Here is a 144,179-nt window from a genome sequence, read left to right as displayed (position 1 = left end):
AAGCGAATACATCTACCTGGTAAAGGTAATGAAAGTCAAAAAAGAAAATCAAACTGCCGAAATTACCAGAAGAATAAGGTTAGCGTGGGCAGGATTTGGAAAACTGAGTTGGATCTTGAAAAATACTAAAATGGAACAACATTTGAAAACCAGATTTTACGGTCGGTCTATCCTCCCTATAGTCATATATGGTTAACAGACGTGGACAAGTGGATACTCACCAAGGCCAATGGGGATAAAATAGTAGCGTTAAAGGCATAAAGAGTGAGGAAAATATCAATGCTCGGGGTGAGACTTATAGATAAAAAATCAAACAAATGGATTAGAAGCAAAACCAAAGTAAAAGAGGCAGGATAGCATGCTGCCAAATTAAAATGGAGCTTCGCAGGACAGAATGCCTGACTTAAGAATACAAGATGGAACCACGAAATACAACAATGGAGGCAATGGTCATTAGCACCCCTGTCAGACTTCAATAGAATACAAAGATTGCAATGGGTTGGACATGTGATAAGAATGGGAGCGGACAGGCTACCAAAAAGAGCACTGAATGCTAGAATGCAGGAAAACAGACCGGTTGAAAAAAAATGCTAGACCGGTTGGAAAGCCAAGAAAGCGCTGGGAAGACACAGTAAACAGCGACGCACAAGCCCTTCTAGGAGTCTGATTATGGAGAAGAGCAGCCACAGACAGGCAAGGGTGGAGGCAAAAAATAAAGGAGGCCAAGGTGTATTAAATAGGTGTGTTGTTACTGCCTTCTGGTTCTAATTAATTAAAAAGACTTAACACGTCTTACTATACATTATATTTTATTCACTGGTATCCAATATCTAAACAATAACATTAATGATTCATAGCGCCTTACTACATACTAACTTCTAATAATTATTTGTATATCTATATCTGCATACTGATTGTTCAGCGTGTTTTTATACCTATCTGAACCATAACAAATATAGTTCAAGTTCACTCGTAATAAACATGTGATACAAACTATAAGCTATTGTTTTTATGTATGTTCAATACCCTAAAGGTTAATAACATCATATTTAAATTATGATTTATACAGAGGGTTCATAATATACCACATCTCCGCCGTTAAAAAAGAAAGTCCTAAGAAGAGAAGAAGAATATCTGACGGTATATTCCTCTTTCCCTTTTACAAAATGTTTATGGTTACCTAATACTATTTTCAAAAATTAAATTTCCTAACTATGCTAACTAACTGTAATATGGTACGTTTCAGATCAATCGATTTTTCCCTAAACATGTATATTCTTTTTCCTATTTTACACAAAAGTTCATATTTTCCCTATACTAAACTGGTATTTTATAACCTATTACTAGTTCACGTACTTTCACGTCGTGTCTTTTCGTCCTTTTTTTCCGTTCACTAATTCACTTCATTAAAACAGTGTCCACAGTGAATGAAATTGATCCTAACTTTTAAATAGTCTTTTAGTGCCTATAAGCCGTAACTAATCTAATTGTAATAAAATCTCGAATTTAATACTTCCTAAGCTAAGCTAAATATTACCTAAACTTCTATTAAATGGTATATAAAAAAAGAATTTAACGTTACTTTACTATTTCATCTTATTATTTCAGTCTTATTTTGATTTATTTATATACGCCTTACTAACTTTAAAATATTGTACCTATAATAGAAATGTAATCTCTCTAAAACTTTTAATATGTGTCTCTAAAAAAACTTCTAATAACTCTCTTGTACCTATAATAAAGATTTAATCTCTCTAAGAACTTCACTTTTTGTGTCCCTTTGCTTACTATCTACTAACACTATTGTAAGATATTGTCTATCCTTAATTCAAACACTTCCATTTCCCGCGAAAATTTAACCTGAATTCATTATATGCATTTAAAAATAAGTTATTTATAATTTAGTTTACTTTAGAAAAAAAAAATTTTACAACTTTAATTCTTAGACATAATTCAATGATTAGTTACTTATTTGATATTATTCTTAATTCTGCTTGTTTATTTTGACATTTCTGAAAATTTTATGTTTCTTCTTTCATTTTTCCCACATATTTTACTAAAAATTCTCTTTTTTTTTCTACTCTTCTTCTTGTATGGTACTACAACTATATATTTATTCATTTTTCTTCATATAATAGCACTTCTACCGTGTACATAATTCATCTTCATATAACAATCATTTGTCATTTAATCATCAATATATAATTTCATAATATAACATCATAATAATCACTTCCTTTACTTATCCCTCAATGCCTACGTTCGACTAATCAAAGTGGCTTTACTCGAGAGAAAAGTTCCAATTCTTCTACATATTCCATATAACAATCATAATACTCAATACTAGCCACGAAACCTCTACAATCTACCTTAACAGAAGCGGGTATAACATCGTTGGCTAGATCAAATTCTTTTACAAATTTCACAACCTCAATCCCTTGCTTTGAGGCCGTTGTTTATTCACGAATAATCATGAATAAAATAGGTACTCTCAAAGCACAGAGTGGGTCTCTAATAAGCTTTCAAGCTTCTATAAATCACTTAGTACCTTCCTAATTTGACAAGAGCAGTGGGTTTCTTATTGTCTCAAGTTGTCTCATAATATTTAGCTTATACTATTGTTAGTTCTTCTTCTTATCTATATAGTTCTTCTCCAAATTCCTTATCTCGACGCATCAGGTCGGTTCGTTAAAAGTATATTTCTTGCTTACAGCAATGTTTATCTTAAGCTCTTATATCAACGTATGTCATCACTAATCATCATTCATTAAAAAAAATATATCATTTATCACGCAAAAAATTATTAATTCAGGTTCATATCATACAAAATTTAACACAAAATCGATGAAAATGTACTAAATATACTCAATAAATATCAATATGTAATAAGATAACTGGCTAATAAAAATTCAAGAATAGTATACATATTCGACAAAAATTCGATAAAAATTCAAAAATAGCATATGCAAAAGTTAGATAAAAATATTCAAAATAAGTTTATATCTCAAAATTCGATAGAAATTTTTGAAAAAAAATTCTATATTCCATAAAATATTCAAAAATAACCGTACTAAAAATCGAAATCGGATAGAGATTTTTCAAATAAATTCAATAAAAATTCAAAATTCAATAAAAATTCAATAATAACATATATAATAAACTTTGATAAAAATATTCAATTCAAAAAATCACTTCGTTTCAAAATTCATAGATATTCTTAAAAAAAAATCGATACTTCATAAATTATTCAAAAATCAGAAAAGATAAATATTTAATGTTCAATAATAATATAAAAACGAGGGAAGCATTTTTAATAAAGATAGACATTCTTACTTACATTTTATCACTTTGTCTTTGTTCCCTGGGTTCTCTGCAATCTTCCTGTCCTGGTCTGTTTTCGCCGTCTATACTTCCAAGCTGGTGCCGCCATCCTTGCTCCTTTCAGAAGATTCTCCACTAGCTGGCAGGGTCGCCATGTATTAAATAGGTGTGTTGTTACTGCCTTCTGGTTCTAATTAATTAAAAAGACTTAACACGTCTTACTATACATTATATTTTATTCACTGGTATCCAATATCTAAACAATAACATGAATGATTCATAGCGCCTTACTACATACTAACTTCTAATAATTATTTGTATATCTATATCTGCATACTGATTGTTCAGCGTGTTTTTATACCTATCTGAACCATAACAAATATAGTTCAAGTTCACTCGTAATAAACATGTGATACAAACTATAAGCTATTGTTTTTATGTATGTTCAATACCCTAAAGGTTAATAACATCATATTTAAATTATGATTTATACAGAGGGTTCATAATATACCACAAAGGCTCAATTTGGGCTGTAGTGCCGTAGAAGAAGAAGAAGGCAATCGTTAGGAAGGAGAAGCAGAGGAAGGGCACAAATGAGATGGGCTGATCACATTAAGAAGATTGGAGGACAAAACTGGAAGCAAGTGGCGCAAAATAGAAAACACTGGATTGAATTGAATTGAAGAAGAAGAATCTATGCCCCAACTTTTACCATAATAATTTGTGTTGTATCTCTTACGACAAAGTAGGAATAATTGAACTATGCCACACCCTGTGTATAAATTACTCATTTGTGGCGTTGTCCACTAGAGTTAAACTGAAACCGTAAAACTTTATTTGACAAAGTAAACCGCAAATACCATTTACAAAGTTGAAAACGAAAATTTACTTACCCAATTTATCTTACCAAGAGTAATAAATAGTACCTTGACACTGCTAGAAATTTCCATGGTAAAGAATATTACCGGCTGGCATTTGTCCATTTTAAACGTATAGTCCATTTACTCACGGTTTTTGCTCAAAATTTAAAAAAACTGCTTGGATTGACATTAAATTCGGCGAAAAAAAGTGACAATATATTGTGCCGGTGTGTGAATTTTCCCTTCGGGTGAGTTTCACCCCTTCTCGTAGGTGAAAAAAGAAACCTTTAAAATAAGTCTGGAAGTGGATAAACCGATTAAGTCTAAACAACTGTTGTTCTATAACGTTTTTTCGTTAAGTCAATACTTTCGACTTATTTGAGAGTGCATTCGCCGGTCCGGAAGAAGAATGACGTAACTGCAAATTTTGTCAATTCCTGCGTAATTTGCGTAAATAACTTTAATAACTTTAACGCTTTATTGATCTCTCTCTTTTCCTCCTCCTCCGTTGTTGTTGTTGAGAGAGAGATCTCTCTCTTTTCCTCCTCCTCCGTTGTTGTTGTTGAGAGAGAGATCTCTCTCTTTTCCTCCTCCTCCGTTGTTGTTGTTGAGAGAGATATCTCTCTCTTTTCCTCCTCCTCCGTTGTTGTTGTTGAGAGAGATTATTAAATATTTAGAAATCGTTTTTTGTACAAAAAAATTGTAAGATCAAGAATGACGCAACTATAGCTAGGGTTTAAAAGGGGGAATAAATTAATATAATGAAATCGGAACCAATAGAAATGAAACTAAAAGCCATAATTGTAAAAATAAACGCCATACCAATGCTCCTGGACGATTACTCCTCATTTATCCCTATTTTAAATATCTAAAAACTGTTTTTTGCTCTCTTGGGAAATTTGGCTTTTTGCAGTTACGCTATTCTTTTTTCGGACCGGCTAATGTTCATTTTTTAACGAAAAAAACACGTTTTTAGACGTTTCTTTCTTGCAAATAATTCAAAAAGTAAGTATTTCATCAAACAAAATAATTTTAGCAAAGATATAGCCTATAAAAAACTAAAAAAATGGGGTACTCATGAGGTCTCTGACCCCAGCAGAAGCAGAGTTGCATCTAATGAAAAATATTTTCGACAAATTCCAAACAGAATATTTCTAAGTGACATAACAAAAAAATGAAGCTTATTTAGCAAAAACTTATTACATTTTTTTAGAGCGTTTAAAAACAGCTTTATTTTTGTTTTTTTTTTAGTTTCTAGCATAAAAATTAAGCAAGTTAGCTCAAAATAGAGTTAATCTTTTTTTTAATCGGGAATATTACCCTCTAATTAGCATCTCAAATAAAATTAATCGTTACCGCTTCACAAGTTGCTTTACTTATGTATTAGTTATATACAGGGTGTAACAAAAATACAGGTCATAAATTAAATCACCTATTCTGGGACCAAAAATAGTTCGAATGAACCTAACTTACCTATATATCGAAAACTAATATATCGAAAACTATTAGAGATTTTTTATTGAAAATAGACATGTGGCATTTTTATGGCAGGAATATCTTAAAGAAAAATTATAGTGAAATTTGTGCACTCCATAAAAATTTTATGGGGATTTTGTTCCCTTAAGCCCCCCAAACTTTTGTGTACGTTCCAATTAAATTATTATTGTGATACCATTAATTAAATTCAATATTTCTTAAACCTTTTTGGCTCGTAGTATTTTTCCGACAAGTCAGTTTTTATCGAGTTGAGGCTTTTTTTTCTATTTTTACATAAAGATTTCATGGAGGATTTGTTCCTTTAAACCCTCTCAAATGGTTGTGTACGTTTCAATTAAACTATTACTGCGATACCATTAGTTAAACACAGTGTTTTTAATAAAACTTTTTTACTTCTTTGTATTTTTTCGATGAGGCACCGTTTATCGAGATGTGGCTTCTTTTTTAATATGGTTCAAAATATAGGTACCTAAAAATGTTAATCATAAATAAATTTTCCTACTATTATCAAGTTTCCATAATCATACTTAGCCATATACAAATATGTGGTGGATTTGACAAATATGCAAAATATCTCGATAAAAACTGACTTTTCGAAAAAGTACTAAGAGGCAAAAACATTTTCAAACATTGTATTTAACTGATGGTACTACAATAATAATTAAATTGGAACGTACACAAAAGTTTGGGGGGGTTTAAAAGAACAAAACCCCATAAAATTTTTATGGGGGGTCTAAATTTCACTATAGTTTTTTCTTAAGATACTACTACCATAGGAATGCCACATGTTCATCTTCAATAAAAAATCTCCAATAGTTTTCGATATATTGAAAAAAATCGATTTTCATTTTGTAACTTCAAAGGGCTGTACATTTTTTAATGTGCACATTTGTACTAAGGTAAGTTAGGTTCAATCGTACTATCTTTGATCCCAGAATATGTGATTAAATTTATGACCTGTATTTTTATTACACCCTGTATAATATATGATCTCGTAAGTTTCATCGGTTCACATTGCGTATTTTTTTAAATTTGGTTTTAAAGTAAAAGTTTTTAATTTTTAATTTTGAAAAGAATGATTTTTTAATCACTTAACAATTAATTATTAGTGCTACCAAAAATCCCAGACGGTAAAAAAAATGTAGGTCCCACTTTTCTGAATATTTTTGATCTTTGTTTTTCTGTAAGACAAAACTTTGGTTAAGACATGGCTTTTCAAAATTTTCATACAGTTGTATACTATTTCGATACACTCGTGGTTAGTGACTCAATCAAGCCCTTTCAAAAATAAGTCTTTGAACCAATAAAACTTTGGTATGCTAATTAGGGAGTGATTTTGACGATTTCTTTTTGCCAAAACAAAAGGAACCGACTTTATTTTGAGCGAAAATTGCTTACTTTTGATGCTAGAAACGGTTGTAAAAAACAAAAATAAAGATTTTTTTTAAACACTTTGTAAAAAGTTGTAATGAGTTGTCCCCAAAAATGTGCTCCACTTTTTGGTTATTTCACATCGAAGTATTCGCTTTGGAGTTTGACGAATATGAATACACTGTTTTTTTCACTTTATTATAAGCTATATTTTTGCTAAGAATGTCTTTTTCGATAAAATACTTACTTTTGAGTTATTGGCGAAAAACCATTTAAAAACGTGTTTCCTTTTGTTAAAAAATAAACATAATTCACTCGCAAATACCTCGAAAAGTGTTAACTAAAATGCTATAGACCAAACGTTGCTTAGAATGAGTAGGTTTATCCAATTCCGGACTTATTTTGAACGTATATTTTTTCATCCCCGGGAAAGGGTGATATTCACCCTCCGAGCATCGGCAGAATGTCACTTTTTTTCATTGACATGTTAGCTACGTGTATGCCAATGTCAATCCAAGAAATTCTTCAGGGGTTTTGCAATGTTTTACCGTGAGTGAACGGACTATTATAGAGAACAACATGCAAAGTGTAATCTAATCTGCAACCGGAGTTTCCACATTTTCGCATTCAACTTGTTTGTCATCATTTTCATACATTTGCAACACTTCCGCTATTCCGAAAGTTTTCATCAGTCTGTTACACTAAACGTTATCAAATGAAGTCCGTTAGGAACGGCCAGACAGGGCCGGCTATGCACTAATTTGACGTTAACATGTAAAAGGAATTTGCGAGTACATACGATAAATAGTTTAGTACACCAGAAAGGTATCAAAATAGTTGAGCAAAATCGAACTACGGTTTAATTTTGCCATAATACAAATTTTGTAAATTTATTGTAGTGTGGGGAAATATCGCAAAATTTCTAAACTGAACATAACCAGCCAACTTACTTTCTATTTTAATTACTCAATTCTTCTTCTTCTTTTGGCATCATAACCCTGGATGCGTCTTTGCCTACTTGGCTATATGTCTTCATTCAGATCTTTATTTTGCCCTTCTACTCCATTGTTTTAAATTGATGGTTTCTAGGTCGTCCTTCACGTCATCCAACCATCTCGTTCTGAGACTCCATTATTTTATTTGCTGTTTTTGCATCTTCTTATCTCTGAATACCTATATCGCAATATCATATCCTTCATGCAGTTCATTAACCACGCCGTTTCTTCTGATTCTCTATGTGCCACCTTCCTCGTACACCGGGCCATACATTTTTCTCGGTATCTTCCTTGCGAGTGTCCTGAGTTGGGCTTCATCTTTTTAAACGCTTTTATTTAGTTCAATCGTTTGCGTCAAATCTTTAGACGTTAATTTGACTACCTTTTCTTCAATGCAAATGAATGAAATTTTGAAGACATATGCATTCGAGGGAACAATACACGAATAGTCGATAAAAAAAATTTTTTTGTGTTTATGAATTGTTTAAATAAAAAAAAACGATTTTAATGGAAAAAGCTTAAATTCTCTTGTTTTTTACAATGCATAAACTTAAAACTTTTACAGATTGTAGCTAATTATAATATAAATTATACATAATTTAACTTTTTACGTTAATTTTTTACGTTATGCTTCATACATAAACAATTAAGTTTCAAACTTATCCAGTTTATGTCCGATTTCTATCCAGTTTTCAGCGAAAAAAGTTATGGCACCGCAGAGAGACGAATGCTGCCCTTAGTATTGTCGTGGGCTTCGACTGTCCATAACACGCAAGGTTCGACTGTTGACTAGGCGGTCGTGAACTGGGGCCCGAAAGTCTTTGCGTAAGGATAGGCTTGCGTAAGGATAGGCTCATCAATCTGTATTGGAATCAAAAGGCCAATATAAAGATATAAGAACAAGAATCCGAGAATATTGATATAAAGAGAGGAGTAAGACAGGGTTGTGTTCTGTCGCCGCTACTGTTTAACCTGTACAGTGAAGCCATATTTCAGGAAGCGATAGGAAGCTAAGTGATGGAATCTCTATAAACGGAAGAATAGTAAATAACATAAGATTCGCTGATGACACCGTTATAATGGTAGACACCCTGGAATCGCTACAAGAATTTCTAAATAGAATTAGCGATTATTGCATTCTTCGATACGGACTAAAAATAAACAAGAAAAAAACTAAATTTATGATTGTCTCAAAAACAGAACATGGAAATGAAAGGTTAATGATAGAGCAAACCCAAATAGAAAAAGTTAAGACATACAAAAATCTGGGAACCTGGGTTGATGACAAAAATGACCAAAGCAAAGAAATTAAAGTCCGAATTGAAACTGCAAGGCAAGCATTTATAAAAATGAAGACACTGCTTACAAACAAAGACCTTCAGTTGCCTCTCAGATTGAGGGCTCTAAGATGCTACATATTTTCTATATTCCTATACGGAATGGAAGCTTGGACATTGAAGAGACAACACATAAGAAGAATAGAAGCGTTCGAAATATGGTGTTACAGAAGAATATTGAAAATTCAGTGGGTTCAAAGGATTACCAATGTTGAAGTTCTACGACGTTTAAATAAGGAGTTAGAAATTATGAAAAGTATAAAAACTAGAAAACTGGAATATTTGGGTCACATTATCAGAGGAGAAAAATATGAGTTGCTGAGAATTATTATGCAAGGAAGGATCCAAGGAAGAAGATGCATAGGAAGAAGACGCATCTCCTGGCTGAGGAAACTTAGAGAATGGTTTAACTGTAGTTCATTACAACTATTCAGAGCAGCAGCCAACAAAGTGTCCATAGCCATTATGATATCCAACCTCCAAGAGGAGAGGGAACTTTAAGAAGAAGAAGGCTTAAAAGCCTGCATTGAACCTGCAAAGCTTACGTTGCATTGAGCCAAGTGCGATCATTAAGGTACGTATCCATACAAGGGTGAACCCCGCTCGATGTAGCTGCTCAAATGGATACAGCATGCGCTCCCCTACATATAAACCGCAAACCGGTTGAATCGAAGAGGGTAAGCGCCTAGCGGCGATATGTTATGTGGAGCTACTCCACCGAGCGAGGTTTACCCTTGTATGGATACGTATCTTTAGACGGCTTATTCATCGAAATACTGCATTGCGAGAAATTAACAGGGTCTACACCGTGCAATAATAAAGTATTAGAAGAGATGGACAGACTGCGAAAACTGTAATAGGTGTAAATAATGATTTGGATTCAAGAAATATATGAAGAAATTTAAGAAAATGTACAATGTATGTATACCCTATTCCACGAACATACGCCTGTTTTGGATTACTTCGACAACGAATATTTTACTGTGCAAAATAAGAAGAACGACAGTAAATTGCAAATTACATTGTTGTTTATTGGAATAATTATTAGCGCCATTTACTTTCGTACTTCTTATGTTGCACAGTAAAATATTCGTTGTCGAAGTAATCCAAAACATGCGTATGTTCGTGGAATGGCCCATATCAAAATTTGAAATAAATGCAAAAAATGTATCTGTCATATATTTACATCCTTTTATAAACATGACAATATATTTTAATGTTTGAAAAGTGTAAGACTAAAAAGTAAAAAATAAGAAAAAATTTTTTTAAGAAACGCTTTTCTTTAGTTATGAGTGACTACAATTTAAAATATAAAAAATTAACTAAAAAGCAAAAAATAAAAAATCAAACTCGAAGGATTATTCGAAAAAAACGTTCGTTAAAAAAATAAAAAAATCTAACACATTCGTTAAAGAAAAGCGTGGGGCGCGTCTTCATTGAATAAACGGTTTTATAGATAGTAACTAATAAAAGACAGCGGCTTATAGTTTTGTCACGTTTTGTCCTGGAATTATTAAGGGTTTGTGTTTATGACTCTAGGTAAAAATTTTTATTTTGACGGTCAGTTTCACTTGGTTTCACTTTTGTTGTAAAATTGGAGGCGTAAACAACGTGTATTTCTTATTGTGAATAATTAGTATTTCTTATTGTGAATAATTATTGTGCTTTGAAAATGCCAAAAATAAGCAATGTTTCAACTTGGATAAAACCTTACAAAGAGCTATCTATGGATATGGATAAAGTTTATTGCTCATGTTGTGGCAAAACCGTAAGTACATACGTATTATTTTTTTTATTTTATTTTAAAAATTTACACGGTGCGGTGGTGGTACAAACAAAGATTTTAAAATTGGAGATTATGTTTAAGAAAAGTACCGACACAAGGCTAGTTCACAATAAATCGATGTATTTTTTCTTTTTTCAAGCATTTTTTAAACTCCTTGCGATAAAAAATAGGATACCTATTTAAAATTCAAATCATTAAATAGTCTACTGAAAGGTCGCTTGAAAGGTCGCTAACATTTTTTTTCTAACAATAGCATAGTTTGCTTTAATTTTGCTAAAGACAAAAACATATCATATATTGGACTTAATTAGTTAAGTGCTTTTAATTTATTTTTACAGTATTTTTTCTTTAAATGTAAACAGGAAAGACCAAGAGCCTCTTGTGAATATTTGGGGGTTCTTCCTTCTTGCACAGTCATTTCTTGACATTTTCAAGATTACTACACCGATTTTTATTTGATTTAATTTAGATATTTTAATTGTTATGCAAAAACGGTTCATTTTTAGTTTATTTCTACAATCTTAGATTTTAAAAATGGGTACAACTATAGAATATTTATATTTTTTTTTAGATTTCATGTGAAAAAAAATTTCAAATAGATCAGCATGTCAGAACCGCGAAACATTTAGCTAAAAAAGTAAAAACCACATCCGGTGAAAAATATCAACCTTCAGTGTCCAAGTGCTTTCAGTCAAGTTCCAAAAAACAAACCGAACAAGAAACTTTTAACGAAGACTTGTATCGTGCATTAGTATCTTTTAATATACCGGATTCAATATTATCTAATGAAAACTTTAGTTCTTTTTTAAAAAAATATTGCAAACAAAACATTCCCAGTGAACGAACTCTAAAGAGAAATAATGTAAATTTGTTATACTCCTCAGTTATCCACAACATAAAAGCCGAAATAGGTAATTATTACTTTTACATATGTGTGGACGAGACCACTGACTCGTCAGGAAGGTACATTGTGCACTTATTGATTGGTGTACTTAGCGAGGAAACCTTTCCAAAATCGTATTTAATTTCTTGTAAGCAAGTGGAAAAAACCAACGCTCTAACAATATCACGGTTTCTACAAAAAGCATTAGCAAACTTTTTTCTTCCTGCTGCTGTGCCTAATGATAAATTATTGCTTATTTTATCTGATGCCGCACCATATATGGTGAAAACAGGACAAAATTTAAAAATATTTTATCCAAACTTAATACATGTCAATTGTTTAGCGCATGGAATAGAGTTGCGGAGGAAATAAGAAAAAAATTTCCACTAGTTAACAGTTTAATAGCGAGCGTCAAAAAGGTATTCCTGAAATCACCTGTAAGAATACAATGTTACAGAGATATGCTTCCTGCTGTTCCACTGCCACCGCAACCCATCTTAACACGTTGGGGAACATGGTCGGAAGCAGCTAATTTCTATGCTGATCATTTTGTTGATTTAAAAAAAAATAATTAACCTTTTAACGGATGATAGTTGCCAATCTTTATTGGAAGCTAAGCAAGCCTTCCAAAATAACATCCTCCAACAGCAACTACTGTCATTCATAAAATCAAATTATAGTTTTATCCAGAAAACTATAACTCAATTAGAATCCTCCAAATTATCATTGTTAGAGAGTACAGTTTTAATAAAAGAATTTGAGTCATTGTGTCAAAACGTTAAAGGTACTATTGGAAAGGAAATTTTTCAAAAATTTAAAGTAACCATGGAAAAAAATAGTGGTTACCAGGTTCTTTCTGAAGTGGTTCAAGTACTAGCTGGGACATTTTCCGAACCACTTAATTTAGAACCATCTATTATAGTAAATTTGAAACATGCCCCAGTTACTTCAGTTGATGTCGAAAGAAGTTTTTCTATTTACAAATATATGTATTCAGATAGAAGCCATAAGTTTTTATTAGAAAATTTTGAACATCATTTGATAATCTATTGTTACCACAATTCAAAATAATATTTATATGTTAAAATAATTGTATTTAAAATATTGTAAGTATTTTTGTAAATAAAAAAATATTGTAAATATTTTTTACTACATGCTTATTTCCTAGATAAACATGCATATTTTGCATAAAATACTGCATATTTTTGCATAAAATACTGCATATTTATGCGCATATTTCATACTTTTTTATTTGCATATTTGCCTAAGTCTACTCATAACTAAAAAAAAACGTTTCTTAAAAAATTTTGTTTCATGTATTTTTTTTTAGTTAATTACCTAGGGTTTACAACCATAGGTTACCACGGGTATAATCAATGTTAAAATAGTAATAGTTAATTACTCAATTAACTTGCATAAATAATAATGAACGCACCAACAAAGCAGATTTACATTACATGATGTTTTCTTCCTTAAATAAATATTCATGATGCTACAGATACAAAAAGAAGATGATAAGACTAGATATTAAATGGGCAGAAGCACGGCACAACGCATCTGTAGATCAAAAAACGTAAGTTAATTAAGAAAAACAGAGAGAAAATATAGACGCAATTTGTACAGAAAAAAAGAATTTTTTTCAAAAAATCCAAAATAATAGCAAGGCAGTAGGAATAAGTAAGCTTTTTATAAACAGCAACAATGGAGAATTATTAGTAGATGAATAAATAATTGTAAATAAATAGAAGAAGTATTTTGAGAAAAAGAAAGTACTAATGTAGATAACACATCTACAAATGAGTATCATACCGAGAAAAACGACGAAATAATGGTCCATCCACCTTCCCTGGACTAAGTAAAAAATAAAATTTAAAAAACTGTAGGAGTCCCGGAGAAAATTATATACATCCAGAAGTTTTTAAATATGGAGGAGAACAATTAGCAGAAGAATTAAACTGAACTATTACTTTTAATACCGGTATACAAAAAAAGGAAATACTGCTCAAACTATAAGGAAACAGCCTTGAGAGGCATGAAATGTATTGTAAACCTCAGCAGAAAAACTCAACCTAGTCATTAATGAAAGGAAATTGAAAGTACATGTTTACAGTATCTCAAACAAGCTTAGGAGAACACAGTAATCTTCAAGATCAACGAGAGTTATAAAAAAGGAGATGAAAAGCAGCCAGAAAACTACAGAGGTATCAACTTGTTAAATACTACCCTAAAACTTACAACAAAATCTTACAAGACGTAATGAACCAGAGGATGAGTTTAGCAGATGAACAACAGGGTTTTCGTACTGGAAGATCGTGTACAGATGCAATATTCGTCATAAATCAAATTACTGAGATATCACTAGAGTATAATAGACCAGCATTTCTATGTATGATTGACTTAAAGAAAGCATTTGACAGAGTAAGACTCAAAGATGTAATCCATCTTCTATATAATAGAGAAGTCCCTCTGGATATCATGAACAAAACTATTGAGAAAATCTACCAAAAACACAAAATAGAGCTCAAAATAGATGGACAACTTACAGAACCTATAGATATAGGCAGCGGAATAAGACAGGGAGACTCATTGACTATGCTTTTCAATTTAATCATGGATGAAATCATCAAAAACGTCAACAAAGAATGGGAAACAAAGAAGTAAAAATACTCTGCTACGCAGACGACGCAATATTGAGAGTCCAAGATGAAGATAGACTGCAAAGATTAGTCCACAGATTTAACATAAGTGCAAAATAATTCAATATGACAATTTCATCTCGGAAAACCAAAGCAATGGTAATCAGTAAAGAACCAATCAGATGCAAAATAGAAATTGATGGCATCAGTATTGAACAAGTAATGGAAGTAAAATACCTTGGAATTACATTTTCAAATTACGGAGACCTAGAAAAAGAAGTGAGAAATCAAGTACAAAAGCAAATAGATTGGCAGGATGCCTTAATAACACTATATGGCGAAAACGACATATTAACACTGAGATGAAGTCAAGAATTTATAAAGCCAGTGTAAGAACAAAAATGACATATGCATCAGAAACAAGACCCGATACAGCCACAATACAAAGACTACTGGAAACGGCAGAGATGAGAGTACTGAGAAGAATTACAGGAAATACAAAAATCGAAAGAGGAGCGAAGATATTAGAAGACAATTTAACACACAGTGTATAAGCGAATGGACACTAAATAGAAAGAAAGAATGGAACAACCACATAATCAGAATGGGGGAGACACGTGTGTCACACATAATAAGAAGTATCGGCCGACCGCGCAAAAGATGGAGTAACAACCTTCCATAAAGGTATCAATCCGCCAATGAACAAGCAGAATTGCTTATAAAGAGGAAGAAGAAGAAGAACGAGAGTTAATCTTGGTGGTTGATCTATACCATCAATATTTTCATGTTATATTGAACAAGCTACTCCTATACCTGCTAAATTGCTTCCCATAATTCAATTTTATTCCGTTGACTAAGGTTTTTTTCATTAAATACAGATATACGGATGTGAATCTTGGACTCTAAGACATGCGGGAAAAAGAAAGATAGACAACAGTGAAGTGTACTATTGGAGAAGAATATTACAAATTCCGTGAATCGATCACAGGACAAATAATTCAGAATTAAATGAGCTAAAGTTCGTTAAACAGCTCTCCAACAAAGTTTATCTCCAACATTTTCAAATACTTTGGACATATATGAGAACACACATAGAAAACAAGGAAAGACTTATTATCCAATGAACGGTAGAAGGTTGAAAATAACGAAGAAGATCCCCAACAACACTTCTTTTTCTTCTTCCTAGCCTTCTATCTTCCATGTTTGAACATTGGCCTCCCCCAACTCCTTCTATCGGTCTCTATCCTGAGCGACATATTTCCAATTTGATCCAGCTACTCTTTTAATATCATCAACCCATCTCATCTTTGGTCTTCCTCTCGGGTCATTTACTTTGGTAAGGTCTCCAATGTTGTACTGTTGCATTCCAACGTTGGTCTTTCTGTCTAGCAGTGTGGCCTGCGAAGCTCCATTTAAGTTTGGCAAGTTTTGTTGTTCTCGACTTTTGTTTTTGATCTTACCCAGTCGTTCCTCTTTTTATCTGACAGTCGTATACATAACATTGCTCTTTCTGTCGTGGCTAGTTTATTCATATTTGCCTTGGTTGGGGTCCAAGTTTGACATCCATATGTCACGATAGGAAGGATGTACTGGTTGAACACTTTGCTCCTCAAGTATTGGGATATTTTGCGGTTCTTAAGTATTTAACTAAGTTTTTTAACTAGCCCATGCTAGTCTTGATCTCCTAGTAATTTCCGCACTTTGGTTCTCGTTGTCAAGTTTCAGGATTTTCCTAGGTAAATATATTCCTGGACTTTTTCTATTTCACTGCCATTTATAGTTATACGTCTGGGGTCATCTGTGTTTGTCATTATTTTTATTTTTCACATGTCCATTTTTAGGACGACGTATTGGGAGCTGCCTGCGAGTTCCTCCATCATAATTTGCAGTTCCTCGAATGAGCTCGTTATAATGACAATGTCGTCAGCGAATCTGAGGTGGTTTAGCTTCTTGCCATTAACGTTAATACCATAGGTTGACCAATTTGTCGTTTTGAAAACGTCTTCTAGGGCTAGGTTAAAAAGATTTGGCGATATTACGTCTCCTTGTTTCACGCCTCTCTTAATGGGGATGGGATTTGTATTTTCGACTAATATTTCGCCCAACAAAACAGATCTACCAAAGAACAGAAATATGCAGAGGATGTATGCATGAGTTAAAGGAAGTGACCAGAGATAGAAATCTTTGGAGACTAACAATACACGACATCACGATCACTACTACACTCTCTCTCCGGGAATGAGGACTGAAGATAGATAGAGATAGGTGAGGGAAAGAGAGAGGAGAGTAATTAAAGTCCGTATATAAAATACGGAAGGTCAAATTTTCTTTTGATATAAAGCATTAGATTCTTGAACGGTCCATACAATGAAACTTTTAATAACAATCAAACATCGTCCCATCTAATGAAATATATGACTATATAAACCAGCTAGAGCTGGAAAGCAAGCACGCTTAAACAAAATGTTTAATTAAATTTACTAAAACTTTTGCAGTTTGATGCAAATTCCCTAACAGAGTTAACATTATTTCCGGCGCATTCATTATGCTACGGTCTCTTTCCTTTCGGTCTCGGTCGTCCTGCTATTTAGTCACTTTCGAAACACTTTTCCCGATTCGGCTGCAAATAGTACTTACATGTCCGCAAAGCGCCAAGGATTATAACCGAACCGACTACAAGCACAAGCCGATTGCAGATCCTAAGTTTATGGATATGAACTGAAAACATATAATTTCACAAAATCAATGGGAAAGTCCCCGTAGCTGGCTGTATACCATAGTTAAAAAACCATACTGAAGTAAAATCTTCTTTTGTATATTGGTATAAAAAGTTTTATTAAAAAAACATAAAAGTCCTCCAAAAGGATTTGCAAAACGTTTTCAATCTGAATCAGATCATCCTCAGTGCGTTCTGCTTCACAAAAGAAACTAGCAACTTATTTAAAAAGGTTACATCGATATAAATGGTTTACATAATAATTAAGTGATATTTGTAGCGACTCCAAGTCGATGTTACAAGATGAAATGTGCTAGGAGTGCTCAAAGGGCAACATGGTTCCCTGCTCGTTAAGAACTCGTGGTTCTTGCCAGTTCAATGGACACAGACCAACTGTTCAGTTAAAAATATCATCAAAATCGAACAACAGGTTTAGGAAATAAGAGACATTAAAAATATCCTATTTTTAAGGTGATGCGATACTTTTTTGGCGGAGTGTATTAACATGACTTTTTACGAGTACCAAGTTTCCGAATCGGTGAGATCAGAAAGGGCATGCGTCGTCATTTGGTAAACCTTTCTAGAAAATTGAGAAAAACTGTTCAGATCAAGCAAAACTTATTTATTGCAACTACAATATACAGGGTGTAACGAAAATACAGGTCATAAATTTAATCACATATTCTGAGACCAAAAATAGTTCGATTGAACCTAACTTACCGTAAAATCACCCCATAAAAATTTTATGGGGGTTTTGTTCCTTTAAACCCCCCCAAACTTTTGTGTACGTTCCAATTAAATTATTATTGTAGTACCATTAGTTAAACACATTATTATTAAAACTTTTTTGGCTCTTAGTACTTTTTCGAAAAGTCAGTTTTTATCGAGATATTTTGAATATTTGTCAAATCCACCACATATTTGTATATGGTTAAGTACGATTATGGAGACTTGGTAATAATATGAAAATTTTTGTATGACTTACATTTTTAGGTATATTTTGAACCGTATTAAAAAAGAAGCCACATCTCGATAAAAGGTGCCTTCTCGAAAAAATACAAAGAGGCAAAAAACTTTTAAAAATACTGTGTTTAACTAATGGTGTCGCAGTAATGTTTTAATTGGAACGTACACAAACATTTGGGGGGTTTAAAAGAACAAAACCCCCATAAAAGTTTTATGTAAACATATTAAAAAATAGGCCTCAACTCAATAAAAACTGCCTTATCGAAAAAATACTAAGAGGCAAAAAAGTTTTAAGAATATTGAATTTAACTAATGGTACCACAATATTAATTTAATTGAGACGTACACAAAAGTTTGGGGGGGTTTAAGGGAACAAAACCACCATAAAATTTTTATGGGGTGCACAAATTTCACTTTAATTTTTCTTTAAGATCCTCCTGCCATAAACATACCACATGTCCATTTTCAATGAAAAATCTCTAATAGTTTTCGATATATTCGAAAAAATCGATTTTCATTTTGTAACTTCAAAGGGTTGTAACTTTTTTTATGTGCATATTTGTACTAAAGTAAGTTAGGTTCATTCGAACTATTTTTGGTCCCAGAATATGTGATTTAATTTATGACCTGTATTTTTGTTACACCCTGTATATCTATGGTATATTTTATGGTATATTATAGTTGCAATAAATAAGATTTTCTTGGTCGGAACAGTTTTTCTCAATTTTCTATAAAGATCTACCAAATGACTCATGCCCTTTCTAATCTCACCGATTCTATGTAAAGATCTGCGACGACTATAACTGAAGTAGTTAATGTACCTACCTTACTTACTTACTTACTTACTTACTTAAGCCGTCCCCTTGTACCTTACGGTGTTGAGGTAAGTGCAGAAATCAGACGTCTCCATGCCTTTCGGTCAGTAGCTAGTCTTCCTGCTTCTCTCCACCCAATATTTTTTTTTACGCAAGCCTTTCCAATATTTAGGTTTTACGTTCTTGCTGGCCTGCCTCTTCGTCGTTTGTTGTCAGATGCCGCTCATACCCTTTTTACAGTTCTACCTTCACTCATTCTCGCCATATGTCCGAACCACGATAACTGTCTCGTTTCAAGTCTGTCTAAGGTCCTTCCAACACCGCACCTTTCACGTATGTCTTCATTTCTTATACGATCACGTCTGGTCACCCCGGATACCGCACGTAAATATCGCCTTTCGCCTGCTTGAATTTTACTACGGACGTTGTCGTTCACTGTCCACGTTTCACTACCGTAGAGTAGCACCGGCTCGTATACAGTTTGAAATACTTTAATTTTTGTTTTCAGGTTTACTTCTTTCTTCCTAATAAAGCTTTTATTTAGTGCATAGTATAATTTTGTTGCACTCATTACCCTGCTGTTAATTTCTGGTTCTATATTTCCTTGCCCATTTATTATTGATCCTAGATACTTGAAGTCCTCTACTTGTGTAATGGTCTCATTATTCAGCTTTACATTTATATTTTCTTGAGTTTTCGATATTACTAAAGCTTCTGTTTTTTCAATATTTATTTTCATCCCAAATTTCTTAAAGGCTTCATTCCAAACATTCATATTCACTTGCAAGTATTTTTCTGATTTTGCCACAATTACCAGGTCATCGGCATAATATCAACTCTGACACGTAAACTTGTTGAAGTTTATACACCCCAACCCTAGTTCTTTTTACCTTACCCCTGCATTCTTTTGCAAATTCGTCCATAAGAGTGATGAATAGGAAGCGGATTTTATGCTAAATGCATATTGCATGCATATTTTGCATATTTGAGAACTTTACTAAATTTTGCATATTTTTAAAGAAACATGCATATTTTGTGCCTATTTCAAAACATGTAAGTCAAAAAAAATTAAATTTTTTAATTCGACACAAAATATTCCCCCGCACAGGCTGTCTGTCGTATCTATTAATTCGAGAACTACCTGAATAGAGACGGCTCATTCACTGCTTTTTCATTTTTTTCTTAGAAAATACCCAATCTTTACACAAAGTACTCATAGTGCTTATAGTAAGCCGTTATAAAATGATTGTAGGATGTTAAAATGATGAAGGATGGTTTACCGGGGAAGCGTTTCTTTTAAATCCCCTATTGTTAAGAGAATTTACACCTTTAACCATAGTTTTACGATTGTCTAACGGAAATTGAAATATTCATGCATTAGATCAGATCCCGTCTTTAAACGGCTTTAAAACTTTGGAGGACATATGCGAAATTTTCAATGGAAATTTTGAAATTGATTTTGGTGCAGAATTTTCGGCTTTAACAATTTATTTTAAATACGCCCTAATTACTTCTGTTATCTGATCAAAGAAAATGTTTCCTCGTAAAAAATTCGGAAAACACATTGAAGTGAATTATAATCGAAGATATATATAGTGATATTGTTGTTTTATTTTAAATAGATAACTATTGGTATCAGTTTTCGTAAAAAATGTGAATAAATTGCATATATTTAAAATAATGATTTTATTTGAAAGATAATAAATAAGATGGCCGCCACCCCCCTATAAAAGAATCCCCTAGAATAGAATAGAACAGAAAATTTGTGGTTTCTCGAAATGTGCATTTTTTGAATTTTTGTGCATATCTTGCGGATATTTCGTAATTTTTTACTGCATATATATGCGCATATTTCATCAAAATTGATCGCATATAAATCCGCTCCCTAGTGATGAATAATAAAGGACTCCGAACACCACCTTGTCTTACACCTGTTTTTGTGTAAAATTCTAGAGATGAGCGATTGTTCGTTCTTACATTATTACGTGTACATTTATATATACCCTTTATAGCCCAGTAAATGAACGGGAAATACGACGATACCGTGTAATTTTAAGGGGCAGCACCCAATTGCATGAAAATTATAATTTAGGCTCTACTGACCCTCTACTTCAAAGTTGAATTTGTGTCGTTGGTTGCTTTTTATTTTTTAGGGGAGGAAACAACCCCCATTATAAAAAAATCGTATAATTGTAAATTAAAGCGGGTAATTGATTCAAATCATATTTTAATAAAATGAATGAATGTCAATTAACATGAAATAACATAGTTTAAGATTTTATCACAGTTTAACCCTTAAATTTCACCCCCTAGAATAGTTACAGTTCAAACAAACCATGTAGGTAATTGAATACCCTGTCGTTACTGATTTGCATTCAAATTTGGATTTAGGTTATACTTACCTTTTATTTCAAAATTTGAATACTGCCGTTAGTAGATTTTAATTTTTTAGGGGTGAAAACTACCCCTATGATAAAAAAATCATATAATTGTACATTCAAGCAATTTGGAATTATCTAATTATACGGTCAAATTAAACTTAGATTCCTTTACTGATTAAATTTTTTGCCACATAATTTCTACCGTTATAAAAATTACCCCTTGCAAAGAAATTCGAATAGTTGCATTGTGTATACAGTGTGGGCCACAGAAAACAGTCCACCTCGATATTTGACAGTATTTATTAGATTTTAATTTAACGAAATAACTAAACAGGTTGATTTTTGACCTAATGGGGACACATTTTTAGGGTACATACATCTGTCATTTGTCAACCCCCTCCCTTCCACTTCCCCACCCCTTATCTTTAAATAGGGAATAGGACTCGTGTGGTAGCGCATTTGAAATGTTATTCAACTCTCCATTCAGTAATGTTAACATTAACATAATTACGGAGTTCAATTGCTTGAATTATACATTATAAATTCGATGACTGAAATGATACTGCCAATATTTATGAGTTGCGTGGCTTCGACAACTTTATTGGAAGATAGTCCTTTCCTCTGTAAATCAACTTTAACTTTTGTAGTAAAAATTGTAGTATTTGATCAAAATTCTCGTGTTAGTCATCTCATAATAAGCCACGAGGGAAAAACCAGGAAAATAAACCTTATTATACTAACCCGGCATGGTAAGTATTTGGCCTTACATTTAGTTTATGTATCTTCGATATGTTATTAACTTACAACGAAATGACAAAAACTATAGATAAATATCTTTTAAACTATCTCATATAATAGTACAAAATCCTTTATTTTAAAAGAAAAGACATCAAGGAGGATCCAAAAATGCAAAAATATACAGAGTATTCCTTTAAAAAAAACATAGGTTTGTGTCACCCTGTCAATACGACTGGCCCTGTATATTTGAAAATATATTTAGGGTATGGTCCTATCTGTGCCCCAACTTTATCTAAATAACTTTTTTCGTATCTCTTAATACAAACGAGTAATTGGACTTCCTAGCACTAATGCCCCATCCTGTATGTGGTTGGTTTTTTACTCATAACTAAGTTACATTTGTAGGTTTTTCTAAGGGCAATAAGAGTACTTAAATATATTTTTTTAATCCCTTATTTTTTAAAAGAGTTTGTGTCAAAAGAGCTTGAACGAGTTACTAATCACCAGTGTATGCAAATTTGGAACAGCCATATCTTACCCAATTTTTATCTTACATAAAAGTAAAGAAAACGGAGTGTTTATGCGAGTAAAAACTATATTTTTTTACTGTTAGAGATTTTTCGTAACACTAATACTTTTGAAGTTATTTTGAAAATAGTGCAATTTTTCCAAAATTAAAAAAAAGTTTTTTTAATATAAAACAAAATTTTTTCAAAAATAAGCACTTCAAACCAGTCAAAATTACAGATCATATTAGCAATACATATATAAAGTAAATGGTGAAGCAGTAACGATTAATTTCATTTGGCATGTTAAATAGGGGGAGATTTTCAAGAATTATTATATGTAAAAAAACGGGCCAACTTTATTTTGAGCGTAACTCGCATAATTTTGATGCTACAAATTTTTATACAAAATAGAAATAAACATATTTTTAGACGCTTTAAAAGAGTATTTATGAGTTTTCTGCGAAAAGTGCTTCATTTTTTGGCTACTTCAGCTTTAAACATTCGATTCGGAATTTTACGAGTAAGAACGTATTTTTCATGATATACAACTTTGCTTCTTCTGGGTTTATAGTCCAAGTGAATACACCATTTTGTTCCTTTCTTTACAGGCTACATTTTTTCTAAGAATATTTTTTTCGATAAAGTGCTTACTTTTCTAGTTATTTGCGAAACACTGCCAGAAAACGTGTTTTTTTTTTTGTTGAAAAATGCACATTTTCACTCGCAAATAACTCGAAAAGTATTACAGCAGTTAAAAAACCTTATATAACAAAAGTTGCTTAGAATTAGTCAATTTATCCATTTTCAGACTTATCTTAAACATATGTTTTTTCACCCCGAGAAGGGGTAAATTTCACCCCCCCCCCAAGTAAAAGCAACCAACGGCACAATTTCAACTTTGAAATATAGGGCAAGTAGAACCTAAATCCAAATTTTCAAGCAAATCCGTCTTGCCCCTGAAAATTACACGCCAAACCGGTCATTTACTGGGCTATTATTGCTTGGATTAACTTCGGTTTCACATTTCTACGGTTTAATATTTCCCAGATCTTGTTACGTGGCGCCCGATCAAATGCTTTTTCCAAGTCCACAAAACAGAGAACAACTTACTGTTATACTCTAGGGCTTTTTCTGATAACTGTCTCATGTACCTAACTATATTATATAAAATTATTAAAATTTTGATGTATTTTAGGTGAAATTATATGTTTTAAGTACATATCGATAAATTATAATAATCCATTCGTACCGCGTATGCGTAGAGAGCTACGATCTGCAATCGGCTTGTGCTTGTAGTCAGTTCGGTTCGGCTATAATCCTTGGCGCTGTGCGGATATGTAAGTGCAAATAGTTGCCCGCTTTACTTTTCGATCCGACACTAGAGAGAGAGTTTCAAGGAGTGTTGATTCAATCGTGGGGATTGTATGAAAAGTTTGATTAATTTAGTTTTTTAAAAGCGATAATAAATAGGAGAAAAGAGACGAAATTGTGCGAAATAGTAGATTTATTTTTAGTACCGGGACAAAGTTTTTGAGGCAGTTAAAGGCAAAGTTAAAACTTGTTCGGAACGGTTTTCGTTGGCAGTAAAAGAGTCATACAAATGAAAATAATTGAGTTAAGGTAAAAACAATCTGGTAACTTCAAATTCTATATAAATTTGTTTCAGAAACAAAGAACACTTTTGTGGTTAGTTGTACATTGCTTAATTATTTAGCCAATATATATTCGTATGAACTTTACACATTGATGAACATTATACACAAAAATTCCAATACATTGATGATGATATAGAATATAGATGAAAGTATTAAAGCCGGATATTGCTACCATGGAGCCTGCTTTGCCTCGGAAGTTAGTTCGTTAATTTCGTTTAAACTACCTTCGAATCGTTTGGCTGGCTATTCTTGAGTTATGTGGTGTGAGACTGTTTGTTCAGTAGCAATGTATTTGTCACATAGTTGGCTATCGGCAATACCCAATTTAGTCCAGAGAAATAAGTTTTTTCTCGTGACACATCCCCTCCAGGCCGAAATACAATTTTTTGAGTAGTATGGACATTTATATTAATAACCTTTATGTTTCCTGCAGCCGATTTTGATAATATACATAGTTATTAGCAAATGAAGATCAAAAAACGGTAAATTTTCCCTTTTTTCTTCTATTACTAAAAATTGGAGCATTCTAAACAAATTTGAGACTAAGAAACTCACGAATCATATAAAAAAACTTCAATATGGCGTTCGCTGAATGTGTCTATCCTTATTTTTGTTGCTTAGAAAATATCAAAATAAGTCATAAATTTTGAGATTTCTTAAATGGTCATAACTTATGTAAAAATTAAGTTAGAACCTTTTTATTACACGGAATGCTGAGACTTCTTGTGCTTAAATTATATTTTAAATTTTAAAGCAATTGGTCAAATAGTTTAAAAGTTATTTAATTTGTTTTTCCCAAATTATTTTTTTTTTTTGCAACACTATAAGTCAGAAAATTATAAGGTCACGGTAATACTTCGGACAGTTTATGAAAGAAGCACATTTATGCTATTAACTTAATTTAAAAAAAGAATGTGTGTGTACTTTGTACGCACGTAAGAAGTTATACTTCTATTATATGATTTAAACGAAATTAATATACTTTTTATTTATATTTTATTTAAATATTAAACTAATTTATACTTACTACTTCTCAAACATTTTCATTAAAACGGTGCCAAAAATTAAAATAATAAAAGAATAAAACACACACAAACACATTAAAAATGCCACAAATGATTTCTGAACAATAATTGTCGGAATTTTTTTTAACTAAATACTTATTTTCTGAAAATAAAATTATATAATAAATATACTTACAATCATAAATTGTATAAAAAAATAAAAAAATAAAAGTTTTTATTGGGATTCGAACCAGCTATCAGCGCGGTTGGTATATTGGGGTTCATTCGCCTTAAACGCTTCGCCACGGAGGCAACGTGTCATTATGTGCGAAGATTGACTAACTAAACGGATTAAGCTTTTGACATTTTTAAATTAAATTAAATTATTTTGATTTTGAATTCAAATGATTTAGATGTTCTGAAGCTATTTCCTTGTGGCATTTTTATAATTACGTATTTTTTATGGGAAATAACCCACAATTTTACTAAAAAATGAATTTATTATAATAAATTCATTTTTTAGTAAAATTGTGGCTTATTTCCCATAAAAAATACGTAAATGATTTAGAATTGAAAAAATACAACAAAACAGAGTAAGAAAACAATATATTAGGTGAACATTGATAAAAATTTTGATGGTAATCAAATTATGTAAATAAAAGTATTACATACTATGTATTTTGGTAGGTTCAAATAGGTAGGTACCTATGATACATTTACAATTATTACGTACCTGTTGCTTTTAAAAACTATTTAAATGTCACTACAATTATAAACTTTTTTGTTTCTGTCCGCACAACAATAAAACTAATATATTATACATTTGTTTACCTTCATATTGAACAATTATTTATTACTGACAGATCATTTCAACACCCAATCAGAGCCCGTATAACGACTAATACCATACTGTCGGTGTGCGCATGCGCGCAGATCAATATAAATTCACCCTCAATCTCAATCGCGCCTAAAAAAGTATAACTTCAAAAAAAATTACAAAATTAATTTTAAACCGTGTAAAATTATTTTGCAAAAACATGTCGATTTTTGCTTACTTAAAAACAATTAGAATAACTTTTTACCCGATACCCGTAGAAAAATTATTTTTTTATATTTAGAAAGACTGAATTTCTATAAAAATTTAGAAAGAAAAACAATTGTCCTAGGACAATAATTAGGGGCAAAGTTAGCCCCCCTTTTTTAATTCACATGTTTTTGCAAGATAATTTTGCAATATTTGGAATAATTTTTTTAATTAAATTAATAGTGTAAATGTTCTTCTTTCATAAAATATCCAAAGTAATACTGTAACTTCATAATATTCTGACTTATAGTGTTGCAAAAAAAATTAATTTGGGATAACAAATTAGATAAATTTTAAACTATTTGATTAATTGCTTTAAAATTAAGGGTATGATTTAAGCCTCAGAAGTCTCAGCATTCCGTGTAATAAGAAGATTTTAAGTTAATTTTTACAAAAGTTATGAATATTTATAAAAACTTAAAATGTATGACTTATTGTGCAATTTTTTAAACAACCAATAAGGACAGACATATTCAGCGAACGCCATATTTAAGTTTTTTATACGATTTATGAGTTTCTTACTCTCAAATTTGTTTAAAATGCTTAACTTTTTGGTAATAGACAAAAAAAAACTAAAATTTACTGTTTTTTGACATTTATTTGTTTATAACTATGTATATCATCAAAATCGGCTGCAGGAAACATATAGGTTATTATTATAGATGTCCATTCTACTCAAAAAATTTGGTTTGGCTTTGGAGGGGTTTGTGTCACCAACAGGATATTTTTTCCTTATTTCTCTGAACTAATTAGTTAAGCGATTTATTGCATACTGAATGACCTACTCTGATTCGGTCCAGGTTACACCATTTTCGGCGCGGAAGAGACAATGCTCATATAATATATTGTGATATTGTGTGGAAGATTGTTAGCAGTTCTTGTTGGCGGGTTTAAAGATCTCAGCCGCAATTGGCACTGGTTTAGCTGACCGATGTTCGTATTTATTGGCAGTGATGGATTCTTTTTATATTTTTATTATTGCGCTTTAAGGGGACGTCGCGTCGTCGTGTTTTGGGTAGTGCAATATTGGTTAAAACCGGAAACCATTGACTTGTCTTTCACTTTATGGTCCCCGTAATAAATTTCATGGTTTAGTTTAATTGTGCATCTAGAACGTTAGTGTAGACTGGACCACCATATTCGGCTGATGCATAGACTAACGCAAGAGCGATTATCCTGATTGGGTCTACATTGCCTCTCCAAAAAGAGTTATCAAGCTTGTGAATGATGCTATTGCGATTTATTACGTCAGCTGAAATTTTACTGTAAGTGTTGCTTGAAAGTTCGAGAGCGAGTTAGAGTTAGTAGAGCGTCTTATACCGAGATATTTTGGGTTTGGGTTGTGTTTTAAAATAGCACAACTTATGTTTTGAAATAATGCTTTGTATGTCTAGTCTTTAATTTAGTTCGCAGCTATTTAGGTGAAAAGCAGTAACTTCTGTTTTTGTAGGATTTGGTTGAAGGCCCCCATTTTTTTAAATATGTGTTATTAATGTTCTAAGGTGTAAATTCTTAACGACGTTCTACACCTTCGTTGCGGGGTATGCCTCTTAGAGGAAAGGAGGGGAAACTTATATGCAAGCGAAAGTTGGTAACAATGCATTTATAGCAGAATACTCAAATCATATGTTTCAGTAAAACTGTATAAAAGTAAATTATAATAAATTACGGAAATTACGGAATAAAATACGGAATTAATTATAATAAATAAATAAAAAATAAATGGGACGGTAAACACTCTTCATTTTTTAATATGTTTTTCCTTACCAAAAAACCTTTCATTTAAGCACAAATAATTAAAAATCGTAAATTTGGGTCAAAAGTTATTAACTTTTTAAGAATTCCCATAAGAGCCCATGTTAAAACTTAACTTTGACCCTTAATAGTAATTAAACGGCACGGTAAAACGATTTTTAAAAAATCAAGACTTAGTTGTTTGAAGTAAACTATAACATACTAAAACTTCATGCAAATTCTTAATTCTTTACCGAAAGTGTAGAACGTCGTTAACAAGAGCGGTGATAGAACTGGGGTAAGCCATTCTGTAAACCTTCCAGACCTATAACTCGTTTTCAGGTTTCAAATCAAAAAGTTCTGGCAAAACCAGTGAAGAAGATCCCCTCGAAACTCAATAAAATAAAACCCAGTGGCGTAGCGTGAGTGTCGGTCGCCCGGGGCGGAAGACAATTTTGCCGCCCTCTTATTTAGGTATTTTAATTTATTGTATAACATTACATACATTAATTATAGAGAACTTTTCGGCGAGAACAGTCATTATTATTTTGCATTATACAGGTTGGACTTTAAATAAAAAAGTTTATTTAAGTTTTACAATAACGTTTCTTCTCCTTCTTCTTCTTCTTTTGCCCTTTAATTCGTCGAATTTTGAACATAGGCTTTCCCCAGTTTCCTCCATTCGCTTCTGTTTAGTGCTTTCTGTTTCCAGTGCGTTCCTCCTATCTTTTTAATGTCGTCTCCCCATCTCATCTGGGGTCGTCCTCTTGCTCTCTTTCCTGTCCATGGTCTCCATTGTTGTATCGGGCTATTCCACCTATTGTCCGTTTGTTTATTCACGTCATTATAAACAATCACGTTTATTAATACAAAAATTCTTTTACTTTAACCAATTAGATACATTGATATAACTTAGGTACATAATATCAATTTTTAATTAGAACTAGAACGATATTATAATGATTTCTATTGAAAAGTAATATGAGTATTTGTTAGAATTAAAAACAAAACTTCCGTCTTCAATTAAAAATTTATACGTCTACCTTTTTTAAGAGCAAAATCTTTTATTGCACCATCAATGTCTATCGCATCACACACCTCTTGCCCAAAAGACAAAATAGCCAACTTATTTAGTCTTAGAGTACTAATAATTGTCGATTTTAAATAATTTTTAACTTTTTCAATTTTGAAAAACTCCTCTCACAGCTGGCCTTGCTTATAGCAAATGTGAAAAATATTCGGAACATTATTAAAATATTTGGCAGAGTATCTTCCAGCTTGGATTTAACAATAAATTTAAATAGTTCAAGTGAGTCTGCATTAATCAATTTCGATGCCTGTAGCAGCAACGAAAGTCCGCAGTCAAAGTTTTTCCAGCTTGAAACCCTACTCGTCAATTTCGTCAGATATGTAGTCTATATTACATTCAGTGTTTTCTGGATCTAATAGTAAGATAAAAAAACTTATCCGTTAAATTCTATTGCTGTTGAAAATGCTCACGAATTTCTACAATAACTCTATCTAACGAAGAAAACACTTTCGTCTCAACTCATTTTTCCGTCATCAAAAATATGATTTCTTGGTATGAGCCTCCGAGGTTTTATGGAAATTCCAAGTTCTTCACACATATTTTTGCATACCCTACAGCGCCATTTGCCCATTCCTCTCTTTTCTCTGTCAATATCATCTGCAAAGCATTTACTTTCTGAGCGCACAATCTTATGTCAAGACTCCTTGTCTGTATTTTTGTGCATCATTCACTTCATGTAGCACCCACCGGTTGCCACAGGCCCAAAAACCAAAGAAAGGCAAATGCCTGCATTGAAACTAGTAAAGGACCTGCATATTATGTCCTAGTGTATAAGCTTTCACCTGCTTCTGTCAGTTTTTCCAAAGTGACGAGAATGTCTTTGTAATGATGCCATGTCACATTTACGGCATCGCCTCTTGCACTACACCGTGTGTCTTGAATCCTTCTTTGGCCTGTAGCTGCTATCAGAACTTCCCAACGATGTTCCGAGAAAAAAAAAAGAATAGCAACGTTCTAAAGTGCCGAAAAAAAGTTGTGCTGATTTTTAGTCATAAACGGGGAATTCCCACAAGTCAGTATAGACGTTGTTGCCAGTTACTACAAAATATCATTCAAAGAAAAGGAATTCCCCGAATTCGTCACAAAATAAGTATGTAATGAAAAATTCCGTGCTCCTTTCAATCGGTCCGAATTTGTAGTTGCGATAAAAATATAAAATGATTCAAATATTTACAAAATATTTTTATTATTCATTGTTAAATTTTGCCGCCCCCTAAAAAGTGCCGCCCGGGGCGGACCGCCCCTGCCCCTACTACGCTACGCCACTGATAAAACCTACCATCGAAACCTTTCAGCTATCCAACTTAAGTAGAAAAAATAAATTAATCATCCGCAGGCTAATCATTAGTCACACGCAGCTCATTAGCCCGATCAGGGAACACAAAATTTTACGAAATCCTCCAAAAAAAATAAAGGAAGGATGAAAATTTGGAAATAGGTAGTTGAAATTATCTTTTTTTTTTTCTCTGATTCTGACCTTGGTTTAGAACTAGAACCTTTAGCCACGTAATTGTATAACTTATCACTAACTCAGGTGTAATGTGAAGTGTGTGTGTTGAGTAAGTGTCTTGTTACTTTGCAAAGGCGACGTCATTGTCTTTGCAAAGAGACGCTAATTGTATCCGAACGTCTGCGGTCCCTCCGGTGAGTACCGATCCCACAATTGAAATTATCTATTATTATATATAAAAAAAAAAGTTTACAATTCTAGATCCCCTCCATTTTACAAAAATTGGGAAATACGGGGTGAAAATATTTCTCGGGAATAAAAAAATATACATTCAAAATAGGCCTGGAATTGGATAAAATGACTAATTCTAAGCAACTTTTGTTCTATAGAGTTTTTTCACTAAGTTAATACTTTTTGAGTTATTTTCGAGTGAAAATGTTAATTGTTCACAAAAAAAAAACATGTTTTTGGACGGTTCTTCGCAGATAACTCAAACAGTAAATATTTTATCGAAAAAAATATTCCTAGCAAAAATATAGCCTTTAAAAAACTGAAAAAAAAATTATGTATGCATGAGGTTTGTAGACCCAGCAGAAGCAGAGTTGTAGCTAATGAAAATTAGTTTATTCTTCGTCAAATATCAAATCGAAAATTTCAATGTGAAATAACCAAAAAATGGAGCACTTTTCGAGGAAAATTCGTTATAACTTTTTTAAAGTGTTTAAAAAAGGTTTATTTTTGTTTTTTAAAAAAACTTCTAGTATTAAAAGTAACACAGTTACGCTCAAAATATTGTTGGTCCCTTTTATTATTTGGTAAAAAAATCCTGAAAATCACCCCCTCATTAGCTTCCCAAATAAAATTAATTGTTACCGCTGCTTCACAAGTTACTTTACTTATGTATTGTTTATATCATCTATAAGTTTCATTGGTTCAAATTGCTCATTTTTGAAAAAAAAATTGGGTTTAAATAAAACATTTTTTTTTATTAAAAAAAATAGAATATTTAATGGAAATAACTTCAAAATTATTAGTAATACCAAAAATCTCAAAGAGTATCTAATAAAATGTACGTTTTGCTTTTCTAAATACTTTTGATTTTTTGTTTTCTTGTTAGACAAAAATTGGGTATGCTATGGCTGTTCAAATTTTGACTAAACTCGTGATTAGTCACTCGTTCAAGCCATTTTAACTACAGCTTTTTCAAAAATAAGCACGTTGAACCGATGAAACTTACAGATCATATAAATAATACATAAGCAAAGTAACTTGTGAAGTGGTAATGATAAAATTTATTGGTGATGCTAATTAGGGGGTGATTTTCGAGATTTTTTTACCAAAAAATAAAAGAGACCTACAACATTTTGAGCGTAACTCACTTACTTTTAGTGATAGAAGATTTTTTAAAAAATAGAAATAATTTTTTTTTAAACACTTTAAAAAGTTAAAATGAATTTCCCCGAGAAGTTTTTGGGTTATTTCACATTGAAATATTCGACTTGGAATTTGACGAAGAAGAACCTACTTTTTATTAGCTACAACTCTACTTCTGCTGGGTCTACAGACCTCATGCAGACACCGTTTTTTTTTAATTTTTTATAAGCTATATTTTTGCTAAGAATATTTTTTTCGCTATAATGCTTACTTTTTGAGTTATCTACGAATAACCGTCCAAAAACATATTATATTTTGTTAAAAATGAATGTATTCACTCGCAAATAACTCGAAACGTATTGACTTAATGAAAAAATTGTATAGAACAAAAGTTGTTTAGAATTAGTTATTTTATCCAATTTAGGTCTTATTTTGAATGTATATTTTTCACCTTTGAGAGGGGGTATTACCCTCCATTTTTATAAAATGGAGGGGATGTAGAATTGTAAACTTTTTCTTATATAACAATAGACAATTTCAACTACTTATTCCCAAAATTTTCATCCTTCCTTTAATTTTTTTGGGTTCAGATTGTTGTTTGATCGGGCTACATGGTTACTTCGTGACAATCACCTAGCTGTGAGAAAAGATTCTTTAAGCTGTTCATTGGCGAATATTGCGTAGCGCTATATATTTACATCCTCTGTAAACATGCTCCAACTTGAATTAGAGCCTCCCTCCAACAAATAATAAAAAAGGAACATTGTGTCCTCTAAAAAATTCAATTCTTAAAAAAAGTTTTCAAAGAACTATTAAATTAACGTCTGTATTATTTTCAAAATAATTAAATAATTAAAATGAGTGAAAAATAATTTCGACCACGAATCAAGTAATCTGTTAACCGAGGTACACAGTACCAAGCTGCGCCGCCAGGAGAACACTCCAATGTTCACATATTTCATCATTTCCCGTTAGAGGACAGTCTACTCCGCACCATCTTCTTCTTTTCTTTATGATCCAGTTCACTCTTCTTGCAAAGCCTCTTTGACAAGGAATAGATTCCGAAACATCAGGTGTCAGAGGATGGTAAGCGGCTCGAATTAAATCAAAACGAAACGCTTATTTTATTTCTTAATTAAATAACTGTGAAAACCTAATAAATTGATTTTTGTCAAGTATATGAAATGTATGAAAATATATATAAAACAGATACCCTACAGTTTCATTTTTGTGCCTGCTGCTTCGTCATGTTTAGGAGTATTTTAAAGACACTCTTCAGACCTCACGTTAACGACCCCTTTTATGCTCAGCTTAAAACCACATCCACCACATCCCACTCATGCTCTATTACACATATATCTGACTATTATATGAGCAAATGCAGCCAATTACGCGACAAGACTACGAAGCTGGTCGTTTTTCAGAGGAACTTTCATCATGGGTTGTCATTATTTAAAAGGGTAACGTCGTCTATGAAATTTTACGTGATTTTTATCTCTTACGCTATATTTAAATTTTTAAAATTGCGAACAAGCTAGATATGAATAGGGACATATAAATGGAAGTCAAATCATATGGGAATCTACTAACAAATTTCACAAATAACAGAAATAAATTGTTATTTATTATACAAAGTACTATTTGTGGCTACGAAATATAAAAAAATGGACAGACGTCTAACCTATAATAATTCGCCAATGCATTACAGGCGCATGGTACCATAATAAGATACAAAGTAAAAAGTTTTTTATGAAGACCGAAGAACAGTATTGTATTAAATAGTGTGATGTATAATGCCTTTTAGGTCCAACCTAATTAAAACTCTCTTTCTTGGTTCAGATACATTATATTTACATTCAAGTCCATCAATGACTAACTATAACAACGTGTTTACATATAACAGTAACGACCTAGTACAATAATTAAATACTGAGTACAATAATCTTTCTCCACCGAGTTAATGTTTATATACACATTTAAATAATAACAAAACATGACAATTCAATGTTACTTGCGGTTATTGATACAAGAACAGATACTACATGGATTAATGACTTTGAATGAGTTTTAAACATATTTTGTACAGGGTGATATTATAATACCACACCTCCCCGTTTTGTTAAAATTACATATTTTTAAAATAAGATTGATTGTCTATCATCGCCGTTTTTTAAAAAAAAAAGAAAGTCCTAAGAAGAGAAGAAGAATATCTGCGTGTATATCCCTCTTTCCCTTTCACAGAGTGTTTATGATTACCTAATACTATTTTCAAAAATTAAATTTCCTAACTATCCTAACTAACTGTAACATGGTACATTTCAGATCAATCGATTTTTCCCTAAACATGTATATTCTTTTTCCTATTTTACACAAAAGTTCATATTTTCCCTATACTAAAACTGGTATTTTATAACCTATTACTAGTTCACGTACTTTCACGTCGTGTCTTTTCGTCCTTTTTTTTTTCGTTCACTAATTCACTTCATCAAAACAGTGTCCACAGTGAATGAAATTGATCCTAACTTTTAAATAGTCTTTTAGTGCCTATAAGCCGTAACTAATTTAATTGTGATAAAATCTCGACTTTAATACTTCCTAAGCTAAGCTAAATATTACCTAAACTTCTATTAAATGGTATATAAAAAAAGAATTTAACGTTACTTTACTATTTCATCTTATTATTTCAGTCTTATTTTGATTTATTTATGTACGCCTTACTAACTTTAAAATATTGTACCTATAATAAAAATCTAAAACTTCTAATATGTCTCTATAAAACTTTCCTTTTTGTGTCACTTTGCTTACTATCTACTAACACTTATTGTAAGATATTGTCTATCCTTAATTCAAACACTTCCATTTTCCGCGAAAATTTAACCTGAATTCATTATATACAAAAAATAAGTTATTTATAATTTACATTACTTTAGAGAAAAAAAATTTACAACTTTAATTCTTAGACATAATTCAATGATTAGCTACTTATTTGATATTATTCTTAATTCTGCTTTATTTTGACATTTCTGACAAATTTTATTTTCCTTGTTCCATTTTTCCCACATATTTTAATAAAATTATTTTTTTCTCTCTCTCTTCTTCTTGTCTGGTACTATAACTATATTTCTTCATTTTTCTCCACATAATAACACTTCTACAGTGTACATAATTCATCTTCATATAACAATCATTTGTCATTTAATCATCAATATATCATTTCATAATATAACATCATAATAATCACATTTTTAATTTTTGAAAATAGTATTAGGTAATCATAAACACTCTGTGAAAGGGAAAGAGGGATATACACGCAGATATTCTTAAAAAAATCGATACTTCATAAATTATTCAAAAATCAGCAAAGATAAAAATATTAAATGTTCAATAATAATATGTATATATAAAACGAGGGAAGCATTTTTAATAAAGATAGACATTCTTACTTACATTTTATCACTTTGTCTTTTTACTGGGTTTCCTGTCCATCTTCGTCCTGGTCCATCTTCGCCGTCTCCGTTTCCAAGCTGGTGCCGCCATCCCTGCTCCTTTCAGAAGACCTCCTCTAGTCTGCAGGATCGCCATGTATTAAATAGTGTGATGTATAATGCCTTTTAGGTCCAAACTAATTAAAACTCTCTTTCTTGGTTCAGATACATTATATTTACATTCAAGTCCATCAATGACTAACTATAACAACGTGTTTACATATAACAGTAACGACCTAGTACAATAATTAAATACTGAGTACAATAATCTTTCTCCACCGAGTTAATGTTTATATACACATTTAAATAATAACAAAACATGACAATTCAATGTTACTTGCGGTTATTGATACAAGAACAGATACTACATGGATTAATGACTTTGAATGAGTTTTAAACATATTTTGTACAGGGTGATATTATAATACCACAGTATGTTACCTATAGTATCGGAGGGAGGCAAAGTCAGATAGATTTTGCGCTATATAAAAGAAGTCAGCTGAAAGAGGTTACCAAGTGTAAACTGAAAAAGGGTAAATAGTTCAGACAAATAAGGAAAAAAAAATATCCTTTTGGTGACACAACCCCCTCCAGGCCGAAACCAAATTTTCTAAGTAATATGGACATCTATAATAATAACCTATATGTTTCCTGCAGCCGATTTTGATGATATACATAGTTATAAACAAATGAAGATCAAAAAATGGTAAATTTTCGTTTCTTCAACTATTACCAAAAAGTTAAGCATTTTAAACAATTTTGAGAGTAAGAAGCTCATAAATCGTATAAAAAAGTTTAATATGGCGTTCGCTGAATATGTCTATTCTTATGGGTTGCTTTGAAAATTGCAAAATAAATAATAAATTTTGAGTTTATATAAATATTTATAACTTATGTAAAAATTAACTTAGAACCTTCTTGTTAGACGAAATGCTGAGACTTCTGGTGCTTAAATCGTACCCTTAATTTTAAAGCAATTGGTCAAATAGTTTAAAAGTTATTTAATTTGTTTATCCCAAATTATTTTTTTGAAACACTATAAGACAGAAAATGATGCAGTTACAGTAATACTTTGGATAGTTGATGAAAGAAGAAGATTGACACTATTAATTTAATTAAAAAAAAAGACAAAAAATAATTCTAAATATCGCAAAATTATTTTGCAATAACATGTAAATTAAAAAAGGGGGGCTACCTTCGTCCCTAATTGTCCTAGGACAATATTGTTTTTCTTTCTAAATGTGTATAAAAATTCAACTAAATATGAAATAAAATAAAAATTTCTAAATATGAAAAATAATTTTTCTACGGGTAACGGTTAACAAGTTATTCTATATTATAAGTAAGCAAAAAATCGACATGTTTTAGCAAAATAATTTTACACCGTTTAATATTACTTTTTGTCATTTTTTTAATTAAGTTAATTGCATAAATGTTCTTCTTTACTAAACTGTCCGAAGTATTACTGTAACCTCATAATTTTCTGACTTACAGTGTTGCAAAAAAATTAATTTGGGATAAACAAATTAAATAACTTTTAAACTATTTGACCAATTGCTTTGAAATTTAGGGTATGATTTAAGCATAAGAAGTCTCAGCATTCCGTTTAATAAGAATTCTCAGCATTCCGTTCTAACTTAATTTTTACATAAGTTATGAACATTTATAAAGTCTCAAAATTTATGATTTATTTTGCAATTTTCTAAGCAAAAAATAAGGATAGGCATATTCAGCGAACACCATATTGAAGTTTTATATACGATTTATGAGTTTCTTAATCTCAAATTTCTTTAGAATCTTCAGTTGTTTATAACTATTAGGTCTGGATCCAGCGTATGAAAAAAAAGTTGATTAATAGCAACCTGAAAATTTGTTAATAGCTTAAGGGTGTCTACGTGTCTAGTCGGATAAACTTTGATATATGGGAACACTGGAACAGGGGAAGTTTTAATTGTATAACAGGTTAAAAATTTGGAACGGTCAGACCACGAAAGCGGCACATTTATTTTGTCCGACAGAACAGACTAAGGGCCGGTTGTTCGAACGCTAATTAACAATGATCACTATAAAATATTTAATTACTGTCAAAACTGTCAATTTCAACTTTGGTTGGGTTGCTAAAAACATAATTGATTACAATTCTGAGGCTATAATCAATTAATATAACAATAATTATTAACATAATTGATAATAAATCTCATAATTTTAATTAATTATGTTTTCAGCAACCCAAACAAAGTTGACATTGACAGTTTGGTGACAGTAATTAAATATTTGATAGTGATAATTGTTGATTAGCGTTCGAACAACCGGCCCTAAAACTCTCCGAACAGAGATTCAACTCTCATGCAAAAATCAGTCTGCTATGTATCACCAAATGGGCGTTTTAATGAGTGGAACATGTAGAATATGTCAAATGACAGGAATTATGACAGGTGATAAATAGCAGTCTGATTTTTGCAGGAGAGTTTAATCTCTGTTCGGAAAGTTTAAGGGCCGGTTATTCGAACGCTAATCAACAATGATCATTATTAAATATTTAATTACTGTCACCAAAACTGTCAATGTCAACTTTGTTTGGGTTGCTGAAAACATAATTAATTACAATTATGAGATTTATTATTAATTATGTTAATAATTATTGTTATATTAATTGATTATAGTCTCAGAATTGTAATTAATTATGTTTTAACAATTGACATTGACAGTAATTAATTATTTGATAATGATCATTGTTGATTAGCGTTCGAACAACCGGCCCTAAGTCTGTTCTGTCGGACAAAATGAATGTGCCGTTTTCGTGGTCTGATCGTTCCAAATTTTTAACCTGTTCCACAATTAAGACTGCCCCTGTTCCAGTGTTCCCATATATCAAAGTTTATCCAACTAGACACCCTTAAGCTATTAACAAATTTTCAGCTTGCTACTAATCAACTTTTTTTTCATACGCGGGATCTAGACCTATATGTATATCATCAAAATCGGCTGCAGGAAATAGATATTTAATTAATATAGATGTTCATACTACTCAAAAAAATTGATTTCGGCCTGGAGCGGGATGTGTCACGAAAAAAATCTTACTTCTCTGGACTAAAATATGTAGCAAATCAACATCTACCGGTGATAGTGATTATGGAGAAAACGGCGAGGCGGAAAGGAAAGCAAGTAAAACACCAGAAAGTAAAGTAGTGGAAGTTAAAGAATAAGGATTTGGCAAAAGTGTTAGAGAATAGAGGCTGGAAGAGCTTGAGAAAAAAGACACGACCAATGACTGGCGGGAAGTTAACAGCAAATTTGTAGTACCAGTGGGAGAGGAATCACTAGGAAAAACATCTTGTAAAGGGGCTCCTAGGGAAAAAGGAACTTGGTACTGGAATAATTAAGTGCAGCAGAACATTAAAAAAAAGTAAGAGGCTAGAAATAGGTATTACAGGTCTAAAACAAAGAAAGATAATATAAAAGGACTCAAAGAGGGAAGCGCGCTGTGGGAAGCTAGTCGAGGCATTAAATACTCGTAGAATGAAGAACATTAAGGCAGTAGAATCTGACGGAATACCAGTGGAGGTTTTGAAGACTATACAATAGAAAGGGGTTGATATTTTGTTCCAAATCATGATATTTGGATATAAAAGAAACACAAATCATGGAAAAAGAAGAGTGTGATGGTATCATTGTATTAAAATATTGGACACATTCAGGACTGTAAGAACTGCAGAGGGATAAAGGTAATGTCGCACAGAATAAAAACTTGGGAGAGGCTTATAGAGCGAAGAAATCTGACTGTAAATGTACCTCTAGCATGTATTGTCTCTTAATACAGGGGAGTTCGTTAAGGGGATCCGAAAAAAAAATCTATCCTTAGAAAAGCTCGATACCGTCAGATTAGGAGAAGGTAAGTTAAGTACATGCAAAACAGTGTACATTTTAAAAACCTAACGATTTGAGCGGGGCCCAATGAATTGGGGGAGTCACAACATTTCACAAAAAAGCGAATATTTCGCGAAATGAACGTCAGATCGGAAAACTAAAAAATACGTGCTCAATATTTTTCAAAAATCTATCGAATGATACCAAACACGCCCCCCCCCCCCACGAACAGGGGTGGGAGGTAAGTTTAAACTTTTAAATACGAACCCCGCGATATTTCGCGAAATGAACATCAGATCGAAAAACTGCAAAATACACGTATTCAATATTTTTGAAAAATCTATCGATTGGTATTAAATACGACCCCCTCGGAAGTGGGGTGGGGGGTTAATTTATAATTTTAAATTAGAGTCCCCATTTTTTATTGTAGATTTGGACCCTTTACGTAAAAATAAGCAACTTTTATTCGAGAGATTTTTTCGAATTATGGATAGATGGCACTATAATCGGAAAAAACGATTGTTGGAAATGGAAAATTAAATTAAAAAATGAAAAGATCTCCACTTTATGGAAAACTTAACCTAACCTTTTTTGGTTTTAGGACCTACTCTTCACAACCCAATAGGTCCCCATAACACTTGAGTAACTGCAAATTTAGCATACTTTCCTCCACTACTATAAGAACAAAATTATAAGAAAAGTTATGATATTGGAAATGATTCAGATTAAAAACAATAATATCTTCTAATGACACATCTTATTGCCATTTAATGACTTATGACATACTTCTACTTCTACTACTATACAAAGGTGCCTGGACGTCAATCAAGATATATATGCGAGTTTATTGACTATAATAAAGCATTCGACAAATTACGACATGAACAATTAATACATGTCCTAGAATCAAAGAAGCTGGACTAAAATGACCTCAGCATTATATCGAATTTATACTATAAGCAACGAACTAAAGTACGTGTTAACGACCAGCTGTCAGAGGAAATTGAACTCAGACGTGGAGTGAGACAGGGATGTGTGTTGTCGCCAATTCTTTTTAATGCCTACTCGGAAGAAATCTTGAAAAAAGCTCTTGTGAAACAGCTGAAATAAAGGTAAATATAGTTCCCATTAACAACATTAGATATGCGGATAACACTGTCATCTTAGCTGAAAATATTGGGGATCTTCAGAGGCTGGTGACCAAAATAGCAGAGTGTGGACAAGAATACGGGCTAACAATGAATGCCAAGAACACAAAGTTTATGAGAATATCGAAAACTTAAAGAAATAATGAAAATCTCTTCATAAACGGATCCAATGTCGAACGAGTCGACCAATACACATACCTTGAAACAACGATCTACTCCACAGGAGATTACTTACAAGAAATCAAAATCAGAATAGAAAAGGCTAGAGCAAATTTTAACAAAATGAGAAAAGTGCTCTGCACAAGAGATTTGAAGTTGGAGCTAAGAGTTAGGTTGGCTAGGTGCTACGTTTTCTCGACTTTGTTTTATGGAATGAAAGCTTGGACCTTGAATGCTGCATCAATGAAAAAACTATAATCATTCGAGCTGTGGGTGTACAGAAGAATTCTGAAAATATCGTGGACAGAACACGTCACAAACAAAGAGGTTCTGAGAAAGATGAATAAAGAAATGGGAATCCTAAATACCATCAAAACAAGAAAATTGGAATATCTCGGACATATTACACGTGGAGAAAGATACAGCTTGCTCCAATTAATTATGCAGGAAAAGATTCAAGGAAAGAGAAGCGTAGGGAGACGCAGAATATCGTGGCTGCGCAACCTGAGAGAGTGGTACAGATGTACATAAAATGAACTTTTCAGAGCAGCCGTCTCTAAAATACGAATAGCTATGATGATTGCCGACCTCCGCCGCGGAGATGGCACTTAAAGGAGAAGAATGACTTATTTATGATCGTATTTATCGTACAAGAATAACGTGTTGAACATTCAAAACGGAAGTTAATTTTTAATTTTGCGTTGCCTCGCCACGGATTCGTAATCTTTCAAGACTTGTATAAGATAGTCTCTCTAGCCGAAGCAAAAGGAAAGGAGAGAAGCACCATTAGCCAGACGATGCTCTTCCCAGATCCATGAGAAATTATTTTAATTAGGGCATTAATAAGGCTGGAAGTTACGAGTGAAGGGAACAAGGTAATAATAAGAAGTCGGGGGGAGATAAATCCAAAAGTGTCAGATAAAGAAAAAGGTCGACCATGAGCAACTAGAAATTGTAGAGGAGATTGAGATTTTCTAGGGGAATGATTAATAGCGAAGAGGTGTTGGGTCGAGCTATATTGGTGTATATAACGGCGGAAACGTAGGGAAATAGATGGCTTTCATTTTGTTTTGAGTTTAAATCCTACTGTGTGTTGGATTAGTAGGAATCTGTTCCTAAAATATTTGTTATCCTAATTGTGTAAAACACTTTTGACATGTTTCACTAAGTAATAAGACGTGGTGTAATAAAAAGATAGGGCAGAAATTAAACATATTCTGGAGACAAAAGGAGCTTGATGCAATCTACTTGACTAGCTGTAGTTACAAAGTATTTTTATTTTTTTATTAACTCCTTGAGAGATGTGCAATCTGCCTATTAGGTAATAAGCGTTTTTTCTGACAATGAAGCTGATGACATGTAGAGTGTTATTCCAATGAATAATCTCTTTTAAATATATCTAAACCTAAGTTAAACATTGTTGGTATGATTTTACAATAATTTGTCTTAAAAAAACTAAACTAAAGTCTGTGTGATATAGATAGATCGGATGGCAGTACACGCTTTAGCCTACGGATTTCATTGGCATCGCGCACGTTTAGTTGGGTCGCTAACCGATTGGGGTGCACTGACACTTTTTCACTATAGTTGACACTAAAACGATGTATGGTATCTTTGTTGAATTCTAAACGGATATCATGCTGAATGGTTTCGTTACTGACGTAGTAGGGAGCAGCAACAATAGTTCGTAGTACTTTATTTTGGAACCTCTGCAAGATGGATATGTTGGAGTTGCTAGCAGTTCCTCACAGCTGGATGCCGTAGGTCCACAGAGGTTTTAAGTTTGTTTTGTATAATAATATTTTATTGTCTATTGAGAGTTTTGATCTGCGACCGCTGAGCCAATACATGTTTCTTAATTTGAGGCCAAGTTGCTTGCGCTTAGTGAATATGTGTTTTGTCCAAGTCAGTCGTCGATCCAGGTGCATTCCGAGGTATTTGGCGCAGATCAGATTGTGGAAGTTGACAATCAATAAATTGAACAGGTGACCACGTTTCTCTGCGGAGGGTAAACGTCACATGTGTTGATTTCAATCAATTTGCTTTAATACGCCATCTTTTTAGCCAGTTTTGAAACTTGTTTATACTAGTTTGCAGTTTCCTAGAGGCTGATATCGGGTCAGTGTGGGACGCCAAAATGGCTGTATCATCGGCAAATGTCGTAACAGTGGTAAGTCGTGTTGATGGCACGTCTGCAGTATACAATAAGTACGGAATCGGTCCAAGTACGCTACCTTGTGGAACTCCTGAATTTATTGGATGCAGCTTTGTATATTCACTTCCATGTTTTATTTGGAAGAGCCTATCTGTCAGGTATGATTTTAGAAGTTGATAGTGTGGATGGGGCAGTAGCTTCTTTAGTTTAACTTGCAATTCTTCATGCCACACCTTATCGAAAGCCTGAGATATATCGAGGAAAGCTGCTGAACAATATCTTTTACTATTCAGGTCCTTATTGATTTGATTTACCACTCTATGAACTTGTTCTATTGTCCCATGGCTATTGCGGAATCCGAATTGGTGATCTGAAATTATCTTCTTTTCGTCTATTATAGTTTTTAGCCTTTTAACATATAGCTTCTCAAAAACCTTGGAAAGAATTGGCAGTAGACTTATCGGTCTGTAGGAAGACAACTCTTCTGTTTTCTTTCCGGGCTTGGCTATCATAACGATCTGGGCAACTTTCCAGATGCTAGGGAAATAATTTAGTCGTAGTATAGAATTAAAAATATAAGTAATAAGTATATAGCAGTTTTCGGATAATTCTTGAAGAATTTTTCCAAATACCAAATCGAAACCAGGAGCTTTTTTATTTTAATTTCTTCCATAATTGTGTGTTTGCCTTCTCTAACTTGTTATGAATCAGGTCCATTTGGAAGGTTACATTTAGATAGTCGGTAATTTCGTGTTATTCTTCAGCAGAGAATTCTGAAGGAAAGGGCATGAAAACTTTTTTCTGATATTTGCCAAAAGATTCAGATTTTTCTTTATCATTCTTGGCCCAGGTGTTATTATTTCTGATTCGTGGATTAGACAAGTAAGACCTTTTTAATTTTTTCGTTGCTTTCCACAGCGAATAATCTGTGGCCTCTGTAGGTGTAAGGCTTTCCAGGTAACACTGGATTTCCTGATTTTGTTCTACTATGATTAGCTCTTTCAATTCTTTGGTGGCTTTGTTCAATTTTTTCTTGTTTTCTGTGGTCCTAGCTTGTTACCATTGTTTCCTCAAGTGTCTTTTTGCGGCAATTTTTTCTCTGACTGAAGGAGATATTTCATATTTTCCTTGATGCGTTTCATAGTGTGGGGTAGCAAGCCAGGCCGCCTCCTGTATAATCTTGGTCAGCTTTTCTGCCTCTACTTCTATGTCAATTTCAGTTTTTATTGGCTGATTTAAGGTAATTAAATGATCTAATTTTTCCTTGAATACTCCCCAATCGGTTTTATTATTATATACGGATGGTTGTTTTGACTGATCCAATATTTTTGAAAATATTGATATTATCACTGGAGAATGATCCAATGATAACTCATGGCAGGATTTGGCTATGCACTTATGTAATCTAGTTGACTATCTGTAGTTACAAAGTGAACATTTATTATTTTTTAATATCTTGTGAACTTTTTACTATTCTGTTGTAAAACAGGATGCGAATTATTGTATATTCAATAATTTTCTTCAAAAAAGGAAACAGGGGAGATCTGAAGAACTACAGGCCAATCTCTCTGTTATCCCAAATGTACAAACTATTTATAACTAATAGGCTATTTATAAGTAATAACTAATAGGTTAACGTAGAAGCTTAATAGCTATCAACCGGTGTAGCAGGCAGGATTCAAAGGGTTACAGTACAGCAGATCATCTTGTTACAGTCAGAACGTTAATAGGGAAAGCCCATGAATATTACTTGCACTTGTACTTCGTTGATTATGAAAAGGCAATCGATTCCAAAGAACTTTGTGCAATAGAAAGCTATGAACAACTGCAGGATAGATTTCCGATATGGAATGCTCATATACATAATATTTACAAGAAAGCTACAATAAAATACAAATAGAGGAGAAAACCAAAGCTATATCAATCAACAGGGGTGTTCGCCAAGGAGACGTTACCTTACCAAAGCTATTCACACTGGCACTGGAAGACCTGTTAATAGACATTAAAAGAGTGGACCATTATGACTGGGCAGATAAAGGAATAAATGTTAATGGAAGGAAACTGAGTCAATAGTATATTGTAATATTCGCAACAAGATTCGAAGAATTACAGACTATGATGACCCAACTATTTCAAGCTTTGGAAAAGGCAGGTCTTAAAATGAACTTGGAAAAAACAAAAATAATGACGAATGCACCGAACATTAGAAAAATGACGCTGAATGACATAAATTTATAGCCAGGGAGGTAGTGTCAAATTTGACCGGAGCATTTTAGCATGGCTGGTTTCTTATTATTTAGGTAGGTGTTCCAAAGCTTATTAACAAATGATGTGTCAGCTGGACCAAAACCGGGGATTTTAGTCAAGAAAAGATGAAACATGAAAGTTGATGGATCAACGCTACAGCTTAAATGTCAAATATTTATATACGTTACTCAGAACATTCAATAGACTTGCTTACTTGGCTCCTACGTTTCACTCAGGAGATCGGGGTTCAAATCCTGGCGCGGAAAATTCTTTTTGTTTTTTAAATTGACATTTTATTTTGAAACATATTTATTTTTATAATACCACGTTTTTATTATTTATACGAGACAATATAAAAAAATCTGTATGTCTTTTATAGAATTATGCATAGAACTTATGAAATAGCATATATACATTTGATCATAAATATTATGATTGACCTTAATAAGCAAAATGGTTGTACATGAACCCCTGAAGCTTCCTGAGTTAGTACGACCAATCTAAGTGAAAAAGGGGGTTGGCCTCCCCACCCCCCTCCCGACATTTTTTTATCTTTTTAGACAAACTGTTTTTTGCATAATTTTATGTGATGTAAAACCAAAAGATACATACAACAATAATTTTTCACTTTTCTATCACCAACCCCCATTTTTTTAATAGCAATCTAATTATTTTCCTGTTCTCTATAACATATAAAAATGAATTTTTGTCTGTATGTCCCTTATAGAATCGTAAACTATGCATTTAATCATATGATGACCTCAAGCAAAGTTTTTGTACTTACATGAACCCAGGAAGGAGTTAATACTTAATAATATATACTTAATAATAATTAATAGAGTTAAAAGAATTAATACTTTTTTATTATTAACTAGCTGACCCGGCAAGTTTCGTACCGCCTTAAAACTAAATAATGTTTGAATTAAATGTTTAATACCTAAAATTACCAGAAAGCCAAAAAATACTAAAAAATATTGCGTACCCATACTTTTTTCTACCAAATGCATAGTTTACGATTCTATAAGGGACATAGGTACAGACAAACATTCATTTTTATATATTATAGAGAATAGGGAAATATTTAGATTGCTATTAAAACATGGGGGTTGGTGATAGAAAAGTGAAAATTTAGGGTTGTATCTTTCGGTTCTACAACATATAAAATTAAGAAAAAACAGTTTGTCCAAAAAAATAACAAATAATATCTCCCTTTTCACTTAGATTGTTGGTCTTACCAACTCAGGAACCTTCAGGGGTTCATGTACAACAAATTTGCTTATTAAGATCAATCATAATATTATGACCAAAAATGCATAGTTTGCGATTCTATAAAAGACATACAGATTTTTTTATATTGTCTCGTATAAATAATAAAAACGTGGTATTATAAAAATAAATATTTTTCAAAATAAAATGTCAATTTAAAAAAAAAAAAAATTTCCGCGCCAGGATTTGAACCCCGATCTCCTGAGTGAAACGTAGGAGCCAAGTAAGCAAGTCTATTGAATGTTCTGAGTAACGTATATAAATATTTGACATTTAAGCTGTAGCGTTGATCCATCAACTTTCATGTTTCATCTTTTCTTGACTAAAATCCCCGGTTTTGGTCCAGCTGACACATCATTTGTTAATAAGCTTTGGAACACCTACCTAAATAATAAGAAACCAGCCATGCTAAAATGCTCCGGTCAAATTTGACACTACCTCCCTGGCTATTAGAAACAGTAAGCAAATATATCTACCTGGGACAGATAATGAAAGTTAACAAAGAATATCAAACAGCCGAAATTACCATAAGAATAAAAAACAAGAAAAATATCGAGAAAACAATTTTTTTATCACATCAATCCCAAGATTAAACACACCAAAACATGAAATATAAAAAAACGTGTGGTTAAATATTTTGGTAACTAATCTGGATTTTAGTGTTAATGAATATTCCTGTTTTTTTAAATATAACATAAATTCCTTTATCATGATAAAATATCATGTTTTGACATTTCCGCTTTTACACAGTAAATGTTCCCCTAGCTAAAATTAAATTGTATTCATATATCTAAAAAATTAAAACTCGTCTCTAAATATTTGTTTGAAAAAAGTGGCTTCTGTTTTGAATCCGTTGGATTATTTAAAATCAATTTTTTCTCTATTGGTATAAACTAAAGTAAATTTGTTTTGTATTATGGCTGTTCGTTTGGCCATTTTTATTGCGATTTGATGAGGAATTCAATTAACTATTTGAACATGTCGCAGTGTACTAATAGCAATGGCGTATTTAGACGTAAATTGAATTGGTTGCATCTGTTGAGGAAATCACTATTGGATTTTTGGTCTTTGTTTCATTAATTTAACTTGTATATAATTAAATCGTTTTAATCAGAAAATTAATTACTAGTTTTAATCATTGAGCTGTTATGATACCAAATGAGATTTATCTTTATGATTCTACATTTTTCTCCAATATTTTTATTTTTAATTATAATTATTGCCTCGTTGAAAGAAGACTATCATTAAGATTAACAAAATGTGACAATTGACATTTAAAAAATCGATAAATTTAAAAAATATAAAATTTTACCCATAATTGAGAATAGACTAATTTTGGATTTGGTGTGTAAATTGCCATAAAATTTAGGGCACACAATTTTTGGATTGTGACGTTGTTCTTAAAAAAATGTGTTCTATGATTAAGAATTTGATGTTTAGAGATAATTCACTTCTTCATTAATAGTGTTTAACATATTATATACTTCCTCTGAAGACCTGTAATGAGAGTGAAATGTAGGTGAGGGTGTTAATGGTCCTCTCTGAACAAACTGAAATACAAAATGCTCTTAATTTCCTTTTACAGCGAATTAATTTAAGAATTAAATTTTTTAGCTGTTAGCAAGTTACTGATATCGTTCACCGGTGATAATAATCGCATAATTCAAAATTTAATAATGTATAGAAAATTTGTATTTTAAATTTATCATTTTATATTTTGTTAAACAGAATGTTCATATTACCTAAACCATTATTGTTTTTATAAAAATTGACTGACAGTTCTATTTTAGATTACCTATTCAAATTATATTTTAAATTATTGATATTTTTAAAAAGGGTAATTTAGTTGTTTTTATGTCAACAAATTTACATATTTATTTGATTTGTATTCAAATAAAAAAACTCGATGATTTTGATAATTTGTAATTTATTTTATAAAAGTTAGGTTATTATTAAATCTGATTTAATTTTTGTTGGACTTATTTGATTTTCAAAATCCAACGTTGGTCTATACTCTTTAAATTTATAATTGCTCTCTAAGTTTTATTTGTTTATACAAATGGGTTATGTATGGATTTGAATAAAATTGAAACTCGTTGTTGTTTTGAATAATTTTGGTAGGTACACTATCAGTGATTTTAATGAAAATTTAATTGAAACAAATTTAGTTCTGTGACTTTTAATCAGTAATTTATAATAATAATTGTGTGCATTATGGTTTATATAATTATTAAATGAATATTATATCTAGGCATAATAGAATAATAGACCATTTAATAATTTCTTTCTTATAAAACCCGTGATTAAATTTTAGAAAATTTATAAACTAGAAGAGGACCGAAATTTTGCGCAAGTATTATAAATTTTTGTAATCAGTATTTCAAAAGCTTTTAAATGAGGTGTCACACGATATACTTTCCCATTCTAAAAAATCAAAGTTATGACTGTCACCCGAAGAGGTGTGGTTAGTTTGATGCTATTGATGCTATAATATACTAATATACTATGATTATTTTAAAAATCGAACTGTCCGAAAGTTTTGCTTATGTGCAAAAAATAAACAAGTTAATATGGGGGGGGGGGGTAACATTTATTCCAGCGCACTGTATATGTATATTATACATTTTAAAGTAGACGATTTTAAAATGATATTGTCAATATTTATGAGTTGCATTCCTGGAAGGTCTTTATTGGAAGATAGTTCATTCGTTTACATTTATATAATTCGTTTACATATGTATACGTTTTTACATTTGTCTTTAAAAAGACAACCACATGTAATGATGATAGTAAAATTCTCATGTTGGTGATTTCATAGTAAATCACGAGGAAAAACCAGGACAAAACCTCATGATACTATCCTTGGTAAGTCTTTAGTCTTATATTTAGTTTCAGATGTTCATGTTGATATTCGTTTCAGAGTTGTGACTGCATAGCTTCACTAAAGATGCATGGGATGCTGAAATAGCTATATAGAGATGGTGGTTCAACTCTGAATCAAATAGAAACAAAAACTGCCTTTATTCCTTTTCATCTTTACTCAGATTTGAGTATTTAGGAACTGTCTTTCGGTCCTTTTCCTAGACGAAGAGAAGGTAAATGCATGGACAAAGTGTCCTCTATTTGCTTTCTCCTATTTTCGCTCGTCTCTTTTGCTTATATATTGCAAAATCCAGAGATACAGGATGCAGCCAGAAACTAGTTTATTAACGAAAAGTCTTAGATTTAAAATATTGTTTATTATATTTTTATTTCAATTAATTATTCTAATTGTTTAAAAAGTAGTAAACTTTGTATATAGGGCTTTTCGTTGTTTTCCTCGTATTGCAAGGGATGTCGATAGATTGCGTCTCAAAAGGTGGAATCATTGTATCGCGGTGGTTTCCCTTAAATAGGCAAGGTTGTTGATATTCGTTTCAGAGTTGTGACTGCATAGCTTCACTGAAGATGCATGGGATGCTGAAATAGCTATATGCAGATGGTGGTCCAACTCTGAATCAAAGAGAAACAAAAACTGCCTTTATTCCTTCTTATATTTAGTTTACTCTCAAAATTGACACCAAACTCAGTTAATGACTGGAGATTCATTACTCTTTAGCGATTTAATTGCATCTTTTACATCAGATAGCTAGGCAGTAATAGAGTAATCGAAATGCCATAAATTTTGACACATTTGGTTAGACATATCTGAGTTGGAGATATCAAATCTATCTCAAGGGCAAATAATACTACTACTACATGTCAGTTTATAACGTCTCCGCCGTTTTCTGACTTCCAATCGCCACTTCGTCCGATTGTTCCATATGTCCACTTGTATGTTCCTTTCTCTCAACTCTCTGTGCATTCCTTTGCTCCAACCTTTTCTCGGTCCACCTCATACGGTCGTTTTCTCCTTCCTTCTGGGTGCCAAAAAAATAATCCATATTTCAAAAGACTGTAGTTTCCACAAATCGTAAGCCATAGAGAACAGATGACACTTGCAGAAAAGAATCATCACCATTCAAACCGGATCTATCCACTGCTGGATATAGGTCTCCCTTAGTCTTCTCCATGCATTTCTGCCCTGTGCTGTCTGCATCCAGTCTCTGTCGATCTGTTTGATGTCATCAGACTATCTGGTTGGCGGACGACCTTTACTTCGATATGCTTCTTGTCTTGGTCTCCAGTGTATTATTCGCTGTGTCTATCTGTTATCCGACATTCTAGCTATGTGTCCAGCCCAGTTCCACTTTAGAGTCATAATTATTTCTATGGTATCCGTCACTCCTGTTCTCCGTCTTATCTCCCTGTTCGTAATTCGATCCCGACGAGAAATGCCTAAAATTGAGCGTTCCATGGCTCTTTGGGTAACACAAATTTTATTTCTTACTTTCTTGGTTATTGTTAAAGTTTCTGTACCATAGGTAAGTACTGACAACACACACTGAACACAAAGACTTTTCTTTTGAGACACATAGGCAGTTCTGACTTAAGAACATAGCTCAGCTTTCCCAATGCCACCCAAGTGAGTTCTATGCGGCGGCTTAGTTCGCACGTTTGATTATCTCTTCCTGTGCGTATCTCATTCCCTAAGTACTTATAAGAGGTGGATTCTTCAATAGACATGCCATTTACTGAAATATTTTCGCTAACACAAGATTTGTCATGATTTGCGTTTTTGTTTGGTTGATTTTTAATTCAACTTGTAAGGAGACTGGGTATAGTTTCTCCATTTGCGATACTGCATCATCGATGCTGTCAGCAAAAAGAACCATATCGTCAGCGAATCTCAAATGACTAAGTATTTCTCCGCTGATATTAATTCCTTTTTCACTCAGATTTGCGTTCTTAAACATATGCTCTAATAATGTTGTAAACAATTTTGGCGAAATTGTGTCTCTCTGTCGCACTTCCCGTTTTATTTTAAATGCGTTGGTCTTTTTATCTGCCAGTTTCACGCTTGCTGTCGTATTTTAATAGATGTATTCAATCATATGTATATAGCGATGATCTATACGACACTCTGTTAAGGCTTTTAACATCTTTTGATGACTTATGGTGTCAAAAGCTTTTTTGTAGTCAACAAATATTACGACTAATGGCTTGTTATATTCAACACTCTTTTCTATTAAGTTCTTAATTACTTGTAAATGATCATTTGTGCCATATCCTGCTCTAAAACCTGCTTGCTCTTTTGGCTGATAGAAATCCAACTTGCTTCCTAGTCTGTTAGTAATAACTTTTGTGAATAGCTTATATACTTGTGACAACAAGCTAATGGGTCGGTAGTTTCTAAGGTCGCTGATATCTCCCTTCTTGTGGAGTAAGACGATTTCTGCGTTGTTTCACTGCATAGCGACGGTGTTATCGCTTCGCACAGACATTTATTGAATAATTTAGCAAGTTCTAGTAGAAGTTTGTAATAAACTTCTACTGGCAGAAAAGAATATAAGACTAGATATAGAAAGAACGATGGATAAAGGGGGATATCTAAAAAAATAAGAAGGCCATGCCAAAAAGACGAAGTAATGAACCAAGAGATTTACTTTAACAGGTCAAACTCCTAAGCAGAAAATTTAAATTTCAAACGTAGTCTCTGATGGATATGGATTTAATCTAAAAAACCGGCGAGATATTGGAAACGTAACGAAACTATTGTAGTGATTTATATACAAAATAACGAGACTTTTCCAGAAAATCTATGGCCCCCAAACGTGATACTATTATGATAATAAAGAGAAAATAATTCTAGTAAAATTGTCTGGAACATTTAGTTTATACATTTTTGGATAAAATATTTTACTTGTAATTTGCTAAATAAATAAAAATAACCTTATACGTACTCTTCTTCTCTTATTTTTTGTTGACAAATAAAACATTTTCGCGGTTTTTCTACGTAAGAATAACACCAAGGTAAACAGTTATTCTTATTTACAGAGCACATTTAGAGGTGCATTCTGGAGAAATCTCCGAAATAGAAAATATTTGCCTCCACAAAAGTAAATGCGGGTCTCTCTTCTACGTCTATTTTCTAGGTAAACGTAGAATAGACGCGTTATTCGTCTATTTAAATGCAAACAACTGGGGAAACTTGCACTTGGTGTAATGGACTTCAGAATATTACAATTACGTCGAGTAATTGGTGTGTAATTGCACTTCTAAAAGTTAAACAGAGATTGGGTAAATGATTTATCCTGTACAATGGTATAAGGTGTAACATTTACAAGATAATTATGTATATGTTATAGTCAAAGCCCGAATTTCAGGCACTCCTAGGTTTGACTAGGCAATCCTCAGGTCTGACTGACGGTCTTAGTCAAAGCCCGAAATAAATTACAGTTTCGGCCTTTGACTAGTCAAACCTAGGAGAGACTAAGTTGGTCAGGCAAAGATCGAAATTTACTTTTATGAAATCGGGGTTTGACTAGTCAAACCCCGATCAGCTATTAAAATGTCGTAATTTGTTAGATTAGGTTTAATGAAACGTCATTTTTTAATTTTATTGTTTAATATTTTTATATTGTCGTAATTAAAATAAATAAATTAGTGTTTATTCTCACATGTTGAGGCATTGTAGCATTTAGTTTTTCTTAAATATCCCCAGAACACTTCTATTTAGAAAGACGAAAACTGGTACGCTTATTTATCTTGCCAGAGATAAATCGATTCCATCAATAATTACGAATTTCTAGTACCGGTCATAGGCGTCCATTTTGAGTAGGGCAACGGTTATTTTATCGCATACCTTTTTTGTCTTTAACTTCTAAGAATTGTTGACACTGGATTATTAAATTATGAGACATTCTAATACTAAAAGGTATTCTTATTTTAAGTCTATAAAATGCACCGTTTTCTAGAAAAATCGATTTGAAAATTTTTAGTTTTTTGAATTTGAAAACAATTTTCAGTAGTTGAATTGCACGATAGTGACACTTTGACAGTTTTATGTAAAAAATTATGACAATAATTATATAATTAATTATATAATAATTATGATAATAAAAAATTATTATAATTTTAGAGATCGAGGGTAATTCGCTGACATTATTTCATGAATAAAACTGTATTTTTAAATCATTTTAACTAATATTTTATTGATATCTTCACCCGAATATTTGCTAAACGTGTTTCTTGGTGTTCTCTGTGACAAGTTGTAAAACATCAATTGTCATTAATGTCACTGAATGCTCATTTTTGCATAGTAACGAAGAGCATCTGACGTAATGCTTGACGACGGGATATTATCAAAAATTATCACTTTAATTTTTATTTCTGTAGCTTTCTTTTAGTCAGAATCTCCTATGAATGAAATTATCAGAAAAGCACGGTGTATTTTACCGACTTAAAGCAAAAGTAGCAATTAGTACTAGAATACCTCATAATTTAATCATCATACCTAAAAATTAGAGACAAAAAGTTATGCGATAAAATAACCGTCGACCTAACCAAAACGAACGCATATGACCTGTACTAAAAATTTGTAATTAATGGAATCGATTTATCTCTGGGAGATAAATAAGCGTACCAGTTTTCGTTTTTCTAAAGAGAAGTGTTCTGGAGGTACTTAAGAAAAACTAAATTTCATAATGCCTCAACATGTGAGAATCAACACTAATTTTTTTATTTTAATTACGACAATATAAAAATAATAAACATTAAAATTGAAAAATGGAGTTTTATTAAACCTAATCTAACAAATTACGACATTTTAATAGCTGATCGGGGTTTGACTAGTCAAACCCCGATTTCATAAAATTAAATTTCGACCTTTGCCTGACCAGCTTAGCCTCTCCTAGGTTTGACTAGTCAAAGGCCGAAACTCTAATTTATTTCGGGCTTTGACTAAGACCGTCAGTCAGACCTGAGGATTGCCTAGTCAAACCTAGAAGTGCCTGAAATTCGGGCTTTGACTATAACATATATAAAGGATCGTATTTCAGAAATTACCTAGGTGGAAAACTTTATTCATTTTTTTTTTTAATTTTTGAGTAGTTATAAAGGGAATATTTATTAAAAAGATCCATTCGGGCTACATCACAAAACGTTTTCGGAAGAATAATTTTATTTTCAGTGCTGCTTATAATAAGCGAGCCCAGGCGCGGATACAGGGGGGGTCAACGGGTGCATGGACCCCGCTATTGTATTTAGTCTATAATTATTTTTATATTATTTATTATTTTTTTCTGTTAACTCTAAACTTTAAGCCATCAGTACAACACTAAATTACACGACAACCGCTTCCAAAGAATTGAAAGAAGCCATAAAATCTAATAAAACACCCTTTTCTGAAAAATAATCTGTAGGCGCAGTTGTTTGGGTACCAGTGGAACCATAAACAACGGAACTATTTTTCTCAATTCAAAGAATAACAAAAATGATATTTTAAAATGCAAATACATTAAACTGGGTATAAACCTTATCTCATGAAAAGTCACGTTTCAAATTTGCGATACAATAAAGATATAAAAATTTGTATTGTACTAGATAGTCCATGCGTACCTACCCATTGATGGTAGGAAGGTTAATCTTTATGGTAAAGAACGACCGGTGAGATTCATATTCGTGAATTGTCTATCAATCCTTTTGATACCGTAGCCGTAGATATCTGGGATTATAATATAGTGTATTTTATCCTTGAGTAAGTGTGAGTCGTATGGTTAAATCTGTAAAATATAATATTTGTTTGAGGTAAGTCTGGCCCCCCTATTATGAATTTCTAGATCCGTGCCTGGGCACACCCCTAATTTGAGGCTTAGAAATCGAAAAAGCGACCATGATAGGTGAATGGCAAATTTTAGTTATTCTTTATATTTTCGAGGTCAATGAATCAGAATATGTAAGTTTATTTTTATCAAGAATTGATGGAACATGTTCAAAAATCAAATTTTATGTAAAAATGCGAAAAATAAATTTTGATGATTTTTCATATTTACCTCGCTGTATCTTTGGTTGCTGTAAATATTTCCTTTTGCAAATTTTACTGTATCATCCTTCGAGTGTTTAGATATCAACGAGTGGTGAATGGCTAATTTTGTTCTTACTTTATGTTTTTGATGGTGCTGAACACGAAAATAAGGTTTATTTTGAATTTTAGGTGGAGGATCATTGTCAAAATCGAAATTTTACCCTAAACATAAACAAAAATGAAATCATGTTTGTCTTAAAATTAAAAGTTGCATTATTTTTTTTTCTATAAAACATTTTATTTTTTGTACCCTATAGTTTAACATAAACTTGATTAAAAAGCTAAATTTCAAATTTTGTCACTCAACTTTTGCGATTAAACTTTGAAATTCAGGAATCTGCACCTCTCACTTTAAACAATTCATAACTTTGATTATAATGAGACAGAAAGATTAAAACGGTTACCATTGTCTTCAGAAAGGTAAGAGGTATATACTAGAAAAATTTTAGAAAAAAATGTTAAAATGAAACAGAAATATTAAACGCAAAAAATGTGATTTCATTTTTTTTATTGTTAGGGTAAAATTACGATTTTTCCACTGTTCCCCCACGTAAAATTCAAAATAAACCTAATTTTCGTTTTCACCACCATCAAAAATATAAAGTATGACAAAAAATTAGCCATTCACCACACCACTCATTATCTCGAGAAATAAGCGTTTGTTGTGGTGTCCGCTCGTCTATAAAGTCACATAATGTTTTTCATATTTTATACTTTGACTTAAAATTTTCCAGAAAACTTCTTCATGAATTATGTTTTATTGCTGTTTTGGTTAAAATTATAAGCTAAAAAGTTTGTCGCTTAACTTTTTTAAGTAAACATAAAACTAACGAAATCTGACGCCAAAATGTTTAAAAATTAACGACTCCTCTTTTAATTTATATAAACATTGTTATCTAAATACTTCATAGATGATACACTAAAATTTTAAAGTGGAAATATTTACAGCGAGCAAAGATACAGCGAGGTAAAGTCGAAAAATCATCAAAATTTATTTTTCGAATTTTTGCATAAAGTCTGATTTTTAAACATGTTTCACTAATTCTAGATAAAAATAAACTTTATATTCAGATTCAGCGACCTCGAAAACATAAAGAACAACCAAAATTGGTCATTCACCTTAAAGTTGATTTTCGTGGTCAGTATAACGTAATTTTAGGGGTTGCTGCCACTCGCCTATAAGGTATACATGGTTGAGGCACTAAGGGTGAAAACATATTAAATGGTGTAAAGTTATTATTAGATATGTTACACTGCTGTAGATTTAGGTGATCTTTAAGCTTGATTTCACAACTAGGTGGGTTGCTTGTCTTAAGAGAAACCTTTCTCAATGAACTCTAAATATCAATAGATGCTTGACAAGGAAAATAACTGATGGAATACCTTTTAAGGTTTGGAGGGCTCTAAGAGAGGGACTTTAAAATCGGGACTTTACGAGAGAGGCTTTAGAAGGGGATGATATTTTGCGGCAAATGATGAGTAGGATATATGAGGAAAAAAAAATGCCCAATGCATAGAGAGGGTTATCGATGGTGTCATTATATAAAAATAAAGGGTACATTCAGGATTGTCAAAACTAAAAAGGGGCGTTGGTTAAGGAGAGAGATATCGATAGAAGAAAAACAGTCTATGTCAGGAAGTAGGGCAACAAATGCCTTATCTGGCAATGCCTTATATTTAAGACAATCGATAAAGAAATACGCAAGAAGAAAAGAGAGACGACAAGGGCTATGTAGATGTATGAAAGACAAACGGATTCATGAGAAGCATAAACGCCTGTGATATATAAAAATGTGTACGCCAAAGTAAGGACTTTGTTTTCTTTGGTGACTGGCCGAAAGAATTCTCGTGATGGTTGATTTGATTCAAGGATCTTCACTGAGTCCATACCTGTTTAATCTTGTTATGAATGCACTAACAGAGAAGATAAAACGGGGGCTCCTTGATCAATATGCTTTGCTAATGGTATCGTTTTTACAGAGCCAAAAAAATGTTGGAGAAGAAGTTGTAGGGTTGACGATGCATGGGCTACTGAAGGGAGAGGACTTAAGGTTAGCAGGTCGACAACAGAGTATATATGTATTTGGGAGGAAGAGGAAAGGTTGGAGACATATAATTTCTTGAAGAAAAACTAGGACAAGTAGGATGGTTCGAGAAATGATTAACTTGGCTGATACATAACGGAAAGTGGGACACTGTATCGAGAAATTTTCCACAGGATATAGACTGGTTGGTTTAACTAGAATCAAATGAGTGGAGTACTCGCTGATCAAAAAATCGGGGAAGAATTGAAAGGAGTATATACAAGAGTGCGGTGAGACCTGCGTTGGTGTATTGTGGGGAAGTGTGGCCTATAAAGAAGGTTCAGGAAAATAAAATAGAAAGTCTAGAGACTAGAGGGAATAAGATCGGAAAAGAATTGATTAGAAAAATTGTCAGGGTAACCAAAGTCTCAAGAAAATATTTAAGAACAAAGATTGCAATGGTTTGGCTACGTGAGACGTAGAAATGAAAACTATGTGAAATTTTTTAGAACTCTGAGAACTCTAACACAAATTTCGATATAATTTCAAAAGTAATGTCATTAATTTTTTTACACAAAGAATGAAAGCGAACCATTAAACTTAGTTTTTGTGCAATTTCAAATGTGCAAACGGCTTTTAAAAATTTCAATCTACAGGGTGCTGTTTCGAGGTCACAATTACTTTATATTTTTTTGTTAATAAGTACCTGACTTTTTCTTGTAAGTAGTAGTTGATCGGTTTGGGTTCTAAACGAGACATATGTGTACCAAAAATCAGAAAAATATACAAGATGGTTCTAAACTTATGGGTCCAAAAAATGGGCCAAAATCGATAAAACACCCGTAACTTGGTTATAAAAACCGCGTGACCTCTATTCACCATTCAAATATTTCCGTTTCCCAATTAAACACCCTGTATAAGATATCGTGCAAAAGATCAATACCGGAAATCGGCCTTGGCCTGGACCACACTTTTTTCACTGGTCTATTTAATCCCTAATTGCTATCTGTTCGCTCCTTTAACAGCATTTCTGTGCAATTTTAATTGTGATTTTCAACGCAGCGATCTTCAGTTTTTATTTTTCGTCGAGAGCCGTAATCAATTTTCTATTTACTTGGTTAATTCGATTAACCCAAATAAAAACAAGCTGATGGCACACACACAATGGCTAAAATACCAGATTTAAATATTCCCATCTGGCTCATCGTCACCAGCCACTGGAACAGTTCATTTTAAATAATATATTTTTTATCTCTTTCGTAGCACATTTTATAATTCGATTCAGTGAGCTTTGCTGGCTTAAAATCTTTGATACGAAATACCGAGAATCAAATTGAACACTAGGTGCCACAAACCCTTTAGATTTTTTTTAATAAATAAAATAAAATAACAAGCTCAGAGGCATGGCAGGTATCATTCATATCCACTGTACGCAAAACATACGTACTTAGTTTTTGTGTCCGGAAAACTATAGTTTCTCAGCTCAGTATTGGACTGTGTCCACTGCTAGTTTGTTGCCTGTCCATAAGTCACCCAAAGTGCATCTATGCGGGCAGTATGGGGTGGCTAGTAGTAGATATTCCATGTTCTATATTGCTTTGCAGTCACACTTGTCATTACCGTTGAGCAGATCCCATTTAATAAGGTTTGACTTGATCGATGATACACTTATTCTTATAGGGCTCAGCATCATCATCGCGTAGCGCTACAACCCTGGGTGGGTCCTGGCTGACTGTACAACTTTCTTCCAATTTGTTCGGTCTTCCATCAACCTAGGGTTAAATGGAATGTTCATTTTCCGGAGATCCGTATAGATGTTATCTCTCCATCTCATTCTGGGACATTCATCATGCGCTATGTCAACCAGTCGCTTGAATTGGGCCTTTCAAGATACGGTTCGTGGCTAAAAAGGGGTGGCGTTTGTCGAAGGTTTGTTTGGACCTTTCGTGGGCCGTTCGGTAGAAGTCTTTATCCGAAAGGCCTGAAGCTTTATATATTGTTTATTCCCCTCCACCCTAAATAGCGTGCATATATCAATAACATAACAATCTCGCAAGTTCTTCAACCGTGAAATCTTTCTTCGTCCTTCGTTATCAGCAGCTTTGGTGAGACATTCTAGTCTCTTGGAGTTTCAAATCTTCTCCAATCAAAAAAGTTTTAAAATTCTTCTATAGCACCACATTTCGAAAACCTCAAGGCGATTTAGATCGATTTTATTCACAGTCCAGAACTCGACACCATAAAGTAAGACCGAGAACACGTAGCAGCGAAGTAAGCGGATCCGCAATGCTAATTTTAGGTCCCCGTTACATAATACCTTAAGGGGATGGGTACGTAGTTTCGGCTGCAATGCTATTCAAATGGGGATTCATTTTTTTCGAATCATGAGAAAACTAATAATTATTTTTGAAAAATTTAAACGCAGAATTAAAGACTACGTTTTTACCAAGGGCCGAATGTCCCTGAAAACTTCTATAGTGTTTATTTTAATAAGTTACAGGAATGAAAAACTAAGAGAATATGTAGTGTGAATATCTCATTCAAAAGAAACTTTTTATTTATTCTAAGGGACTTTCGGCCCTCGATAATAGTTTAGTCTTTCATTCTGCGTTTAAATTTTTTTTAAATACTTATTAGTTTTTTCAGGATTCGAAAAAATCGACACCATGTCCGTTTTGATATTTTCCAAATCGAACATTCGCTATCTTTGTCATACAACGCACTGAGTCAAATAGAATATGATGACAAGAAACTGACAGTTTTAAATATTTGACATGGCATCAGGAATGTTTTGAGTTGTTGATTAAATAATATTGATAATGTGTTTGATAAATAATTATTTAAGCCGTGAACTTAATAAAAAGTTATTTATTGTTTATTATTATTATGGAAGATCCAAGCAGAGAATACATCAGGATATATTCTGTGATCCAAGTATTTTGTTGTTAAAGATCTTAAAAATTGTAAGCGTTCCATAGTAACAATATAGTATTAAAAATCACGTTAACACTTTTCCTTTTTTCTCGATTCAGTATTAGTTTTTGTTCTACATATAAATTATTACAATCACTGAATACATAGTTCGTGAAAAAATTATCACATTTATTAACTGAATTAATAATTTGCAATTATAAAAATAACAGTTACCCAAAAAGTTCAAAAGCCATCTCTTAAAGTTAATGATCACATTGTCAAGTAGAATGATATTCTAGTAATGTTTACATATCCATACCAGTGTGAATTTTACTACACGTAATTTGCCATGTAACGACAGAAAAAGTAGGGATAGCCGTAAAATCTGTGGCTTGGTTCTAAAAGGGCCAATGTCAAAATCTTTACATTTGAGAAAACTGCAGTTGAAGTTTTTGCGGAAAATACTTTTATTTATAGTTTCATCATAATGCAGGCTGTACTCACCAAATTTTGCCCAGAGGATAATATATTTGAACAGAATAAGACTGTGTTTTTATTTCTTTTTGGGTTCACAAATTTCGAAAAAAATAGACGACATTGGCCCTTGTTATTTTGGTATTCCGTATGTTTAGATCCAGACCAGCTTCCTTACAACTCTTAACGAAACTATCGAGTAATGTGTGCAGATCTTCATGAGTAGGAGTACTGTGTCGTACGCATATCGCAAATTATTGATGACTTCGCCGTTCACAATCATTCCTTCTTGTTTTCAGAAAGCGCATTTCTGTAAATTGTTACGGAATAAACCTAAGGTATAATACTAGTAAACTTTAGAAGACCAAAAATAAGCATGTTTTCAAGATTTTTTTTTCAGAACCTTTATTGGAAATGAACATAAAACTTTTTACATATTAATGTCTATCTCTTAGAGAATACAAAAAATAGATGTTTTTTCATTCATGCACGTTCACTAATATTGTAGAGGGCGCCAAAGTCGAGGCCTCGAAAAAAAGTAGTTCCGATGGCGGACAGTTAATCTCAGGATTGGGATCTCTGAAACAAAAAATTGTACGGCATTTGAAAATAGTATTTTAAGTATGGAGAACGGTAAGGGTTTTATACCGATCGAATATAATTATTTGGAGGAGGAGCGGAGCGACGACTCCAATTATTGTCTGAGGTCGGTTACCCTTAACATTCGACATGCTTATAACGTTTTTTGCACGATTGATACCATTAAAAAATTATAAAATTAAACATCCTCGTCATATTGACTAGTTTCATTCATTTTATCAAGATAGATACTTTGGTTGTTAGGTAGTAACTAGGGTGCATAAAAACAATGGAGAATTGAGTTTTTATTTAGTTGTCAATAATTTTAAGTACAATTTTGATTATTATAAATTAAAATATGAGCGAAAGTGAATTTGAAGAAATTGAACGGGCTTGGGAAGAAGGGTGTTCCGCAATTATTCCCGAAAAATCCAAAATCCGTTATCAAAATACCTACCAAAATTTTAAAAAATGGTGCGAAGGCAAGAATTTAAGAATCGAAGAAAAGACTCCATTGGCATATTTCGTTCAAAGACATATGCAGTTGAAAGCTCCTGGAAGCCTCTGGGCAGAATATTCAATGATTAAATCCACCGTTTTTCTTTATGATGGCATTGATATTTTCAAGTTTTCAACTTTGATCGCGTATTTGAAGAGAAAAAATGTTGGCTATAGGCCTAAGAAAGCGAACATTTTTACATGGGAGCAATTTGAAAAATTTCTGATGGGAGCACCGGATGAAGAATTTCTAGTTCACAAATAATTTAACAAATTGTACCATAAGTTTCAATATTAATAAGTAATTCGTTAGTTTTCTTTATTCTTTCAAAAAATAAATTAAAATTAAAAGATTTTTTAACTCGACGGTAAGTGAATTACTTACCGTCGAGTTGGAGTACTTACCGTCGAGTTGGATTACTTACCGTCGAGTTGCTAGTAAATGTCACCTACTGACGTAAAATATGTCACAGTAAACAGTCAAAAATGATCAATCGTGCAAAAAGGAAGGTTTCTTACGTGACAATTTACCACCGTTAGTGAAAAAATCCGCAAAAAAAAAAGATTTTACGGAAATTTGAAAAAATTTTGTGAAAAAATCGCCCGTTTTTCTGCAGTTTTTCAGGGTTAAAAAATATTTATTTTTTATGTTTTCGTCAAATTGTGGTAAATTGTCACGTAAAAAATCTTCCTCTTTCGAATGCAGTACGATTTTTTTGTTTGAGATATCCCAATCCTGAGATTAACTGTCCGCCAACATTTTTCGAGGCCTCGACTTTTGCGCCCTCTACAATATTAGTGTACGTGCATAAATGAAAAACATATATTTTTTGTACTCTCTAAGAGTTAGATATTAATATGTAAAAAGTTTTATGTTCATTTTTCTAATAAAGGTTCTGGGAAAAAATTCTTAAAAAATAATTATTTTTGGTCTTCTAAAGTGTACTTGTACTTTAAAAAAGCATAGACGACAAGAGACATCCCTTCCGTACTCCTCTTTTAATGATTTTATATTGATCTTCATGCTTGCGTTGATTCATATATGTTCTTATAATATTGTTCAATCCTAATTGACGGTCTATCCTTTTGAAGAAGGTCTTGAACCCTCAGGAAATCAAAAGATCCACGCTTGTGTTTATTGATTTGAGTTTTTTTTTCTTTTTGTCATCATATTGACATTATTTTTCTCTAAGATACACTAAATTTCCGGACGTCATAAACACTCGATTTTCCATCGTATCGCTTTTCTGCTAAAGGAAATAATTCTGCAACACTATACTCGTAGATATTACGTTCTCTAAGCAAAAAACAACTCTTTTAAGATTTCTATGTTGGTCTTTGCTATTGCTTATCAGCCTTATTCGAAGTAAATGGTTACGGTCAGTTAAAAAGGCGTGTTCTTAATGAAAGGGTTTTTTTTTTCATGTTAAGTTTGAGTGCCATCCTCATGTTGAAATAATTTTGTTACATTGCGTAGGTACAAGAAAATACTCCCGGTGTTAAATTTTTTATTTCGCTAAAATGTTACCCCATTTATCCTGTTCCAAAACATTATTTATACCTGGATGACACACAGTTTGGTTTCCGTATCGGGTTTGGAACGAGAGAGGCACTGTTTGGAATGAACGTACTTTCAAAGATGTCGAGATATATCTGTAGACATATACTGTTGTTTTATTGACTTCCAAAAGGCATTTGATCGTGTTAAGCACTCTATATTGATCGAAGCTCTAAAAGATATTAGCTTGGACGGCAGAGATGTTCGAATAATTGCAAATTTATATTGGAATCAAACAACATCAGTTTTACTAGATGGTGTGGAATCACAGGCTCTTAATACTAAAAGAGGAGTACGGCAGGGATGCCTCTTGTCACCCCTGCTTTTCAACGTTTACTCCGAAAGAATTTTCAGAAAAGCACTTTCTGAAAAACAAGGAATACTTGTGAACGGTGAACTCATCAATAATTTCCGATATGCAGACGATACAGTACTCCTAACTTCTACTCAAGAAGATCTGCAAACACGACTTGATAGTGTCGTTGAGAGTTGTAGGGAGGCAGGTCTGGATCTGAACATACGGAAAACCAAAATACTCGTAATAAGAAAACAACAGCATATATAAAACCGTCTATATATGTAAATATATGGAACGAGAACTTAATAGAGCGAGTCATTGAAAACAACAGAGGCTTAAAATGTCTAAGACCCGCATTGGGTGTTCAAAAAATCATTAAAATTAAAGACGCCAATAGTAAGGAAGAGAAGGACAAATATAAAATAACAAAAATAGTCGAAGACTTCTACAAAAGCTTGTACAGCTCGCAAAGCCAGCCTAATGAATCAACAAAGGAGAACGTCAAAAAAAAAATAAAAAGCGTGGGATCAGAAGTACTACCAAATATAAAGGGATTCGAAATAGAAAGAGCTTTAAAAGAACTAAAAAATAATAAAGCTCCAGGACAGGACGGTATAATTGCCGAGCTCTTGAAAACAAGCAAGACAGTAACAATCCCTATACTAACAGAGCTATTTAATAAATGTCTCCATAATAGCAAGATCCCTAAAGACTGGAACGAAAGTCTAGTAATACTTTTACACAAAAAAGGGGACAAATGTGACCTACAGAATTATAGACCGATATCGTTGCTCAGTCAAGTATACAAACTATTCATAAAAAATATTTACAACCGGTTGACCTACAAAATGGACAATTACCAACCAGTGGAACAGGCTGGCTTCCGCAAAGGATATAGTACATCAGACCATCTGCTGACAATGAGAACATTGATAGAGAAGGCAAATGAATACCAACTACCCGTATTTCTTGCCTTCGTAGACTATGAAAAGGCGTTTGATAGTATCGAGATGTGGGCCATAGAACAAGCTATTAATAATTGTAGAATAGATTCGAGATATAGACAACTAATACATAATATATATGAAAATGCAACTATGATAGTACAACTAGACGAAAATACAAATCCCATCCCTATTAAGAGAGGCGTGAGACAAGGAGACGTAATATCGCCAAAGCTTTTCAACCTAGCACTAGAAGACGTCTTCAAAACGACAAATTGGTCAACCTATGGCATTAACGTTAATGGCAAGAAGCTAAATCACCTCAGATTCGCTGACGACATTGTGATTATAGCGAGCTCATTCGAGGAACTGCAAATTATGATAGAGGAACTCGCAGGCAGCTCCCAATACGTCGGTCTAAAAATGAACATGAAGAAAACAAAAATAATGACAAACACAGATGACCCCAGATGCATAACTATAAATGGCAGTGAGATAGAAAAAGTCCAGGAATATATCTACCTAGGCCAAATCCTGAAACTTGACAAAGAAAACCAAAGTGCGGAAATTAATAGGAGAGCAAGACTAGCATGGGCAGGATTTGGAAAACTTGGTTGGATACTTAAGAACCGCAAAATACCTCAATATTTGAGGACCAAAGTGTTCAACCAGTGCATCCTTCCTATCATGACATATGGGTGTCAAACCTGGACCCTAACCAAGGCAAATATGAATAAACTAGCTACGACAGAAAGAGCTATGGAAAGAGCAATGTTAGGTATACGACTGTCAGATAAAAAGAGGAGCGACTGGGTAAGATCAAAAACAAAAGTCGAGGACATAACAACAAAAGTTGCCAAACTTAAATGGAGCTTTGCAGGCCACACTGTTAGACAAAAAGACCAACGTTGGAATGCCACGATACAACATTGGAGACCTTACCAAAGTAAACGACCGAGAGGAAGACCACAGATGAGATGGGTTGATGATATTAAAAGAGTAGCCGGAACGAATTGGAAATATGTTGCTCAGGATAGAGACCGATGGAAGGAGTTGGGAGAGGCCTATGTCCAAACGTGGACGATAGAAGGCTAAGAAGAAGAAGAAGATATATGTAAATAATACCAAACTTAAGCAAGTTGATCAAATCGTTCACCTTGGACAGCAATTAAATTGTAACGCAGAAATTCACCGCGATATTCGATCTAGGATAAACTAGGCTAGAGCCGCTTTTAGAAGGATTTCCAGGGTGTTATGTAACAGAGAGCTAAAATTGGCATTGGGGATTTGCTTACTTCGCTGCTACATGTTCTCGGTCTTACTTTACGGTGTCAAGTCCTGGACTGTGAATAAAATCGATCTAAATCGCCTTCACGCTTTCGAAGTGTGGTACTATAGAAGAATTTTAAAAGTTTCCTGGGTGGAGAAGATTCGAAACTCCACAATATTAGAACGTCTCAGCAAGACTACTGAGATCATAAAAAGCATCAAGCAGAGAAAGCTGCGGTATTTCGGACATGTAATGAGAGATCCCAAATATAAGTTGCTACAAAATATCATTCAAGGAAAAATAGCAGGCAAACGCAGTCCAGAACGAAGAAGAACCTCACGGTTGAAGAACTTGCGAGATTGGTATGGTGGTGATACAAGCATGCTATTTAGGGTGGCAGTGAATAAAATTAAGATAGCTATGATGGTAACCAACGTTCTGAAAGGACATGGTACATGAAGAAGAAGAAGAAGAAAAAAGATTTATAGCTAATGCGCATTATTATGATTTTAAATGTGAGTCTTGAATTTATTAAACGTTTTGTTTACTAATTCATGATATTGGTGAAAAGAGACCTGACTATAAGAGATATGAAGAACCTGGCCACCAATAGAACTGTATGGAAGAAATGGATAAGAGACGGAACCCAACATCCGACGTCCTGAAGGGCACTAAAAATTATGAGAACGAAAAAGAAATTTACTAATTCTCGTTACTAATAAACAAAATCACCTTAAAGTACCGAACTCTTCATGAAACAAAATGCAGCGATATTTTTAAATACCGCATTGCAGAATAGAATGGTTCAAAGAATACAAACATTATAGAAGTCCTTTTATACGCCCTATTATGAATTAAAATAGCTAACATCTTCAACAACATGTTTGTTTGTTAATTACCCGCTTAATTACATAACCTCTCAGGCGCATCCCTAACCAGAATATTATGATAAACACCCTGATATGGAGGTCCTATATTAAAGTACTAAAGTATTGGAGCTCCCCCACTTTGTCATCTGCGAGTGAGTTATATAAACTTTAAATTTTTTTCGTGAATTTAATAGTTAAATTTTCGTTTCGACTGCCAATTTTTTGGGATTAATTAAAATGATCAAAAGGAGTTCAGGCGTCCACTCAATTGAAATAAGTTAAATAAAAGAAATATGACCAAATCTATTGAATACATTTTGGATATCACTGATATCATTATCAACATCATAATTACTATTATCATAAACGGCTGCTCATTATCTGTAACAACATATTTCTTGAAATACTTGAAATTAGTTTTTGTGTCTGGATCTTTTCTTACTATCTTGGTGTACCTTTTCGTTAATAAAAATCTTTCACTTCAAAACCAAGCTTTCCACATTGATTGTTCTGATTCACTACAACCCAGCAACTAAACAAGTTTATGTAGCTGAAACTAAGAAGAAAACTGTGAATATCGGTTAGTGTTTAATTTTTTTAATGTAATTTTACTTGGCTTGTACGAATAGAATGATTAGACTGCAACAAATTTCATTGAGATTCATCCAACTGTTAAAATTTGGTAGGTTGATTATTTCATTGCCACGCATAATAGAATGCGAATTAGAAATAAAAAAAGAATGTGTGTGTACTTTGTACGCACGTAAGAAGATATTCTTCTATTATATAATAGGTAATTTAAACGAAGTAAATATACTTAAAAGGTTATTTGTATTTTATTTAAAAATCAAACTAACTTTCACTTTCAAAAAATTTTTATTAAAACAACCAAAAATAAAAAAAATATGAACCGCCCAGGAATTGAACCCGAACCTTCCAATCTCAGTGCTAACGCCTTTCCCACTACACCAGCGAGGCCCTAGAAATAGACATGTAAGTTTCGGATATAATTACACAACACGGCGACATATAGTGTAAAAATGTTATGCTTACATAATATTTTATTATTTTACTACAGAGAAACACAAATACAAAAACACAAGAATTATAATAAATAATACATTTACTAAAAACACTAATATATTCTTTTAATGAATTATTTGCACGGTTACAGATACATACATACCTATCCTGAAAGATTAGCAATGAACTACATACTGTCAGTGTGCGCAGGCGCGCGGATCATGTACAATTTTACCCTCAATCCATTCGCCGCTAAAGAAGAATATCTTCAAAAAAGAATGTGTGTGCACTTTGTACGCACGTAAGAAGTTATACTTCTATTATATGATTTCAACGAAATTAATATACTTTAAACAGTTTGTTTTAATTTTTTTAAACACCAAACAAATTTTGTGCTTACCGCTTTCAAAAAAATTAAAAAAAAAGTACAGAATTGTTCCGGATTCGAACTCAAGACCCCTCGATCTCTGGCCGAATGCTATACCAAATACGCTACGAGGACTGTGTCTGTATCCGTTCGGACGTACCTAATGACAATTCACGGTAACAAACAGACAAGGTGAAGTCTAATAAATATACAATAAAATTTTTTAATAATACTCATCTTACTCCTGAGGAAGACAAATCCAAAGACACAACAATTATAATAAATATATTTACTAAAAACGCTAGTATATCCTTTTCATGACTTTTCTTGCACTGATATATTTATACATAACTTGAAAGATTTAGCAACTAAACGCCATACTGTCTGTGTGCGCATGCGCGCAGTATTATGAAATTTTACTCTCAATCGCGTCTATAGAAGTATAACTTCAAAAACTGAAAACTGGATTAATTCAGACTTTTCTCCAAAAACACAACCCTTTAAATTTGGGGTTTCATTGACCATATTAGGTAATAAAACTCCTTTAAAGTTGTAGTTACTTCTAGAAGCCCTGTTTTTTTTTCGGCTCAATCGATGGCCTAAACCCCAACGCAGGATGACTTTTGTTTTAAACCCCGTACCTTACAAAGTGTTTAATAATAACCGTGACAGTAGTTAGAGTACTTTATAAAGCCATAAAAAATATTTTATATTAGCAACAAATCAGCTAAAAAATACCAAAATATGGACATAAACTTGATATCCATATGTAACAGCTTAGTAAAGGTTGAACATATATATTGATTTTGTATGATATAATAACAAATTCCTTAAATGTGAATGTTAAAGATTATAATATAGCTCATAAAATATAAGACTATGGGTGCATGTATTTGAATACTAATAGTGTATACTTCATAAACATATCGTATTCTGTGCTATAAATTAAATAATAAAAATATTTATTAATATTACATATACAGTGCGTCCATAAAGTAACGCATAAATTCATTATTTCGTAAACCGGCGACTTTAAGGAAAAATTCCGAAACAAGTCGATTTTTATTTTTAAATTACGATTTTTTGGCATATATATCATCCTCGTGACGTCATGCATCTGGGCGTGATGACGTAATCGATGATTTTTTTTAATGGGAATAGGGGTCATGTGATAGCTCATTTGAAAGGGTATTTAATTCTCTATCCAATAATATAAACATTAACATAATTATTTATACACGGTGTTCAAAAAACATTTTTTATTTAAAATAAGTGAGACAAAAAGAAGAATATATGTAATTTATTTTAAATCAAAATGCATTTTACTACTGTCAGTAAACATACAAAAATTCTATTTGACAAATAAACATTGATTTTCGTTTAAACGAAATGTTCAAACTGCCAAGAGACAAGTGGGTGGCAGTTTTAACATTGAATTTACGCGAAAAACAATATTTATTTATCAAATAAACATTTTTTTCCTATTTTCTGACAACAGTAAAACGTATTTTGAATTAAATAAATTACATACATTCTTCTTTTTGTCTCAATTATTTTAATGAAAAAAATGTTTTTTTGAACACCCTGTATAAATAAATATGTTAATTATATTAGTGAATAGAGAATTGAATACCCTTTCAAATGAGCTATCACATGACCCCTATTCTTATTTAAAAAAATCATCGATTACGTCATCATGCCCAGATGGATGACGTCACTAGTATGATTTATATGCCAAAAAATCGGAATTTAAAAATAAAAATCGACCTGTTTCGGGATTTTTCCTTAATATCGCCGGTTTACGAAATAATGAATTTATGCCTTACTTTATGGACGCACTGTAGAGATTCTATCTAGTTTTCTTCATAAGATATGTTCAACGAAGTGATGATACCCAGATAGGCATTTTTACAACAAACTCGTTCTTCAAGAAGAGAATAAGTTTCGAAACCATAAAAATAAAGTTTGTAGGTACCCTTTCCACAGAAATATTCATTGCTATAGCCTCTTCACAGCAATTGAGTTTAAATTCTATAATAATTTGAGAAACTGTTACCGTTTGTAGCACAATTTAATTTACAATACGTGGGAGGATGTAAACAATGGCCTAATCAGGTACTAATCCTTATTCCACGAACGTATGCCTGTTTTGGATTACTTCGACAACGAATATTTTACTGTGCAAAATAAGAAGAACGAAAGTAAATTGTCAGTTGCAATGTAACTGAAGTAAATAACGAAAGTAAATTGCAAATTACATTGTTATTTATTAGAATAATTATTAGCGCCATTTACTTTCGTACTTCTTATGTTGCACAGTAAAATATTCGTTGTCGAAGTAATCCAAAACAGGCGTATGTTCGTGGAATGGCCCAATAAATATTTTTTATAATACACCCTGGACCAAAATTAACCGGCCACCTTAAAAATGGGTTATGTTTGATGTCTTATATCTCCTAAACCTGTTGTCCGATTTAAGTGATTTTTTAATTTGTTATAGCCTTATTCCTTGACAATATCGTTATAATAATATTGTTGCTAAACAGGTAAATTTTCCTTGTATACCGGGTGTACGAATCAAACTGTGTTTTTTTCTTAAAGTTTGCATCACCCTGTGGAATATTCTAGCATTTGTAGAATACTGAAATTAAAACCTAACTATAGCCTCATGCTTTCTCAATATTTTATTGTTTGACTGATTCGCTTATGTTGGAAAATGAAAAAGTTAGGTGCTTTAACAATTAGACATGTTTTTTATCAATACAGGGTGTTTTTAAAAAATTTTGGCAAAGTTTAAGGGGTAGTTCTGCATGAAAAAATAATGACAGTTTGCTTTATAAACTTAGCTCCGCAACTTAGTTTCCAAAATAGGGGGTGTTGAAATTTTTCTGACAAACTGACGATTTATTTATTGCTTTAAAACCGGTTGAGATATGCAAATGCAATTTGGTGGGTTTTATAAAGTAGTTATTGCATATTTTTTGACATACAATTAAGAATCTAATATTCACCATTGGCGCGCATACGGGTAATATGAGCCATCATATTACCAGTATGCGCGTTAATGGTGAATATGAAATGCTTAATTGTATGCCAAAAAAATGTGCAATAACTACGTATTAAAACTCACTAAATTTCATGTGCATGTCTCAACCAGTTTTAAATTAATAAATAAATCATCAGTTTGTCAAAAAAAATTTCAACACCATATTTTCATGGTGTGGCTAAGTAGTTTTATAGCCCTGTAGTTTGTACATTGTTGTATGTCTCCCTTGTCTTTGTAGACAGGTACTAATATACTGATTCTCCATTCGTTTGGCATTTGTCCAACTTGCATAATTCTATTAAATAGACCTGCTATCCAACTTATTCCTGTCTCTCCCAATGCTCTCCATACTTCCCCAGGAATGTCATCTGGTCCGACTGCTTTTCCTTTCTTTATTTTTTGAAGCGCTTGAGCCACTTCCTCGTTTGCTATTCTGGTAACCATTGCTGTTACTGTCTCCGTTAACTCCACTAGTCCTGTCGCCAGGGGGGGTACAACGGCCTCGTTAATTCAGATGGACTTACTCAAGTTTTTTTTATGTATTTTGACCCGTAGAACACGAATTTTTTGGGTAACAGTTGATCCGGATGTCGATAAGATTGTTATAGACCAAGAACTTGAGGAATCAAATAACAGCGATTTTTGGCAAAACACAACAATATTTTGTATTTTTTGGGCCATTTTAAGTAAAAAATATTTCTACAAGTTTTTTCGTAGGATGCACAGTTTTCGAGATAAACGCGGTTGAACTTTAAAAAAATCGAAAAATTGCAATTTTTGAACCCGAATAACTTTTGATTAAAAAATAAAATAGCAAGTCTGCTTACCGCATTTGAAAGTTTAAGTCAAATTATATCGGTTTTGATTATTTGCATTGGTAAAAATTTATTTTTTTATTGTTTAACAAAGCTATAAACACGTAGGGTTTCCCGTGCTTTTACATGCGTTTTAACGCATGTAACGTAGAAATAGTCTTGATTGCACTAGTACCTATTCTACCTACTCGTTCGATTTTAAATGAGAAATCATAGAAACATCACTCACGCACTAGTTGTTTGTAGCTTTGTTTAACAATAACACAATAAATTTTTAGCAATGCAAATAATCAAAACCGACATAATTTGACTTGAACTTTCAAAGGCGCTAAGCAGAATTGCTATTTTATTTTTTAATCAAAAGTTATTCGGGTTTAAAAATTGCAGTTTTTCGATTTTTTGAAAGTTCAACCGCGTTTATCTCGAGAACTGTGCATCCTACTAAAAAACTTGTAGAAATATTTTTTGCTTAAAATGACCCAAAAAATACAAAATATGGTTTTGTTTTGCCAAAAATCGCTGTTATTTGATTCCTCAAGTTCTTGGTCTATAACAATCTTATCGACATCCGGATCAACTGTTACCCAAAAAATTCTTGTTCTACGGGTCAAAATACATAAAAAAAACTTGGGTAAGTCCATCTGAATTAACGAGGCCGTTGTACCCCCCCTGGCGACAGGACTACACAGGCTGTCTGTCAAATTCTTCATTTAATAAACTGTCAAAATACTTTCTCCATCTCTTTTTGACATCCTTTTCGTGAATTGGTATTTTATTATTTTCATCTCGGATCATAATCTGATTAAAATATTTTGCTTTCTTTGCGCTCTGTTTGGTTATTTTATGTATTTTTGCTTCGCCTTCCCTGGTATCAAGTTGATCATATAGGTTTGAATACGCTTATGCTTTAGCTTTTGCTACTGCTACTTTCGCTTCCTATTTGGCGACCATATAGTTTTGAAGATCTATGTCCGATCTGGTTTCTTGCCAATTTTATATAATTTTCCCTTCTATTTTATTTTTCCTTGTACTTCGTTTGACCACCACCAAGTCTCTTTATCCTCAAACTTCTTTCCTGACGTTTCCCAAGTATTTCAATAGCCGTCTCTCTAATAATATTGGCCATTTTTCTCCAAATTTTGTTAGGGCTTCCTTTCATGTTCCAACATATTTTTTCTACTTTTCTTTCCCTGAATAGACCTTCTTTCTCATCTTTTAGCATCCACCACTTGATTTTTTGTGGTCCTCTCCGATATTTTTGTTTAGTTTCGCTTTTTTACTTCGATGTCCAGAACAAGCAGCTTATGTTGTTGGCTTACTGTCTCACTAACTATTACCTTGCAGTCCTTGCATTCGCGTATGTCTTCTTTCCTTATCATGAAGTAGTCTATTTTGGATTGATGTTGTCCACTTTTGTAGGTAATAAGTTGAGTTTATCTCTTTTTAAAAATGTGCTAACAATCGCCATATCCAATGCTGTTGCTAATTCAAGCATGTTATCTCCAGCTTCATTTCTATTTCCAAAGGCTAATCCCCCATGTATTGTTTCATACCCTGGCTTGGCTTGACCCACATGTGCATTGAAATTAGCTCCTTTTATAACTTTCTCCTCTGCTGGAATATCATTCAGTACGTCTCCTAATTGGTCATAGAAAGTTTTTTTTTCATTCTCAGCCAGAACTGTTTTATATAAATAAATATAATATAAATAGTACATAATTACATTGGAAAATTAAACTTTCCAGCTGGGCCTTTAAGGCCTGTTGAGATTTTCATATGGACCATGTTACGAGGAATTAACAGAGATATGGCTACTGCAACTCATTTTTCGATTCAAGATATTTAAAAGGTTAGGGCTATAGAGAAGAAGAATACCTTGGCTTCAAAACCTAAGAAAGTGGTTCAATACAGCGACAACCGGACTGTTCCGAATAGCAGCAAATAAAGTTAGGATAGCCATGCTGATCGCCAACATCCGGAGTGGATAGGCACCGCAAGAAGAAGAGTGGAAGAAAAGTATTATTTATTATTGAATAGACAGTTCCGCACTTGCTCAATTACGGGGAAAAACAAGCATAGAAAAATACACAACAAATTGTCAGATTGATTCTCATTATAATAATTTTCTACTCTCTGCTACTCGCTACGCTCTGTACTCTCTCCTAAAACTCATAATCCAAGGAAAAAGCTCGGGAAAGAGAAATGTGGGACGTAGGAGGATTTCCTGGTTGCGAAATTTAAGGGAGTGATACGGGTGCAGTTCAATACAATAATTGTTCAGAGCTGCAGCCAACAAAGTTAAGATTACTGTGATGGTAGCCAACCTCCGATAGGAGACGGTACTGCAAGAAGAAGAAGATAATAATTTTAATTTTTAGCAATTGTACAAGAAGTTTTGATTATTATTACAGCCCATTTTATCAAAGTTGTCCAAAGAGCTTTATAAATATAATTCAATAATATTGCGCTGGGCTATTTTAGGGCAGTCAATGAGGTTATTTGGCTCCGAATTCCATCTTAGTACATCGATTTACTTGATATTTTCACAATAAGTAGAGAATAGCTCAAGAAACAAAGTCTACCCTATGTCGATGTGCGCCTATATATTGGGGGGTGGTTCCCATCCCTTCTCGGCGGTGTAAAATTTTTTGGTTAAAATAACCTTGGAAGTGGCTAGAGAACCTAATTCTAAGCAAAAACTGTTCAATAATCTTTTTTGAAAACTCAATAATTTTTGAGTTATTCGTGGTTGAAAATTGGCCGTTTTCATTGAAAAAGACACCTTTTTGGGTGGTTTTTTGCGAATACCTTAAAATCTATGCATCTAACGAAAAAATCTATACAAAACATTTTTGTAGCTCATGGAAAAACAAAGAGATTCGTTCCTTCTTATTTCTTCTAGTTTTAATACATAAAGAGATATGGAGGTGAGAAAAGTTTTTTTTGTGCATGCTGAAATCGCGGCGGGTGTAATTTCCTCACCAAAATAATCTTTTACCTGCGTTTAAAAGGGTATGTCATAATCCGACAGGTATTTTCCTCACCAAGACCGAAATTGTTATTTCAGTTATTTCAGGTAGATTTTACTAAAAGGCATTCAATTGAATTATTTATCTACTATTAAATTACAGTAGGTAGTAATACCTATAACAATTAATTAATTATATTATATTATTTTTAGTCACAATTGGAATTTTGACAAAAATGGCATGTTTAATAGAAAGTGGTTGCCGTAAACCTTACGCGGTATTGGTATTTGAAAATTTTATTTTTTATATAGTGAAAGTTTTAAAAAGTGCAGAAGTGTTCTGGAGAATAAAACAACTTGTAGTGCGAAATTTTTTACTGTTGTTCTGAAGCTATTTCCTTGTGGCATTTTTATAATTAGTGGGGTGTCGTTGTCAAAATACAAAATAATACTAAATAAACAAAAATGTTTATTTAGTAATAAATAAATGGGCTTTTATTTATTACTTGGGCGTCGAAACGGTAATAAATTTATTTTTTGGTAAAATTGTGGCTTATTTTCCATCGAAAATACTTAAATTTTTTACTATTGGTGCAACTTTTGCAATATCTAGAAGTAGCCTACAACATAATCATGAACCAGATTGCCAGAAGTTAGATCGAAAAATTATTTCTAACTATTGTAAACGTAAAGCCAAAGAGAATATTATTGAAAAACCAGCAAAAATTATACGCCAAGCGCTTGCAGCTAATTTGTCTGAAACAATTACTACGATTGTTGTCAGTTACATAAGAAAAAAATATATATAATTATCGACGAAAAATTATGCCTGATCGACTTACTTCCAATATTGATGAGGTTCAAGAATTTGTGAAGAGGTGTGCTCAAAAAATAACCAAGACCAAGAGGGAAAATTTTCTCTTTATAAACTGTGTCAAAAGTAGGATAATTGTATTTAGTTGTGAAACAAATATAAGACTTTTAGCCACATTGAATTTTATTATATGGATGGCACATTTTCTTACTGTACCACATATTATTTGCAATTATTCACTATTAATGGGCTAATTAATGGGCATTATATTTCTTTATTATACTGTTTACTGCCAAACCAAAAAAAAAACAAAAATTTACAATATTTTTTATTTGTTAAAATCAGAAATTTTTAAAGCTCTCAAAATTGAGTTTAATGCTAGTAAAATTTTTGAAGATTTTGAAAAGGCTATACATAATGCAATCACTGAAATGTGTCCGAACACTGAAATACATGGTTGTAAATTTCACCTACACCAAGCTTGGTATAGAAATGTTTTGGTCTCCTGAATCAGAATATAAAAATTATACTGTAGGAGGCAAGTGGTTCAAACATACTTTTGGCCTTATATATAAAACCAGAAGACGTATCAGCTTGTTTTGTGTTTGATTTAATGTCATGCAAACCAGAAAATGAAATTTAAGATAGATATGTTGATAACTTAGTTGAAACTTATATAGACGAAACTGCCATATTCTCCCCATATTTGTGGACAGATACAAATTCTTGTGTTATTCGTATTACGAATGCTTGCGAATCTTTTCATTCGCAATTTAATTTATCGTTTTGTAATACGCATCGATCCATATATTATATTTTCTTTGAAAAAATTAAAGAATTTCAGGTAGATACGTATCTTAAAATTTAAAGTTTGCATATTGCAAAACATATCAAAGATAAACAAGCTAAACTGAAATTGAAAAATGTAGAAAATGTATTAATACGATATCAGTCTAATCAAATGACTGGAATGGATTTTTTAAATTGTCTGTCTTATTATAGTAAATATTAAATAATAATTTATACGTCTTGCATAATATTATCTATATTATAAATTATTATTATAATGTAAGGAAACTAATGTCTTGTATTCGGATTTTGGGATGCTTTCATAATATACATCCCTAAATTAAATCTATATTTTTATTTTATTACCTGAGTGAGTTGGTGAGGAAAATACCTACCGGATTAATAGGAACCCTTAAATTAGGTGAGGAAAATACCTGTCGGATTATATGTTTTTACTGGTTGGTGAGGAATTTACCTCCGCCCTGAAATCGGTGTATTCAACTTCAAATAAGAGAGAAACGGTCGATTTTAGTTGTATAATGCTACCAATACCTTTTGTAGTGATTGAAAAGACCTTTAGAATGAGCAACATTAAATGTTGATTACATTCAAAGTAAGCGAGATATGCTGCAAAAAAATTGATGACTAATGGAGTTTAAAAAAAAAGAATGTGTGTGTACTTTGTACGCACGTAAGAAGTTATTCTTCTATTATATAATTTCAACGAAGTAAATATACTTAACAGGTTATTTGTATTTTATTTAAATATTAAACTAACTTTCTTATCTACCACTTTCAAAAATCTTTTTTAAAACAACCAAAAATTTTAAAAAAAATATGAATCATCCAGGATTGGAACCCGCAACCTTTCAATCATTGGCCCAACTCTCTACCAACTACGCCACCGAGCTTCTGTAAGTGACACGTTAGTTTCGGATATAACTACACAACAAGGTGACAAATAGACATATAAAAATGTTATACCTACATACATAATATTTTATTTTCTTACTACAGAGAAAGACAAATCCAAAAATTATAATAAATAATACATTTACTAAAAACACTAATATATTCTTTTAATGACTTATTTGCGCTGATACAGATACATACATACCTATCTTGAAAGATTAGCAACGAACTATTACTGTCTGTGTGCGCATGCGCTCAGATTTATGAAATTTTACTCTCAATCGCGCCTGAAGAAGAATAACTTCAAAAATGTGAAGTACATTTAACCCGTCATCCATCAGAATTTAACTGCATCGTTTTCTTTCTACAATACTTTTTATTATAGTGTTATTTCTATTTTCAAAAAGTTGGACGGGTTTAAAATGAATGGTTTTTGAAAAAAATAAGATTAAATTATAGAACGCATTTTTAAATTTTCTTAAAAATCTTCCTTTTTCTCCATGTAACTCGAAAATGATAAGAGATACGACAAAAAGGTACCACACAAAAATGTAGGATTTTGTTGAATAAAAATTTTGTTTTGTGTTTCATTATTGTATCTCTTATCATTTTCAAGTTACACGAAGAAAAAAAAAAGATTTTTAAGGAAATCTAAAAATGCGCTCTATAAATTGATCTTATTTTTTTTTTCAAAAAACATTCATTTTAAACCCGTCCAACTTTTTGAACCAGTCCATAATACTATAATAAATGGTATTGCAGAAGTAAAATGATGCATTAAAATTCTGGTGGATGAGAGGTTAAAACTATATTTCTCATTTTTTCTTAAAATACATTAATCATCAATTTTTCTGCAGCATATCTCGCTTAGTTTGAATGCAATATACCTTTAATATTGCTCATTTTAAAGATCTTTTCAGCACTACAAAAGGTGTTGGTAACATTATACACCTAAAATCGGCCGTTTGTCTGTTAACTCAAGTTGAATACAACGATTCGAGCATGCACCAAAAAAACAAATTATTTTCACCTACCATATCTCTTTTTATATTATAACTAGAAGATTTATGAAGGAACTAGTCTCTTTGGTTTTTTATAAGCTACAAAAATGTTTTATATAGTTTTTTAGTTAGAGGCATAGTTTTTAAGATATTTGCAAAAAACCGTTCGAAAAGGTGTTATGTTTCAATGAAAATGGCAAATTTTCAACCACCAATAACTCAAAAAATATTGAGTTTTCAAAAAAAAGAATGTGTGTGTACTTTGTACGCACGTAAGAAGTTATACTTCTATTATATGATTTAAACGAAATTAATATACTTTTTATTTATATTTTGTTTAAATATTAAACTAATTTATACTTACTACTTCTCAAACATTTTTATTAGAACAGTGCCAAAAATTAAAATAATAAAAGAATAAAACACACACAAACACATTAAACAAGCCACAAATGATGTCTGAACATTAATTGTCGAAAATTTTTTTAACTAAATACGTATTTTCTGAAAATACAATTATATAATAAATATACTTACAATCATAAAATGTATTAAAAAAAACAAAAAAGAAAGTTTCTATTGGGACTCGAACCAGCGCTAATAAGCGCGGTTGGTATTGGAATTCATTCGCCTTCAACGCTTAGCCACGGACACTATGTGTCATTATTTACGAAGATCGACTAACTAAACGGATTAAACTTGTGATATTTTGATATTTTGAAAATTGATCAAATTATTTTTATTTTCAACTGAAATGATTTATAATTGAAAAAATACAACAAAACATAGAGTAAGAAAACAATATATTAGGTGAATATTGATAGAAATTTTGACGGTAATCAAATTATATAAATAAAAGTATTACATACTATGTATTTTGGCAGATCAAATAGGTAGGTTTATATCCATGATACATTAACAATTATTACGTACCTGTTGCTTTTAAAAAGTATTTAAAAGTCACTACAATATTATAAACTTTTTTGTTTCTGTCCTCACAACAATAAAACTAATATATTATACATTTGTTTACCTTTACCTTTACCTCCAAACCACAGCTGTCCTACAGCTGCCATATCGGATAATTTTTGACATGTCATTTGAACATCCAATCAGAACAAAGTTATAATGCGCATGCGCCGGGCTGATAGGTTTTAACATATAAAAATTCACCCTCTATCGCCGGTAAAGAAGTATAACTTAAAAAAAAAATTATAGAACAGTTTTTGCTTACAATTAAGTTCTCTAGCCACTTCCATGGTTATTTTAACCAAGAAATTTTCTACCCCCGAGAAGGGGTGAAAACCACCCCCAAGATAAAAGCACACATCGGCATAGGGTAGACTTTGAATTAGGAGATAAGTAGAGGCTATTCCCAAAATTTCATTAAAATCCATGCAGTAGGGTAGAATTCGGAGGTAATACCCTATTTTTATATTATATATAAATATATTGTATATAGGTATATTGTATTTTTAAATATTTATTTAATATAAAACAATATTTGTGTAACTAATCCTTTTTTATAATTAGTTTCCACGCCCGTGGCAAATTAAAGATTACCAGATCGTCAGACTTTGAAATTTATGAGAAGTCATGGCCACGGACGAATAGAAAAATAAAAATAAAAAAGGCAAATCCGTAAACCGTTTTTGGAATTTAAAACTAGATTCTTTTCTAATAATAAAATTCCTCGCAGTCTGCGAAATTTAAGCGTACTTTATACTAAAAACTTTATTGCAATGTCAAGAGCATAAAAAGAAAGTGCTGAAGTCGCTTTTAAGTTTGATCTTTAAGCCAGCAAATAGTAGTCATTTCTTGTTTACATGAATAAAATTGATTTTACTTTTATAGTCTAGGAAGCAGGAAGGGAATAAATATGCACCCCTCGGTACCTTGATATTTTTATGTTTTTTTATTCTTGATGGATTCGACCGTTACTTGATGGAAGTTCATTTTATCTAATAATAAAACACTGAAAACGTTTGTTTTCTATACTTCCACAGAATTTATTATAACTAAGTGACTACAGCTGTTTCGGCAGAGTGCCTTTTTTTATTCTGTTAATTGGATTTTTCGAGTGCAGCAGGTTCAAAACCCGTCAGATAATTTTTTATTAATAATTTAATTAAATTGATTTTGTCTCCTAAAATAATAGAGATATTTAATTTTACCAAAATGAGAATTGTTTCTTTTGAAAAAACCAACAAATTGGATTTTGATCCCACTGTTAAAACCGGAGTTATAACAAATTTCGTGAAAAACAATTGTAAAATAGGTATTCAATGGAACTTTTCCAAGTATAACTCATTAACCTGAATAACTTTCAAAACCCCCTGATTTTAATAAGAATTTTTTCAGCTTAAAAAATCTAAGATAGGGTTCAGTTCTGCTTTAGATATTGCTGGATTTGTCTGAAACTTAAGAGCATAGGCGCAAAATGTAGCCTGTCAAATTGTTCACTTTATTTTAAATGTATTTATTATTTTCTAATCCTGAAAAAACTAACTGAAAAAAAAGTATTTTTGAAAAATTTAAACGCAGCATGAAATACTGCATGATTACCGAGGGCCAAAAGTCCCTAAAAACTTCTGTAATGTTTATTTTAATAAGTTACAGAGGTGAAAAAAAGATAAAATTTAGAATGATTTTTAATTTCAAATATCTTATTTAAACTAAATATTTTGGTTATTCTTAGAGACTTTCGGCCTTCGGTAAAAATGTATAAGGCGTTTAAATTCGGTCATCTGCGTTTAAATTTTTCAAAAATTTTTATTAGTTTTCTCAGGATTAAAAAAAATAAATTTATTTAAAACACATTTAACATTTTGACAGGCGACATTTTTCGCTTATACCCTTAATACACCTTTATAATTTTTCATCTATGGGTTATTTTTCTTATATCCTCTCTCACCATTTTTTTTTGTTTTCTGACTAACTTAACAATATTGAAAAAAAGAGACTAAGTTTTCACTCTAATGGCATATAAAACAACATAATGCTATTCTACATCCCACCAGAATGAAAACAATGGGAACCTTCTCTGGTTACACCTCCGAGGCTTCTACAATTTGCAAGCCATACGGATGCTGAGACTAAGGAAGATGAGGGAATTCTACAATTTGCAATTCACGTCACATCTGCTCATCGCGGTAAAGTTCCAACGAGAATGGTTCCCTTCATACTCCACACAGAGTAAATGTAAATGAAAAATGAATAACCATTTTCAATTTCGTTGCAAAACGAAAATACAGCCGAACCATATTCTAGTCCAATCAGAGAGTGCTGCAAGCACCTCTACCGGTTTCGAAACTTATTAGTCTCTCATCAGGAGGCACATATGCTGCTCTCCCCGATCCAACCAAAACAAGCCCCAGCGTTGATTTCATTCTGGTGGGATGTAGAATAGCATTATGTTGATTTACATGCCATTAGAGTGAAAACTTAGTCTTTTTGCTAGCAGTTGCCGCTAGGGCATCCATGCCATTTCGTTCGTTGCAATCCGGGACTGCACGCTGGGGCTTGTTTTGGTTGGATCGGGGAGAGCAGCATATGTGCCTCCTGATGAGAGACTAATAAGTTTCGAAACCGGTAGAGGTGCTTGCAGCACTCTCTGATTGGACTAGAATATGGTTCGGCTGTATTTTCGTTTTGCAACGAAATTGAAAATGGTTATCCATTTTTCATTTACATTTACTCTGTGTGGAGTATGAAGGGAACCATTCTCGTTGGAACTTTACCGCGCTGAGCAGATGTGACGTGAATTGCAAATTGTAGAATTCCCTCATCTTCCTTAGTCTCAGCATCCGTATGGCTTGCAAATTGTAGAAGCCTCGGAGGTGTAACCAGAGAAGGTTCCCATTGTTTTCATTCTGGTGGGATGTAGAATAGCATTATGTTGTTTTATATGCCATTAGAGTGAAAACTTAGTCTTTTTGCTAGCAGTTGCCGCTAGGGCATCCATGCCATTTCGTTCGTTGCAATCCGGGACTGCACGCTGGGGCTTGTTTTGGTTGGATCGGGGAGAGCAGCATATGTGCCTCCTGATGAGAGACTAATAAGTTTCGAAACCGGTAGAGGTGCTTGCAGCACTCTCTGATTGGACTAGAATATGGTTCGGCTGTATTTTCGTTTTGCAACGAAATTGAAAATGGTTATTCATTTTTTAACAATATTGCTTTGAAATTTTGAGCATAGTTTTTCTTCTTTTTGTGCCTATTCCTTTTGAATATTGGTGATCACTCTGGTTATAATTATTTTATTAATTGATGCTTTCAATAGATTAGTTTCTGTTGTGGAGAACCATTCTCTCAGGTTTTATAACCATGATATTCTTCTTCTCCCAATTCCTCGCTTTCCGAGTACTTTGCTTTGAAGGAATATTTTTAGTAATCTGTATTTAGTGCCGTTTCTCATTATGCGTCCGAGATATTCTAACTTTCTTCTTTTAATCGTATACATTAGTTCTCTTTCTTTCCCCATTCGTCGTAGTACAGTCATTGGTTATCTTGTCCGTCCATGATATCCTTAGGTTTCGCCTGTATAGCCACCGAAGGCTTCAAGTTTTTCCTGCACCGATTTAGTGAGTGTCGTCCAGGATTTAACTTATAATAGTAGTATAATATTGAGGTTATAATATCGTACAGTCGGAAAAATGAAAGAATACCCATGAACGAACATATAAAACACGCTGTATTTTCCTGTCACCGTGTCATAAAGAAAATTGTCCAGTGCAAGTACATGTAACAATAATTATTACATGTACTTGCGCTGGCTAATTTTTTGTGTGACACGGTGACCGGCAAATACAGCGTGTTTTATATGTTCGTTCATGGGTATTCTTTCATTTTTCCTACTGTAGAAGACTTATTTAATACTTTTCCTGATATATAGGAAAACCGAAAATTGTTAATAAATAATACCTAATATCCAACAAACCAATTGCAGGACACATAGAGGATCTTTTTCTAGAGGTCCATACTACTGAAAACAACAACTGTTTTTGCCTTGTTGTGTCAGTGTTACAAACAGGTTTTCATGAACTATTAAGGTATAGCTAAATAAGTAATAATTTAGTAATAAAAAAGATATCGTTTTTGCTTAGATTATTCAAAAATTTAATCTTAATTTCTATCTAAATAACATGGGTTTTTAAATATTTTTTTAAATTCTTTTAATATTATTGATATCTAATAAATAAAAAGTAAAAATAGAAATCAAGTAACCTATTACGTAAAAATAATAGTAATCAAGAATAAATTAGCAAGGTCTTTTCTACTTGTGTCAAATGTTGAATCTTCTCATTTAAAATTCAGATTTTGCTCAGCGGTCATATAAACAAAACTATTAAGAAAAAAAATTATGATTAGATCATTAAATTGAGTGTGATCTCTACTGGTTATCAAAGCTGTTTTACAAAGGCGGAGACTTGGTATTTTATTTACTTCCTCATTTTGATTAAAAAGTATATCCTTTTTGCGAATAAAAAGCTACAATTACATTAAACAAAACATCTTTTACATTTGGTGCTTTAGTGCGAGAAATTTTATTCACAAATATCAGTAACTTGTCGTTGCAAATGACTTTATTGTCTCCAAATATTTTTTTAGAAGCATATTTTGAAGCATTTTTCTATGTTATTTAAGGGGGTATGCGCAAAATCTTGGTCCAACGCTATTTAAATGCAATAATTTTTTTAGAATCCTGAGAAAATTAAAATATTTTTGAAAAATTTAAACACACAATGAAAGATTACATTATTACTGAGGGCCGAAAGTCCCTTAGAATAAACAAAAAGTTTCTTTTGAATGAAAAATTTTAAATTAAAAATTATACTAATTTTTCTCTTTTTTTCACTCCTGTAACTTATTAAAATAAAGATTATAGAAGTTTTCGGGGACATTCGGCCCTCGGTAATAATGTATTGTTTCATTCTGCGTTTAAATTTTTCAAAAATGCGTATTAGTTTTTTCAGGATTCGAAAAAAATAAATGCATTTAAATAGCATTGGATACCGGGCACCAGGTACCTCGTTCAGCATCTTCGATGTAATATTCGTGTTCAGTTACCTCAAAAATCCCAAGATAATAAATTTCAACTATATTAATAACGAATTTTCCTGAAACTCTAAGAGATAACAAAAATACCGGGCACCAGGTACATCGTACAGCATCGCCGAAGCAATATTCGTGTTAAGCGACTTCAAAAAACCTCGGTATGACAAGTTTCAACGATTTCCATAATTAATTTCCATAAAACTCCAGGAAGCGACTTGTATACCGGGATACTGGGCACCAAGTACCCCTTATAGTTTCGCCGACTGGGTATTCCTGTTCAGCGCCTCAAAAACCACCTGGGTATGAATACTAAACTCATTTCCATAATTATTTTCCGAGTTTACCGCCTACAACCATGCAATTTTCATTTGTCCCACATGCCAAGTGTTCAAGAATTTTCCGGAAGCTCTCCCGAATCGAATTCAAAAGGTTTCATAACGATCCGTCTTACTTTACACCTTTAGAGGTGTAATGCTTTATTTCCTCGCCTAATAGTCTTTCAGTTAATAGTTTTTCTATTTTATGTTAACTCTTTTTCTTTCATTTTTTCTCTTTGCTAACGTATTTCCTCTTTTTCGTTTTTCTTTATATATCAATCTTGTTGCCTTTCTGTATTTCTAATTTGCATTACTGACTAGCTTGTTTATTTTAAATTTTTCTCTGTTTTAGATACGAAAAAGAGATACGAAAATTTATGGTCTAAATTACTTAGAGTAAGTTTCAATTTGTCTTCTTCGCAGCTTCCTCTTATACACTCTATATTGCCACCATTTGTTTCTATTGATTTCATTTGTGTTTCGTTTTCTTCGTCTTGTGTCCTTTTTCTTTGTCGTGTCTTATAATATTGTTCTATCCGTTATACCTATTAGTTTGTTGAACTCTTATATTTTACTTTTCCTATTTTTCCTCTATTTTTTCCTTCTTCGGTAGTTGTTCTAATTTTAGATTGTATTTTTCTTTCAAGTTTTGTATTTACTATTAAAGTCAACGTTTATGTATTTGCGGCTCGGCAGTTCCTTCAGTTTCTATTTATTTTTCATTATTTTCAACTTTTCGTATTTGCCATCTGGTTTGCCTAAGCAAGGTTATCTCTCAGTCTACTTGCTTCATTTATTGAACTTATATTATACTTGTATACCCATTTTCTTATAAAATAAAATTTTCCACTGCTTCTCTTAATATATTTCAATTATTTATATTTATCTGGATTCTTTAGAGAACCATGTTTTTCCTCCTTTTGTTTCTTTCAAGTTATCGTATGAGTTCATTGAAACTCATTACATATTTTTATCCGCAAAATATTAATCTAAGTTGACGACAGAAAATAGAATGCCTTTGAACTATCTAGCGTCCACATTAGACATTTGAAAAATACGTCTGCATTGTAGACGTAACAAGAAAGTAACAAATATGTAAATCTAGCAGGTAATATTTCAAGGACAATCATTTGACAAAGCCATAAGAGAAAGAAATAGGTCAGGCAGAAAAGCCATCACAATATAACACAAAATCAGTACTATTTTATGGGACCAATTTATCAGAAAAAAACATAAAAAACGCTGGACGGAAGGGCCGCCCGAGAACTTTATCGTACCGATCCATTATCGTTATCGTACTAGATACTGGCATTCTATAAAAATAACAAAGTTACTCGTTATTTTGATATTTTAGAATCACCTACTGTACTTAAAAGTATTTTATGGTTCTACGCATCATTCATTCCTGCATTTGAGAAAATGTTCGATGCCATATTTCGGGGACACACTATAGATGTGTAGATTATTACATAAACCAATAGAATATTATAGTGATACTTTCATTTCAAATTAGTTAATTATTCTGAGAAATTAATAGTTTACAATATTTGCATTTCATTCTATTTCGATTACGCCAGTCAATGCGCGAGATTAATGCGTATTATCTCCAAATTCTATTCTACTGCATGGATTTTAATGAAATTTTGGGAGTAGCCCAATCTCCTAATTCAAAGTCTATCCTATATACTATGGCGCTTTTATCATGGGGGAAGTTCCCACCACTTCTCAGGGGTGAAATATTTTTATTTTCGAATTACATGGAGAAAAAGGAAGATTTTTAAGAAAATTTAAAAATTCGTTCTATAATTTGATCACATTTTTTACAAAAACCATTCATTTTAAACCCGTTCAACTTTTTGAAAGTAGAAATAACACTATATATATTAAAAGGTATTGTAGAAGGAAAACAATGTATTTAAATTATGGTGGATGGGGAGTTAAATGTATATACTTTTCATTTTTCCTTAAAGTACATTAGTCATATATTTTTTTGCACCATATCTCGCTTAGTTTGTAAGTAACCGACATTTAGCGGTGCTCGTTTTAAAGGCCTTTTCAAACACTACAAAAGGTGTTGGTAGCATTATACACCTAAAACCTACCATTCCTCTGTTATTTCAAGTTGAATACACCAATTTGAGCATGCACCAAAAAACAAACTATTTTCACCTACAATATCTCTTTTTGTATTATAAATAGAACATTTACGAAGAAACAAATCCCTTTATTATTTATAATCTAAAAAATGTTTTATATAGTGTTTTTAGTTCGATGCATAGTTTTTAAGGTATTCACAAAAAATCCGTCCGAAAAGGTGTCATTTTCCAATGAAAATGGCCAATTTTCAACTACGCATAACTCAAAAAGTATTGAGTTCTCAAAAAAAAGTATAGACCAGTTTTTGCTTAGAAATAAGTTCTTTAGCCACTTCCGTGCTTATTTTGACCAACAAATTTTCCACCCCCTTGAAGAAGTGGGAACCGCCCCAAGATAAAAGCGCCATAGTATATAGGGTAGATTTTGTTTCTTGAGCTATTCCCTACTTACTGTGAAAATATCAAGTACATCAATGTAGTAGGATGGAATTCGGAGCCAAATACCCTCATTGACTGCCCTACAATAATGCTCTGCTATGAACGCGTGAGGGAGGACACACATAAGATTATAGCAAAATTTCTAAATACCGTAACTTTTCGAGTTTTTGAGCTACAGCAATGAATTTTATGTCATTGGAAAGGTAATTTTGCATTATTTCAAAATGTGTTAAAATATACAGAGAGTATCTAAAAAAATTTTTTATTCATTTCCGGTTCAACCGGAAGCCATATTTTTGGTAAAATTTGTTGTGATAATAGATAATAAAGCACCATATATGTCTGCAAAATTTCAAATTTTAGTTTCTATTAGGAAGGAAGTTACGGGCGCTCGAATATTTTTTTATAAAAAATTTATAACTCCCCTCCTGTGGGGAGTTAAGATATATGACTAATGTTCAATTTACTGATAGGATATCAAAAATATGTCAAAAAATAAAAAAATTCCCTGGAGCCATTTTTGAGATAATATAGTTCAAATTTATGTCAAAATTTGACCCCTTAAATATAGGCAACCCGTAACTTTTTCTGAAAAACGATAACATCCCTCTTATAGCCCCATCTTTAGGCTATATAACGACTTTTTCAAATTAAACTTATCTTAAACAAGTTTTTAGATAGATAGGGAAATGTGTCGGGTGGGCGGTCGGCCATGTTGGCCGCCATTTTGAATTTGGAAATTTCAAATTTTATTTACCTATCGATGAGCTTACTTTGAGTCGAATTTCATTCATTTCAGTCAAAATTTGCAAAAATGGGCCCTAAATAACCCCCCATTTCGGCCCCCCTTTGAGAGGTTTTTTTTAAAGCTTAGTTTCTCGACAAAATTCTCTTAAACTTACTCATACTGAATTTCATCAAAATCGGTCCAGTAGTTTTTGCTGGGCGGTGGCGACATACGTACGTACGTACATACTTCCGACATGTTTTTTTTATTTGATTTTTAGACTCAGGGGGACTCAAAACGTCGAAAAAAAGTGAAATCTGAAATGTTTTTTTTGCACGATCCTATAACTTTATCTATTATACTATACTACGTATATAGTACGATAAAGTAAAAAGATATATGAGACTATAGAGAAAAGTATTACTCTATACAGCTGAGTATCTGAAAAAAGAACACTGATAACGCAGAGAGCAACAAAAATGGATTTTTGGATAAGAGCATCAGGAAAATCTAGAAGAGAAAGGATTACCAACGAACGCGTCAGAGAAATAATGGGAATCAAAGGAACAATCAGGGATGACTTATCAACAAAAAAACTTATCTAGTTTGGACATATACAAATAATGGATTGACAACGAATACCAAAGGAAATACTAAAATGGAAACCAGAAGGAAAGAGACAAGAGGAAAGAAAACGAGGCAGACCGAGAAAAAGTTGGAGCGAAGGAATAAATAAAGAGCTGAGAGAAAGAAACATAGAAGAGGACCTATGGAATAACTGGACAAAGTGGCGATTGGAAGCTAGAAAACGGCGGAGAACGTTTTGAACTAAGACGCAGTAGCATTATGTAATATTTCAATAAATTAAAGAGCAAATACATAATATAGTTATTAAGGTAACAAGGGTATCGGAAAGCATTGTCACAGCAAAAATTAGAATGGAAAAGGAAGACCTGAACATCATCGGAGTATACGGCCAAGAAAATAACAAGCCTCAAACAACAAGGGAAACCTTTTATGACGAATTACAACAAGTAAGTAGTAGATCAAGTTAGAGGGAGATGATAATACTGGGGAATTTTAACGCTCGAATAGATAACCAAGTAATACCCGGAATTAAGCAAAAACACAATGAAAATGTTAAAAACGAAAATGGAGAACTGATGATAAACTTCTGCACGAATAACGAACTTAGAATAAACAACACATTTTTTGACCACAAAGACCAACACAAATATACATTCAATAACACCCGTGGACAAAGATCTATGATAGATTATGTTGTAACTAACAGAGATATGCATCCATCAAAAATAATCGACGTAAGATGCCTCAACTCAGCAGATGTAGGTAATGACCATAGCTTAGTATTATGTAAAATAGGAATCATTATGAAATATTTCACACCCAAGAGGGCAGCACCAACACAAAAAAAATCAAAGTCGAAGGCCTACATACGGAATCCACGTAATACTTATACAGGAAAAGAATGTCAGAGAAGATTGCTGAGAATGGAATATGTATTAAAAAACGATGACATTGAAGAAAGCTGGCAAAAACTCAAAGATAATATAATCAACGCTGCAAGAGAATCACTTGGAGAAAGAAAAGTAACGAATACTCACATATTAAAGAAGAAAACCCCGTGGTTTAGAGAGGAAGTTAAAATGTGAAGAAAAGAATAAAACCTTTTTACAATACAGAACTAAACAAACACGACAGGCATATAACCACTACAAACGAATCAGAAACGAAACGAATACTTTAGTGAGGCAAATAAAAAGGGAGCACTGGCAGAGTTTCTCAAAACAGATGGAACACGACTTCTACGGAACACAAAAAGAAGTATGGAGAATGATCAGAGGGCAAAGAAAGGAGATGAACGAATTAATAAAAGCGAAACACATTCAGAAGGAAACATGGGCAGACTACTTCTGATCTCTACTTGCTAAAGGTGGCAATAAAGAACCACCAACACCTGAAGTTACAACAAACGAAGAAATAAACATCGAGGACGGAGAGGTAAAGGAAGCATTAAGAAAATTAAAAAATAGAAAATCTCCAGGAGAGGACAGAATATCGAACGAACTCCTAAAGTACGGAGGACAAGATCTAACTAAACAACTATTAAAACTAATACAAAAAATAATAGAACAAAACAGAATGCCACAAGAATGGAGATCAAGCATCCTAATACCCCTCTTCAAAAAAGGAGACAAATCGGATACGGAGAATTACAGAGGAATTAAATTATTAAACGCAACATTAAAATCAACAACCAAAGTGAAAACAAACAAATTGAATGAAATTATAACATTAGCAGAAGAACAACAAGGTATTAGGTCGGGAAGGTCATGCACTGACGCTATATTTATAATGAGGCAAGTTGAAGAGAAATCGTTGGAATACAACAAACCAGCATATTTATGTTTCGTGGACCTTAAGAAAGCATTTGACAGGGTCACATTAAAGGACGTTATCCATTTGTTACACTCCAGAGAGGTACCTCTAGCAATAATTAAAACAATCGAAAACATCTACCAGGACAACACAATAAAAGTAAAAGTGAGCGATGAATTAACTGCCCAATTGAAGCCGGCAATGGGAAAAGACAGGGGGATTCCTTTAGTCCTTTATTGTTCAACCTGAGAATGGACGAAATAATAAAAAAGTAAAAACTAAGAAAGGATACCAAATGGGAGAAAAACAACTTAAAATAATCTGCTATGCGGGCGATGCAATACTAATATCTTAAAGTGAAGATAATTTACAACGTATGCTTCACCAATTCAACATAATCGCCAAAAAATTTTAACACGTTAATTTCCTCACAAAAGACAAAATGCATGGTTATAACAGCAGATCCAATAAGATGTAAATTGGAGCTGGAAAGTCAGATAATAGAACAAGTGATGGAGTTTAAATACCTAGGCATCACACTATCTAGCTACGGAAGACTCGAAACAGAAGTGGAAGATCAAGTATTTTGTATTTTGACAACGAAACCCGATTTGGGCTTCGAAACGTTAATAAATTCATTTTTTTAGTAAAATTGTGGCTTATTTCCCATAGAAAATAGTTAATTATAAAAATGCCACAAGGAAATAGCTTCAGAACAACATGAAAGATCAAGTGAATATAGCGAATAGAGCCGGAGGTTGCCTGAATGGCACAATATGGAGAAATAAAAATATCGGAAAAGAAATGAAAGGCAGAATTTACAAAACAGTCATCAGATCAATAATGAAATACGCGGCAGAAACATGACCCGACACAGACAGAACAAAAAGATTGCTCGAAACATCGGAGATGAAAAGCCTTCGAAAAATCGATGGTAAGACTCTATGGGACAGAGCTAGAAGTACAGATATACGACGGAGATGCAAGGTGTATACCATTAATAACTGGGTAAGAAACAGATGAATATAATGGAATGACCAGATAAGCCGAATGACAACAAATAGTCAGGACAGCCAGAGACGGTTCCCCAATAGGAAGACGATCAGTGAGAAGACCACGAAAATGATGGAACGACAACATACTAGGGGCACATTAAAAAAACAGATAGGGTCATGTCTATACAAAAAGCAGAAGGTACCAAGGGTATTACAAGGATAATAATATTACCGAGGGCCTATGGCCCGAGATATATACGTGGACCGAAAGCGTTATTATCTATAATACCCGTGGTGCCTTCAACGTTTAATATTCTTTTTTATATGCAAAAAATTTGAATGAATTTTGAATTAATTAGTTTTCAAATAAGTATGATACATTTGCAGCAATAGTCATAACGTAATTGTGGTAACCATAGTTTTACTTGGGTTTTTATTTGTCAACTTGACAGAATTTAACTAGTTATTTAAATTTAACGCCCAAGGGCGTTATTTTTTAAAATAACGCCCTAGGGAATTATATCATATTTAACTGACTTTTCGAAATAATGTCATTATTTGTCAAATAATATACCAGTCGGACATTGAGCATGTTTAAAGCCTTAAAACGCTAAAATATTGAATTTGACTACAGAAAACTTAAACATATCATAAAGATTCAAGAGAAGTTATCTCTATGCAAACACTTGCATTATGTAATTGACCGGTTACCCGCCCATGAAACGGCAAATCTTAAAGAATCAGGATGCTGTTGACCCAATTCTAAATTTAACAAAATCGATAACACTAAATTTGGATGATTCGTGCGTCCGCATTTTGCATAATTTTGATAAGATTCCATATTCAAATGACATATTACTGGTCAGAAAACTAGTATAATGGCAAAAAACTCATTAGAAATTTAACCTTCGACAGGTTTTTGTTTCTATAAAAGCTTTTTTATGTCTGATTGTGGCAGATTGTGGAAGAGTGCTCAAAATGAAAGGACTATTGGTAAGCAGGATCTCCTTTATTTAATTGTATGTAGATATGGAATAATTGTACAAATTTTTGTTACTTATTTTTCAATTCAAGTCACTTCAAGGTTGTATAGCATGGAACAGTTTTGCTCCAAGCATTATAATTCATTTACAAATATAATAAGAAACCACTCTAAAGTACTTTTACTTACATGTAAGCGATATATTTATAGGTATTAACATTCTGTATTATGTAACAAGACCATTATTTTGCCCATGCAGTTTTTTTCCTTTTTCTATTTAGTTTTTTTTATTGATGGGTACTAGCTAACATAATATGTATTATTCTTAGTTTTTTGTTTTTATTTGATTTTTCGTGGGTATTTTTTTTATTACAGCTCTTATTACACATATTATGTATTATCTTGTCGAGTCCATTACAACCTTAGAAACATATCCTAGGTCCTAGAAATTGCTTGTAGGTACCTATATTCGGCTGTTTTTCCTTTTTGTGGTTGTTTATACCTTGTGTCCGTATTTCTGATATATCTTATACAGCAATTGTTATTTAAAAGTTGATCTGTCAATATTTTCTTGTTTTCTTGCTTTCTGTTAATACACTTGCTTACATAGGTTCTGTTTAATTTGTTTACATTTTGTTCTACAATACTACTGTAATCATATGCATATGTCAGATCATATGCTAAGTATTTGAATTTTCTAATTATTCTATTGGATCATTTTTCATTAATGAAAATATTTTTTACCTCTGGACTTGTGCTAAAGCCATTGGTTTTGTTTCACAAACTGGTATATTTCTCTTCTGGTTTGCCTTCGATACTAGTAATCAATTCCAGGTCGTATGTATATTGAAGAGAAGTGAATAAAGAATTTTAAGTAAAAAAATCATCTGTTATATTTTGTTTCTTCTATTTTTTTCATACGCTTCGTCCTTTAAGGTTAATGGGGATCATCATGACCCATTTTACTCTTTGTGCAAGGGTTCTGAAGAGTTTTAATATTGTTTTTCTACTTCTCTGCTTTAAAATTTTCAACCAGGATATGCGTCGTCTCCCTGGTCCTCTTTTCTCTTTCACTTTCTCTTGTATAACCAATCGCATCAAATCATATCTTTGATTTCTTAGCAGATGGCCAAAGTAGCTCATTTTTCTTTCCTTCATTGAGTATTTCTTTTTCTTTTTTATTCTTTTTTAAAGTTTTCGTGCTTGTTACATATTGTGTCCATGATATATTCCACATTCTTCAATAACACTACATCTCAAAGCTGCGGTCCTATTAGAGCTGCATTCCCGGGAAATTGCCGGGACCAATTTCCCGGGAAACAAAAAACAAAAATCTAGATTCCCGGGAATTCTTACAGATTTTCCGGGATTTTTTTGAATATTTTATTTTAACTATTTAGAATGGGAAATAAGCCACAATATTATTAAAAAATGATTTTTATTAACGTTTCGACGCCCAAATCGGGTGCCGTTGTCAAAATACAAAATACTATTAATATAAACAAAAATGTTGTTGCTTAGTAAAAAAATTCTTCTAATAATTTATTTAATTTGATTCATTTATATCGGCAATTCAGATACATATGATACATTTTAAAGTAGAAGACTTTAAAATGATATTGCCAATATTTATGAGTTGCGTTCCTGGGACGACTTTACTGAAAGATAGTTCATTCGATTACATGAAATCAACCCCAACTCAAGAATATCCGTCACAAAAATTAAATAAATTATTAGAAGAATTTTTTTTACTAAGCAACAACATTTTTGTTTATATTAATAGTATTTTGTATTTTGACAACGGCACCCGATTTGGGCGTCGAAACGTTAATAAAAATCATTTTTTAATAATATTGTGGCTTATTTCCCATTCTAAATAGTTAAAATTGTAAAAATGCCACAAGAAAATAGCTTCAGAACAACATTTTATTTTAAATTACGAGCCGAAATATTGCTAATTCAAAATGAGTAAATGATTCTGATACAATTATTAATTTTTCTGCTTAATAATCATTTTAAATTATTCCACGCAAAATAGTTATTTTTCAATTATAATATAATATATTAATATTATAATATTAATATTTCATATATTACATTAAACCTTCCAATTTTAGCGTTAAATCAGAATGTATCTCATCCGAAACCTTCTTTTGTTTATGCGATGATCTGATTAATTTTTAAACATCCAGAATTATAACATAAATATTATGTATTTTCAATTAAAATTATGTTTGTGGAGAATTAGTACATAGAAAATTTAATACGTTATTGTTCGTCCGGTATAACTTTTCCCATGCGTCACGATTCATTTTCAAATAAGTTAAGTCAAAACATAAAGTGCAACGAACGTCGATGTGTATATACATTTTGTATACTGTATACTATATACTACACACATCGGCGTACGTTTCACTTTATGTTTTGACTTAATTTGTTTGAAAATGAATCGTGACGCATTGGAAAAGTTACAGCGGAAGAACAATATCGTTATTATATTGGTGCAAATCAGCTGACCGGACGTTTAAAAAAATTACTCACTGCGCTAAAAAGCATCAGATCTACATCAACAGAAAGTGCGTTTTCAACTTCAGCAAATTTCTGTACAAAAAAAAAGCCTGAAAGATCAAACCCTCAACAATTTATGTTTTTTTAAGACATATTTCACTAATAAAAACAACGAAAATTCAGATTAAACACAAATTTATAATTTTTCTATTTTTAAAATTTCCTTTAAAATTTACTTTTAAATTTTTGAATTTTTTTAATTTGTTATTTTTACAAATAATATAAAATTTGTAACATTTTTAATTTGTAATCAAATTTATACGTTTTATACTAATTGCACTGAAAAATTAAAATAAAAACAATTTCTTCTTTTTATTTTTAAATTTACCGATTCCCGGGAAATCAAAAGGGGCCGGGAAAATGGAGCACTAAATCCCATTGTTCATTTAGCTCACATCCAAAGTATCTAGGTCCTTTCTTTAAATTTCTTCTTTTAACAATGGTTATTTCGTCTTCAATCTTCTTACTGACAACTGAGCTTGTTTTTTTTTGTGTTCAGAACCATTCTATACCTCTCGCATTACTGCGTAGTGCGATCAACAAAAATATGGTGCCCCTCTCTGCTGTCAAGGAGTATTGTATCGTCTGCATATCTGAGATTATTCACTAATATTTCGTTAATTGATATGTCTTCAGTCTGACTTCTAATATTTTCTTTTAAAACATCTTCTGAGTACTTACTAAAAAGTAGAAGGAATAGTACACATCATTGTCATACTTCTCTTGTATAGGTACCTATAGATTTTTAGATATTTGTTGGTCTACTCGTATTATGCCTTTTTTATTTTATGCCGTGATATCGGCATAAAGTAATAATTCTCACATTCTGATCATTTATTTCTGTGTTTCTTAACATGTTTGTAAACCTTCTGTGTTGTATTTTGTCGATGTATTTCTCAAAGTCAAGTAGACATATTATGAATACGTCACAGGTGACATCTCGACATCATTTTATGAGTTTTTGTATATGTTAAATAGTGTCTCTCTAATTCCAAAGCCTTTCAGTAGCAACAATATGGCTTAAAAAATGTTATAACTATTATTTATGATGTGAATGCCATTGTCGAAAATATATAGAAAATACGGCACAAGATAAGTTTTTTTGGATAAGTTTTAAATTTTTTTCCGTCTAATATTTCATTGAATTATGAAATTACACATTTTTATTACACAATTTCAGCAAAATAATATTTTTCTGTTAGGGCTGCGCATCATCCTTTACGCTTCCATAAATATATATTTCAACTTTCTTTTGCTGCATTCATATCTTAAGAGTTACATAACCACGACCTGTCGCATTTTTCACGTTAAGAATGAATTATAACAGGTCAAGTAGCTTTTAATCATACGGAGAAAATACATCTCTTAAATATTTGGTTTGCAAATGATTATCTTATAATGGTATTACATTACTTCGTGACAGATCCATTTTTCTTCGTTATCTTCAGGTCGATGTTTCAAAATAGTGTTGTGTCAGTAGCAATATATTTGGTAATTTTAAAACCACTCCCGGGTTTATTATAATTTTAAATGCAATATCTAATTGTGAATTTGGTATGCATAATCTACAAAAATCATATGTATCAAACATTATTTAAGTCCTTTATGGTATTTTTTTCATCTTCATTGTGTCTAAATCACACAATCTGGTTTATTAATTCTCCTCTTAGCAAAACGTATCCCTTTACCTTCAATTTGTAAGATCTTTCCCTTTTACTATTTTTGTTGGTAGAGCTGTGTTCCTGTCTCTTCTTTCTTCTTTATCACTGCACAAATATAGTTGTGTATACTACTCCAACCTTTTTATTGTCAATAATTCTGTCAATCATTTCTCTCACTGTCACAAAATTCACACCTGTCTTTGTTTCCATTCTGTTCCTTTCTACCATCCATCTATTGCACTCTAACATCGTATGTGTCAGTGTTTGGGTATCCGTAGTATAGGCATTCATCCATGTCAGCCTTTCCGAACCTATAGAGGTAGGCACTACAACAGCCGTGTCCTGTGAAAACCTGCGTTAGGAAATAATACAATTTCCTGTGACCACAGGCCCCCAATCTCTTAGGTTCTGCCTAGCATCTTCGTCCACTGTGCCACATCCTCCGGGTTGTTCCATTCTTCTTGCCATCTAGTCTGCCACATCTGCAGGCATCCGGAATAGATGTCTGCCACAGACACAGGCTTTTAAAGTCTAAATATATATTTTTAAGGAGCCTTTAGGGTCTAAATATATATCTTCAGCCATAGGACCTAACATTTTTCTCCGTTTCAGATTGTTTGCTTGGCCGTATTGGCCTTAACCAGCGCTGCTGATAAGGAAGATAAAAAGGGCAAGAAGAGGAGTTTCCCAGCCTACTCAGGATATTCCTCAGGATATTCTGGTGCCGTACCAGCTGTCCAATATAACTCCGCTTCTCAATTGTTCGGACAATCCTCTTCCGTCTATGGAGGTGGTTTGGACTCATCTTCCCAACTTTTGGGTAGTGGATATGGCAGTGGATATGGCAGTGGATACGGCAGTGGATTTGGCAGTGGCAGTGGGGTTGAAAATCTCAATGTTCAGACTTATTCTCAAGGTATGAGCGTTTACTTAAAAAATTCTACTTGTTTAGGAAAATAATTATCAAGAATATATAAATAAGAACGAATTTTCTTGGTTCTAGGTCTCCAAGGATTGCAAGGATTGCAATCATCCCAAGTACTAGGAGAAGGCCAAAGTTTCCAATCTGGTCAAGCCTTTGAACAGGGCTATTCCCAAGGTAAACTATTTAAAGTACCTATAAATGTATAAACGCGAACATACGTGAATTAATTTATAGTCTGTATTCGTATCAATCCAAACAAACAACAACATGGGTTTCTGTTCAGCCATGTAAGGTTTAATAATTAGATTATAATCCTTTGTTAGAATATAATGCTAATTTTTTCAAATTTATTATTTCAAGGATTAGAAGGATTGCAAGGAGTACAAGGATTACAAGGAGTGCAAGGAGTACAAGGATTACAAGGATTCCAAGGAGTACAAGGATTACAATCATCCCAAGTACTAGGAGAAGTCCAAGGTTTCCAATCTGCTCATGCTCAATTGCCACTTGCACAGACCTATTCTCAAGGTAAAATATTTAAATCACTGATAAATTTACAAAACCAAAATTTTACTTTTACTTATTTCCAGAAGTCCAACTGCCAGTTGTTCAAACTCAATCAGTTCAAGCCCAATTGCCAGCTGTACAAAGTTATACTCATGAACAACACGTACATCCCACTCACAGCTACAACTACATCAACAAGGCTGTACCTGTATATGTACCCAAACCAGTCCCCTATGAAGTAACCAAGACCGTACAAGTACCAACTCCTTACAAAGTAACAGTACCAAAACCATACGCTGTCCCTGTCCAAGTAAGAGTACCAGTAGATGTACCCAAACCATACGAAGTCAAAGTAGAACACAAAGTTCCAGTACCAGTACCCGAAAGAGTACCAGTAGAAATTCCCAGACCATACCCAGTCTACAAAACCAAGCAAGTCCGTGTTGAAGTAGAAAAGCCAGTATACGTTAAAGAGAAAGTAGAAGTAAGAGTGCCAGTACCTAAACCATACCCAGTTGAAGTACCAACTCCAGTTCACATCAGAGTACCCCAAAGAATCCTTCTTAAAGTACCACAAATTGTTGGAGCTCACAATCACGCTACCCCATGTGAACACGCTGCTGCTGTCCAAGCTGGACGAGGTACCGTATTCATTTTTTACTTTATCCAGTAAGTGTTTGTTTAACAAAATCATTTGTTTCAGTGGTGAACATCCCCAACTATGTATATGGTCAAGGTCAAGCCTATGGGCACATGGAAGGACAGCAAAACCTCCTGGCTGGTCAATCCCTATCCGGACTCGAACAATCATCCTTTGGTCGTTCCTCTCTTGAGCAAGCATCTTTCGGACAATCCGTTTCATCTGGTTTGCCAAGCCAAGCTTCTTTGGAACAATCATCAATTGGACAATCTCTTTCCAACATCGCTGAACAATCTTTGGCCAACAGCCAAGCTGCTTACGATCAATCCGTCCAAGGACTTGGAGACAACTCAAACTTAGGTTTCGGACAAGAATCCTTCGGACAACAATCTTTTGGAGCAAGCGAAGGAGTACAATCTTTCGGAGATGTGAACCAACAAGGTCTTCAATCTTACGAAGAATTCAGAAGAAGCCACCAAGGAGAAGGAGTTGTCAGTGTGGAAAATGAATCTGTTTCTGTAGAATCTAAAACTGATAACGGAGTATCTGGAGGTATTGGAAGCATCTTCGAATCTAGATCTGGATTCGTTGAAGGCAGATCAGAAGAAACCGCTTCAGTAGAACCACAACCCGCTGCACCAGCTGCGGAAGTTAGCGCAACTAACGAACCAGCTAACGAAGTCGAACACAATTCTGCTGAAGTTAAAGAAGAATCAACTGTGCCTTCTGCAACAACCGATATTGTTTAAATTGTGCCATTTTAAGTATCTCAGTTATTTGAGATAATTTGTTGTAATATAGTGTGTATATGCTTTATACCTGTTCAAGTTATTTTTTGACTTCCTTTAAAATTATTTTAGCTTCAGAGCTTTAAAATATAAAACACTATCAAGAGATTAAAATTAAAAAGAGTACTATGACTTATAAATAAAGATGGGCAACGCGTCCGAAGAAAAAATTCAAACATTCTGCAAATAGATAATTAAACTAAAATCAACAAAATAAAACAAATTTTAATTGTAATAATAATTGGACTTCCTGAACCTACCATGGTCATTATTTAACAGGGATCATCTAAAGAATAATTCATTTGGGAATGTTGGATATATGCAGAGTTGTTAACATAATTTAACAAATTCACTCCAATAGAATGAAGTGTAAACCACGAAAGCTCTAAAAACGTACTAATATCCTATAAGTCTAGATAAGCTTTCAGTATAGGGATTTTCATCGATTGTCATTTGTTTCAAGCTTCTGTAATGTGTCACATAATATTAATATATCTACGTCATACGCCTTAGGTTTGTATCATTAGAGATATTTTGCACTTCTTAAAATAACCGCTGATTTTGGCTCCGCAATGGTTAACTTTATTAAGCATAACGATTACGGCAACGTTAAAAAGCAGAGTTTTGCAGCCTGTCAAGTAGGTTTTTCGTGTCATCGTTATCGTTATTTAAACATAACCTCACTTCACAACGTTATTGTAATTTTAAGCATATATTTGAACAGTTTTTGATATTTTAATTTATAGGTAATCAAAATTAGAATCTATGTAAATGTAATTTTACTGATTTTTTTATATTCTGGCAACAAAGCAATTTAACCATTACTATAACGATAACGATAAGCACTACTTTAAACCTCCGTAAATTACGGAATCCCTTATGTTTAATAACGATAACGGATCATATATTCGCTACTGCGCAGACGTAGTATAACGATAACCATAACGGAATTGCAAAATAAAAGGTGCAAAATCTCTCTATTGATATATAGCAATAAATATTAATATTATGTGACACGTGACAGAAGCTCGAAACAAATGACTGTGAATGAAAAGCCCTATTACTTTATTTTGTTTAGTTTGACTAAAGTGACAATTGGCTTCATCTGAAAGTTAAGCAATCAGTGTTTGCTTAGCAGATATCTAATCAATAATATATGAAATTAAAGATAGCACACAAAGACATTTATCCAACTTGGATTTATGACAACACATGATCAAATCAACGTACAATACTAAACGCATGATATTAGCTGTATGAATAAAAAAATGTTGTGGATAGCAAAAGCAGTTAATTTGTAGTTCAAAAATGAGTACCTAAAAACAAAGAGCTCTAACAGCAATAATCAAAATAAAACATTAGAACAACAAATATACCTTGATTTCGAGATTCCTAGATCAAATACCTAGAGAAATAAGTAAATGTGAAAAAATAACAAAAATTGCATTGAAAAAATATAAGACCCTTATCTAACGTAACATATACTAACTTATGTTATCTAAAATTGCGAGGTTCAAAGCAAAGGGCCTAGCCGGGTAAGATGATGAAAAATGCCCCCAAATCGATTTGAATTCAGGTCACCGTTTAGCACATATAGAGAAATTCATTTTCTGAAATTTTTAGCCCCCTAGGTGGTCACCTGGCTCACCTAGAGCCTAATTAGGCTTTTTAGGTTTTTATTTTTTATCTCAGCCGCATGGAGAGCTAGCGAAAAACTTTAAATAAAAAAGTTGTAGGTTTCAAAAAGTTCTGTCCGAAAAAAAATTTTTTTTTGGACTTCAAATTCAAAAATGATTGTTAATTTGAAATATGTCAGTGGCGTGCTATCTTTTTTTCTTTAAAAAGTTCAGACCTTTACCCATATGCGCGCCAATGATGAATATAAAATTCTTAACTGTATGTCATAAATGCACAATAACTACATCTTAAAGTTTGCCAAATTGCATTACAATGTTGCCAGTAGTTTCGGCAAAATCGTAAAAAATGTGTAAAATTTTGTTTTCTTCAACGCCCTGTATATTTAAAATGGATGGCATTACAAAAATTTTTTATTAAGCAAACCCCAATTGCTTTTATGTTTTTTACCTATCCTAGTGACTGTGTTACCTTTTTTTAAACACCATGTATAAAATTGTATCAAAAGCCTTAAAAAAACCAAAAAAATGCGGATTTTTATTTTTAAAAGTACGTTTCACCAATTTTAAAAATCTAAAAAAATTCAGAGTGAAAGATTATGCAAAAACAAACGTTAAAAATTTTTTTTGTGAAAACGAATATCTTAGTTATTTTTTTATACTCATTTAAAATTTTAAAATCGTCCTAATGTTTAAATTTCCCGCCAAAAATTAAAAAAAACCGACAGTACTTTTTGAAGCTTACAACTTCTTTATTTAAAGTTTTTCGCTAGCTCTCGATACGGCTGAGATAAAAAATAAAAACATAAAAAGCCTAATTAGGCTCTAGGTGAGTCACGTGACCACCTAGGGGGCTAAAAATTTCAGAAAGTGGGTTTCTCTATATGTGCTAAACGGTGACCTATATAGAATTCGAATCGAGTTGGGGGCATCTTTCATCATCTTACCCGGCTAGTGTATCAAAATTTATAGATATGAAAATCCAAATAAGGAGAGCTTACAAGGTCTTAGGCTCAAAGTGGACACAAACTGCCGCGCCGTCTCTTTCAGCGGTAGTTCAGTGAATAATGAAGAGTGTAGTGTCTCGGGGCTCAGGAGACTAAGACCACCGAATAACTGAAGATGACGCCAGAAAGGACATCGAAAGCTCGGCAATGCGAATATTGACGAGGTTCAACCGGAAAGCCTGGTTAGTTTGATTCACTGATAGCACTTTCCTGTTGTTTACACATGACAAGTTTAGTGGCCGCAAGTACTTACAGCCTGTAATCTTGCAAAAGTGTAAATGAAGCTTTAGACTCAGCTTCAGATTTCAATATCGAAAAATTTAAAAAAATTTAATGATCAAAATTTTACAAATATGTATTTCAACTTTGATTTCCAACACTAGGCACTTGCTATACTCAGTTTTATTATACAGGGTGTCCCGAAAAGATTGGTCATAAATTATACCACACATTCTGGGGTCAAAAATAGTTCGATTGAACCTAACTTACCTTACTAAAATTAATGTACTCATAAAAAAAGTTACAGCACTTTGAAGTTACAAAATGAAAATCGATTTTTTTCAATGTATCGAAAACTATTCGAGATTTTTTATTGAAAATGAACATGTATCATTCTTATGGCAGGAACATCTTAAAACAAAATTATAGTGAAATTTGTCCACAGTATAAAAAATTTATGGGGATTTTGTTCCTTTAAACCCCCCAAACTTTTGTGTACGTTCCAATTAATTCATTTATGTGGTACCATTAGTTAAACACAACGTTTTTAAAACTTTTTTGCCTCCTAGTATTTTTTCGATAAGCCAGATTTTATCGAGATGCGGCTTCTTTTTCAATATATTTACGTAAAAATTGTATGGGGATTTTGTTCCTTTAAACCCCCCAAATATTTGTGTACGTTCCAATTAAACTATTATTGTGGTACCATTAGTTAAACACAGTATTTTTAAAACTTTTGCCTCTTAGTCTTTTATCGAGATGTAGCTTCTTTTTCAAAATATACCTAAAGATGTAAATTATAAATAAATTTTCAGATTATTAACCGGTCTCTATAATCGTACTTATAACCATATACAAATATTTGGTGGATTCGAAAAATATTCAAAATATCTCGATAAACACTGGCTTATCGAAAAAGTACTAAGAGGCAAAAAAGTTTTAAAAACATGTGTTCAACTAATGGTGCCACAATTATAATTTAATTGGAACGTACACAAAAGTTTGGGGGGGGGGGGTTTAAAGAACAAAACCCCCATAAAATTTTTATGGGGTGCACAAATTTCACTTCATTTTTTTTAAGATGTTGCTGCCATAAAAATTTCACATGTCAATTTTTAATAAAAAATCTCTGAGAGTTTTCGATATATAAAAAAAATCGATTTTCATTTTGTAACTTCAAAGGGCTAACTTTTTTTGTGTGCACTATTGTATATAGGTAAGTGAGGTTCAATCAACCTATTTTTGACTCCAGAATCTGTGGTATAAGGAAAACATATAACGGTAGATGAGCAACTTGTTTCGTATCGAGGTAGTCTTTATTTGGCTCCAAATGTTTATTACTTGTGAATAAATATTTTTTCTACAAAAGTTTTCTTGCATTTCATTATTTTGTGCAAATCCTTCAGATAGATCGCACCCTCGAGGTAGACCGCATACTATAGTAGCACCTTTTTTAACCTAGATAATTTAAATTTAACTTTAATAAAAATCAAAAAAGAATATAAGAAATATATGGGTAAATATGAATAGTACATTCAAGAACAGTAGTAGGCCCAACGGACCCGAGTTGCCCGTTGACGTAAGTAAAATGTGTTGCCCGGATAAGGGTTAATGGATATTTTGATTCGCTATTTATGTTTACTGTATTGTCCATGATGCGCATAAGTCCAATTTTCCAAATTTTTGTTACATATTTTGTTGCATCTCATAGTCTCTAAGCATAAATACTCTAACTACTATATTCCGTAAAACGACACTCAATCCTAACTGCAAGACCCAAGAATCTCGACGCTTAGTCTTGTTCTTACTCAAGTCTTGCTCGGTCAGTATTAGTCTTGGTCTTGCTAAAATAAAGCGGTCTAGGTCTTGGTCTTGCTAAACCGCAAGAACAAGACCAAGACTGCAAGACCAAGACCGATTTTGGGCAACACTAGGCTTTTCCAAGACACATTGTTTATAAGGAGATTGTCATTACTGCGTACCAAATGTCCTACTCATTTTATTCCATTGATCCATATACATTCCATTAGATTTTATTTTCCGAAGAGAGACTCTAAATCGTTATTGTATCTGCGCTTCCATTCGTTTGCTACGGTATCTGTGCAAGGACGATCAAAGTATTTTACGTTCTGACAACGGTTATTTATCTACCTCCTTTTTGGTTAGCGTCCATGATTCGCTTCCAGTGTATGTGTATGCCACTGGCCAATATCCCATACAGCACAGGTCATCTTTAAGATATCTTATTTACAACCAAATATGGTCTTAATGTCTTGAGGCTTTTAAAAGATATCTTTAAAACGCCAGATTTAAGATATCTTTTAAACGTCATCTTTAAGACATTTTTTGTTAAAAATAGGTTATAATTACGAATTTAAAAGTTAGGTTAGGTTAGTAAAACAAGACAAGAGCTAGTAGCTAAAAGACAAACTCCAAACAAGATATTTCACATATCTTGTGATGAAGATATGGTTTTATTTGAGGGATATTTAGAAGACTCCACAGATTTTAATAATGCAGTAGGTTTAAATTTAGATTGTTATATTATTAAATTAAAAAATTACTTTGTTATCAAGATCATGTCTCCAATTCAACAGCTTACCTTAACAATATGCTGTTTAAAATATATTTTTTCGGTATCAAGGCTTGTTAAAGTAGGAGGATCAAATGCCTATGATTTTGCATCACGAGTTGGAAAATTAATTATTAGCAATCAGCAAGCTTTAAAGTACAGTTGGCTGGGACAAAAAGGCAAACAAAAGTCCTACATGTAAAATTTGAATAGCAATAAACGTATTTTTAGAGCCTAATTATTTTTATTTAAAGTTCATTTAAAATATTTCATAAAAAATTAAAAAGAAAGCTATTACAAACACCTTAATAATAGACAAAAAAAGACATCTTTAAGATGTAAGGATTTGTAACATCCGTACAACTTTTTAGGACGTCTAAAATATTTTTAGTAAGGTATCTTTTATATTTCTTTAAGATGTCTTTGTGTTATCTATGATGGTCATGTTATGAGTTTTCAAATCTGGATTTTCGCACCCGGTAAGAGAAGTTTTACTTACCGCCAGTATTCGTGTTTAAATATCTCGTTTTGCTGTGTTGACATTGGTGATTGTTAATCCTAGATATCTAAATTCCTTCATCACCTCGTACCTAGGTATCACGTTGTACTTAATTTTCGATAAAAACGAATTGTTTAAAACATAGACCTAAATCAAAATTTATTCGCCATGGCAAGCCATCAATGTCACATTCAGTGTGGTTAAACGCGACAAGCCGTATAAATAACGGATTCACGGTCAAATAATTACGAATTTTTTTAATGGCTCTATCCATCTATTTTTCGATAGACGATAAGCAGGGCTAAATTTCTTTCTAAAAGCACTTACAAATTTTAATGTATAACTCCAAATCCGCTATTAACAAGTTAATGAATCCTGTCCTAGTGATTTTTAAGTATTCTTAAAAATGTAATTTAAGCAAGTCATTTATTCCATATAGGTAATCTTATCTTATTACGAAAGACGGTTGACACAATGCATATTTATTACTTTCTTATAAGCCTTAGCATAATACTTTCCATTTTGTTTAAATATTAAGTACCTCTATATTGACTGATTTGAGATTAGAAGATGAATTAGTTTCATTTTCTAAATTCCGAGACTGGGCTACCTAAAAATGTATTTGCCCAATATATTCCACCAAAAAATAATATTTAATAAATGGTCATATTGTAATGCAGGAATAAATAATCAAAGTACAGATTTAAAATATAACTATATAAAATTTGACAAAAGGTGGGAATACACAAAAAAGTAGATCACTGAAGCGATCAGCAATGATACAAAACCTAAAGAAAAAAATAGATAGGGAAAACTTTGGATGACTGAAGAGAAACATGACAAAAATGTGATCAAATATTCAGCGGAAGAAGTACCCTTTGGTCCAAATAAATTATCCCTTAATCTACACTCACCGGCATAAAATTCCGCCACCCAAAATTTTTGATTAAGTTTGACAATATATAACTTTCTTATTTGTACTCCGATTTTCAAGATACCGATCAGTTTGTAGGTATATGTATTGATGTCGTTTTTTATTATTCCGGTGATAAAAATTGTTTGCTTAGATTTGCGCGGGAGAATGGAAGCATTGTATTTTCTCCTAACTTTAAGCAATTGTGTTGAAAAATTGGAGAGCTGATTTTGTTTCATACTTCTTTTGTATTATCCTGGAGGTATCACTAAAGTTTTGTTTTTTGAATTATCCGAATATCCCTTTTCTTATGAGTAGTAAATAAAAACACTGCTTTGAAGGTTTTGTTAATTAAAAATATCAAATGCACTAAAATTAACAAAACAAAACAAAAATAACAACAAAAAAATCAATAGCGGGTATGTCCACTGTACGATAACTTGTACATATGTGAAAGTATGAATACACTTTCAGAGAGTGTGGACTGTATATGAGTTTAGGTTAGGTTCAAAAGGGAAGATAAAATATAAGGTTGTATACAGACAATGTTAACATGTGTATAGTCTTACCAAACTGTGAAGCCTTGTCCGGGACACTGACGCGAGAGCCGGTCACATACGAGATGACTGTTTTCAGTACCGCATGCCTCGCGTTTTGACTGTTGCGAAATTGTGTATGACGTCACTCCCGAAATACTGTTTATGATTACTGTTCGTGCACGTAACGTACGTATTGCTAGTTCGTTCAGCCCAAAAGAAAGGCTGATGATAAGGTCGAGATGAGGCTGCACCCTCGCGTGTTGCAAAAGGTACTTATTGACGGTCGAACCGCTGATAGCAGAAAGAGTCACCCTTGGACGGGTGTCGGTGTAGAGATAAACTAACCCTATGGCGGGTGTAAGTCAAAAAGAGAGATTCTCAATCGCAAATTGTCCAAATATTGTCTATTGGAAGGGATTGAAAGGAGGGGATGAACTAGGGTGGTACTGGAGAGGACAGGGTTGGCCTATTACTTATTTAAAGTTAAGGGTTGTAGTAAGATATTAAATGCAACAAAAAATATAAAAATATTTTTTGGGTGTGAAAATTGAACATCCACCTCTTGCAGCAACGAATGCTGTTTGGCATCGAATAAAGATGTGTTATCCTTGCCTGGGGAATAGCCCGATATTCCTCTACCAGGGCTATAACTCTACCAAATTTTCTGGAGGCGTAGGATGAAGGCGAATAGCTTTTTTTAATTCATTCCATAAATGCTCAATAGGATTGAGATCTGGGCTGCATGCGGGCCATTCTAATCTTATCAATTCAACAATCTTTATTTACAAAAAATGTTACAGCTCTTACAAGAAAAGAGATATTTAGATAATTCAAACAACAAAATTTTAGTGATGTCTTCGGGATAATATAACAGAACTATGAAACAAAATCATCACTTCCATTTTTCCATAGAATTTTTTAAAGTTAGGAGAAAATACAACGCTTCCTTCATGTTTTATCGGGGTTTTGTATATTTTGCATTTGGTTTTTCTCGTGATGTTTTTAGATCTTAGATGTTTAATGAGTCCATTATATATTTTATTAGCAATATGTATTCTTCTCCTAACTTCTTCGCTGACATTGTTATCTGCGGTAACTAGTGAACCTAGATATGTAATAGCTATTTGTATAACAAGGGAGGAAAGTGCTACTTTTCCTCCCGAGAATGAAGTTTACTGCCCGACGCGTAGCGGAGGGCAGTAATCATTCAAGGGAGGAAAAGGCACTTTACTCCCATGTTATACATATGGTTTTTCCACCTTCCTCAAATTGATAACAAGTCATTTTTCATTTTTAATTAATTTATTAATGTAACTAACCAACAAAATTTATTAAAACTAAAACAAACCAGTAGGTACAATATAACTGTCAACTGTCAAATTATTAATGTAAACATTGTTAAATCAAAATAAGAATTTACTGTTTTTTACCATTCTGCAAAATACAGGGTGTTTTATAAATAAACGTTAAAATGTATAGATACTTACGTAATAGAAAATAGATATTGTACAGGGCGTCAATAAGTTATATTTCATGAATGAAATACCATGACATCACTTTTACTTTTCCTCCCTAGGGAGGAAAAATATTTTCCTCCCTAGGGAGGAAAAGTACAACTTTGCTCCCTACAATAAGGTCCGGAAAAGTATACTTTCGGTAGAGGTAGGTGGAAATAGCTATTTGTATAACAAGGGAGGAAAGTGCTACTTTTCCTCCCGAGAATGAAGTTTACTGCCCGACGCGTAGCGGAGGGCAGTAATCATTCAAGGGAGGAAAAGGCACTTTACTCCCATGTTATACATATGGTTTTTCCACCTTCCTCAAATAACAAGTCATTTTTTCATTTTTACTTAATTTATTTATGTAACTAACCAACAAAATTTATTAGAACTAAAACTAACAAGTACGTACAATATAACTGTCAACTGTCAAATATAAGTCAAATTAATAATGTAAACATTGTTAAATCAAAATAACAATTTACTGTTTTTTACCATTCTGCAAAATACAGAGTGTTTTATAAATAAAGGTTAAAATGTATAGAAACTTACGTAATAGAAAATAGATATTGTACAGGGCGTCAATAAGTTACATTTCATGAATGAAATACCATGACGTCACTTTTACTTTTCCTCCCTAGGGAGGAAAAATATTTTCCTCCCTAGGGAGGAAAAGTACAACTTTGCTCCCTACAATCAGGTCCGGAAAAGTATACTTTCGGTAGAGGTAGGTGGAAAACCTCCTCCCTAGGGAGGAAAATATTTTTCCTCCCTAGGGAGGAAAAGTAAAAGTGACGTCATGGTATTTCATTCATGAAATGTAACTTATTGACGCCCTGTACAATATCTATTTTCTATTACGTAAGTTTCTATACATTTTAACGTTTATTTATAAAACACTCTGTATTTTGCAGAATGGTAAAAAACAGTAAATTGTTATTTTGATTTAACAATGTTTACATTATTAATTTGACTTATATTTGACAGTTGACAGTTATATTGTACGTACTTGTTAGTTTTTGTTCTAATAAATTTTGTTGGTTAGTTATATAAATAAATTAAGTAAAAATGAAAAAATGACTTGTTATTTGAGGAAGGTGGAAAAACCATATGTATAACATGGGAGTAAAGTGCCTTTCCCTCCCTTGAATGATTACTGCCCTCCGCTACGCGTCGGGCAGTAAACTTCATTCTCGGGAGGAAAAGTAGCACTTTCCTCCCTTGTTATACAAATAGCTATTATTCTTTCGATGTTATAGTCTCCTATTGTCAGATTCTGTAGGTTTCTTTGGCCTGTCGATTTGCTGCCCTTCATGTGTTTGGTTTTTATTTCATTAATATTTAGGCCACTGTTTTGTGCCGCTCTTTCTATAGCATTAAATGCTTCTATCATTTCTCTTTTGCTTCTAGCTATGATATCAACATCATCTGCAAATGCCAATATTTGTACACTTTTTGTTATTATTGTTCCCCTGGTGTTGACTTTTGACTTTCTAATTATTTTCTCTAATGTGATGTTGAATAGAATACAGGATAGGGCATCTCCCTGTCGTAGGTCCGTTCTAACATGGATTGTATCTGTTAGTGCGTTTTGGATTCGAACCCTGCTTTGTACTTTAAGTGTTTCTTTTACTATATCAATGAGCTGAGTTGGAATATTAAACTCTTTCAGGGAGTTGATCAGAAATTCTCTATGAATACTATTATAGGCACTCTCAAAATCAATGAGGAGATGATGTGTTTCTATATTAAATTCACTAGTCTTTTCCAAGATTGGTCTCAAAACGAAGGTCTGATCTATTTTGGACTTCTGCCTGCAGAAACCACATTTATATCCCCCAACTATTTGTTCCGCATATGGTCGCAATCGCTCATATACAATATTTGACAGTGTTTTATATGCCACAGTCAGTAGCATTATTGCCGGTAGTTTTTACATTGAAGCTGATCTCCCTTTTTATGTAGTGGAATGATTAGTCCGGTATTCCAGTCTTGCGGCAGTTGTTTATTATTCCATATATTTTCAGAGACCTGCTGTGTAAAAAAAACCAAGAAATTTTACAGAATCAACGGTACTGATATTGCTGTTATTAAGAAGCAAGGGTTGAAGAGCTGCTTTATAGGATAATTCTACTGTCTCATCTACGTTAAAACAGAGTTAATTGGAGCCAGACCAGGTTTTTATTGTAAGTAGATCAGAAGTTAGATTTGAATGAAGAGCTGAGTATAATCAGCAAAAGGAAAAAATTTTCCATCGATTTTTAAAACAGTGATGTCATTTATAAAAATAAGGAAAAGTACAGGATCCAATGCTGAACCTTTTGGTACCCCACATAAAATGTTTTTGAGACTAAAGTCACTATCATTTGCTCTAATCAATTGTTTTCTAATTATCGAAGTAAGATTGAAACCAATTCAAAGAAATACCTCGAATTCCGTAGAAAATTAGTTTTTATCAAAATGTGATTTCCACAATCAAAAGCTTTGGCATAGTTAGTTACAAAAAACAGTGACAGTGTAAACATTATTGTTTGGTGCTTGGTAAACTTCATCTAGTTAGTACAAAACACATGGCATCAGTGGTACCTACATTTATTAATTAAAATGCCCAACTGATTTTGTGATGAAATGTTGTTTTCAACGAGAAAGGACATAAGTCCGGCTTTTATGAGTCTCTCAATAATTTTGGAGCGTTCTGGTAGTAAGGCAATGGTTCTATAATTACAGGTATTAGATTTTTCACTACCCTTACGAAGACGAAGAGAAATAATAATGGATATCTTTAGGCAGTCTGGATATTTAGCTTTCTCAAAAGAATCATTAATTAGTGAGATGAGTAATTCCAACACAATTTCTGTGAGATCTGAAAAAAAAAATTATGTATAGTCCATCAGAACTGCAGGAAGATTTGCTTTTGATACTATTGATTATTGGGATCAGTTCAGATTTATCAACTGTCTTTTAAAAGAATAAATTCGAGACCTTCTTGAATTAGGGAGATAGTAAATAGGATCTTGTTGTGGCAAAATAGTTAATGTTGGATCTTAATGTTACCCCCCCCCCTTATTAACTTATTTATTTTAAGCACATAAGCAAAACGCTCGGACAGGTCGATTTTTAAAATAACTATAGTACCTATATTATAGCATCAATGTTTCGAACTTTACGCGATCCCTCTTCAGGTGACAGGCATAACTTTGATTTTTTAAATGGGAAAGTAAAGAATGTGACACCTCATTTAGAAGCTTTTGATACACTGATTACAAAAATGTATTCTCGCTCTCTTTAATCCTATTTGAGAGTGTAGGCACACAATTTCGGTCTAATTATTTTTAAATGTATTCACTTTTTTGGAATCCTGAGAAAACTAATAAGTATTTTTGAAAAATTTAAACGCATAATGAAATACTACAGTATTACCGAGAGTAGAGAGTCCCTAAGAACTTTTACAATGTTTTTTTTTAAAGTCACAAAGATGGAAAAAAGAGAAAATTTAGTTTGATTTTTAATTTTAAATATATCATTCAAAAGAAACATTTTGTTTAGTCTAAGGGACTTTTAGCCCTCCGCAATAATGCAACCTTTCATTCTGCGTTTAAATTTTTCAAAAATACTGATTAGTTTTCTCAGATTTCGAAAAAAATGAATGCGTTTAAAAAGAATTGTTCCGAAATTTTGCAACTGCGCTCTCAAATAGGAGTAAAGTATTATACATTTTTGTAATCAGCATTTCAAATACTTTTAAATGAGCTGTCATATGATGTACTTTCCCATTTAAGAAAGTCAAAGTTGTGCCTGTCACCTGAAGGGGGATTGCGTAAAGTTCGAAACATTGATATTATAATATACTATACATTGGTTATTTTAAAAATCCACCTGTCCGAGCGTTTTGCTTATGTGCTAAAAACAAATAAGTTAATAAGGGGGTAACACTTATTCCAGCGCACTGTATATATATTATTGGCAATAATCACAGATAATTCAAGTCATTTTTATACAGCATTATATTACAAATAGCCTATTCGCGCTTTTTTATTACGTACTTGCAACATGAATAACGAGCTTCTGAGTTTATTTAGCAACGTAACACCAACCATTACTAAATCTTCCTGTGGGAAAGTAACGAATTTGGACATTCTCGATATAAATCAACAACACCATATATCTTAAAAAGAAGAAAATAGCGGTCATGAAAGAGTGTTAATCCGACTACTCTCGACCGCAAATGAATAATTCAAATTGTCCGACAAGAAAAAGATAAAAAAAAAGAAGAGAGTAAGAGAGAGAAGAAGAGGCTTTCTACAAAACCGAATTTATTCGCCACCTTAAATTTTCATAAGCGCAATCCTTATGTAATCCATTTCACACAACAGGCGGTGTAGGTCGGTGTCGGTTGCACCATGAGAGTTTTCTGCTTAATGAGGTACACTAATCAAGATGTTTTGCGTTTGCCAAGTTTAGTTTTATAGCAGTCTGTATACACAGACAGTAACAATGTATAATAAACAAAATATGCAAAAGATTAAATGTCATTTTTTACTTTGAAATAATATACTGTGCGCTGGAATACGGGCCATCCCCCTTATTAACTTATTTATTTTCGCACATAAGCAAAACGCTCGGACAGGTCGATTTTTAAAATAATCATAGTATATTATAGTATCAATGTTTCGAACTTTACACGATCCCTCTTCAGGTGACAGGCATAACTTTGATTTTTTGAAATTGGAAAGTACATTATGTGACACCTCGTTTAAAAGCTTTTGAGATACTGATTACAAAAATGTATAATACTTTAATCCTATTTGAGAGTGTAGGGGCAAAATTTCAGTCGAACTATTTTTAAATGCTTTCATTTTTTTCGAATCCTGAGAAATCGAATAAGTAGTTTTGAAAAATTTAAACGCAGAATTAAACATTAAAGTATTCTCGATGGTCGAGAATCCCTAAGAACTTATATAATGTTTATTTTAATAATTCACATCCTTGATGTCCAAGTTAGATAAACAATGCTCTATATACTCTGCAAAAATGTTCGCGATTTATCAAGCTCTAGAATGGGCTGTCAACAAAAAAATTTCTAACAAGAAAGTTGTAATTATGTCAGATTCAAGGTCCTCGTTATTAGCTCTAGAAAACTCACGTAAACATTTATACAGTGAGCCCGTAAAGGTTGGAATAAATTCATTTTCTCAAGAATCAACGATTTTGGAAAAAAAATCCTGAAACAGGTTAATTTTTATTTTTAAATTACGACTTTTGGCATATATATCATACTGGTGACGTCACCCATCTGGGTTTGATGACGTCATCGATGATTTTTTTAAATGAAAATAGGGATCGTGTGATAGCTCATTTAAAAGATAATTCAATTCTCTATTCAGTAATATAAACATTATCATAATTATTTATACAGGGTGTCCAAAAAAACTTTTTAATTAAATTTATTGACATAAAAAGAAGAATATATGTAATTTATTTAATTCAAAATACATTTTACTGTTATAAAAAGGAAAAAATGTTTATTTGGCAAATAAATATTGTTTTTTGCTTAAATTCAATATTAAAGCAGCCACCCACCAGCCTCGTGACAGTTTGAACATTTAATTTAAGCGAAATGCCATGATTATTTTTCAAATAAACATTTTTTTCTGTTTTCTGAGAGCAGTAAAATGTATTTTGAATTAAATAAATTACAATTCTTCTTTTTATGTCAATAAATTTAAAAAAATTATTTTGAACACCCTTTATAAATAATTATGTTAATGTTTATACCATTGAATAGAGAATTGAATTACCTTTCAAATGAGCTATCACACGACCCCTATTCTCATTTAAAAAAATCATCGATGACGTCATCACACCCAGATGGGTGGCGTTACTAGTATGATATATATGCCAAAAAGTCGTAATTTAAAAGTAAAAATTGACTTGTTTCAGGATTTTTTTCCAAAATCGTCCATTCTCGAGAAAATGAATTTATTCCAACCTTTACGTGCTCACTCAATAAAAATAGCCTTGTCGTCAAAATTTTAGAAAACTAACTAAAGCTACTGGAAAAACAGACTTCTGTAATTTTCGTCTGGGTAAAGGGACACATTGGTATTTCCGGTAACATGAAAGCAGATTTTTTTGCTAAAGAGGCAATCTTAAAAGGATCGGAAATAACTTGGCTAGATAGAAGCGATCTAACAGTCTCTCGCAAGAAAAGTCGCAAAATTGGGATATTGAGTGGTACGCTTTCTGCAATCGAAGCAACAATCTCTAATCTCTACACAAAAATTCATTCTATTTTACCTACTGAGCCGTTTGCTCTCAGAAGTTATCCCAATAGAAATATATATTCCATGTTTATTATATGTCTCTATAACCATGCGACTGTCAAGACATACCTCTATAGATTTAACCTATCCGAATCGAATATATGCGATTGCAATGGATATGTTGATGATATTAATCATTGGTTGTTTGGATGCAAACGTAATGATGATGCAATTAAGTATTTGATGCACAATCTGATTCAAGAACAAATACCTATCCCACAAAATGATGCTTCTCTTTTATATTTGTCTCGTCGAAATTCTAAGATTAAACAAATCATCTGGGAATTTTTAAAAAGGACTAAGAGGAAAATTTAACTTGCACTGAATGAGTCTGGTTGAATGTGTTTAGCAATATTTATTGTTTGTTTTATGTTTATACCTATGTAATATTGTCTCCGCGTGAAATTTTATTAAGTAAATTTTACAGGGAGTTAAATAAGGATAAAATTGTATAAGTATTTATATTGAACAAATGAATATAAAAAAAAATATGTATAAAATTAAAACAAAAACAAGAAAAAAAACAAAAAATAACAAAAAATATTAAAAAACAAAAAAGAAAACAAAACAAAAAAGGAAAAATTAAATCAAAAAAATAATAGATTTAATAAAATAAATAAAAAAGTATAATAAATTATAAAATAAAAAAAATAGATTAAAAACGCAAAGATAGTCTAATCCTTCGAGGTGTAGAACCGGTTTGACGCCTTAACGCTGTGTCAAAAAAACTTATATATTTATTAGTATTTAGTATTAGTATTTAGTATTAGCATTTGGTTTTTTTTGTCAATTTCAGTATTTGTAAATTAATTTAAGTTGGTTAGGGCCATGAATGAAGAGTATACCTGCCAGTCAATTTAATGTTTCCACCTCCTTTTTGTATTTTTTTGCTTTTTATTGATTTCAGTATCTACCTATGTACGTATGTGCGTGCATCAGTATTATATTGTGCGCACATGTACGTAATCTTCTTATATTTCTAATATTGTACCAAACAGTAATATATTATATATCGTGGCTGAATGCATCAAGTAATCCAAAGCCAATAAGGAAAACAAATACATATCAAATGATGATATAGATGTTGGTACCAAGTGGTAAATCATGATTTCTGAAAAAGGGACTTTATCGTTACGAATGCTATCTTGGTTTTCCTATGTGTTGTTTAATTTCAGTAGAGGGGTCCCATTGGCTCTTTATATTGGTACCAAGGTATGTGTAGCTGTCCACCCTGTCAATTGGCTGTTGGTTAATCAAAAGCCGTGTATATAATATTCCGTGCTTACTGACTACCATCTACCATGTATTTTGTTTTTTTCGTATTAAGATCAAGTCCATGTTCTCTACTTATATCTGATATGCGCGACATAGTTTTTTTTGCAAACCATCTAAGCAAAACTATTGCGCCGTTGACATATCTAATGTTAAAATAAAATAAAAAGGAAAGAATTCCTCTCATTGGCTTTATACCATAATAAAAAATTACTAAGGAAGTAAAAATCTTCTCTTGTAGGTAGATGGTATATAACTTATTAAAATTTTCTAAAAAGATTCAAGTTGGACTTAAAGTGGGTACATCACTAGTACCACACAAACTTTTTCGGACCATCATCAGTCCATCAGTCCATCATCAGGTTAAAAACCTAAAATAAGTAAACCACTGTATAAAAAGGCAAAGTTGAAATTTTGACTGTTAAAAAGTTAGGAAAAAAATGAAAAAGTGAATACATATGTACTATATAGCTAGTTCCAACTACTTTGGATCTGAAGTAAGTAACCACATGTTTCAATTTTTTCAGTAAAAAGTAAAACAGTAAAAAATTTCAACTTTGCCTTTTTATACAGTGGTTTACTTATTTTAGGTTTTTAAATTGATGATGGACTGATTAGTCCTAAAACGTTTGTTTTGTACTAATGACCCACTTTAAGTCCAACTTGGATCTTTTTAGAATTTTTTTTTATTCAGTCAATGGTGTGAGCACTGTCAGTTAAATAGTAACGTGTGGCCTAACTTTTACACAAATACCTACTGTGGCAAATGTATTATATTTTTCAAAATTTCGGAATGCGTTTAAATCGTAGAACAACTTTAACTTTTGATTTTAATACATATTTCAATTCTCTACAAATATTCTCTCATGACTTTTGATCTAAAATAATTACGGAAGCAGGAATTCAACAGTTTAGAATTTTACATTGAGTTTCCTATGGCCCGTTTTACGATTCACCACCCGGTATACCTTTGCCAGCATACTATAAATGGTGAAACGTACAGACGGAACACTATTGGCCATATTATTATAAATTTTCATGCAGCCGTTGGGAACCAGTTTTTTATCGCGCGACTATAATTCTCAACCACATAGATCTGCAGATGTCGAAGAAAATAAGATATATATTTGCATGAAATTCCTCATTTGGCACTACCACCGTGCTCTCCAGACCGCATTCCATTTAAACACACTTGGGATATGCTACAAAGAGGGGGCGTTACCGATGAGGGGTTGCAAGACGAAGACACTATCCAGAACAAACAAACATTTTCCAGAAACTTAATTTTTATATAATTAAATGTACAATTAAATTAAGTAGAACTTGAGATGGGGGGTCGGGGATAACCCATTGCCCCGGTAACTAGGTCCCCTGACTACGCGCGTGAGAGTGTAACAACAACAACATCCTATCAGGTACACGACTTTCCTATTTATATATATTATTGTTAAAAACAGTGCCAATATGTATTACCATATATGGTGAGGTACTACAAGTGTAGTAAGAATGACGTGTGCTTTCTTTGCAGTCTTTCAAACGAGTTCAATACTTTAAACTTTGCTACTGTCATAATAAATTATACAAATTGCAATAAGGTCATCATACTATGACCTTATTTTTATAACAAAGGAATTAGGAAAATTCCGTGAGGGTTGTCGTGTACCATCACACTATCACACACGGTTACTGGGAGAAACTGGTCTAGAATATCTTGATAATTTAATAAACATTGTTTGCTACGTAGAAGTCAAGGAATATTGATGTCACTGGTGGATATATGACTTATTAGGGCACAATATCTATTAATGTAATTTTTTTTTTATTTTTTATGATATTTATTCTTTTTTTTTTAATTTCTTTGAGAGAGTAATATTTTTGTAGCTATAAAATATATTTAATTTTTTTAAATAATATCTAATAATTCAATTGTTTATAGTTTATTGACAATGTCTCTAACTTGTGTCGAGCAGTATATGTTTATATAAAAATGTCGCCGTTTATAATCACATTGTGAAGCACAATGGTTCAACCGGCATTCATTTTTTGTATTGCTGAATTAACCGCAGCTAAATTATGTCAAAAATCGAAGTAAAAAAAACGGAAGGAACGCGCGTTACCAGTTACCAGCCGAAATAATCTTCCTCTTCTGCTACGAGACCCCTTTTCCCTTTCTCACTATCTCCAAAATAATGTGAAAGTACCCGGCGTGCATCATCTCTTACGGACCAAACCGTCGAGGTGTGGTCACATATATAAATATGACTCGGATTTCGTGGACCATAACACAAAAGACGTTTTTTTCCATCACTAGAATACACAATGCGGTTGTTTTTGGTAAGGGTGACAAAAAATTTTGAAATTTTTATTCGCGAGAGGGGCTATGGCCCCTCATTCATCATAACTTCTAATAGCGTTTTTTAGTTCGTTGCGTTCGTTGCTTAAAAAGTTTTTCAAATGTGTTTTTAGCTTCCGAGAGTGTGCAAAATTTGTGATAATCTAGGGTTTTGAATTGTTTTGAAACGAGCAATTCCTTTATCTCAGTAGTGAAAAGTGTGGTGATAATTAAAAAGTTTTTAATGAAGAGTTTATTTATATTTTTTTTTGAAATATTAATTTCCATATTATACTTTGACATACAAAGTTTATGCTGGGAATTCAAATGGAGTTTTTAGACTAGATGGCGATTTTTCTTTAAATAATATTTCTTCTTCTTTTAGGGAAGTTTTTGAATTTCATTTTAAACTTTTTTATTTGAATTTTTTATAATCAACGATTTTCAATGGGAAATAAGCCACAATTTTACCAAAAAAATTATTTTATTTACGTTTCGACGCCTAAGTCGGGTGTCGTTGTCAAAATACAAAATTATATATTATTATATAAATTAATATATTAATATATGTATTAATATATAAAAAAATTATTTTTTATTTTGACAACGACATCCGACTTTGGCGTCGAAACGTTAATAAAATTATACTTTGGCAAAATTTTGGCTTATTTCCCACTGAAAATAGTTGATTATAAAAATGCCACAAGGAAATAGCTTCAGAACAACATTGTATTATTTAGTACATAGTAACAGAATATAGAGATTGTAGTCGTTTTTCATCTTTAATAATATGTTTTCATCTTTTCAATTTGCAATTAAGTTCTGCAAGGTTTGGGTCACACTGCTTCTTTATTTTTCTATGATTTGTGTTTCGACATTGGTCTATTAAAAATAGATACAAAGTTAGACTAGAACCAGTTCTGAGGTATTTGGTCCGTCTGATAAATAGATGTTGAATATTTTTAGCAGTTCATTCATAATACTCGTCATTCAGCAGTTTAATTAATTCTATATAGATATTTATTTCGTCTTACTTACTTACTTACTTTGACTATTTTTTCAAGCTACAATATTTTATTCGCGCTGTTACTTCTTTTACTGGCATGTGTATGTTAAAGTTGTCATTATTTTATTTCAAGCTTCTTTCTTTGCTTGCAATATTGCATACGTTCGTGATATTTCGCTTCTAGTGTAGGAAACAGAGGCTGAACCTGGCAAATGGACACAAGTCCGGTTTTATTTTTTTTTTCTGGTATATCAAGGTGTGCTTATTATGATACTAACTTTTTCTTAAAAAATTTCGCCCCGGAACCCCCCTTTTTACCCATTTAATTCCTTTAATGCGGTAATTTGTGGTTTTGCGAAACGTAGCCCTTCCTGTACGTTTTGCAAAAAATTTACTTAATAGTAAAATGAATAGGACTATATTTCTCCTACTATTTATTTCCCGACAACCACCGTTTAGCGGGGGTGGCGCTCCAAAGTTGACAAATTTTTAAAAAAGATGTTCTTAAAAAATAATTATTTTTCCCTAACTGTAATGAAAATTGAGAAGAAACCCTGCGGAAATTAATCACAAATAAGTGGCTGATTTTTTGGTATAGGTTTCATTTAAGGACAATTGCAAAATTTTTAATTGCAGGGTGTTACATTTTAAAAAACCCCTTTTTGTACCACCTGAACCGCCTATGCTACAGTAAAAAAAACTTTCAGCGATTATCCATATACTGGTGTTATTTACAAATTTCTATAATGCACCCCCATTTTTTTCCGGAACCACCCAAAAAAAAAGGAGAATTAATAAGGAAAGTGATTTTCTTAGAATCTTTCACACACCATGCCCTCTATTAAAATGCTTCATATATAATTTTGTGCAAGTTCTTATTTTCCATGCATGGATATAAAAAGCTATTTCTTGATGCAACCCCTGTAGCCAAAAAAAATAAATAAAGAGGGGGTTGAAAATTTTTTTTTTGTTATTTGACCCATATGGACATACGCTCCATCAATAGTTTTTCATAAATATATATGATTATTGCAACATCCCTGCGGAAAATATCCCTATCCTTGAAAATAAACAGTGGAAACTACCCCTAGCCCTTGGAGAGCATGTTTTTACGATTTTCTCATTGCATAATATGCATTTTTTTTAAACAAAACTTATACAGAATTAAAAACTATGTTCTCTAGAAATAATGTCCTATACATTTTTTTCGTATAAGCAACCGTTACGGCACAGTCGCGCCGTAGACCTCAGAAATGCTTTGGCGGGCTCCAGTTTTTGTTTTTTTTTTCGTCACCTGTTCATTTTATTGATAACGTACTTATGGAAAATAAAAGAACACACTGTCTGATACACATTATTACCTGTGCATATTTTATTTTCTTTGCACCCTTAAGCCACAGTGGTGGCCCAGAATCAATTTTTGATTATTTTCTTTATTAATTCTCCTTTTTTGGGTGATTCCGGGGAAAATATGGGGAGGCATTATACAAATTTGTAAATAACACCAGTACATGGATAATCGCTGAAAATTTTTTACTCTAGCATAGGCGGTTCAGATGGTATAAAAAGGGGTTTTTTAAAATATAACACCGTGTAATTAAAAAATTTGCAATTGCCCTTAAATGAAACCTATACCAAAAAATCAGCCACTTATTTGTGATTAATTGCCGCAGGTTTTTTTCCTTAAATTTCATTGCAGTTAAGAAAAAATATTTTTTCTTAAAAACATCTTTTTAAAAATTTGTCAAATTTGGGGCGCTACTCCCGCTAAACGGTGGGTGATAGACATTAGTCCTGTCGCCAGGGGGGGTACAACGGCCTCGTTAATTCAGATGGACTTACTCAAGTTTTTTTTATGTATTTTGACCCGTAGAACACGAATTTTTTGGGTAACAGTTGATCCGGATGTCGATAAGATTGTTATAGACCAAGAACTTGAGGAATCAAATAACAGCGATTTTTGGCAAAACAAAACAATATTTTGTATTTTTTGGGCCATTTTAAGTAAAAAATATTTCTACAAGTTTTTTCGTAGGATGCACAGTTTTCGAGATAAACGCGGTTGAACTTTAAAAAAATCGAAAAATTGCAATTTTTGAACCCGAATAACTTTTGATTAAAAAATAAAATAGCAAGTCTGCTTACCGCATTTGAAAGTTTAAGTCAAATTATATCGGTTTTGATTATTTGCATTGGTAAAAATTTATTTTTTTATTGTTTAACAAAGCTATAAACACGTAGGGTTTCCCGTGCTTTTACATGCGTTTTAACGCATGTAACGTAGAAATAGTCTTGATTGCACTAGTACCTATTCTACCTACTCGTTCGATTTTAAATGAGAAATCATAGAAACATCACTCACGCACTAGTTGTTTGTAGCTTTGTTTAGCAATAACACAATAAATTTTTAGCAATGCAAATAATCAAAACCGACATAATTTGACTTGAACTTTCAAAGGCGCTAAGCAGAATTGCTATTTTATTTTTTAATCAAAAGTTATTCGGGTTTAAAAATTGCAGTTTTTCGATTTTTTGAAAGTTCAACCGCGTTTATCTCGAAAACTGTGCATCCTACTAAAAAACTTGTAGAAATATTTTTTGCTTAAAATGACCCAAAAAATACAAAATATTGTTTTGTTTTGCCAAAAATCGCTGTTATTTGATTCCTCAAGTTCTTGGTCTATAACAATCTTATCGACATCCGGATCAACTGTTACCCAAAAAATTCGTGTTCTACGGGTCAAAATACATAAAAAAAATTTGGGTAAGTCCATCTGAATTAACGAGGCCGTTGTACCCCCCCTGGCGACAGGACTACATATGCTGGCGGAAAATAAATAAATGGAAATATAGTCCTCTTAATTTTACTATTAAGTAAATTTTTTGCAAAACGTACAGGAAGGGCTACGTTTCGCAAAAACCACAAATAACCCCCTTTAAAGCGGTTGAAAGGGGGGTTTCGGGGCGAAATTTTTTAAGAAAAAGTTAGTCTCATAATAGGCACTCCTTGATATACCAGAAAAAAAAATAAAATCGGACTTGAGTCCATTTTGCGAGGTTCAACCTCCGTTTCCTACACTATTCTCTTTTTTGAGTTTTTAACCATTGTTCCACATTGATTGAATATGTGATTTAATTTTGCTGAAAAATTTTTGGTATGTTATTCCTTTTAATTTTTTTCATTATTTGTATTACTTAAATAATTTTTATGTTTATACATATCTTTACATCCTTCTTGATAGTTAGCCACAAAAACGATGGCTAGACGACATCAAAGCCAAAGTGGGAAGAAACTGGCTCCAAATTGCACAAGACAGAGAAGAGTGGAGAGCTCATCGGGAGGCCTTTGTCCAGGAGTGGATGCAAACAGGCTGAAGAAGAAGTTAGCTTGTCTTTTCTGTGTGTTTAACTATTATTCTACATTGTTTGATTGACTATTTGATTTTTTTGCCTGAAAATTGGCAACTTCTTATATTCGTTTTATTGTTTTTATTTTGTTTGTAGGTAAATATTTTTATTTTGTCATGTGTCCTTGATAACATTATTTATAAAATAAACCTTATAGACCGGGCTGTATCGTCGCCCCCGCTAGTGAAATTATTACGATTCGATTTTTTTGCATACTTACTCAAAAAGAGGTCCTTATAACATATCCACAGGGTGCCGGGCGGTGCCGTGGTCAAAAAATTGTTTAAACAATTTTTTGTAAACATATTCACAAAAATAGTTTTTTTATTTCGAACAATATTTTTTAGATAATTTTTAAATAGATAATTTTAAACATATTCACAAAAATGGTTTTTTTATTTCGAACAATATTTTTTAGATAATTTGGGTCATTCTGAGTAAAAAAGGTTTCTTGTCATTTTTCTCTAAAATTGATTGTTGTCGACTTATGTGCGATTAAAAATTTGAAAAATGCGAAATAGTCATTTTCAAGTCTTAATAACTCGATTAAAAATTATTATTACGAAATTCAAATTGTGACCAAATCAAGTTTTAAACCCTTTCTTCAAGCTCCTGAAGAGATTTTTGTCATTATTCTATTACAAAGCGGCTATTTTTAATTAATAACAATTAGCGCTATAGTCCAACTGTATCGTCGCCCCCGTTAGTGAAATTATTCCGATTCGATTTTTTTGCACAAACTTACTCAAAAAAAGGTACTTATAACACATCCACAGGGTGCCGGGCGGTGCCGTGGTCGAAAAATTGTTTAAATATTGCGATAATTTTTTCATTGCGAACGAGTTTTTTTAGATAATTTGGGTTATTCTGAGAAAAAGGTCTTTTGTGATTTTTCTCTAAAATTGATTGTTGTCGAGTTATATGACCATTTTCGCATTTTTCAATTTTTAAATCGCGCATAACTCGACAACAATCAATTTTAGAGAAAAATCACAAGAGACCTTTTTTGCTCATAATGTCCTATAATATTATAAATAAAATTATCTAAAAAAAATTGTTTGAAGTGAAAAAAAGTATTTTTGTGAATTTGTTAAAAATTTGTTTAAACAATTTTTCGACAATAGCACTGCCCAGCACCCTGTGGTTATGTTATAAGGACCTCTTTTTGAGTAAGTTTGTGCAAAAAAATAGAATCTGAATAATTTCACTAACTAGTCCAGGGCGGATCTGTTTTGAGATGGACGTTGTGAGGTGACTCAAATTTTGTTGCAGAAATTGCTTGAAAATAACTCAAATTATAATATTTGAGTTATCCTCCTACTCAAAATGGTCCGGAACATTGTTTAAATAATCAAAATATCAAAATATGAAGGAAAATTTCGATTTTTTTATTGGTTTTTTGATTATAACTTTAAAACTGTTCATTTCTGAGAAAAATTGCACTGACATAAAAGTTGCATAATTAAATTTCCTACAATACAGAATTGGCTAAAAATTTAAAAAATAGTCACCCTTGCGGCAAAATAGCAATAATTGCGAAAAAACCATACAAAAACAAGTATTCGCATTTTACATTTTTCAACCATTTAAGCTACACTTAGGACCTTCATATTTTACCCAGAAAAACTTTATGATATAGTAAAACAACACTGTAAATTTCATTAAGATCGTTTTAATAGATTTTGCAAAATAAACTTTGCAATCCGGCTTTCGCAAAAAAATTTCAATTTTTAAAATGTTGCAGGACTGAAAATAAAGCAGATAGTAAGTTGATTTTTTTTTGCTTATAGAAGTGTACTGTACGTTTCATTTGCAATTTTCAAAATTAAAATCGATTGATTACCACGGCGTCAGGAAATTTTTTAAATAAACATTAATTTTTGGTGCTACGCGCAGGACAGCGGTGTTCGATTCACACAAGTTGATTTCCACCAAAATTTCTTCTAATCTTTATCTAATATATTATTTTCTTACTCTATATTTTGTTGTATTTTAATATTTTAATTCCACAAAAATCAAACTAATTTTATTATTGTTTGTGAAATATTGTTTAAACAATTGCATATGTTTAAAAATAATAAACTTCTATTCTCTAAGTTAAAATATATGAACAAAGAAAGTTTCTGCTAAAAAAAGTGTTATTTCAAAAGATAGAGTATGTTTTTATTTTACAATAAACAAATTTATTTATTTATATCGAAATGTAATACAAATTAAAATGTATCAATCATTATCAAAGGTCATTGGAATGCCCAATCAGAGCAAACTATCCGCTGTCCTGCGCGTAGTACCAATAATTAATGTTTATTTAAAAAGATTCCTGACGCCGTGGTAGTTAATCGATTTTAATTTTGCAAATTGCAAATGAAAGTTACAGTAACTTCTATACGCAAAAAAAATTTCAACTTGCTATCTGCTTTATTTTCAGTCCTGTAATGAAAAAATGATTTTTTTTGCGACAGCTGGATTGCAAAATTTATTTTGCAAAATTTATTGAACCGATCTTAATTAAATTTACAGTATTGTTTTACTGTATCATAGAGTTTTTCTAGGCAAAATATCAAGGTCTTAAGTGTAGCGTAAATGGTTGAAAAACGTAAAATGCTAATACTTGTTTTTGTATGTTTTTTTCGCCATTATTGCTATTTTGCAACAAGGGTGACTATTTTTTAAATTTTTAGCCAACTCTATATTATAGGAAATTTAATTATGCAACTTTTATGTCAGTACAACTTTTCTCAGAAATGAATACTTTTAAAGTTATAATCAAAGAACGAAGACAAAAATCGAATTCTTTCTTCATTTTTTGACATTTTAATTATGTAAACAATGTTCCGGACCTTTTTGAGAGGGAGGATAACTCAAATATTATTATCTGAGTTATTTTCAAGTAATTTCTGCAAAAAAATTTGAGTCACCTCTCAACGTCCAAATGTACTAATATTTTTACAGATGCGCCCTGTTCTAAACGGGGGCGACGATACTTTCCGGACTATAGCGCAAATTGTTAAGAATTAAAAATAACAGCTTTGTAATAAAATAATGACAACAATCTCTTCAGTATCTTGAAGGAGGGGTTTGAAACTTGATTTGGTAATTTTTTTAATTTCATAATAATAATTTTTAATCGAGTTTTTAAGCCTTGAAAATGACTATTTTCGAATTTTTTACATTTTTAATTGCATATAACTCGACAACAATCAATTTTAGAGAAAAATGGAAAGAGACCTTTTTTACTCAGAATGCCCCAGGTTATCTAAAAAAATTGTTCAAAATAAAATAATTCTTTTTGTGAATTTGTTTAAACAATTTTTCGACCACGGCACCGCCCGGCACCCTCTGTATATGTTATAAGGACTTATTTTTGAGTAAGTTTGTGCAAAAAAATCGAATCGGAATAATTTTGTCAGCGGGGGGCGACGATAGAGCCCGGTCTATTACATTTTTTTGAAATATAATTATAGGAAATCAAATTGTTTTTTTAAGTTATCTTTATTTTTTTTATTTATAATGATTTTCAGTTCTCCTTTTTTCTTTTTATTTTTTGTGCTCTTCTCATCACAAAATATTTACTTTCTTGGATTAATAGTGAGACGCACTCTTTGTGGTTCCTCTGGTTCCTCTTCAATTAGACGGGCAGAATTCATTCCCACATCCGTCGAAAACAAATGAGCTTATCGTAAACCAAGTTCTTATTATTTTATTTAAATTGAGACATAAATAATTATATTAGAAAACACTTTCCTTTAAATATATCTAGATTTAATAACTTTCTTTATATTTGCATATTATTGCAATATTTTTATTTGGCGTTAATTTATACATCACGTAAATAGTTAATAAAATAAACATTTTTCTAATTAATATAAATGCAATAAGGTACATTTTAGATGCTACTTTCTCACCAACATGAGGAGCTTTCATATACTTTAAAAATATGATTTCTTATGTCTTTTTTAGTAATTTAATAAAGCTATTTTCTTCTTCTTCTTTTTCTTTTTGTGTAGACATGACTGTCTGTTTTTTTTCAACGTGTCCCAAGAAAGTAGTTATCCTTCCATCGTTTTCGTGGTCTTACCACTGATCGTCTTTCTATATGGGAACCGTCTCTCCGTCATTACTACCCTATTTGTTGTCATTTGGCTTATCGATGGCCTAGAAGCAATACCTCGGAAGTACCAAAAATCACGCTTTTGGCGCCGCAATACTGACATACACCTTTTTTACCAATCGTTAGACTGGTAAACTTTATAATATAAACTTGCAAATAGTATATTATTCAACGAGCATGTAATGACGGCTATTACTCACGATGATGAAGTTTGCGACACGAGCCGTAGGCGAGTGTCGTAATTCATCAGAGTGAGTAATAGCCATTACATGCTAGTAGAATACTATACTTTTTCTACGACCTTTTTTATTTTAATTAGTAAAAAATATACTCGAATAAACTAGTCGATATTTAAATTATAATAATTTAAAAAATTCCTAAATGCTGTTTACCCCTAATACGTGGCTGAATAATTGGTTGCCTACTATTACCAAATTCTTATGTATTGTAAAAATACAACAAGAAATAGTCAATCCAAGTTCTAGTCGTTTCAGAAAAATTATAAGCATAAATTTGTACCTACCGTCAATGAATCTAATAAATAGCAATTGGCTATTATCGGTGGACGTATTTCATTAAAGTTACAACGTATATTTACATTTACCTATATATAATATAGTAATATAACTATATATACAATATGTTATAACATATTTAACACAATATGGTTTAAAAAATAAACACAATATTAGTTAATTCAAATTAACACAAACAAAATGCGCTAATGTCACTGTCACTAAAATAAATTAATGATAAACGTCAAAATTTTTAGTAAACACATATAAACGTAAATAATATACTGACATTGTTACAGTTAAAATTCCTTTAAAAATTTTTCGAAGAAAATTATTGATATAAATTACAATAATTATTGTATTAAATAAACAAGTTTAAGTAATTTTATTTGCAGTTTATATACGATTAATATTAAAAGTGGCATGCGCCACTTGCATCTAACTTCAGCCCGTGAGTAATGACCCGGGAGTAACTTCAGCCCGTGAGTAATGAAATATTACTCACGGGTAAAGTAATGGGTGCTATTATCTATGAAAAATTAGCGAATAATGAGCATGTTATTAAACGGTCGTAGAAAAACAAATTTTTACGTTATAATCGACATTAACTACCATAGCAAAATAAACACATACGAGGTATTGCACGCAAAAATATTTAGGAGAGGTATTGGCACATATGATGAAGAGTACGATATTCACTGCTTTGCGATACTTTTGGTGATTGGTAGAAAAGGTTTAAATAAGTACTGCGGCGCCAAAAGCGTGAATTTTGAATTTCTGGTCCGTTTCTTATTATTGCTTCTAGGCCATCGTTATGTGATCGTTCCACTCTACTCTTCTGCTTCTTACCCAATCCTTGATATTCCGTACCTTGCATTTCCGTCGTATATCTGTACTTCCAGCTCTGTACCATATAGTCTTATCGTCGATTTTTTGAAGGGTTTTGAAGGGTTGAAGGGCTTTTTGTCTTGTCTATGTCAGATCATATGTCTGCCGTGTTATGTCATTATTGATTTGATGACTGTTTTGTAAATTCTGATGTTCATTTCTTTTCCGATATTTTTATTTTTGCATCTTGTTTCATTCTAGGGCAGTAATTGAAGGTTTACACCTCCGATTTCGTTGAACCTCCATCGATTTTCATGAAAATTAGTGAGCAGTTAGAAAATACCTCAAGGAACAAAGGCGACATGATGCTAATTTGTGCTTTTACCCTGGGGGTGGATGCCACCCCTTCTGGGGGTACAAATTAGTTTATTAAAAATAAAAATGTAAATCGAGAGAGGAACAATTATAAGCAAAATTTATATAAAATTATTAATTTAAATCCATAGTTTTTGAGTTATTAAAGATCAAAGATTTTATTTTTTCGTAAAAAAATGCATGGTTTAAAGCTGTTTTTCACGTATAACTCAAAAACTATAATCTTTTACAAAAAAGTGATGAAGACCAAAATTGAAGATAATAAAAAACTGAATGCATTGCTCTCTTAAAGAACTAACTTATTGTTAATTCAAAGTATGTTATGGGTATTTGAATGTATATTTTTTTCGACGAGTACTCAAATCTAAATATTCAAGCTTAAATATCGGGAAAACAATGCGTCGTATACAATATATCCGTTAAACACTTGTCAAAGTATTTAAGAGTACATACCTATCAAATGAGCTCCAGAAGAAGTTAATAGCATCAAAATTAAGCAAGTTATGATGTAAATAAGAGAACCCATTCGAATTTTTTAGGAAAAAGTGAAAAATAAAAGATAATAACTATAAAAAAATACTCAACATACCTAAAAAATGATATAAAACCAAATTTAGTATTTTCTCCACCAAATATTTTACCTGTTTTACTATTTCTGTTTATTGAACCACATCTATAAAATGTTTACCCGAATAATTACGACAAGACTAGAAAAAAAGTTAGATTTCTATCAACCCCGAGAACAAGCTGGATTCCGCTCAAAATTCGGAACGAACGATCACCTACAAACAGTAAAAACCTTAATAGAAAAGTCGATAGAATATAACAAACCACTGGTACTTATCTTCGTACACTTTCACAAAGCCTTCGACACTGTGGAATTAGACAGCATTATAACTGCTCTGAACAATAGTAGAATAGATTACCGGTTTACAAAGTTAGTGCAAACATTATACCAAAACGCCACAATGCGTGTAAAACTACATGATACTACCAGAGAAATTCATATCAAGCGAGGTGTGAGACAGGGCGACACTCTCTCACCTAAATTATTTATAGCGGTCCTCGAATACGCCTTTAAAATGCTAAAGTGGGAAAATAGAGGAATAAAGATAGATGGAGAAATGCTCAATCATCTGCGTTTTGCCGACGATATAGTACTTATTACCGAAGATCTGGGTGAAGCACAACAAATGCTACTAGAATTAGAAAACGTGTCTTCAACAATAGGTCTAAAAATGAACATCAGTAAGACCAAATTTATGACAAATTTAGTTCCCAGCGAACACCTAACCATCCAAAATCAAGTGGTAGAATTGACAGAAAAGTACATATATCTCGGTCATGAAGTCAGAATAGGCAAGGACAATCAGACCTGCGAATTTCAACGACGAATAACACTTGCTTGGGCGGCGTATGGATCACTAAGAGACATCTTTAAGAGCAACATCCCGACAGCTATGAAACGGAAGACATTTGACCAATGCGTTCTTCCTATTATGACATACGGAGCAGAAACTCTCACGCTCACAAAAACAACAGCACTAAAAATGCGAGTGGCACAAAGGCGCATGGAAAGATCGATTCTCGGCGTGACAAAAAAAGACAAAATAAGGAACCAAGACTTAAGGAAAAGAACAGGTATCACTGATGTCGTTGAACGTATAGCCAAGCTGAAATGGAATTGGGCAGGTCACATAGCGCGACTGAAAGACTCACGATGGACCAGAAAACTAATTGACTGGCGCCCAAGAGAAGAAAAACGCAGCAGAGGACGACCACCAACACGCTGGATGGACGACATTAAACGAATATCCAAGAAATGGCAACAAGAAGCACAGAACCGTGAAGAGTGGCGAAGAATGGGAGAGACCTATGTCCAGCAGTGGACAGAAGAGGTTGTATGATGATGATGATGACTATTTCTGTAGGGTAAAAAATAACCGAGATAAAAACGTTTAAAGCAAAATTTTGCTGAGAGAATCATGTAACCGAGGTCATTTAACATTTTTGTTTAAGAAAAGTAGGGGATTTAAAAGATTAAGTTTAACGTAGCTTAATAGCCCTTAGAATTAGCTTTCAAATGGTTTTTACGTGAACCTGATATCGTAAAAATTAACGGAGTTATTTAAGAGAAAACAATAACATTTTTTGGCAAAATTTTTAAAAGATTAATTTTGAAAACATTTTGTAGCATAAATTTTAATGCTATCAACTTGTTCGGGGGCTCATTTGATAGATATTTCTAAAGACTCTGAGAAATCTTAAATAAGTTTATGTTCTAAAATGCATCTTTTTCCCGTTATTTAAGCTTGAATACTTGGATTTGGGTACTGGCCGAAAAATATATACCTTCAATTACCTATAACTCACTTAAAGTTACCACTAAAAGGGTTTTTCTAGTAAGGAGTTTATTTCATTTTTTATTAGCTTTAGTTTTGGGAATAATAACTTCTTTGTAAAACTTGTAGTTTTTGAGTTATTTATGAAAAATCAGTTAAAAACATGCATTTTTCTCACGAAAAATTAAAATTTTTGATCTTTAATAATTCAAAAAGTATTCATTTAAATTAATAACTTCATATAACAAATTTTACTTAGAATTTGTCCCTCTATCGATTTGTGTTGTTACTTTTAATATAATAATTTTCACCCCCGAGAGGGGGTGGCATCCACGCCCAGGGTAAAAGCGCAATTTGGCAATATGTCACCTTTGTTCCTTGAGATATCCTCTAACCACTCAACAATTTTCATGCAAATCGATGGAGGTTCAACGAAATCGGAGGTAATAGTTCATATCCACCTTCAGTGACTGCACTATTCAGGCAACATGCGGCTCTGTTTGCTCTAGTCACTTGATCTTCCACTTCTGTGTCGGGCTTTCTGTAGCTAGATAGCGTGATGCCTAGATATTTAAACTTCATCACTAGTTATATTATCTGACCCTCTATCTCCAATTTATATCTTAGTAGATTTGCTAATATATCCATAAATTGTGTCTTTTTGGGGAAATAATTATGTAAAATTTTCTGGCGGTTATATTAAATTGGTGTAGCATACGTTGTTAGTCATTTTCACCGTGAGAGTGAATTTTTTTATTAATTCATCTATGGTAGGTTGAACAATATATGAATTAGGGAATTCCTCTTTCTTGGCCCTTTTACAGTTTCAAAATATTTTTGACCGTTTTAATTATTCCTAAACGTATTTCTCTTCCTTACAAAAAAAGGATAACGCTATTTATTGTCTATGTCAAATGCCTTTTAAGGTCCACGAAACATAAATATGTCGGTTTGTTATATTTTAATAATTTACCATGTAATACTCATATTTCTATTCATTCTAATGATTTATCCGATGAAAACTATTTTAATGATATTAATTTTTAGTTCATCCCTACACTACTGTCCCTCGCCCTTGACACTGTTCAAGGTGGAGGGCTGGGTGGTGTTCATAACGACCTAATTCCCCCAGTTCCATCAGCCGTCTATGGAGTTGGATTTGGTCCAGGAGGAGGAGGAGGAGGAGGTATTCATGGAGGAATATCCGTTGGTCATGGCTCGGGAGGAATAGGAGGAGGAATTAGTATTGGCGGAGGATTTGGTACAGGAGGTGGACCTGGTTTTGGAGGAAGTGGATTTGGAGGAGGTCCAGGATTTGGTGGTGGTCACGGATTTGGTGGTGGTCCCGGACTTGGAGGTGGCCATGGATTTGATGGAGGATCTGGATTTGGTGGTGGCCCTGGATTTGGAGGTGGCGCTGGATTTGGTGGACCAGGACTAGGAGGTTTTGGTGGAGCTATTGACCCTGGATTTGGTGGTGCTGGTCCTGACTTTGGAGGAGGACCAGGATTAGGAGGAGGTAATAACAAAGTATTTTTACAATTTCTATATTTTTCTGGGATTAAACCACAATTATTGGAATTAAAATTACATATTTTTGTCATTTGTACTCACAGTGCAGCATTTTATTTTAAAACATAAATAATTTTAAATCATTGTATAACCTCAACGCAAAAATTTAAAAGAAAATATAATTTCTTTTAATCTAAAAAGGGGTAGTTCCCTGGGTTGGCTGTATCGCATATAGTTAATGGGATTGGTACGTATTTTCGGCTGCAATGCTATTAAAATGGGGATTCAATTTTTTTCGAATAGTGAGAAAACTAATAAGTATTTTTAGTCCAGAAAGCCACTGCGCATCCGCTAGGAAAAATATTCTAATTCGGATTTTTTGCACAATCTTACTCAAAAAGGACCCCTTTTAACAAATTTGCATGTTGCCAGGACCAAAAGTTGGTCAAAAATTTTTTAAACGTTTTTTTTTTTTATTTTTTCCTAAAATTATTTTTTTTGCATGGAACAACATTTTTGTAGGTTTTTTGGATCATTCCAAACAGAAAAGGTCTTTAGTGACTTTTCTCTAAAGTTGATAGTTTTTGACATATTATAAGCGATTAAAAATTGAAAAATTGCGAAATAAGCCATTTTTAACCCTCAAAAGCATGTGAAAACCTAAAAACTTGAATATGGCCAAGGCAGGCAGATGTTCTTTAAACATCTATTGATGAAATCCCGAAGAGTTTTTTGCAATACAATTTTCAAAACTCCTTTGTTTTTTAATTGCTAATCAAGCGTGCGCGACCCTATTTTCCACCGTTGCATGTGTATGCAGTATGGTGCAAATGAAAGGAATAAATTCGTTATTTCGTAAACCGGCGATTTTAAGGAAAAATCCCGAAAGAGGTCGATTTTTATTTTTAAGATATGATATTGTGACATATATGGTATACTAGAGACATCATCCATCTGGGCGTGATGACGCAATCGATAATTTTTTTAAATGAGAATAGGGGTCGTGTGCTAGCTCATTTAACAGGTTCTTCAATTCTCTATTCAGTAATATAAACATTTACATAATTATTTATACAGGGTTTGTACTGTTGCATATTATGCAACAGTGGAAAATAGTGTCGCGCACGCTTGATTATCAATTAAAAAACAAAGGAGTTTTGAATATTGTATTGCAAAAAACTCTTTGGGATTTCATCAATTGATGTTTAAAGAATATCTGCCTACCTTGGCAACATTAAATTTTTAGTTTTTCACATAGTTTTTGAGGGTTAAAAATGGCCGATTTCGCAATTTTTCAATTTTTAATCGCTTATATGTCAAAAACTATCAACTTTAGGGAAAAGTCACTAAAGACCTTTTCTGTTTGGAATGATCCATAAAACCTAAAAAAATTGTTCCATGCAAAAGAAAGAATTTTAGGAAAAAAACAAAAAAAAACGTTTAAAAAATTTTGACCAACTTTTGGTCCTGGCAACATGCAAATATGTTAAAAGGGGTCCTTTTTGACTAATATTGTGCAAAAAATCCGAATTAGAATATTTTTGCTAGCGGATGCGCAGTGGCTTTCTGGACTATTTGGAAAAATTTAAACGCAGAATGAAAGATTACGTTATTAGCGAGGGCCGAAAGTCCCTGAAAACTTCTATAATGTTTATTTTAACAAGTTACAGGGGTGAAAAACTAAGAGAAAATGTAGTGTGATTTTTAATTTCAAATATCTTATTCAAAAGAAACTCTTTATTCATTGTAAGGTACTTTCGGCCCTCGGTAATGAAGTAATCTTTCATTCTGCGTTTAAATGTTTCAAAAACACTTACTAGTTTTGACAGGATTCGAAAAAAGTGATTACATTTAAAACACATTGAAAATTTTGACAGGCGTCAAAATGTTCCTTTCCTCTTAAACAAACTCTAACATGAAGTAAAAACCACTTCTATGTAATAGGTATATTTACTAAAATTTTAAAAAATCCCAATGGATTAAATAAAATATGTCCAATTCAGAACGTTTTCGGACCTATCAATCCATCATCAGTGAATCTAAAATAGAATAAGTAATCCCACTATTAAAATTGAAAAGGTGTTTGAAATTTTGAAAGTTAAAAAATGTGGTTATGATTACTACTTAATGATTACTTATGATTACTAAATGTGTTTAAGTAATCATAACCACATTTATTAACTTTTAAAATTTCAACCCTCTTTTCAATTTTAATATGGGATTACTTATTATATTTTATATTCACTGATGATGGACTGATAGGTCCGAAAACGTTCTGAATTGGACATATTTTATTCAATCCATTTTAGTCCAGGGCGCATCTGTTTTGAGACGGACGTTGAGAGGTGACTCAAATTTTTTTGCAGAAATTGCTTGAAAATAAATCAAATAATATTATTTGAGTTATCCTCCCTTCCGGAACATTGTTTAAATAATCAAAATGTCAAAAAATGAAGGAAAAATTCGATATTTTTCTTCGTTTTTTGATTATAACTTTAAAAGTATTCATTTCCGAGAAAAGTTATATCGACATAAAAGTTGCGTAATTAAATTTCCTATAATATAGAATTGATTAAAAATTTAAAAAATAGTCACCCTAGTTGCAAAATTGCAATAGTTGCGAAAAAACCATACGAAAACAAGTATTTGCATTTTACGTTTTTCAACCATACACCATACACTTAGGACCTTCATATTTCACCCAGAAAGACTATATGATACATTAAAATAATACTGTAAACATTAAGATCGGTTCAATAAATTTTGCAAAATAAATTTTGCAATCCAGCTTTCGCAAAAATAATTCATTATTTCAAAATGTTACAGGACTGAAAATAAAACAGATAGCAAGTTGAATTTTTTTTACTTATAGAAGTGTACTGTACCTTTTATTTGCAATTTGCAAAATAAAAATCGATTAATTACCACGGTGTCAGGAAATTTTTTAAATAAACATTAATTTTTGTTGCTACGCGCAGGACAGCGGTGTTCGATTCACACAAGTTGATTTCCACCAAAATTTCTTCCAATCTTTATCTACTATATTATTTTCTTACTCTATATTTTGTTGTATTTTAATATTTTAATTCCACAAAAATCAAACTAATTTTATTATTGTTTGTGAAATATTGATTAAACAATTGCATATGTTTAAAAATAATAAACTTTTATTCTCTAAGTTAAAATATATGAACAAAGAAAGTTTTTGATAATAAAAGTGTTATTTCAAAGGATAGAGTATGTGTTTTTATTTTGCAATAAACAAATTTATTTATTCATATCGAAGTGTAATAAAAATTAAAATGTATCAATCATTATCAAAGGTCATTGGAATGCCCAATCAGAGCAAACTATCCGCTGTCCTGCGCGTAGCACCAATAATTAATGTTTATTTAAAAAAATTCCTGACGCCGTAGTGTTAATCGATTTTAATTTTGCAAAATTGCAGATGGAAGGTACAGTAGACTTCTATACGCAAAAAAAATTTCAACTTGGTATCTGCTTTATTTTCAGTCCTGTAACATTTTGAAAAAATGATTTTTTTTGCGAAAGCTGGATTGCAAAATTTATTTTGCCAAATCTATTGAACCGATCTTAATGAAATTGACAGTATCGTTTGACACTATATCATAAAGTTTTTCTGGGTGAAATATGAAGTTCCTAGGTGTAGCATAAATGATTGAAAAACGTAAAATGCGAATACTTGTTTTTGTATGGTTTTTTCGCAATTATTGCTATTTTGCAACAAGGGTGACTATTTTTTAAATTCTTAACTAATTCTACATTGCAGGAAATTTAATTACGCAACTTTTATGTTGGTACAACTTTTCTCGGAAATGAATACTTTTAAAGTTATAATCAAAAAACGAAGAAAAAAATCGAATTTTTCCTTAATTTTTTGACATTTTGATTATTTAAACAATGTTCCGGACCTTTTTGAGAGGGAGGATAACTCCAATATTATTATTTGAGTTATTTTCAAGCAATTTCTGTAAAAAAATTTGAGTCACCCCTCAACGTCCAAATGTACCAATATTTTTACAGATGCGCCCTGGTCTATTTGGATTTTTAAAATTTTAGTAAATATATCTATTACATAGAAGCGGTTTTTACTTCATGTTAGAATTCTTTTAACATGATATCTTTTTTCTTGTTCTTCTTCTTCGGTTTTTCCATTATGAGTTCGCCGTTATTGTCCTTCACAGTACTCTATTTTCCCAGTAACATTCTCTAAGGCCTCTATCTAGCATAGGATTTCCTATGTAAGTTTTCCATCTAGCAAGTCTTTCTATTTATCTTCTTCCTGGCTGGCTCCAGTCCAATATTATTTTTAGCCACCTGTGCTCTGGCATTCTTTGTACATGCCCACACCAATGCAGGGCTCTCTTTCCAAATTTTTTAATGTTCCATATTTCCTCTGTGCTTATTCTATCCTATCTGGTGATTTGTAGACATTTTCTCATAAAGTCCAATTAAACTGTCTTATTTTATTTCGTATTGTTTTTGTTATTGGCCATATTTCCGCTCCATATACAGGGTGTCCCGAAAATGTTGGTCATAAATTATACCACACATTCTGCGGTCAAAAATAGTAGTTCGATTGAACCTAACTTACCTTAGTACAAATGTGCCCATAAAAAAAGTTACAGCCCTTTGAAGTTACAAAATGAAAATGGATTTTTTTCAATATATCGAAAACTATTAGAGATTTTTTATTGAAAATGAACATGTATTATTCTTATAGCAGGAAAAGCTTAAATCAAAATTATAGTGAAATTTGTCCACCCCATAAAAAATCTATGGGGATTTTGTTCCCTTAAACCCCCCCTAAACGTTTGTGTACGTTCCAATTAATTCATTATTGTGGTGCCATTAGTTAAACACAACGTTTTTAAAACTTTTCTGCCTCCTAGTATTTTTTGGATAAGCCAGTTTTTATCGAGATGCGGCTTCTTTTTCAATATATTTACGTAAAAATTTTATGGGGGTTTTGTTCCTCTAAACCCCCAAACGTTTGTATACGTTCCAATTAAACTATTATTGTGGTACCATTAGTTAAACAAAGTATTTTTAAAACTTTTGCCTCGTAGTCTTTTTTTCAAAAGTCACTTTTATCGAGATGCAGCTTCTTTTTCAAAATATACCTAAAAATGTAAATTATAAATACATTTTCAGATTATTAACAGGTCTCTGTAATCGTACTTAACCATATACAAATATGTGGTGGATTCGACAAATATTCAAAATATCTCGATAAACACTGGATTATTGAAAAACTAGTAAGAGAAAAAAAAAGTTTTAAAAACATTATGTTTCACTAATGGTGCCACAATAATAATTTAATTGGAACGTATACAAAAGTTTGGGTGGGTTTAAGGGAACAAAACCCCCATAAAATGTTTATGTGTTGCTGCCATAAAAATTCCACATGTCCATTTTCAATAAAAACTCTCTGAGAGTTTTCGATATATGAAACAAAATCGATTTTTATTTTGTAACTTCAAAGGGCTGTAACTCTTTTTGTGGGCACTATTGTATATTTATATAAGTAAATGAGGTTCAATCAACATATTTTTGACCCCAAAATCTGTGGTATAATTTATGGCAAATCTTTTCGGGACACCTTGTATAGTTCAGAGAAATAAGGAAAAAAATCCTGTTGGTGACACATCCCCCTCCAGGCCGAAACCAAATTTTTTGAGTAGTATGGACATCTATAATAATATCGTATATGTTTCCTGTAGCCGATTTTCATGATATACATATACATATTTATAAACAAATGAAGATCAAAAAACAATAAATTTCCGCTTTTTTCGTCTATTAGCCAAAATTAAGCATTTTAAACAAATCTGAGAGCAAGAACCTTATAAATCGTATAAAAAACTTCAATATGGCGTTCGCTGAATATGTCTATCCTTATTGGTTGCTTAGAAAATTGCAAAATAAATCGTAAATTTTGAGTTTTTATAAATATTCATAACTTATGTAAAAATTAACTTAGAACCTTTTTAGCACGCGAAATGCTGAGATTTCTGGTGCTTAAATCATATCCTAAATTTCAAAGCAATCGGTCAAATACTTTAAAAGTTATTTATTTAATTTGTTTTTACCAAATATTTTTTTTGCAACACGATAAGTCAGAAAATGAATAAGTTACAGTAATACTTTGAATAGTTTATGGAAGAAGAAGATTTACACTATTAATTTAATTTAAAAAAATGAGAAAAAATAATTCTAAATATTGCTAAATTATTTTGCAAGAACCTGTGAATTAAAAAAGGGGTTGCTAACCTCGTCCCTAATTGTCCTAGGACAATTGTTTTTCTTTCTAATTATGTATAAAAATTCAATTTTTCTAAATATGAAAAAATTATTTTTCTACAGGTAACGGTTAAAAAATTATTCTAATTGTTTTTAAATAAGCAAAAAATCGACATGTTTTGCAAAATAATTTTACGTGTTTAAAATTACTTTTTCTCATTTTTTTTTTAATTAAGTTAATAGTATAAATGTTCTTCTTTCATAAACTGTCCGAAGTATTACTGTAACCTCATAATTTTCTGACTTAGTGTTGCAAAAAAATGAATTTGGGATAAACTAATTAAATAACTTTTAAACTATTTGACCAATTGCTTTAAAATTTAAAATATAATTGAAGCACAAGAAGTATCAGCATTCCGTGTAATAAGAAGGTTCTGACTTAGTTTTTTCATGTATTTTCATTGTTTAGAATGCTTCACTTTTTAGTAATAGACGAAAAAAGCAAAAATTTACCGTGTTTTGATCTTCATTTGTATATAGCTATGTATATCATCAAAATCGGCTGCAGGAAACAAATATAGGTTATTAATATAGATGTCCATACTACTCAAAAAATTTGGTTTCGGCCTGGAGGGGGATGTGTCACGAGAAAAATCTTATACTTCTGGACTAATAAAATAATATTATGCACTATGCTCTAAAAGATCCGTTTTTTAATTTTTTTTTATTAGTGTGTCATTCCATCTCACTCCATGGAGTGTTTTTTTGCTTTTTTACCATGCTATTTTCATTTCTATATATTTCATACAAGTACCATCTCGACTGATCATTGACCCTAAATAATTAAAAGGCTTAAAACTCTTAATAGTCTCTTTTAAATTTGTTCAAATTTTGCAACCTGGGATCCAACACATAAGTATTCAGTCCCAAATATATTTATCTTGAGTTTTCATAGTCCATAATTTAATAGCCTTAATTTCACTATTATACATATATTCCATGTCTTACCTGATTTGGGCAAAATGACTTGGTCATCGGTGAAAAGTAATAAATGTAATATATTCTTGTGCATTTACGAGTATGCCCATTGTTCCGATTGGTCATACCATCTTCTCAAAGCCTGATCTATGTATAGGTAAAGAATGTTGGTGTTGATAGACCATATCCATGTTTAATCCCTTTTGTTGCGAAGGTTTTATTGGTAATTTCATTGCCTAACTCCTAACTTATTTGCAGTTTCTAACCTAACTTAACGTGTTTCTTTATATAGTCTTTGGGTTTCAGTATTTTCTCTTTGTTCTTTTCTCGCACTTAATTCATACTAAATATATTATCTAGACATAATATGGCTTGTAAATATTGAATTAAGATATTTGTTATTTCTGCCATTAATCTTCGATTTATACCCTTAACTTAATATTAACGAATGGTGTTTCTAAAAGTACAATATTGTTTTAAGGTTCAGGAGGTCCTCCAACTATAATAGAACATACTGAACATATTAATATCGCAGTACCGAAGCCAGTACCCATTCCAGTAGATCGCCCAGTTCCAGTCCCAGTAGCAGTTCCCCACCCAGTACCAGTTCCTCGTCCAGTCAGAGTGGAGGTCCCGCAACCTGTAAAAGTAGTCGTTCCTAGACCAGTACCAGTACCAATCCCCAAACCATATCCAGTACCAGTTACAGTCAAGGAATACATCAAAATACCTACTCCCGTACACGTGACTGTACCAAAGCCTTATCCAGTATTTGTCCATAAACATGTTCAAGTAGGTGTTCCCCATAAAGTTATTGTTAAGGTGCCTGTAAAAGTTGATCCACATGGACATGGACATGGACATGGTCATTTTGGAGGAAACTTTGGAGGAAGCTTCGGAGGAGGTTTTGGTGGAGGTCATGGAGGAGGATTTGGTGGAGGTCATGGAGGAGGATTTGGTGGAGGTCATGGAGGAGGATTTGGTGGAGGTTTTGGAGGTGGATATGCTGGTGGATATGGACACTCTGGAGGAGGCAGCGCAGGAATTATTATAGGCTCAAGTCATGGGGGAGACTTTTCAGGAGGCGGTGGTTATGGTGGTGGATATTCAGGAGGATATAATTCTGGATTTGGAGGTCATCATTCCAGCGGATATTCTATAGGAGAGAGCACTTACACAACTGGAGGTGGATATGCATCGGGTTATGATCACGGACATTATAGTCACCAACACGGAGGGGGAAGCCAATATGACAGTAACGGGGGTTACAAATACTAACAGCATTGTCTGTTGTTGAATTGATGTGGTAATCTAGTCTTTTTGTTTTAATTATAGCATTTAGGTAATAAACTTATTTTTTTATACTTTTCGTTTTATTTCGTTAAATAAATATAATATGCCCAAGATTCATTCAATATTCTGTCAAAGCTTCTAATTTTTTCTGTTGATTATTTGTGTCAAACACCTTTAAATGATCCAATAATATTAATTTAAATGTTTTATTTTCACAATTATATTCGCTACACTTTTCTATTAGATTTTTTATTACTAATAAAAATCCTTTTTAATGGGCTAATGGAAGTCTAATGTGTTTTCTAATCGTGTTTTAAAATCAATTCAAATATGAAAAAGGAGACTTATGCTCGGTTGCACCAACAGATCTTAGGCTTAAGTCGAGAATATCATAAGAATTAATATAATATAATTATAATATATTACAATAAGAATACCATAATATAATAATAGATATAATTGATGATAAGGTAAGAATCTAAAATTATGGTGCAATGTAAGTGATACTCAAGGAGGGCCTATCTATAAGTAGAGCTTAGCTAAGCTGGAGTTAAGATCTGTTGGTGCAACCAGGCATTAGAGACCTTAGTTTAGTGTAGTTATGTCACTGAGTTGGTGTTAGTAATTTCTATAAGCATCTTCTGAAGAACTTAAAAAGTGCAAAGTTATTTTCGGATATTTTTAAGGCATTATCAATTATTCCATTGCCTTAGAACTTCATTTGGCGTTTTTCTCATATTCATTTAGATACTTGATAATTACCGTTGGCTAATTAATGATTAACTCTGGATGTTTTCTTGTTTACTATAAAGTTTTCTGCAAAAACTATTTGCTATAGTTGATCTCAATTTTAGTTGATTTTTCCTTGTCTATTTCTTAGTATGTCGATATTTTTTCTTCTAATGCATATGTAATATATGCTGCCTGATGTCCTTTAGAATCTTTATCTTGATTTCCTTGTTCAAGATTTTGAATTTATTTGTACTATGTTGATGTTTTCCAGCAAAGTATTCTCTTCTTTTCCTGAACAAGATGTTAACAAAGTACAGACAGGTACTTATATTCCAAATTAATTATGACATCGTCAGAGGCATCCTAACTCGTTATGAGCTAAAGCCTTCTACAGAAAGATCCTCCATTGACCACTGTTTTTGACAACTCTTCTCCGTGCTCTAACTCCAATAGGTTTAATTCGTCCTCTAAGTTTTCCTGATACCTAAGTATCGGCCTTCCTCTGGCTGGTTGTCTCATTGGCCTTCTTCAGCTAAAAACTGTTCTAACTGCTTCACCTTCCTCATATTTTTTGGCCGTAGATTCCTATTCAGGTTTTCCTTCTCCATACTTATATTTTGTTCTTACAATCATTTTTGATACGTATTGATCTTCTCATTTTGATTAAATCCTTAAACCTATTGTCCATTTTCTGTTTGATTTTTTGTAAATTTTAAAGTATTATAAATTAATTACTGCACTTGATGACTTAGATGCATGCCAGTGGTTTGGATTAACATCGATCGAGTTATTCAGAAACGCCGCAAACAAAATTAAAATTGCTATGATGACAGCCAACGTCCACAACGGACAAGGCACATGAGGAAGAAGAAAATTACTTAAAACTTTACCATTGTATCACAACGTTACAAGCTGTTACCACTTTTTTGAACTCGCCTCTCTTCAAATACTTTGGGCTAGTGTAATTTGGACAAAAATATCATTGTTGATATTGACTACTGGTCGTTTTCTAATGTAGTCCAGGGCGGATCTGTTTTGAGATGGACGTTGAGAGGTGACTCAAATTTTTTTGCAGAAATTTCTTAAAAATAACTCAAATAATAATATTTGAGTTATTCTCCCACTCAAAATGCTCCGGAACATTGTTTAAAAAATTAAAATTGTCAAAATATGAAGGAAAAATTCGATTTTTTTTATTGGTTTTTTGATTATAACTTTAAAAATATTCATTTCTGGGAAAAGTTGTACTGACATAAAAGTTGCATAATTAAATTTCCAAGAATATAGAACTGGTTAAAAAGTTAAAAAATAGTCACCCTTGTTGCAAAATAGCAATAATTTCGAAAAAAACCATACAAAAACAAGTATTCGCATTTTACGTTTTCCAACCATTTATGCTACACTTAGGACCTTTATATTTCAAAAATAAAAACTATATGATACAGTAAAACAATACATATATAGTCTTTTGAGTCCCTTTTACTTTTCAGTGTCGGGACTGGCACATCCTTTCACGTGTGTACAAATGTTGACCATTGTTTCTTATTGTATGCTAATCGGCTTGCTTCTGATATTGTTTTCCCCTTCCTTTGGATGATTTTAGCGACTACTGTATCCCAATCTTCTCTAGGTCTTCCTCTACTTCTTTTCTTTTGTATCCTGGCTCCCCATATTTTCTTCACCGGTATGTTGTCTTTCATTCTTTTCATGTGTCCCCACCAACTTAGTTGTTTTTCTTCAATATACTCAAGTACAGATTTCGTCTTAAGATCTGTGCGTATATCTGTGCTTCTTATTCTGTCTCTCATTGTCACTCCTCTAACTCTTCGTAAATACTTCATTTCTAGGGCTTGTATCTTGCTTTTTAGTTTTCTAGTAAGTATCCATGATTCACAGCCGTATGTGAGCACTGGCCTATATATGGTGTTGAATACAGTTAGTTTGGTTTTTCTTGTGATTTCCTTTTTGTTTAAGAAGATATTTTTTATTGCATGAAATAGTTTTGATGTTTTACTTATCCTCTCTTCAACATCTTTGTCCTGCCTTCCATTATTTTCGATTGTAACGCCCAAGTATTGGAAATGGTTTACTTGTTCTATTGTCTCCTCATTAATTTGCATATTTATTACGACTGGTTCTTGCGATATTACCATGGTCTTCGTCTTATGTGTATTTATCTTCATACCCTGTTTACATAATGCGTGATTCCATGCTTGCAGGTTATTTTGCAGGTCTTCTTCTTTTTCTGAGATAACTACTACATCATCTGCG

The 144,179-nt window shown here is 32.3% G+C and overlaps 1 protein-coding gene across 1 annotated transcript; it reads left to right on the top strand.

The window, feature by feature from the left end:
• The first annotated feature begins 92,509 nt into the window (after positions 1-92,509).
• On the top strand, positions 92,510-141,247 carry LOC114340881 (uncharacterized). Its single transcript, XM_050645069.1, has 8 exons — positions 92,510-92,657; positions 97,488-97,791; positions 97,879-97,974; positions 98,161-98,328; positions 98,391-98,948; positions 99,011-99,693; positions 132,177-132,648; positions 140,365-141,247. The coding sequence occupies exons 1-8, from the start codon at positions 92,643-92,645 to the stop codon at positions 141,159-141,161; spliced, it is 3,093 nt and encodes a 1,030-aa protein (XP_050501026.1). The 5' UTR covers positions 92,510-92,642; the 3' UTR covers positions 141,162-141,247.
• Positions 141,248-144,179: the final 2,932 nt, after the last annotated feature.

Source organism: Diabrotica virgifera, chromosome 2 (genome assembly GCF_917563875.1).
Source record: "Diabrotica virgifera virgifera chromosome 2, PGI_DIABVI_V3a".
Lineage (NCBI taxonomy): Eukaryota > Metazoa > Arthropoda > Insecta > Coleoptera > Chrysomelidae > Diabrotica > Diabrotica virgifera.
The sequence above is the reverse complement of the archived record's forward strand: the minus strand, read 5'-3'. Positions and strand labels throughout refer to the sequence as shown.

Bases quoted from the DNA above. Each gene is read 5' to 3' on its own strand.
- LOC114340881 (XM_050645069.1), top strand. The intron at 98,949-99,010 runs GTACCGTATTCA...CATTTGTTTCAG, and splicing joins TGCTGTCCAAGCTGGACGAG to TGGTGAACATCCCCAACTAT. The intron at 132,649-140,364 runs GTAATAACAAAG...TATTGTTTTAAG, and splicing joins AGGACCAGGATTAGGAGGAG to GTTCAGGAGGTCCTCCAACT.